We start from the raw sequence: 144,179 nt of genomic DNA, 5'->3' as shown, positions 1-144,179 counted from the left end.
AAGAAAAAAACAGTTGTTTAAAAAAAAAATGTAATTGTTAATTGCAAATTACATATTTTTTCTTAAAAACAATTATGTTTTATCTTTACACCAATTGATTCCTCTCATTATTTTGTACATAAAAATTTAAGGTAAGATAATCGAGAAATGAATATTTTACAAGATATTTTACGGTTTATGTAAAATTAAGAAATGATTTCAAGTCTTATAACTCAAAAAGTACTTAATAAAAACAAACTTAATTATAGTGTTTTGGAAAACTCTTGAGATGAGCTACAAGAATATGCAAAAGTATATAGGGTGTCCCATTTAAAAAGTTGGAGGTGACCTTCACGTAACCTTCAGGTGACTCTTCAAGGTCAAACTAATGACACCATCTTATGTCCCCCTCCGAACCATACAACTTTTGTTTGAAATATTTTTTTATTTAATGCACCGTTTCGGAGATATTTGAGCGTATTATTTAAAATGGGACACCCTGTATAACTAACATATCTCACATAGTTGGAAAGATGGACAAGACAAAAAATTCGAGAAAATGAAAGAAAAGAGCATAAAGTACGCATTATAGGTGCAAAAAAATGGTATTCAACGTAATAATGTAGTAATGGTGTATTTACACAATCAATTAATTGATTATATTTCTGATAGCTCTATATCGATGCTGTAGTGGATCCGTTAGATGAGTATTTAGTCAAAGGTACATTTTCTCTTCCCTTAATCTTTATGATTTATTTTTATACAACTAATTTTTATGTATAAATTAATTTGATTATTAATTAATATTTATAGGAAATTTAAATTATTTTTTAAAATAAATGAAATCAAAAATATTCTTTATCGATGAAAAGCTTTCTACAGCAGCCAGTACGTCCGTATGCGACATATAGAGTTCGCAAATATGGACAGACCGATAATTGTGACTTTTGGCAAAACAATAATTTTCGAACATTTAGAATTATTGATTTAGATTATTGTGATAACAATATACGATGACAATATTATTGCCCTGAACTGAATCAACCAAATATTTGACTACAATAAACATAGTTATTTATTAATAAACCAAATAATAATAGTTCGATAAATAATAAATTTTTCACGCTATTAATATTCAACCATAATCTGCGAAACCATGCTATTCGAATATGAGATCAATTTCTCGGAGCTCTTTAATAAAGCTTATTTTATTCATTCAAGAGTCGAAAGGTGATGCTCCTGAATAGCGTGCTAATTACTTTAATTGCGAAATTTTCTAGTAGTATCTATTATCCAAGAACGAAGAAAATGTTGATTTTTCTAATCTCTCCACACAGTCCATTCCTGATGTATTCTCGATGTACTCTCTACGCAATTATTTGAATCGAAAAAAGGTGACACCGAGATATTATTTTTAATTGCGTGACAGCACGATATTGCGTGATGACATACGAATTTTGTCGGTTGGCGATTAGAAAAGATTGATTCAAAAATCAATCTTTGCTAATCAATCGATTAGAATCGATCAAAAAGATTGATTCAAAAATCAATCTTTTCGATAAGACAAATCTTATCCAAAATTAAACAAATAATTACAAAAATTAATGATAAAGTACACAACAAAATATGACAAGGAAAGATTTTCTACATATTTTCGATGAATTTTTGTTTCGGCTTGGGACACAATCGAGCATTGTCCTTTTGAAAAATAGAAATTTTAATTATTCTACATTTTCTTTTTTATTTACTCAAGTAATACATTCTCTTTTGATCGTTTTTGTCTACATATATGTATTGTCTCTTATGTGTATATATAAAACTTTTATAATTTTTATACATTTATATATTATATTAAATGAAATGTGAAATAAATACTGTTATATATATTTATACTTATACTATTACCTTATATACATATCCTATTAGTTATACTATCTAATTATACTATATAATTGTATTATATTATATTACATAATAATATTTAACTATACTATATAATAAAATTTAATTATATTATATAATAATAGATAGTATTATTGATAAATATTATTATTTTGTTTTATCATGTTTTATAATGAAGAAACACGTATATTTGTGTAACAGTATGTCTTCTTACGTTAACGCAGTAAAAATTACTTCGTTCTATGTGCGATTTTTAATTACAATTAATTTCTAACATGAGTAATATCATAGTAAAAAAAGTTATTTAGCTTAATGATATTACGATTGACAGGAGGATAATACTACCTATATTTGATATAAACTTAATTGTTTTAAAACTTAAAAAAGTCATGAAACTATATCCAATTATTAAAATTATAATTACGTTAGTGAAAATATATGTTATATATCATTCATTATATATCACTCTTTGTATGATGAATGTTTTGTTGATTTTTAAAAAAGTAATAATTAAAGATAAAAATAAATAATTAAAGATATGCACAGTCTTCGAATACGTTTAAATATCTCGTTAAGTTTGTAATGAACAATTATTATGAAAATTATGTTAGTTATATAAGAATAATACTTAATATCAATTTTTAATCCAAGACCGTACAAAACTCACAAAATGTACATAATTGTACATTATATACATTTTTATTATGTAAGATGTATATTTTAAAAAAGTGCTAGAGAAAGTAATAAATATTTATTTCGCCAAAGCAAATCCTACTCGGTTATTCTTCATATCAAACTCGGTGTAATAACGGCCAATAAATGGAACGCCTAAAATCCATTTGAATCTATGCAAGTCAACTTCGAAAAAACTGCTTGCGCATACAATATTACCCTTATGTTGGAACTGTACAGAATTAAATATACAATATAAACTTCTTTTATGTATAGGATGTCTGGAAAGGTAAGGTCAATCGAATAGGAGGTGAAAGAGGAGCATGAGTAGAACACATAATGTACATAAATTTTTTTCGTATTCTCTATGGTTTAGAAAATACAGCGCTTTATAGGGGTTCATAAAAAGTGTTGAAACCCCTTAATATTTCGAAAAGTACGCATTTTCGAAAAAAATGTTTTATACAAAAATTGTAGGGTTTTAAGTAGCATTACACAGAAAAATTAGTATGATCTTGAATAGCGTTCACGTAAAGATAATCTAGACATTTTTAATGGGTATCCTCAGTTTTTATTGCATATTATTGTAGCTAATCCCGAGGACTTTCCAAAACAGTATACATTTTTCTTGAAAATGCGTACTTTTCGAAATATTAAGGGATTTCAACACTTTTTATGCACTCCTATAAAGCGCTGTATTTTCTAAACCATAGCGAATACGAAAAAAGTTTATTTACATTATGTGTTCTACTCATGGTCCTCTTTCACCTCCTATTCGATTGACCTTACCTTTCTAGACACCCTGTATATTAATAAATAATTTAATTTCTTATAAATAATTTAAGTAATTTACCTATAGCACTCACCTTAGTGATGTAATCTTTACCGGTAAGATTGAATGCATTATCACCCAAAATAAAACGGATTGTAGGTAACTCAGAAATTCGACTGCAGTTCATCTTTAAACACAAAAGGTAATATAATACATAAATAAATTAATAATATTTAATAAACATAAATAAATTACTAATATTTAATAAACATGTTAAGTATATTCAACCAAAACGTGAATTAATGTCGTTGTTCCATAGGAGTTTATATGTTTAGTTATATGTTTCATTCGAACGTACCCACACAGCACATTATACTAAAAGATAACGAAAAGATGTCTTTTTTAAGTTATTTTTTCGACAAAACGAAAAGATGTCTATAACGACATCTTTTCGCCTTGTCGAAAAAGATGACATAAAAAAGACATAATAGTATGTGGCATGTGTTTCTTCGCTTGCCGCTACGCGGCGAGCCACTCTTAACTTTTCTCGTATTTAATATTTATCACGAAATGTATATAAAGAATTAGTAATTAATATAAGATCTGAAACATATTTTTGCCTTTTACGAGCAGTAATGCCAGAAAGAGGATACTGTTCGCACGCATCAATCAGAGAGAGCCACATACATGTGCTACGCAGAATGATTGTATGCGTGTGAGCCGCATCCTTTTCCTGACATTACTGTTTATCAGTTTAATTTCTGACAAATTGAATTTAAAATAATTTATTTAATAATCTGGATTCCTTGTTGGGATTCAGAATATTAAACAGATTATTAAAAATTATGCGGATAAATGGGAGAAATAGCCCATTTATTGTGTGCATTAAAGTATTCCTACTACCGAGTGTCGATAATCTATATAGAACGAATCAAGTCATCTTTTAGTCATCATATGGACAAGACTAAAAAGTCACTGAATTCGGGTCATGAGACGACTTTTAGCCATCTTTTTGTCGACTTAACGATGTCAGTAAAAGATGTCTGTGACAAAAAAATGTCCAGTTTTAGTAATACTTTTAAACGACTTGGTGCTGTGTGGGATACTTAATATTTATTTTTATCGGTATTATCGACTTTTTATAATTTTTTCATCAAAGGCTACGTCCTATGTGAAAATCATAATCGTTTACTTACTGTTTCTACTCCATGAATCTTAATAGTTCCAATAAATCTATTAATTTTTGTGACATCTGATTTTGGTCCACATATATACGAAGTACCTGTATCAACGATAGCTTGACAGCTTTTTTCGCACAGAATGTGATCATTTATTATGATCCTGCAAATGAATACCGTTAATAATTTGTTGAAACATGATTAAAGTAACTTAAAAAATAACATACTTATCCATGGTAAATTGCCAGTATTTTTTGCGGCTAACAGGAATATATGTGAAATTGCCCTCGTAATGAGCAGGATCGGAACCACCTAATATCAATTCACCACCTAACCTGACTGAAGGGTCTCTGCACAAATTGCATAATTTTATATCGTAATATTTGTATGTGCGTGTGTGCGTATGGTAATTAAGTTAAATTATATTTAATTAATACACAAATATAAATATTATTTTAATTTAAAAGATTATAATAATATATAAATAATAAATTTAATTTATGTTAATATTTAAATAAATATAAATATGAGACCGCCTTCACCCCCACGCACTTCTAGTCACGCGCATTGGCCGATTTTCTTTAATTTACTTCTCGTTAATTATTGCGAATATTGCATAACTGTACAAGACTTTTCTTCTAATTTTGGGTTAATCTACCTTAATTTTTTAAAGTCATGCTCATGACACCCTGTATATATTTATACATATATATATTTATTAAAAACCCTTGTTTAGAGATATGTATTGTTCATAAGTAGAGAATATATGTACCTATTTAGATAAAAACTAAAAATGGGTGAGGACACTAAGCCTTGTTCAATCATGTTGTCGAAGATAGGCGTTATCCCATTGACAGACAGGTTGGTATAACCCATGCCTAAGACACCATCATAATGTGTATAAGCAAGGAATTTTACGGCTATTTCTGACGCGTTAGTTATTTCCATAAATGTTTGATTCTGAACATTAAGGCCGGCAACCTATAATAAAATTGATAATGAAATAATATATCCTTATCGTCACACGAAAAAAATGATTGTATAAGAAATGTTTAAACTAAGTTTATAGTTGTAAATGAATTGAATTCTTTAATGATGACTTACATTCACTGTATCAGTAGATACGAATCCACTTACACTCCAAAACATGTATTCCATATGAATCAGAGTACCATTTGGTATATATGTGCTGGATTTTCTACTATCATATTGCTTAAATCTTACTATAAACATATTCAGTAATATTACAAATAAATAATATTAGAAAAATTTTAGAAAAATAGAGATATCGTCTTATTAATCTATAATAAATGTACAACATTCTTTTATATATTATTACATATGTATATATAAATGTGTTTGTCGAATTAACTTTTGAATCATTTTTATTTGGCGAAGCTTGTTTGTATCTTTAGAGAGTAAATAAACTGATTAAATTAATTTACGCAAATTCCAAAGTTTGCTTTTGGAATAAAAGATTTACACCATAAAATATTAAATATTAAATTCATATCTGTTTTGTTAAACTTTTTAAATATTCCAAGATAATAATTAAAAAATATGATTATAGATAAAAAATATATACAGGGTGTATCCTAAATAGTGGGAAGTATTGCAATGGTGAATCGCACCAATCAAAAATAGATGGATATATTCTTTGATAAAAAAATATGTTAACAAGTCCAAAATATTATTTTCGCGATACTTAACGAAGGAGTATAGAGTAAGAAATATTAATATAATAAAAGAAATATTGAATAAAATTCATTTTATTGCCGCTCGTCAGAACGATATGCATGTATGTCTCTGATCCGCGCAATCGGTTTTGGTTATGCATTACATATTATTCATCGCGTAATTCGCGGGTTTATGTTTGTGAAGAACGGCACTGATTAAATGCAATTTATTCAGTAACTTTATTTATACTAAGTACTCGCAAAAATAATTCAAAACCTTAAACTTGTTTGAATGAAAAAATATAACTTTGTAATTAGTGGTTGCAAATTAAATATATATATATATATATATATATATATATATATGTGTGTGTGTGTGTGTGTGTGTGTGTGTGTGTGTGTGTGTATTGTTGCGTAAATCTATATACAAACAAATTACTTACAACAAGTTGTAATATTACACTTCTTGGACGGTATCCAAAAATTAGAGGAACCAGTATCAAATATCACTTTAAATTCTTGCGGCGGATTTCCAACGGTAATGTTACCATAGTAGTGTAGGTTTTGGAAATTAGACAAAGGTACTGCAGGAAAATTATTACTTAACGAAAGAACTTTTTGCAAGTCGATGTCAGAATTTTCCAAAGATCTCGATTTTTCTCGAATGGAATTCATCTTGTACAACGGAATTCTTGAAATAATATAAATAATATAATAATATAAAGAACATTCTGTGAGATATATATATATATATATATATATATATATATATATATTTATTTATTTATTTATAAACTTGCAACATATATGTATCAAATGAATATTTACATTTGATGTGACTTGCAGATATTTCCACTTAATAGGGCAAATATAAGTCATAAAAATCTACATAAATTTAAACATCTTAGAAATCAACTATATAACTTACATATTTACAATATAAATACATTATGCATTTAAATATAAATATATCAATAACATTTATTAACTCTCGATGACTTTTCTAAATTATATATGATTTGCATATATATCTTTAAAATAATATTTAATTTGTAATCCAGTCTTAAATAAAATTATTCCAACTTAACGGACATTGATTTCTAGTTAGTAACGTAATTTTGCATATAATTTTGTACAAAAAAATAACTTAAAAACAAGTATCAACCTATTAAAAAGGATGCAGAGAATGTCAAAAAAACAAATAATATAAAGCAACTCGTTATACCTATAGATGATTTGCTAACGCATGAAAAAATAGTATACAATAAGATGTTTTGATGACCTCACGATATTTACGTTAACAATCGCCGTTTAAATGTAGATAAAAGCAAGACGGACAAAAGGAAACGTTACAAAAGAACAAAGAAAGAGAGTCACTTTTTTAAAAATATTCTTTTCTTATCTGCTCTTTGACTAATAAATAAAAATATACGTTTTAAAATTTCATCAAATTTGTATTGAAGAATTAATTGCATTTGCACAAGCTACGCGTTTAATCCAAGAAACGGATGCGATTACGAGAAAAAAATCGATCTCTATAATTTCGATTTTTATTACGTTAATATACAATACAAAAAATATATACTGACCTGTGCAATTGCGCGTTGTTTGTCACAAAGATCGCCGCCACTACCACAAATAGGCGAAACATATTTCTAAATTTATGTACTATTAAAGTTTCGATTCGTGAAAATTTGAACGTCGAGTTTCTTTCGACACTTTATGGCCGCATACACAGAAAAATAAAGTCTTGTCGCTTACTAACACTACTCTTGACACTGATCGATGTTCGATAGCGTTTTATATATATATATATGATCGAGAGTGCCCCTATGTTGAATGCTTGAACAGGGAGAGAACGCGCGAACATTCGAAAAACCTGAATAGATTTCCATGGATCAATTTAATTTAAATATATAATATTTTGCATCTTTATGATCATGTATCTTTAATTAAGAACGTTTATTTACATAAATTCATGATTAATAATAAAAAATAATTCTTTCGAAAGAATACATTGTTTATATCGATAGAATCGTGCATCATTAACTTTACAAAATTTGCAAAATTATCTATTGTAAAGTAGAATAATATTATAATGTAATATGTAATTAATCGGCATTTTTTTATCTAATTCTGTGCGGATAAATTATATAATTATAAATCACTTTATTTGATAAAATCTTGAAGTTTTTAAAGAGAAAAAGAAATGTTCATAAACTTGAAATATATATTTGTATATCCATTAATTTCATAACTTTTGCTATGAACAACTTGTTATATTAGTTTAGGAATAATATTAATATGGATATTTTAGCTGAAGATTTTATAAAACTTAAAAATCTACATTATATATGAGAATATATAATAAGATAACTTTTAATTATGATTCTATAATATTGTTTACTCGCTTTAAATCATTAATGAAAGAATGCACACTTGTGTATAAAAGATTTATATTGATTCGTACAGAGCAATTTAATTCAAATTGGTTTAGAACCGGAGATATGAGTTATTACAATAAAAATGGCAATATATTCATTATCAATCAACTTTTTGAAATATAAAAGACATCAAATTTTCAATTCAGAATATATCAAAAAGTCATTCGACAGTGTTTGAAGCTGTTGTAATCTCTATACCATACAATGCTGATAATAAATGTTCAGTGATGTTCGAAAATGCCTGAAATAAAGGATTTTAAAAACTTTGTTTCTCATAAAATCAAATAACATTATTTGTACAAGAAGATTTACATTATTATTTCATAGATGACAGAAGAGAAACTGAAACAATTTGTGTGCAATTGGATTGCAATAATGAGTTGGGTAACGGCGGGAATACAATATCCTTTCTTCATTTGTCACATATTTCTAATGGAAAAATCTATAGCAAGTTACTTTAAAATATAGCTCGTTTTCGTAAACATATATTTATATTCTAGTAAAGATACATAATCTGACTGATCTGCCAAATCTGTGTCAGCATTATATTTTAATCCGAATAGCAAATAAATAGCTTATAAAATATAAATACAATATTTTATAAAACGATCATATTCAAATCTCGTGATGAGCTAAAATGTAATGTCAAATTACACGATAATGCAACATTCTAATATTTTTAATAAAAAATGTAATGCGTATTTATTATAAACTTTATAATTTATAAACTTTATAATTAGCATGAAATATTTTTTATCAAAAATGCAAAATTTAACCGAAGCAAATTTGATTGTAGTCTTAAAATGATTCAAAATAAAAAAAATTATATATAAGACGAGATTGATAAATTTTACATTATATTTCACATAATGTCAACAATTTTTGCATACTTGTATGTGTACAGTTGCAGCGAATTGTTTAAAATAAAACCTTATGATTTCTTTACATATTTCTTTAACCAACATAAAAAAAGTCAATTTGCAAAAATATTACGTTAAAATCAACATGTATCAAAATGTATATGTCTAATTTAAACATTTTATATATATGTTACTGTATTTTACAATAAATTGTACAATATCTTATAAATTTTTTATTTTTTGCAGATCTTGTTTTAAATTTTTTATAGATATATCAATATTAATATCAATATAAAAAAATTATTATTAATTCCACTCAATTTAAATAATAAATACGCATTTTATTTTATTTTTTTTTAAATTATGGCTCAATTGTGCGAGATACATGCTCTGTACATTTAGCAGATAAATTTCATGAGCATAGTTATTAATAAAATATTTCGCATCAAAGTACATATGTAAATTAATACACAAACATATCGAGGAAAATTGAATTATATCGTATCGTATATAAATATAATCCCTAAAAACTTACTTTTTAAAAAGGAAGGTAAAAAAAGGACGGCAAGTTCATGTAATATATAAAATAAAATGGTAAAAAAATTTAATTAAAAACTTTTAGGTCAATATAAAAAATGATGATTCAGAAAAATAAAACGACATGGCATATAGTAAGAAATATTATATGTATATACACACAATATTATTTATTCTATAAAATATATATATATATATAAAATAGTATTATTAATAATATATCGTACATATTTTTCATTTTCTTCTAAAATTCTAAAAGATGTTCTATTCAAAATAATAGACACCCAGACAGCACAAAAAAACCAAAAGATGTCTTAAAGACGTCTAGAGGACTTTAAGACGTCTTTAAGTCGTTTTTTGGATGTCTTTTGGACATGTATACTGTCGTTTTAAAAGGAGATGAAATTAAGAATCCATTTGTAGAAAAAGGAAATTATAGAAATTTAGGAGATGCAATTTTTGGGACATATTTGAATTTAACCCGCATTTCATTGGCCAGGTATAATATGATTTAAAAATCAAAGTTATTTTACTTTACGAACACACTGGCAGGAAGATATCTATAATAAAATATAAAAAGATATCAAGTAACAATCCAACATGCAAAATTATATAAATCTAGACAAAAGCAAATATATTATTTGATAAGACAATATATACAGGGTGTCCCATTTTAAATAATACGCTCAAATATCTCCGAAACGGTGCGTTAAATAAAAAAATGTTTCAAACAAAAGTTGTATGGCTTAAAGAGAGCCATCAGATGATGACAATGATTTGATCTTGGAGAGTCATTTGAAGGTCACCGTCAATTTCTTAAATGGAACCCCCTATTTTTATTACACATTCTTGTAGCTTATCTCGATGGCTTTCCAAAACACCATAATAAAATATTTTTCCCTCAAGTACTTTTTGAGTTATAAGATTTGAAATCATTTCTTAATTTTACATAAACCGTTAAATATCTTGTAAAATATTCATTTTTCGATTATCTTACCTTAATAGTTTATGTACATAATAATGAGAGGAATCTATTGGTGTAAAGAAAAAACAGTTGTTTAAAAAAAAATGTAATTGTTAATTGCAAATTACATATTTTTTCTTAAAAACAACTATGTTTTATCTTTACAGCAATTGATTCCTCTCATTACTTTGTACATAAAAATTTCAGGTAAGATAATCGAGAAATGAATATTTTACAAGATATTTTACGGTTTATGTAAAATTAAGAAATGATTTCAAGTCTTATAACTCAAAAAGTACTTAATAAAAACAAACTTAATTATAGTGTTTTGGAAAGCTCTTGAGATGAGCTACAAGAATATGCAAAAGTATATAGGGTGTCCCATTTAAAAAGTTGGATGTGACCTTCACGTAACCTTCAGGTGACTCTTCAAGGTCAAACTAATGACACCATCTTATGTCCCCCTCCGAACCATACAACTTTTGTTTGAAACATTTTTTTATTTAATGCACCGTTTCGGAGATATTTGAGCGTATTATTTAAAATGGGACACCCTGTATAACTAACATATCTCACATAGTTGGATAGATGGACAAGACAAAAAATTCGAGAAAATGAAAGAAAAGAGCATAAAGTACGCATTATAGGTGCAAAAAAATGGTATTCAACGTAATAATGTAGTAATGGTGTATTTACACAATCAATTAATTGATTATATTTCTGATAGCTCTAAATCGATGCTGCAGTGGATCCGTTAGATGAGTATTTAGTCAAAGGTACATTTTCTCTTCCGTTAATCTTTATGATTTATTTTTATACAACTAATTTTTATATATAAATTAATTTGATTATTAATTAATATTTATGGGAAAATTAAATTATTTTTTAAAACAAATCAAACCAAAAATATTCTTTATCGACGAAAAATTTTCTACAGCAGCCAGAACGTCCGTATGCGACATATAGCGTTCGCAAATATGGATAGATCGATAATTGTGACTTTTGGCAAAACAATAATTTTCGAACATTTAGAATTATTGATTTAGATTATTGATAACAATATACGATGACAATATTTTTGCCCTGAACTGAATCAACCAAATATTTGACTACAATAAACATAGTTATTTATTAATAAACCAAATAATAATCGTTCGATAAATAATAAATTTTTCACGCTATTAATATTCAACCATAATCTGCGAAACCATGCTATTCGAATATGAGATCAATTTCTCGGAGCTCTTTAATAAAGCTTATTTTATTCATTCAAGAGTCGAAAGGTGATGCTCCTGAATAGCGTGCTAATTACTTTAATTGCGAAATTTTCTAGTAGTATCTATTATCCAAGAACGAAGAAAATGTTGATTTTTCTAATCGCTCCACACAGTCCATTCCTGATGTATTCTCGACGCAATTATTTGAATCGAAAAAAGGTGACACCGAGATATTATTTTTAATTGCGTGACAGCACGATATTACGTGATGACATACGAACTTTGTCGGTTGGCGATTAGAAAAGATTGATTCAAAAATCAATCTTTTCGATAAGACAAATCTTATCCAAAATTAAACAAATAATTACAAAAATTAATGATAAAGTACACAACAAAATATGACAAGGAAAGATTTTCTACATATTTTCGATGAATTTTTGTTTCGGCTTGGGACACAATCGAGCATTGTCCTTTTGAAAAATTGAAATTTTAATTATTCCACATTTTCTTTTTTATTTACTCAAGTAATACATTCTCTTTTGATCGTTTTTGTCTACATATATGTATTGTCTCTTATGTGTATATATAAAACTTTTATAATTTTTATACATTTATATATTATATTAAATGAAATGTGAAATAAAATCTGTTATATATATTTATACTTATACTATTACCTTATATACATATCCTATTAATTATACTATCTAATTATACTATATAATTGTATTATATTATATTACATAATAATATTTAACTGTACTATATAATAAAATTTAATTATATTATATAATAATAGATAGTATTATTGATAAATATTATTATTTTGTTTTATCATGTTTTATAATGAAGAAACTCTTCAAAGTATACAATTTGTGTAACAGTATGTCTGCTTACGTTAACGCAGTAAAAATTACTTCGTTCTATGTGCGATTTTTAATTACAATTAATTTCTAACATGAGTAATATCATAGTAAAAAAAGTTATTTAGCTTAATGATATTACGATTGACAGGAGGATAATACTACCAATATTTGATATAAACTTAATTGTTTTAAAACTTAAAAAAGTCATGAAACTATATCTAATTATTAAAATTATAATTACGATAGTGAAAATATATGTTATATATCATTCATTATATATCACTCTTTGTATGATGAATGTTTTGTTGATTTTTAAAAAAGTAATTATTAAAGATAAAAATAAATAATTAAAGATATGCACAGTCTTCGAATACGTTTAAATATCTCGTTAAGTTTGTTATGAACAATTATTATGAAAATTATGTTAGTTATATAAGAATAATACTTAATATCAATTTTTAATCCAAGACCGTACAAAACTCACAAAATGTACATAATTGTACATTATGTACATTTTTATTATGTATGATGTATATTTTAAAAAAGTGCTAGAGAAAGTAATAAATATTTATTTCGCCAAAGCAAATCCCACTCGGTTATTCTTCATATCAAACTCGGTGTAATAACGGCCAATAAATCGAACGCCTAAAATCCATTTGAGTCTACGCAAGTTAATTCCGAAAAAATTGCTTACGCATGTAATATCATCCTTACTTCCGAACTGTACAGAATTAAATATACAATGTAAACTTCTCTTATATATATACATATATATATATATATATATGTATATATATTAATAAATAATTTAATTTCTTATAAATAATTTACCTATAGCACTCACCTGCATGATGTAATCTTTACCGGTAAGATTAAATGCATTATTACCCAAAATAAAACGGATTGTAGGTAACTCAGAAATTCGACTGCAGTTCACCTTTAAACACAAAAGGTAATATAATACATAAATAAATTAATAATATTTAATAAACATAAATAAATTACTAATATTTAATAAACATGTTAAGTATATTCAACCAAAACGTGAATTAAATGTCGTTGTTCCATAAAAGTTTATGTTTCATTTGAACGTATTTTAATATTTATTTTTATCGCTATTATCGACTTTTTATAATTTTTTCATCAAAGGCTACGTTTTATGTGAAAATCATGATCGTTTACTTACTCTTTCCTTTCCATCAACATTAATAGTTCCAATAAATCTATTAATTTTTGTGACATCTGATTTTGGTCCACATATATACGAAGTACCTGTATCAGCGACAGCTTGACAGCTTTTTTTGCACAGAATGTGACCATTTATTATGATCCTGCAAAAAAATAACGTTAATAATTTGTTGAAACATGATTAACGTAACTTAAAAAATAACATACTTATCCATGGTAAATTGCCAGTATTTTTTGCGGCTAACAGGAATATATGTGAAATTGCCCTCGTAATGAGCAGGATCGGAACCACCCAATATCAATTCACCACCTAACGTGGCTGAAGGGTCTCTGTACAAATTGCATAATTTTATATCGTAATATTTATGTGTGCGTGTGTGCGTGTGATAATTAAGTTAAATTATATTTAATTAATATACAAATATAAATGTTACTTTAATTTAAAAGATTATAAAAATATATAAATTATAAATTTAATTTATGTTACGTATATACAGGTACAATTATATATATATATATATATATATATATATATATATATATATATGTATGTATATTTATTAAAAACCCTTGTTTAGAGATATGTATTGTTCATAAGCAGAAAATATATGTACCTATTTAGATAAAAACTGAAAATGGGTGAAGATATTAAGCCTTGTTTAATCATGTTGTCGAAGATAGGCTTTATCCCATTGGTAGACAGGTTGGAATAACCCAGGCCTAAGACACCATCAAATTGTTCAGCAGCAAGGAATTTTACGTCTGACACGTTAGTCACTTCCGCAAATGTTTGATTCTGAACATTAAGGCCTGCAATCTATAATAAAATTGGTAATGTAATAATATATCCTTATCGCCAAACGAAAAAATATGATTGTATAAGAAATGTTTAAACTAAGTTTATAGGTGTAAATGAATTGAATTCTTTAATGATGACTTACATTCACTGTATCAGTAGATATGAATCCACTTACATTCAAAGTGATGTATGGTATACGAATCAGAGTACCATTTGCTATATATGTGCTGGATTTTTTACTATCATATTGATTATGTTGTACTATAAAGCATATTCAGTAATATCATAAATTAACAATAATAGAAAAATTATAAAGAAATAGAGATATCATCTTATTATAATAAATACTATAATAAATGTATAACATTCTTTTATACATTTTTTTATTACATATGTATATATAAATGTGTTTGTTGAATTAATTTTTGAATCATTTTTATTTGTTGAAGCTTGTTTGTATCTTCAGAGAGTGAATAAACTGATTAAATTAATTTAAACAAATCCCAAAATTTGCTTTTGTAATAAAAAATTTACACCACAAAATATTAAATATTAAATTCGTATCTGTTTTGTACAACTTTTTGAATATTCCAAGATTATAATTGGAAAATATGATTGTAGATAAAAAAAAATATATATATTTTTTTGTATGTATATATATATGTATATATAACTTTATAATACTATTTCGATGAACATAATGTTTTATTTATTATTAACCATTTTATTCAGTAAAGATTTTCTTTAATGCTTATAAGCAATCTTAATAAATATAATATGTGTGAACACACACACACACACACACACACACACACACACACATATATATATATATAATATAATATTAAATAGATGATATTTAAATAGATGATACATGCGGTGTTTAATTAATTCGCACCAATCAAATAGATGGATATATTCTTTGATAAAAAAGTATGTCAACAAGTCCAAAATATTATCTTCGCGATACTTAACAAAAGAGTATACAGTAAGAAATATTAATATTAGAATAAAAGAAATATCGAATAAAATTCATTTTATTGCCGCTCGTCAGAACGATATGCATATACAGGGTGGGCCATTTTAATCTATGCACCCAAATTTCTTTGTACCTAAGACAGATACGGAAAAATGATTCAGACAAAAGTTTTATGGTTTCAAGGGGGCCATAAGATGGTATCATTGGTTTGACCTTGAAGAGTTATTTGAAGGTCACATGAAGGTCACCTTTAATTTCTTAAATGGAACCTACTATTTGTCATTGCATATTCTTGTAGCTCATCTCGAGAGCTTTCCAAAACACTATAATTAAGTACTTTTTTGTTAAGTACTTTTTGAGTTATGAGGCTTGAAATAATTTCTTAATTTTACATAAACCGTAAAATATCTTGTAAAATATTCATTTTTCGATTATCTTACCTTAATACTTTTATGTACAAAATAATGAGAGGAATCAATTGGTGTAAAGAAAACACATAGTTGTTTTTAAGAAAGAATATGGAATTGTTAATTGCAAATTACATATTTTTTTCTTAAAAACAACTATGTGTTTTCTTTACACCAATTGATTCCTCTCATTATTTTGTACATAAAAGTATTAAGGTAAGATAATCGAAAAATGAATATTTTACAAGATATTTTACGGTTTATGTAAAATTAAGAAATTATTTCAAGCCTCATAACTCAAAAAGTACTTAACAAAAAAGTACTTAATTATAGTGTTTTGGAAAGCTCTCGAGATAAGCTACAAGAATGTGCAATGACAAATAGTAGGTTCCATTTAAGAAATTAAAGGTGACCTTCATGTAACCTTCAAATAACTCTTCAAGGTCAAACCAATGATACCATCTTATGGCCCCCTCGAAACCATAAAACTTTTGTCTGAATCATTTTTCCGTATCTGTCTTAGGGACAAAGAAATTTGGGTGCATAGATTAAAATGGCCCACCCTGTATATGTCTCTGATCCGCGCAATCGGTTCTGGTTATGCATGGTTACATATTATTCAGCGCGTAATTCGCAGGTTTATGTTTGTGAAGGACGACACTGAGTAAATGCAATATATTCAGTAACTTTTTTTATACTAAGTACTCGCAAAAATAATTCAAAACCTTCAACTTGTTTCTCATGAAAAAATATAACTTTGTAATTAGTGGCAAATTAAATATATATATATATATATATATATATATATATATATATATATATATGTGCGTGTATGTGTGTATTGTTACGTAAATCTATATACAAACAAATAACTTACAACAAGCAGTAATGTTGCACTTTTTGGACGGTATCCAAAGATTAGAGGACCCAGTATCAAATAGCACTTTAAATTCTTGCGGTGGATTTCCAATGGTAATGTTGCCATAGTACCGTACGCTTAGGAAATTAGTCAAAAGTACTGCCGGAAAATTATAACTTAACGAAAGAACTTTTTGCAAGTCGATGCCAGATTTTTCCAAAGATTCTCGAATGGAATCCATCTTGTGCAACGGAATTCTTGAAATAATATAAATAACATAAATAATATAAATAATATAACAATATAGAGAACATTCTGTGATATATATATATATATATATATATATATATATATATGTATCAAATAAATATTTACATTTGATGTGACTTGCAGATATTTCCATTTAATGGGACAAATATAAGTTATAAAAATCACCATAAATTTAAACATCTTGGAAATCTACTATATAACTAACATATTTAAAATATAAATACATTATGCAAATATAAACGTAAATATAAATGTATCAATGACATTTATTAACTCTCGATGACTTTCCTAAATTATATGATTTTCATATTAAATATATATCTTTAAAATAATATTTAATTTGTAATCCAGTCTTAAATAAGATCATTCCAATTTAACGGACTTAACATTGATTTTTAGTTAGTAACGTAATTTTATACAAAGAAATAACTTAAAAGTATCAACCTAATAAATATAGGATAGAGAGAATGTCAAAAAAACAAATAATATAAACCAACTCGTTATAGCTATAGGTGATTTGCTAACGCGTGAAAAAAATAGTATACAATTAGATGTTTTGATGACTTTACGATATTTATGTTAACGGTCGCCGTTTAAATGTAGATAAAAGCAAGATGGACAAAAGCGAACGTTACGAAAGAACAAATAAAGAGAATCATTTTTCCAAAAATATTCTTTTCTTATGTACTCTTTGACTAATAAATAAAAATATACGTTTTAAAATTTCATCAAATTTCTATTGAAGAATTAATTGCATTTGCACAAGCTACGCATTTAATCCAAGAAACGGATGCGATTACGAGAAAAAAATCGATCTCTATAATTTCGATTTTTATTACGTTAATATACAATACAAAAAATATATACTGACCTGTGCAATTGCGCGTTGGTCGTCACAAAGATCGCCGCCATTACCACAAATAGGCGAAACATATTTCTGAATTTATTTACTATTAAAGTCTAGATTCGTGAAAATTTGAACGTCGAGTTTCTTTCGACACTTTATGGCCGGATACACAGAAAAATAAAGTCTTGTCGCTTACTAACACTACTCTGACACTGATCGATATTCGATAGCGTTTTATATATATATATATATATATATATATATATATATATATATATATATATATATATATGATCGAGAGCCTATGTTGAATGCTTGAACGGGGAGAGAACGCGCGAACATTCGAAAAACCTGGATAGATTTCCATGGATCAATTTAATTTAAATATATAATATTTTGCATCTTTATGATCATGTATCTTTAATTAAGAACGTTTATTTACATAAATTTATGATTAATAATAAAAAATAATTCTTTCGAAAGAATACATTGTTTATATCGACAGAATCGTGCATCATTAACTTTACAAAATTTGCAAAATTATCTATTGTAAAGTAGAATAATATTATAATGTAATATGTAATTAGTCGGCATTTTTTTATCTAATTCTGCGGATAAATTACATAATTATAAATCACTTTATTTGATAAAATCTTAAAGTTTTTAAAGAGAAAAAGAAATGTTCATAAACTTGAAATATATATTTGAATATCCATTAAATTCATAACTTTTGCTATGAACAACTTGTTATATTAGTAGGGATAATATTAATATGGATATTTTAGCTGAAGATTTTATAAAACTTAAAAATCTACATTATATATGAGAATATATAATAAGATAACTTTTAATTATGATTCTATAATATGGTTTACTCGCTTTAAATCATTAATGAAAAATTGCACACATGTGTATAAAAGATTTATATTGATTCGTACAGAGCAATTAATTCAAATTGGTTTAGAACCGGAGATATGAGTTATTACAATAGAAATGGCAATATATTCATTATCGATCAACGTTTCAAAATACAAGAAACATCAAATTCTCAAGTCAGAATGTATTAAAAAGTCATTCGACAGTGTTTGAAGCTGTTGTAATCTCTATACCATACAATGCTGATAACAAATGTTTAGTGATGTTCGAAAATGCCTGGAATAAAGGATTTTAAGAACTTTGTTTCTTATAAAATCAAATAACATTATTTGTACAAAAAGATTTTAGATATTATTATCTCATACATGACAGAAGAGGAACTGAAACAATTTGTGAGCAATTGGATTGCAATAATGAGTTTGGCGGGAATATAATATCCTTTCTTCATTTGCCGCATATTCCTAATGGAAAAATCTGTAGCAAGTTACTTTATAATATAGCCCGTATTCGTAAAGATATATTTATGTTCTTTAGTAATGATATATGATCTGACTGATCTGTCAAATCTGTGTCAGCATTATATTTTAATCCGTATAGCAAATAGCTGAAAATATAAATACAATATTTTATAAAACGATCATATTCAAATCTTGTGATAAACCAAAATGTAATGTCAAATTACGCGATAATACAACATTCTAATATTTTTAATAAAAAGAATGTAATTCGTATTTACTAAACTTTATAATTAACGTGAAATATTTTTTATCAAAAATGCAAAATTTATCCGAAGCAAATTTGATTGTAGACTCGAAATGATTCAAAATAAAAAAAATTATACATAAGACGAGACTGATAAATTTTACATTATATTCCACACAATATCAACAATTCTTGTATTCTTGTATGTGTACAATTGCAATGAATCAACAAAATGTATATGTATAATTTAAAAATTTTATATATCTGTAATTGTATTTTACAATAAATCGTACAATACCTTATAAATTTTTTATTTTTTGCAGATCTTGTTTTAAATTTTTTATATATACAATGATTATAAGTACAATTATATGTACAATGATTAAAAGAATCAATATAGATGTATCAATATTAATATCATTATAAGGAAATTATTATTATTTCCATTCAATTTAAATAATAAATACGCATTTTATTTTTTTTTATTTTAAAATTATAGCTCAATTGCGCGAGATATATGCTCTGTACATTTAGGAGATAAATTTCATGAGCATAGTTATTAATAAAATATTTTATAATAATTTATAATAATTTCGCATCATAATACATATGTAATTTAATACACAAAATATCGAAGAAAATCGAATTATATCGTATGGTATATAAGTATAATCCCTAAGGACTTACTTTTTAAAAAAGAAGGTAAAAAAAGGGCGGCAAGTTCATGCAATATATAAAACAAGATAGTAAAAAAAATTTAATTAAAAACTTTTAGGGCATTATAAAAACGATGATTCAGAAACATAAAACGACATGGTGCATATAATAAAAAATATTATATGTATATACACACAATATTATTTATTCTATAAAATATAATATATAATATATATATATATATATTGTATACATATATATATATATATATATATATATATATATATATAAAATAACAGTATTATCAATAATATGTCGTACATATTTTTCTCTTTCTTAGAAAATTCTAAAAGATGTTCTATTCAAAATAATAGACAATGTTTTAAAAGGAAATTAAATTAAAAATCTATTTGTAGAATGAAATTATAGAAATTTAGGAGATGCAATTTTTGGGACATATTTGAACATTTCACATTTCGTTAGCCAGGTATAATAAAAATCAAAGTTATTTTACTTTACGAACACACTGGCAGGAAGATATCTATAATAAAATATGAAAAGATATCAATTAACAATATGCAAATACAACATGCAAAATTATATAAATCTACTAGACAAAAGCAAAGATATTATTTGATAAGACAATATATATAATTAATATATCTCAAATAGCTGAATAGATGAACAAGACAAAAAATTCGAGAAAATGAAAGAAAAGAGCATAAAGTACGCATTATAGGTGCAAAAAAATGGTATTCAACGTAATAATGTAGTAATGGTGTATTTACACAATCAATTAATTGATTATATTTCTGACAGCTCTATATCGATGCTGTAGTGGATCCGTTAGATGAGTATTTAGTCAAAGGTACATTTTCTCTTCCCTTAATCTTTATGATTTATTTTTATACAACTAATTTTTATGTATAAATTAATTTGATTATTAATTAATATTTATAGGAAATTTAAATTATTTTTTAAAATAAATGAAATCAAAAATATTCTTTATCGATGAAAAGCTTTCTACAGCAGCCAGTACGTCCGTATGCGACATATAGAGTTCGCAAATATGGACAGACCGATAATTGTGACTTTTGGCAAAACAATAATTTTCGAACATTTAGAATTATTGATTTAGATTATTGTGATAACAATATACGATGACAATATTTTTGCCCTGAACTGAATCAACCAAATATTTGACTACAATAAACATAGTTATTTATTAATAAACCAAATAATAATCGTTCGATAAATAATAAATTTTTCACGCTATTAATATTCAACCATAATCTGCGAAACCATGCTATTCGAATATGAGATCAATTTCTCGGAGCTCTTTAATAAAGCTTATTTTATTCATTCAAGAGTCGAAAGGTGATGCTCCTGAATAGCGTGCTAATTACTTTAATTGCGAAATTTTCTAGTAGTATCTATTATCCAAGAACGAAGAAAATGTTGATTTTTCTAATCGCTCCACACAGTCCATTCCTGATGTATTCTCGACGCAATTATTTGAATCGAAAAAAGGTGACACCGAGATATTATTTTTAATTGCGTGACAGCACGATATTACGTGATGACATACGAACTTTGTCGGTTGGCGATTAGAAAAGATTGATTCAAAAATCAATCTTTTCGATAAGACAAATCTTATCCAAAATTAAACAAATAATTACAAAAATTAATGATAAAGTACACAACAAAATATGACAAGGAAAGATTTTCTACATATTTTCGATGAATTTTTGTTTCGGCTTGGGACACAATCGAGCATTGTCCTTTTGAAAAATTGAAATTTTAATTATTCCACATTTTCTTTTTTATTTACTTAAGTAATACATTCTCTTTTGATCGTTTTTGTCTACATATATGCATTGTCTCTTATGTGTATATATAAAACTTTTATAATTTTTATACATTTATATATTATATTAAATGAAATGTGAAATAAATACTGTTATATATATTTATACTTATACTATTACCTTATATACATATCCTATTAATTATACTATCTAATTATACTATATAATTGTATTATATTATATTACATAATAATATTTAACTGTACTATATAAATAAAATTTAATTATATTATATAATAATAGATAGTATTATTGATAAATATTATTATTTTGTTTTATCATGTTTTATAATGAAGAAACTCGTCAAAGTATACAATTTGTGTAACAGTATGTCTGCTTACGTTAACGCAGTAAAAATTACTTCGTTCTATGTGCGATTTTTAATTACAATTAATTTCTAACATGAGTAATATCATAGTAAAAAAAGTTATTTAGCTTAATGATATTACGATTGACAGGAGGATGATACTACGTATATTGATATAAATTTAATTGTTTTAAAACTTAAAAAAGTCATGAAACTATATCCAATTATTAAAATTATAATTACATTAGTAAATGTATGTTATATATCATTCATTATATATCACTCTTTGTATGATGAATGTTTTTGTAGATTTTTAAAAAAGTAATAATTAAAGATAAATATAAATAATTGAAGATATGCACAGTCTTCGAATACGTTTAAATATCTCGTTAAGTTTGTTATGAACAATTATTATGAAAATTATGTTAGTTATATAAGAATAATACTTAATATCAATTTTTAATCCAAGACCGTACAAAACTCACAAAATGTACATAATTGTACATTATGTACATTTTTATTATGTAAGATGTATATTTTAAAAAATGCTAGAGAAAGTAATAAATATTTATTTCGCCAAAGCAAATCCCACTCGGTTATTCTTCATATCAAACTCGGTGTAATAACGGCCAATAAATCGAACGCCTAAAATCCATTGGAATTTTCGATGCAAGTTAATTCCGAAAAAACTGCTTACGCATGTAACATTACCCTTACGTCGGAACTGTACAGAATTAAATATACAATGTAATCTTCTCTTATATATATTAATAAATAATTTAATGTTTCTTATAAATAATTTAAATAATTTACCTATAGCTCTCACCTGAAGGATGTAATCTTTACCGGTAAGATTGAATGCATTATCACTCAAAATAAAACGGATTGTAGGTAACTCAGAAATTCGACTGCAGTTCACCTTTAAACACAAAAGGTAATATAATACATAAATAAATTAATAATATTTAATAAACATAAATAAATTAATAAACATATTATGTACATATTAAGTACATTCAACCAAAACGTGAATTAATGTCGTTGTTCCATAGAAGTTTATGTTTCATTTGAACGTACTTTATATTTATTTTTATCGGTATTATCGACTTTTTATAATTTTGTTATCAAAGGTTACGTTCTGTGTGAAAATCATGATCGTTTACTTACTCTTTCCATTCCATTAACATTAATAGTCCCAATAAATCTATTAATTTTTGTGACATCTGATTTTGGTCCACATATAGACGAAGTACCTGTATCAACGATAACTTGACAGCTTTTTTCGCACAGAATGTGATCATTTATTATGATCCTGCAAAAAAATAACGTTAATAATTTGTTGAAACATGATTAACGTAACTTAAAAAATAACATACTTATCCATGGTAAATTGCCAGTATTTTTTGCGGCTAACAGGAATATATGTGAAATTGCCCTCGTAATGAGCAGGATTGGAACCACCCAATATCAATTCACCACCTATCTTGGCTGAAGGGTCTCTGTACAAATTGCATGATTTTATATCGTAATATTTGTATGTGCGTGTGATAATTAAGTTAAATTATATTTAATTAGTACACAAATATAAACATTACCTTAATTTAAAAGATTATAATAATATGTAAATAATAAATTTAATTTATGTTAATATTTAAATAAATATAAATATACATACAGGTACAATTTTATGTATGTATATATATATATATATATATATATATTTATTTATTTATTAAAAACTCTTGTTTAGGGATTGTTATGTATTGTTATGTATTGTTTATAAGTAGAGAAGATATGTACCTATTTAGGTAAAAACTGAAAATGGGTGATGACACTAAGCCTTGTTTAATCATGTTGTCAAAGATAGGTGTTATACCATTGACAGACTTGTTGGAATAACGCAGGCCCAAGATACCATCAAATTGTTCAGCAGCAAAGAATTTTACGTCTGACACGTTAGTCACTTCCGCAAATGTTTGATTCTGAACATTAAGGCCTGCAATCTATAATAAAATTGGTAATGTAATAATATATCCTTATCGCCAAACGAAAAAATATGATTGTTTAAGAAATGTTTAAATTAAGTTTATAGTTGTAAATGAATTGAATTCTTTAATGATGACTTACATTCACTGTATCAGTAGATACGAATCCACTTACATTCATAGTGATGTATGGTATACGAATCAAAGTACCATTTGCTATATATGTGCTGGATTTTCTACTATCATATTGATTATGTTTTACTATAAAGCATATTCAGTAATATCACAAATTAACAATATTAGAAAAATTAAAAAAAATAGAGATATTGTCTTACTAATCTATAATAAATGTACAATATTCTTTTATACATTACATATGTATATACAAGGTGTTCGGAAATTCATTCGACAAATTTTCAGAGGTTGTCGGGGGCACCATAAGAATCATTTTTTGCAAATGAACCTGGGTCGGAAACGTGTCATTACATCGCTACGGAATACGGAGTGTTCGAAAGAGTCAGGACCTCGAAATATCACAAAAAATAGAAGTTTTACAAAAAATTGTTTCAAACAAAAGTTGTAGGGTGTAAAAAGGTCTATTTACTGGCGCCATGTGTTTGACCTTGGATGGCGTCGCCAAGGTCACGACAAGGCCACCTTGAATTTTTGAATTGGAACCCTCCACTTTTTATTGCATATTAAAAATCAGAAATAAAATACTTTATTTTGTAGATGATGATTTCAATCGGATACGTGCTTTAACAACAGTGCACAACAGTGTTTGGAGTACAAACTCAAGTCTACAAAAAAATGAAGGTTTTTATTTGCTCGAATATCTGTAATAAAAAGTGGCCCAAAATATCATACGCATCGGTCAGTTATAAAAGTAGATCCACCATCATGTACCACTTCTACCTTCATTCACGGATAATAATACGATAGCTACAGTCATCGACTTATCAGGAAAAACTTTATAACTTCAATAACTTCGAAACGGCTTACTTAAAGTTGGTAAAATTAGTGCTTTGAAAAGGTCTCGAGAAAGGCTACAAGAATATGCAATAAAAAGTGAAGAGTTCCATTTCAAAAATTCAAGGTGGCTTTGTCGTGACCTTGGCGACGCCATCCAAGGTCAAACACATGGCGCCAGTAAATAGACCTTTTTACACCCTATAACTTTTGTTTGAAACAATTTTTTGTAAAACTTCTATTTTTTGTGATATTTCGAGGTTCCGACTCTTTTGAACACTCCGTATGCCGTAGCGATGTAATGACACGTTTCCGACCCCAGGTTAATTTGCAAAAAATGATTCTTATGGTGTCCCCGACAATCTCTGAAAATTTGACGATTGAATTTCCGAACACCCTGTATAAATGTGTTTGTCGAATCAACTTTTGATCATTTTTATTTGTCGAAGCTTGTTTGTATCTTCAAAGAGTGAATAAACTGATTAAATTAATTTACTCAAATTTTAAAGTTTGCTTTTGTAATAAAAAGTTTACACCATAAAATATTAAATATTAATTATTCGTATTTGTTTTGTTCAACTTTTTAAATATTCCAAGATTATAATTGAAAAATATGATTGTAGATAAAAAATATATATATATATTTTTTTGTATGTATATATATGTATATATAACTTTATAATACTATTTCAATGAACATAATGTTTTATTTATTATTAACCATTTTATTCAGTAAAAATTTTCTTTAATTCTTATAAGCAATCTTAATAAATATAATATGTGTGAACACACACACACACACACACACACATATATAATAAAATATTAAATGCGGTGTTTAATTAAATCGCACCAATCAAATAGATGGATATATTTTCTGATAAAAAAATATGTCAACAAGTACAAAATATTATTTTCGCGATACTTAACGAAGGAGTATAGAGTAAGAAATATTAATATAATAAAAGAAATATCGGATAAAATTCACTTTATTGCCACTCGTCAGAACGATATGCATATATGTTTCTGATCCGCGCAATCGGTTATGCATGGTTACGTATTATTCAGCGCGTGATTCGCGGGTTTATGTTTGTGAAGGACGGCACTGATTAAATGCAATTTATTCAGTAACTTTTTTTATACTAAGTACTCGCAAAAATAATTCAAAACCTTCATCTTGTTTCTCATGAAAAAATATAACTTTGTAATTAGTGGTTGCAAATTAAATATATATATATATATATATATATGTGTGCGTGTATGTGTGTATTGTTGCGTAAATCTATATACAAACAAATAACTTACAACAAGCAGTAATGTTGCACTTTTTGGACGGTATCCAAAGATTAGAGGACCCAGTATCAAATAGCATTTTAATTTTTTGTGGCGGATTTCCAATGGTAATGTTACCATAGTACTCTTCGTTTAGGAAATTAGACAAAGGTACTGCAGGAAAATTATCACTTAACGAAAGAATTTTTTGCAAGTCGATGCCAGATTTTTCCAAAGATTCTCCAATGGAATCCATCTTGTGCAACGAAATTCTTGAAATAATATAAATAATATAAATAATATAACAATATAAAGAACATTCTGTGATATATATATATACAATATATAAACTTGCAACATATATGTATCAAATGAATATTTACATTTGATGTGACTTGCAGATATTTTCACTTAATAGGACAAATATAAGTCATAAAAATCTACATAAATTTAAACATCTTATAAATCAACTATATAACTTACATATTTACAATATAAATACATTATGCATTTAAATATAAATATATCAATAACATTTATTAACTCTCGATAACTTTCCTAAATTATATATGATTTTCATATATATTGCATATATATCTTTAAAATAATATTTAATTTGTAATCCAGTCTTAAATAAAATCATTTTGTATGTAATTTTATACAAAGAAATAACTTAAAAACAAGTATCAATAAATATAGGATAGAGAGAATGTCAAAAAAACAAATAATATAAAGCAACTCGTTATACCTACAGGTGATTTGCTAACGCATGAAAAACTAGTATACAATTAGATGTTTTGATGACCTCACGATATTTACATTAACGGTCGCCGTTTAAATGTATTGTAGATAAAACCAAGATAGACAAAAGCAAATGTTACGAAAGAACAAAGAAAGAGAATCACTTTTTCAAAAATATTCTTTTCTTATCTACTCTTTGACTAATAAATAAAAATATACGTTTTAAAATTTCATCAAATTTCTATTGAAGAATTAATTGCATTTGCACAAGCCACGCGTTTAATTCAAAAAACGGATGCGATTATGAGAAAAAAATCGATCTCTATAATTTCGATTTTTATTACGCTATTATACAATGCAATAAAATATATACTGACCTTTGCAATTTCGCGTTGGTCGTCACAAAGATCGCTGCCAGTACCACAAATAGGCGAAACATATTTCTGAATTTATTTACTATTAAAGTTTCGATTTGTGAAAATTTGAACGACGAATTTCTTTCGACACTTTATGGCTGGATACACAGAAAAATAAAGTCTTGTCACTTACTAACACTACTCTTGACACTGATCGATATTCGATAGCGTTTTATATATATGTATATGATCGAGAGTGCCTCTATGTTGAATGCTTGAACGGGGAGAGAACGCGCGAACATTCGGAAACCCTTGATAGATTTCCATGGATCAATTTAATTTAAATATGTAATATTTTGCATCTTTATGATCGTGTATCTTTCATTAAAAACGTTTATTTACATAAATTGACATGATTAATAATAGAAAATAATTCTTTCGAAAGAATACATTGTTTATATCGACAGAATCGTGCATCATTAACTTTACAAAATTTGCAAAATTATTTATTGTAAAGTAGAATAATATTATATTGTAATTTGTAATTAATCGGAATTTTTTTATCTAATTCTGTGCAGATAAATTATATAATTATAAATCACTTTATTTGATGAAATCTTGAGGTTTTTAAAGAGAAAAGAAATATACATAAACTTGAAATATATATTTGAATATTCATTAATTTCATAACTTTTGCTATGAACAACTTGTTATATTAGTTTAGGGATAATATTAATATGAATATTTTAGCTCAAGATTTTATAAAACTTAAAAATCTACATTATATATGAGAATATATAATAAGATAACTTTTAATTATGATTCTATAATATGGTTTATCCGCTTTAAATCATTAATGAAAAAATGCACAGTTGTGTATAAAAGATTTATATTGATTCGTACAGAGCAATTTAATTCAAATTGGTTTAAAGCCGGAGATATGAGTTATTATAATAAAAATGGCAATATATTCATCATCGATCAAATTTAAAAAAAAAAAATCAAATTCTCAATTTAGAATATACTAAAAAGTCATTCGACAGTGTTTGAAGCTGTTGTAATCTCTATACCATACAGTGCTGATGATAAATGTTCATTGATGTTCGAAAATGCCTGGAATAAAGGATTTTAAAAACTTTGTTTCTTATAAAATCAAATAACATTATTTGTACAAAAAGATTTATATTACATTTATATTAAATATTAATAAATAATATTAATAAATATTAATAATTATAAATATTAATTAATTTATAATAATATTAATAAATATTATATTATAAATTAATTAAAGAAATTAAGTCATTAAATTTAAATATTAAACTATAATAATTAAAATTAATAATTAAAATATGTATATGTATATATCCAATATATGTATAATATCCAACTTTTTAAATATATGTTCTAACGTGTAATATTAATGTCACGTTGAAGATGGATGACCCGAAACGTTCGTGTTTAATGCATGTGTTGTGACGAGTAATTTGAAATATACTAATAATTTGAAATATATTAATAATTAAAAGAAAGAGGAAGGTTTTTTTCTTGTGCTCCAATTACCGCACCTTTCACTGGCTCTTAGTTGTCAATTGTTTAATTAATTTTTGATTATTATTATTTAAGCCAATTTTTTATTTTAATTTCAATATTTATAGTATTTAATTTTTAGAAATAAACTAGAATATTTTTTGTGTTATAACTTATTTTCAATGATGAATCGTTGTGATAAAAACTATACTAAATTGCATATAGTAAATGACGATAGTCGCGTGATGGATGATGTGTGTGATTAATATATAATAATATCGAGTAATTTATTGTAATAACTAATTATACTTAATAGATAGAGAGAGAGACTACAAAATTTATTTATATTAGAAACTGATTTAATATATGCAAATGTTTTGCGTTACAACACTTGTGTTATCAACATTTCGTGCACGTAGCATGGAACACAACCCGAAATTGTGCGTTACCCACTGAAAACATTCGTAGATATTTGCTTCGTAATTCACGTTCGTGTTTTTATGTTTATAGAGGATGCATCGTTTTCAGGAAGGAATCACCTATAATAAAAATAGACCATGACATCTCTCTGCCTATAATTATAATTAAATTAATTAGCTTATAATTAAATTATCTTATCTGTTATTTTTTATATTATAAATAAATTAAATTTTTAAAATTACGTTAACTTGGCACAAGAAGATGGGAAGAGAGAGAGAGAGAGAAAAAGAAAGAGAGAGAAAGAATCTAGAAGATACATTTGTAAAAAAAAAAGCCTCGTACAGATGATACGAGGAATGTCAAATGTCAGATGCGGGCGGAGCAGCACGTGAAGAAGATACGTCAAAACATCGCAATCTGGCAACTCCGCTCACGGCGGCCATGTGTTAAAATTGCAACGCTGTCGCAGCAGCTGTGGGCGCACAGTGCGGATAGCTTGTTTATTTATTTATTATTTTTTTTATTTTTAATTTCGTCCACGCGGAAGTGTCTCGTCCAGCTTCTTGGAATTTCCGAGTGCATTCGATCCGCGTCCGCGACGCGATATGGCTACGATCGACTTTCAACACTTGTCGGTGCTAATTACGTTGTTCGCCGCAGCATTAACCTTATCTGTCAACGCTGGACCAGATGGTGCAGCCTCGGCGCCGCCGATTCCCACTTCAGATCCCTCCCCCAAATCGTTGTCGCCGATCATCGAGCACTCGTCTGATGTGATCGACGACAAGAAAGTATCGAAGGTAAATGTGTATTCCTCCCTCGCATATGTCAGAATCGTGCCGATCTTGTTTTATTGTTTTTTTTTTTATTTTGCTAGTTTTATTATTTCATTATCTCGCGTTGTTTTATGACGCTTTTATATATTTTTATATATTTTATGATTTCTTGCAAGTTTTTCTTGTATTTTGTATATTGTAGTTTTTTTTATATTTTTTTTATATTGCAGTTTTTTATATTTTTTTGTATTGCAGTTTTTTATATTTTTTTTACTACGTGATTCGGACTTGTTTCGACTTTAATTTTTTTTTCTTGTCTGATGTATTGTTTGTCTTATTTTATTTCTCTTTTTTGCATTATATTCTACGAATTTTATTTTATTATGTCTTCAATTTCTATTAATATTTTTTACATAGCTTTACAGTTTTTATTTTATTTTTTTATTTCCTTTCAAATTATGAAATTATTATATCTTTCTGAATCACTCGTGTTTATTTTGTATGTTATTTAAATATTATTGTTATCTGTCACTTTATGATATTTTTACATTTAAGCATTGATGTTTTATTCAATATAATAATTCTATAAATAATTATATAAACAATTTTATAAAACAATAAAATATTCAATATTTCAAGTTGTATCACGCATCGAGGCTGGCAGAAGGAGGACCTATATCGATATCTACAATTATTCAAAATGCAAACATTGAAAGTACCGCTGAGGAATCCAGAGCAAGAGAGAATGTGCCTAAAGAGAAAAACGACAGTTCTTTGGTGATTGCAAAGAAGGAGAAAATAAAGCCAAGAAAAGGTGTGGATCAGAACATGGATCCACAGATGGCAAATATATCACTTAATCAGACCACTTTAGAGGATACAAGACCTGTGATGGAAACTGCAGAGACTGCTCGTGTCAATAATCAATCTGAAGCTTCCACATATATTCCGAAATTAAATGTCACCAATTCGCATGTCAACAATAGCTTAGATCCTGGTACAAATTCCAGTTATTCCAGTACAAGTTTGATACCAACAAATATAACTACAGTTCATACAAAGACTACGAATTATACAACAACGTCTAAGACTTCACATACTGAGAAACATGTACCGAAACCAAAACCGACGGTGACGACTGTTGACGGCCCAGATCCGAGTGAATCCAGATTGTCTTCGCGAAAAAAGAACCCTCCACTGGGCATGCCAAGAAAAATCGACTATATTATTCCGGTCATTATAACGATCATTGCTTTACCAATACTGGGTGCTGCTATTTTTGTATTGTACAGACGTGGTCGAGACTGCTGGGATAAGAGGCACTATCGAAGAATGGATTTTCTGATTGACGGAATGTATAATGATTGAGACTCGTGTGAGAAAATGCCCATTTCGCGCGTTTAAATGGATGTGTAGTTAAGCAATAGGAAATCCATTCATCAATTTCCAAATTCTTCCACAAATGTAAATTTGTACATATTCTCTTGAAACAACCAACTAATGACATTTATACAGCATTGATTCCTTCTTATATAATAATGTCCGGACATTATCTATTATTCGAATATATTAAAGGGCTTCATATTTTACTATGCCATTATCAATATGGAAAGATATGTCATAAGTGCTATTTATAATATTCTAATAATGTCTGAACTTGTTGCTAAGGTCCAAACTTGCTATGGAGTTTCTTTATCATATTGCCTTAATAGTGAGATAATGAAAATTTTATAATTTATTACATAATCAACGATATGTTGATTATTTTTGAGATTATATATATTGAAAAACAAAGACATTTTTTGTCAAAGGCGTTGAAACAACGGTTTTAAAAATATTTTATAGCATTTTTTAAGAAAATTTAATATAATTGTTTAAGATATAAGTACATACTTTTACATATATATATAATATTTTAATATAAATCTTATATGTGTTATCAAAATTTTATATATAAAATTTTATATATACATGTATACATATATGTATACATATATGTATACATATTTTATATATACATGTATACATATGTGCATGTCGCATTTGAAAATGCAAAAAATTCATCAAGGGTCCAATTCTGACAATAATATTTACAATCTGAATTTCTACAGAACCATGAATTTCACAGAAATCGAGTGCATCTGTGTCCTCGATTCACAAGATAGAAAGATTGTATTATGCTTCGAAAGTGCTCTCTCAATGAATAATATTGGCGTGTTTTTTTCCATATGCCAAGAGTCATAATTTGTAAGATATGTACTGTTTGACGTATATATATAAAATAGGATAATGTACACAAGTTTTTGCCAAAGAGTTATTCAATTTGTGTAATTTATCGTAAATTTATTGTATTTTTTCATATTCTATTTGTAAGCATTTTTTTTTGCGGGATGTTTCAGAAGTCTCTAATTAGTTCAAGCTCACTAGTGTAGCCTCACTAGTGACGCTACTTTATATCCATAATTTTCATATATAAAATATCAAAGAAAACAGTATGAAATGTTCTTCGTCTTGCCATGTAAATATGATGATCAATGATTTGTGAAATTACCCGATGTGTATGTAAATCTTTTTGAAATTGTGATTTTTAAAAGTAAGATTACATTTTAGGCCTTTGAAATATATATTTTGTCAAATATATATAAAGAAAAGCAATAATAATTATTATTTTTGTACAATGTAAGAAAAATTTTATTCATATTTAATATTGTTATAAAATATACATACTTGCAAGCTATATGTTGCTTATTTTGTAACCCATCAAAATCATATATCATGAGAAGACCTTTATACAAAAATATAGAGAGAAATAGAGAGGAAATGATATTTGTAAAGATTTTATTATTAAGCTTGTTATAGATACATAAATTCAGTAACATTATTATACATATTAATTACGAGCCTTATATATATATATGTACTTGACAAGAATCACAATGCAGAAAAAGAGCTTTACATATGTGCACACTTTTTATGTGCACATTCAGACATTAATCTCTGATCGATTTCTTACTAAAAAAGTCTCCATTTAACATAATTTCAAAGTACTATTATTTTCTGTTTTCTACACTTATTTGAAGTTTTAAGATTTTACTAGAAATATGCGATGAAACATTGTAAAATAAGACTGAAAATTGTCCCCAGTAAAGTTATTAAAAATAAATTTATATTTCCATTTTTTATTCAATTCTAATAAATAGAATGTTGTAAATATTTTATAACAAACACTCATTGTTGGATAAAATTATCAGTAAATATATGTTATGTATATATGTATTTCTATATAATTGTTAGAGTAATTTCATTTATACTTCATATAAGGAGAAATCTAAAATGCTACACATTTTATTCTAACTGTATAAGTTATACTTATCCTAAAGAAGTACAATTGCTTATCTTAAAATTTAAATCAAAGTCTCACTAATGATTGCATTATGAAACTAAATATAAAAATAGCAATTATGTTCGAAATATCATTCATTCTGAAATTTCCACTGCAATGCCAAAATGTTTTGTACTAGAAACATTATCGATTTCAAATATTAATTGAAATAGGAATTTAAAAGTAATACTTTCATATAAAACAATAATACAGATATTTTGTTTCCATATTTTTATTTTTTTTATTATTAAAAAAGTAAATTCTCTATCTCCGATTAGGATTATTGAAGAAATTTTAAAGGTATACATATGTGCACCTAATTTATCACTTCATTGTATCATTCGCTAAACTATCACGCTACTAGATGTAATATAAGAATGTATATACTTGTGCATGAATGTACAGCTTAAATACACATCTTTTTTTAACATTAATGCTAAAAATATTATAGAAAAGATGTACGAATGTACGCCCAGATTGAACTGAAAGAAAAATTTGACTAATAATTATTGAAGAATCTTATATATGTCACACGTGTATATAATTTTAAGAATATGGTAATTATTAGATCCATAGTACTTTTTCCATAGTAATTTTTTATAAATAAATGATATAAATTCTCTCTTTTCCGAAAATTAAAAAATTTTCTAAAAAAAGAATGTGTATTAAAATTCAGTCTAATAAATATTCAGATAATGGAAATTGCATGTTGTTGCTGCAATGTAAATTAGAAGCGCTTTTGAATTATCAATTTTTTTTATCGATATTTTAAAGATGTACATTTTTCTTGCCTTAAATTTTGATGAATCTTCTCACTATTTTCTCTATTCAGTTCAACCTTGACATTTATATATACAATCATTATCGCTATACAAGTCAGCGGATAGCCGAGTTTCTTGCGACAGTTCGATAAGAAATACTATATAATACATTGAATAAATCCTAAAACTAAAAAGATAAAGAAATTTTAGCATAAAAATGAATAAATTGGAGGAAGTAATAAAAGGAAATAATTGAAAAGAAATGATCCCTAGATATTTAATATTAAAAGATGTGGCATTTTTTTATTTCTAATAAAATTTACCAAAATATAATTATGAATAAATATGTGAATTCGAATATTATGAATTCTTTCCATGGAAAAAGATAACAATATCAATAAAAGATTAAGAATATCAATTAAAGTCGAGATTGTCCATTTGTTGAAATTAATTTTATAGTAGACGTTTACTAGTACTATATTAACTGAATTGATTAGTCACAATCTGTTGTTCTCGAACCCAGTTACCGTTACGAAAATATTCACTCAACGTGAAAAGTTTCTCTTTTTGGAAATTATTTATATAACTTTCAGAGTCGCCGAAAAATTCTTCTACTTTGATTTGTACTTTGCCTCATCCGGGAATGCTTCCCTAGGCGGTACGAGACTGAGCATCATTATGTGACGCATGTAATTTCGTGAATTGCGAAATTGTGTGTCAGTGCCATGAATACGGTCCAAAACGCCGAGTACACCGTAGCATTGATTGAACCTGAAAGCATTCATTTAAACAGAAACTATAAATTTTGATTCTTCATTTAAAAGAGAGAATGTTATGATATGCAATACGATATAGAATTTTGATAGAAATAGATTAAAAATTCAAAGTAATTTTATTTATAAGAGAGATAGAGTTTTAGGCTTATTGTTTGCTTATAAAGATACACGTACACACATATAACAAATGTATGTTAGACATTGATATCGAATCTTATGAAGTGGTTTCTCGATTATTAAAAAAGCTAATATTATTTAAAATTTTTCTATATTATCTTATCGTAAAATCTTATCATAAAAATATCGTTCAAAATTGTTTTGTGTTTATTTTTATCTTACAGTATGAGATCAATTTTATCAAGGAATTATATTATAGTAAATAAATCCAGATCGTCTGAATGTGAATTAAAGTTACAAGAATTTTAATGAAATCCACATTACTTTAAGTGATGAAAATCGTGCGCCTCCGGCGAGGGGAAGAACGGTAAGTGATAACCAGAGTGCGCGTTCAAAGTCGAAAGGATCGCGAGAGAGAACCAAATCCAGGCGGTAGCCACGTGAGAGCCCATGATGAATACTCCCAAGAAAGGCGGAAGTAGATTCGAACCAATATTTTCCAAAGGATGACAATACATAGCGGTGACGGCTATGGGCGCAGTCCATTCGTGATGCTGCTTATGTATATATTTGTACAAAGAGCGCTTGTGGAGAAATCTGCAAAATAATTCAATAGCTGCAAATACTTGACGCGGAGGATATAAATAATGTCTGTGTCATACTAAAAGATCCTGTTACATACTTAGTCCACACATATTACTTATATCGATAAATATTATTTCAATCGTTTTGTGTCTAGAACAATTTAAGTATAAAAGCCAAAGTATATAAATATGATATAAGAAATCATAATAAGTTTCGATGTATTATCAATTACACGCGTTACATTCGAATATTTTATAAATTGTACTAATAATTGGGTACTTCTCATATAATATCTCTCCTTAAAAAATAATTTCTTTAAAAAGCTTATGAAAAATACTGTTTTGATAATTATATAAAAATTCATACATCTGTATACAAAATGTGAATTTGGCTGTATAAGAATTATAAAACTAATCGTGACTTCTTTATATATAAGTCAAGATATTACGTAACAATTTCCTGTTACATATTTCCTGTTAACCTTTAGAGGGCCGGAAAACCACTATAGTGGCTCACTCCGTGATCGGTACTTTGTATATGATAAATATGCAATATAAGATACACTTTTTATCAATTTTCTTTGGAGAATTTGGTACCTCAAATGCCGGCCCTCTAAAGATTAATTTTCATCTACATGTACATGTATATTTTGTATCATACTTTGTAGAAATATTCATTTATTTAACGTGCTTATATAATTATGTGCATCATTCTTTTATAACTAAAGATAATCTTCTACTGGTAGATACTGGCATAATGTATAAGTTTTTTATCTACTTAGCACGTCTGTTCAATTTTTTATCTACTTAGCATTATTCAATTTTATGTAAATGTATAAACTTTTTTCAGATATGATGATTCAAGTCAATGTCGACATTAATTGACATGGATGACGTTTGATGACCTTATTTCATATAAGTTTCTTATTTCTATACTTGATACTATCTATTTTAATTTTTGTTTACATGCTTCAGCCAGACATTACTTCCAATAGTCGACAAAATTGACGGCCATTCCGAGAGTAAATTTATCATATTATTTATCGAAATCAATATTATATAATTTCTTTGATTTTTAGATAAAAAGTACCTGTGTGAATAATAAAATCCAATCTCTTCGCATAAAATGTGAATCGCAATCTCAGTGAGTACCCAGTGGAAAGTCGGCAGCTCGCGCACCGGGGGATAACCGCGCCATTCCATGAAATAATAGCCGAGATACATAATAGGAAAGCCGACGACGATCTGATTGAACAGTACTTGAGCAATCACTTTGCATAACTCCCTCTTGTCCACTGGTTCATTCGTGCCGGGCTGTATTTTGTATCTACGCAGCGCTGCTGGTCGATTAGTGATATCTAGGATGGTGTAAATTCCTCCGATCACCCAGTAAACCACGATCATCAAAGACAAGGATCCTACAAAAAAGTGATAAAAAAATTAATTTGACGGTCACGCGATGTTTGTAAATAAATTAATCAATCATATGTGTGATAATTATGACAAACAGATGGTGCAATCAAGATAGAAGATGTAGCAAATATATTATGTATGGGATGTGTTATTAAAAAATCTAATAGTGATATTAATGCCAAAAATCGCTATTGTTTAAATTTCAGTTTTTAGAAAATGCCGAAAATTAATCGAAACCTGTTATTAAGATTAACGATACATTCTGTTGTAAATTATTTATTTATATATTTTTCATGGTTTTATAAAAAATGTAACATAGATTTATTACCATTTTTAAATCTCTAAAAAGCCTTTTATAGCTTTTTTTAAACTTACCGTAAACCCATAGCGTCACAGGATCATCTCCAAATTTATCCAAAATTTTGTCCCATTGGGCTTGCCAGAAGTCGCCGGATGCACCCCAGAATCTTTGCAAATGCCTAAAATTTTTTTCAGTTAAAATTTGAAGAAATTGTATCAATTATGAATTAGAAATAGTATAATCGAGAATTTATATAATTCTGTGAGACAGATAAGTTTTTTATATGAATTTCTTTTTTGAATCATAAAATTATAAATAATACTTTATCAAAGAGATAAAAAAAGTAAATTTTTTATTTTTTCTTCGGTATGTTTTCTTGGATTATATTTTATTAGATTATCGATATTAAACACAAGTTAATTTATTATTTTGCAGTCTCTTTAATCAGATTGCGCGAATGTGCGATAATTTTCAAAATTGTAATAAAATATTATATTTATCAATTGTCATTTTTTTCCTACATATGAGCGATCAAATGGAAACATAAAGTGAAAGAGCAGCAAGCAAGTGTTCAAGAAAAGAAAGAAATTTAATTTAATAAAATTTGGTTAATTAAAAATAAAAAATTGAAAAATAATGGGTTAAAAAATGAAAAGTTTGATAGAAACAAACTTTGTTTATTCCTAAAAAATTCCTAAAGTAAAATGAACATGATGACAATGCAATTTCTACTAATTTACAATTGTATTTATACATTACCATGTCAGAGAATTGCAAAAGGCAGCGAATCCGACCACTACAGTTCCGATAACAAAGAGTACGCTTCTCAAACTCGAAAGAAGCGTCGGTGGGGTTTGATTTTTCGAGGCATCGCTGATAGCGGAAGTTGCTGTAAACAATAAATTAATCATAGTCAAAATAATTATTTTTATCATTGACGTTATTAAAGCGATAAGACATGTAAAAAATACAAAAGTTATGTCAAATTCAATTGACGCAAATTTATCCGTAATCTATCTGCAAATATGTTTTGCTATTATCGTTTTCTTATCACTGCTCTCATATATAATGTAAATAAATGATACACAATGATATCAACATCTTTGCTAAACATTTTATGTAAAAGGAAAGAAAAGGAGGAAACTTAAAGGACGAAGTTAAACGAACGAGTTGGATTTTTATGTCGCAGAAAAGATAAATTTTTGGAATTTTCAATTTAAAGATTTGCTTAAGAATTTAAGAAATTATTTTCTTCCTCACAGATCGCTCATTTATCACAATATTTTATTAGACTCGAATAGTAACGTATTAAAAATGACGGTATTGCGAAAAGATCATTTAATGGTCATTCCATTACATAAGACAAATCAGTATTCTATCGAGAGTGTGTCCGATAAATACTCGACTTGGCAGTCAGGTGTAAAGCAAAACCGGAAATTTTCAATCGCAACTTCATATTCGCCGTAAAATCCGTTTAATATCTTGTCCAGATGCTTAACAACGACGCAAAAGCGATTCAATTTTCAAGAACGAGCCCTGTTCATCAGCCAGATTATAAAGTTATTTCGAGCCTGTATATTTTCGGTGTAATTTGCGATAAATTAAAATTGATATAAAAAAGTGTGGAAGTTTTTTTACTCGTTAATAAATATTACTCTCTTCAAAGTGTCAGAAGTTACATCTGCAACAGAAAATTAAGAGATTTTTAGCAAATTAAATTTTATCCCAAGAATATTTAAAAATTAAAAGTTTAATGAAAAATTTATGAACTGCTTTATTTTAAATCTTCATTAAAAATCGATATTAAAAAAATTGTAGAAGCAATGGCGACAATTTTAAAACATTCTTTCTCTCTCTTTCTCCTTCTTTATATAGAGATCTCTTCCTAAATTTTATATAAAAAATAAAACTAGTCAAACGAACAAGAACACTCTTGTTACCAATGACATAACATTGACTAATTTAAACTAATTGTTCTGCGTAATTCTAGTATTGTATCTAATTATATCTATTATAATATATTGTATTGAAAAAAAATTCCACTCATTGTCAGTAGATTTGCGATTATCTTATTTTGCGATCAATTAATTCCGCGATAAAATATGAAAATTTTTGCGCATCATGATTCGAATCGGAAAATTTATCGTATAGATAATAAGATAATTGGCAAACTGCGATTTTGTAAACAGACCGATGCGATTTCGTTTTGATGAATTGTATCGTACAAGGCTTAAATGATTCCGACTGCGCTCTTTTGCTGCGCATTTTCTTTAATTCGCCCATTTATGTTACCAGTTATGTAATTCGGCTCTATCTTGCGAAATACTCTACTGTAATTAGGTTCTATCTCTAATACTATATTTAATATTTAATATGTATAAATTATGATCTGAAAAAGAAAACAATATGAAATATAAATATGAATATAAAGTATAAATATTGATATAACTTATCAATAAACAGTTATTTCAAAGTATTGATGGTTCAAAAAATAGATAAAAAATAGATAAAGTTTTTATAATAACATGACACTGATATCGTTACATTCGACTCACGTCAATGATTTCTTTGAGTACACGAGCACTTTTCGTATTATTTATATTTTAATATACTTTGTGTTATTTATTTACATGCACACGTATATTGTGCAACAGCTGTTTTGGAAACACAATACAATCTCTCTGCATAAAGTAACGTATGAATCAAAATTTTAAGACAACGTTTCGTCATCATTATTCTCTCTTATTAAAATTTATAAATCTTTTATTATTTTAATATTTAAATATTTTATTATTTTAATAGTTCAATTGTTTAATAGGTCAATTTAATAGTTCAATTGCAATTACAAGATCTATTTTTTTTTTTTATGAAAACGAAGTAAAGAATTGAAGTATGTTTAATATTGACGATGAAATGCTTTTGAAAAGTGAAATATAAGCGTAAATTGATAACAAGAACTTACGTTAAATTGATTTCTAATTGACTTTATTTTAATGGAAATTTAATTCAAGAATTGTCAGGGGATATCTGATATTAGAAATAGAAAAGTCGCGTGTGTGCGATGAAAAACTTGTTAAATTTTTATGTAAAAATCGATTCTGAATACGACGAGGACACTAAAGTTTTATAAGAAGGCGATTGATAAGTAAATTATAACGAGGAAAAAAAAGGAGGAAAGAAGAAGGAAGGGAGAGAGGGGGAAGGAGGGAGGGGGAGGTGGAGGGGGAGGGGAGAGAGAGAGAGAGAGAGAGAGAGAGAGAGAGAGAGAGAGATTATTCTTCTCAAAAATAATATTGCCTTTTATATACCTTGTAAATGACTCAAATTAATGGAACTTCTTTCAGTGCGAAGTATTATGTGTCTAACATATTTAATATTATCGATCATTATACATTTACGGAGAAATATTTCCATTACCTAAATTTCAAAAAATTGACCTCTAATTGTTGTATAAAAAAATGAATTATTTATCTTTTTACACCGCACTTTGCACGAGTGCGCAAAAAATTGTGTGTGTGTGTGTTACATTATATTACGTAAAGAGTTTCATTAATGATCAAACTACCTGGCATTTAGCATGTTTAAAAATTTGAATCCATTAATAAAAAAAGGTAGAAATTATATATAAAAAAAATTATACATTAAAAATATATATAAAAAAAATTTTTTCACGCGATATTTTTTTATACGATTTTCAGTAGATTACGTTTTGATATAAATAAATGATGTAAATTTTATAATATAGTTATTTCGTGTTTTCTATCTACTTGATGGGGATTCTACATTTCAATTAATTTTGTAAATTTTTCAAGAAAATTTTGATTGCGATTTTAATTGATTTAGACCCATTTGATTTCTTTTCTGGCACAAAATGAGAATATTGCTCATATTGTTATTATCAATCTTGCATGTAGTTAATACTAGACAATTTGTAAAAGATATTAAATCATAGTAGATGAAAGCGAGAAACAAAAGAACTGAGCGATGAAGAAAAAAAATAAGAAATCGTCCTCAGAGTCCTCTTAATAAGAAACTCAAAAGTAGTCCAAACGGAGAACACGTTTGATCTTATCTAAGAACGACATAAGGGACCTTTAAATCCTATTATCGAAGCACACTCGGATTAAAACATTCGAGAGCGAAGTAATATTCGGCATCTCCGATAAGACATTAGCTGATACTTTTTAAGGAAGCATCGTCAGCTCCAGACAATTCATCCGCATCCGTCAACGAGATCCGCCTTTTAAATCGCCGCTATTAATATCGGGCATCGACAACGTTAGCACTCACTTTTCGCGTTGCATTCCGACTTTTGCGAAGCTCGTGCGGCTTTTCGCAATCTTGCAAACATTGTTTCAGACGACGACGGCGAAACTGGTTCCCCGAGCGGGTCTCGTGGTACTATCGTGGCACTTCCGGCTCGGGATAGAACGTGGTGCCTTAGCCGATCATTCACTGCTACTGACTACTGTATCTGACCAGTACTGACCAGCGGACGTTTCACGACTCGCTAGTAAAGGCCCGTGGACGACGGACGCGTCCGTCCCCGTCGCCCCGGCGCCTCCAGTTTCCTTTGTTTACGTTGCGAGAGTAGGGTAGGGATGCCTGGAGATACTATGTATCTAGGCTGATGCTTTGCTCTCGACGTCCACTTTTTCGGCACCGATATTTTTCTATGCATCAATAGTATATTAATTGAACACTTTTCCAGCATCCTCTTCGTCTTCGTCGTTTATTGAAGTAACGGCACCTTGCTACAGACACCGAGAGAGTCCGCACGTTCTTATTCAACAGGCTCGAAATGTCTCTAATTTTGACAGGTTTTATTTCTGTCAAAACTGGCATATCTTATCTGAAAATCACTTATATTTTATGCTAAGTATCCAGGATATAAATGGACTTAGATATGTATTTTTAATATCAATATGCACTTTATATATTTTTAGAAAGCAATAATAAACCTTGAGTAGATTTCATAGACTCGATTATTTTCATAAGCAACAGATGCAACTGATATTTTGCTTCCAATTAAATATTTATTAAATATTTTTATATATTTATTAATTATTTTTAAATATTTATTTATTAAATATTTATTAAATATTTTTATTATTAGGTATAAATATTCAGGTGCAAATATTTTCAATATTAAATAGCTCTTTCTCTTGATATTAGTGAAAGCAGGATATATACATAAAGACACAGTGGAGGGGAGTATCTAACTTTATGACCTAAATTACCTCTATTATGCATGCAGATACCGAAAAATGTTTTCAATAAAAGTTTCATAATTTTATAGTTTTAGGAAAAAGATTATGCTGAATGTAACGGATTTTTTATAGCATTTTTATTGGAAACATTTCTCGATAACGTTGTATGCATAACAAAGATAATTTCGGTCATTAAATAAAGTCGCTCCTATCTTCTATGTACATGGATAGCAAAAAAATAGAACATATTACGTTGACCAAGATAATGATTTGACTGAATTTTTTTTCGTTAACAAAAATAGTACAAAATATGTATCGAGTAATATTCATATACGTAATGCTCCACATTAAAGAGAGGAAAAAGAGAGAAAAAGAGAAAATATATTAATAATTTGTCGAATTAAAAATTTTTCAGGTAAATCTTTAAAGAAAATTTTTGTTAAGAGACATCGCGAAATCTGTGCTTTTTCTAAATTCAAACAGGTTGTCGATAGCAATGCGTTTATAAATGAAATATTATTTTGAAACAACCCAGCAAACACCAAGTTATATAATTGTTATCCAACTGTTATATAACTGTTAATCAAGTTATATAACTGTTATATAACTGTTAACCAAGTTATATAACGTTTATATAACTGTTAGTTGTAATTTCCCACTCAACAATATAACTGTTACATGTTATGTAACAGTTATATTGTTGAGTGGGAAATTACAACTAATAGTTATATAACTGTTATTTGGCGTTTGCTGGGAAATATCGGTGCCACATAGAAGAGTTAATTGACGTATCCCGATGTGACACAATATTGCAATTGCACGTGACAATATATGCGATAAATGCGACGCATTCGACGAATAAATGTATTGTTGGCTGGCGGCTGTGAATCATCACCTTTGCCTTGTCTCTTATCTCAAACAGAGTGGAATATGCATTATCAATTTCTATCGCTATTCCAGCGGTATATTCGCGAGTTGGCATATTGTAATATAAAATACGCGATATAATCTGCGTAGGTAGCATACAATAATAGATTTGTTGATTTTCCTATAGACAAATGACATCCTCGATATCAGTTCGTTTTCCCGCCCACTCGCAGCACATGTGTTTGGCAGAAATTGTAAGCAGTCGAATCAAAAAGTAAGAGAAATACACATGTGCAAGTTACTATTATATCTAAATTTATAGATAAAATGAGCAATTATTACGAAAAAATAGACGATGATCTCATGAAACGTTCTCTCTTTCTCTCATCTATTTATTTAATAATATAATAGTATATATATAATATTATATAATATAATATATAATATAATATATAATATAATATATAATATAAAATTATTATATAATATAATATAAAATATTATATAAGTTAATATTATATATATTTATATATATAAAATAATAATATTAATATTATATTAAAAAATAAATGTCCTAAATGAGAGGTCCATTTTTTCTCCATTGTGTTTATTTCTGACAAGTTGTTTCTAACATAGTGACGAATGCAATCCATTAAGTAACTCTCATGTATGATGTATTGATGTTGTGATTGCAGTTCTAATTTTTTTATGAATGTTTTGCTAAGAAAAAAAGTGCCTAAGCTCATATTAAAGCTATTCTATGCAATATTTATACTTTAGAAGAGAAGCACGTTCATCAGGGACATTTTCTTCTCTTATAACTATTCGATTATATTGTTGTTTACGTCCTATTTTATCACGGAACAGAGGAGTTTAATCGCAATTGTCATGTTTAGTTGTGTCAGAGTTTATCCTATGGTCAATCAGAACAGTTTCGTCAGTGTTTTTTCTACAGTTCTTTTATCTAATACGTAAATGTGCGATAAACTGATAGCAATAATATTTATAGCCAAATTTATAGAGTATAACTTTAATTTTTACAAATTTATTTTGATTGAAAATTATAGGAACTTAAATTTTATCAAATTTCATTGAGCATTGAGGTAAATTATATGAGATATTTTTATTTTCGTAATTTTTAATGCAGCTGATATTTACTTTTCAAACGTTGTATATTTAAATAGAATATATCATCACGATATTATAGAAAATATATCATTACAATATTGTAGAATTTCACATCTAAGTAAAAATATATTTTTCATTTAAAAAAAAGATGCGTTTATCATAATTATATAATTGTAGATGTTAAGTATAAAATCTACAATTTTTAAAAAATATATATATGAGTAAGATTGTAATTAAATGCGATAAAAATGTTGAAAAATGCTAAAATAATTTTAAAATACAAATTGTGTGATTAATTGCGCGATAAACTGTAAACATATTACGTTGATAGTAATGAGATATTGTTTATTCAAGTGATAAAAATTATAATAATGTATAAAAATTGATTGATACGATACGTTCATGTACCATCATTCTATCTTTAAAAACACAAAATTATTTGTTAGTGTAAAACATGATAATATGTTAAATATCAAATATAATAATCGATACTTAATATCAATTATTAAACAATAAGAAGATAACAAATCTTTTCGAGATATAATGTTAACATGTCAATTATTGAAAAAGCAAAAGATAAAAATATATGTGTGCTTAAGATATGATAATATTCTAATTTAATAATATTATATATTTATAATGACATGTGACATTTATTGTGAAGATAATTTTGGGAATAATTTAAATTATAAAATTCAAATGTCTCTCTCTCTCTCTCTCTCAAATGTCACTCTGTATGTATATTGCCAAAATCAACATATTACGTCAGTTTAAATTAACGTTTCATTGAAATCGTTATTTCACACACAAAACTAATATAAAATTTTATAAAAAATATAGAGCTTTAGAAAAATAAATAATTGAAAAATTCTACAATGTAAGAAAATAATTTGCTCAAGTATATAAGTAATGCAATTTTATTTGTTAAATAATTACTATATTATTTGCATTTATACATGAAGAAAACTAGGAAAAAGCTTTGCTACAAAAATATCGCATTAAGTTAGTTAAACTTATAAGATTTGTTTTTATATAAGCAGCTTAAGTCTTATAGATCAGCGCGCTTCCGATGTAAACAACATATACATGATTCTACATTTAATTAATACCTAACAGCGTATGTGTGTGATACAACGTGTAGTATTGAAAAAGATAAAATCGATCAAATTGTAGGTATAAGGTGATCTAATATAAACAGCTTTCAGTATATCAAGAACTCGAGCTTGAATAAAGCCGTAATTTATTTAATTTCGATAAAACAAAATTGCAAACTTACATTAAATTCTTTTTCATAAAAAAATTGTTTAAAAATATAGTCAAATAGTATTGCACATTTATCGTTAATAAAATTCTTCCCCTCGTGAAATAAAAAGTTAATTAAATTTATTCCTGTAAAATAAGCGTCCAGAAATATCTGTGAAATATCGATATTTTGATATAATCGCGACATTCCACTTCACCGGAAGGATAGAAACCGGGTCAATCTCTCTGATGAAAACAGAAATTTCGTTATTGATCAAATGCGTATCGCTGTGGATGTTCCGTTTTCCACACTTTTAGGGAAATGCTCTTCCTCATGAACGCAAAGATTATTAGACGCAAAATAAATCGAGACCTCTTTGCGGAAAATTGCTCCCTTTTTCTCATATCTTCGATTTTTCAGTTTTCGCGACAGAAATTCAACGCAGAAACACTTTTACGCGCGCAAAGCTTGGGCCTAAAATTTTTTGACAAAACGAGAATTTTGCGCCAGGTGAATTTTGCACGGGAAACATTCGGTGCGGGAAAAAATTCACGTTTTAGCTCGTCAATCTAAAGAATTCTGATCTTCGTCTTTGAAAAAAATGCAACTACAATCGCATCCATGCATCCATGAAACGCTCAAAATGGCTCGTTTGCGAAAACGTCTGTTTTCGAGTCTTCGCGTTACCAGAATTCCTTCGTCAGCGGAAATCGGAGATTAGCAAAGGCTGTATCCGATAGGAAGAAACGCTCTTTTTCTGACACAATTGGCGCAGGAAATAATACAATTTTTTTTATCGACATCGTAGAGACCTCCGCGATAAGCGGACGAATGTCCTCGAGTGTAAACACAATATCCACGTAATATCGACTTCCTTTTGTCGGCCGTTGATCAATAGTCGTATCATCGATGCAAGGAATGCGAGTAGCGAGGAGCACGACGGGTGGCGAGCGGAGATTGCATGCGTTTCTCGGGTGATTTTTCTACCTTTGTATTGCCGCTGTACCTCCATCGTCGCACACACGACGGCGGTGCGTCAAACTGGAAAACTGCGCGGCGCTCGACGACGTGGGGCAGGCGCGACGAGACGCGCGCGGATGGTCGATAGCACCGACGGCGATGACGGTGACGACGGCGATGACGCGAAACAGATGCCGAGTGCTGCAAGTGCGCCGTTGCATTCCATGGCGTCGACGCCGAGTGCACAGTGTGTGTCTTCCCCCTCTTCCCTAATAAAACAAAAAAGTTGATATATTCGATATATAACAATAATATAACAATTTTATATATATATATATATATATATATATATATATATATATATATATAATTATATATATAATTGTTTTTATAAATTTTGCTAAGTTATTGAAAATAAAAGAATTTAAATTTTATATATATATATATATATATATATAGTATTTTTAGAAATTAAAAAAATTATATCATAAGTATCTTAGAAATTCAATCATATATATATATAATTTAATTTCTAAAAACTATATAGATCATTTAAATTCTTTTATTTATATATATATATATATATATATATATATATATATATATATATATATATATATATATATATATATGATTGAATTTCTAAGATATTTATGATATAATTTTTTAAATTTATTTTTAATATATATATATATATATGTAAATATTATACATGTAAATATAAATAAATACATATATATAATTATAATTAATAATATATAAACGTTATAATAAATAATCATTTAAAAATTTTTTTAAAAATAGCAAAATTTTTAAAAATAATTATTTATTATGTTTTTATGTTTCATTATTACATGTGACACAATCACTTGTAACATTTAGTAATATATTATTTTCATATGTATCCAAGCCTATGCTTTTTCTCAATATTTCCTCCAAAAGAAGAATACGAAGCTTTAGTTGAAAGAGACACTCGGATAAAATTGTATGGAATAATTTATATGTTGTCGCGAGATGAGATATATAATATTGTGGATATCCGATGGTTTCCGCTTACGATGTCAACAGTGCACAGTATATTCGAATAAAAAATGAAGGAAAAAAGTGACAAGAATGCTTTCTTTCATTCGACCTGGAAGCTGGAAGTCAAAATGAGAGAAACGCATAAGTAAAGAGAAATCTTTGTACTTGTATGCTTGATAGTCGAGACTTACCGATAACGAGATAAGCGCGCAACAGGTTAGAAATTCTCAGGAACACTATCTCTCACCTGTTATCGAGCATCCTTCGTCCTGGGATTGTCGTGAATGGAATATCCATATTTTCGTGCATCGTTCAGTGCATATATGACACATCGATGAATCATGACACCTTTAAATTGCTCTCGTGCTAGAGATATACACGGCAACCGCGACATAAAGACGTACGATTAGCGCGAACCGAAAACAGCTGATACCTGTCAAAACTCCCGTTGCGCGTTAATTAAATTGTCGAGTGTCTTATTTTCAAAAGAAGATATTCTCAATGCTTTGTACCATGTTTAACGTACTTATTCGCCTAATTCGGAACGATTTTGAATCCTCGCGCAGTTACTTATTAGACGGATTCCCGTTTTCGTGCACATGTGACGTAACGATGACGTAACGATGACGCTCGCAGTTACATGTATGCGATAACATTTCAGTTTTAGTGAATAAATAAATCAATTAATATAATTTATGCACATTATTTTTATTTTATTTTTATCTGCAATTAATTTTCCAAATTAAATTATTAAATAATTTTTAAAAATGATTAAACGGAAAAACTATATAAAAGATTAATTTCAGACAACAATTTTATTGACACATTCAACGCGCATGCGCGAAAAGAAGTCCGCTAATTACTCGGATGATAAAGAAGATTCCCGTAACTTTTTTATCCACCATCGTTAATTCACCGTTATCTCGTTTTCCGTAAAAGATGACGTGTTCGTCCGCGACGTGGCGCTTGAGGGGGCACCTCCAACTATTTCCGGCTGTAAAAATATGGCACGGCGATAATAACACGAAGTCGGTCTGTCGTCGCGGATTTATGTGAAATTTTGTCGGCGATCGTTGTCGGGTACCTACAGCATCGTCTGGGCGGAGCATGTGCGTTTGACGCGCGTCATTCGCATCATTGGAAGGACCGCGATCGGTGACAGAGCGACCTAAATATGAGCAGCGACGTATCGCCCTCCTGACACTTTGAGCAACGCCAGATAAAAGGTACGATGCGAATAAAAGGTACCACGCGTCACCTCGCTGCCAGACGCGTCCTCGTCCACGTCATCGGCCCCCGATCGAACAGCTGATCGCGAGGCCGATTCTGCAAATTTCGAGTCCCCTCGAATATATCGCTCGCGTTTTCCTCACGTGCGTCCCGCATCGCGTGGATTACGTCACTTTGCTACGTGTTCAACGAAATTGAGGATATCTGTTGAGATGTACTTGCAGTTATCCCTTTCTCGTGCTGATTATGAGAATTTTGAAATTTGTATTTTTTTTACGTACTTTCGTTTTCAGCTGACGCGATCGAAACCTGTGGCTACGTCTTATATTTAATAATGATATAATTTGACAATGACCTACGATGATGATCTTAAGAGCTTACAGTGTTTTAGATTTAGATTGTTAGGTATCTAATTATTTGAGTTGAGTTTAACAATATTGATATGTATATTTATATTGCAATTTATATATTAAATACTATGATTTTATAATATTTTTTCATTTTTTCTATATATCGCATTATCTGGCTTTTCTTTTAAGAAAATTTAAAATAATTGTGCAAATATATATATCAAGATATTATTTTTGATCACTTTTATATCATTTTTTTCATATTTGTAGGAATTATTAATATATGTTTATTACTGAAAATAGTAATTGCATGTGTGTGTGTTCACATTTGATTAAAGATTTAATATCTCTTATTTATCAGCTGTGCACTGATAATAAAAAGTAGAAATAATTTCTTTAATTTATATACAAAATATCTCCTGGTATAAGCATTTCTTTATTAAATTCTTTACTAAATTGGAAAAAAATATAAATTGTAACAAATGAGATAGAAATTCAAGTTATATTAAAACAAACTATGAGCATAGCGTATTATAAAAGCTGTCCAAATTATTTGAATGGATATAAGCACTTTATCATTTTTTTTATTAGTAATGATAGATGTATTGTTACAATAAAAATTATAGAGTTTCAGTTAATAAGATATGATTTAATAAAACTTATTCATGAAATGCATACAAGTTTCATCAGTTTCAAACTTTACATATTTGTCAGCTATTGAAATTTTATTTATCAATTTATAGAATTTTTTTTTTACAGAATTCTATAATTTGTGTCCAACTTTTTCTATGATATAATTAATAAATATATATATTAATATATATATGATATAGCTAATAAAAATAAATAATTAAAAAAGGACAAAAAGCATTAGAATTTATTAAAAACATGAATATTTTTAAATAATGAGTTTTTTTGATGATTTTTAAATAATGAATTTATTTAATAAGGATTTTTTGTGAATTTATTTAATAGTGACATAACAAATAAGAAAAATAAAAGGGCTTGATTATTTATAGAGATACCTTGTATATAATGAACGAATCAATAATATTTAGGTTGCAAAAAGTGGGATGCAAAATTTTTAATAATATTAACAACACTTACATTTTTCTTATTTGTTGATACTATTGACACTTTTATTGTTGATATTCTTAGAAAAAAATTGAGAAAAGATGCATAGTACTTGATGTTGCTTGTACTGAGTGTTTATATAGAAATGATGAGGAATGTGGAAAGTCTAGTCTGCATCAAGACCTAATGCAATTAGTTTACCCCAGTCTAGATCCTATCCAATTAGATATGGAAAATAAGAACAGTGGGTGATACTGTGTCACATTAAAAAAAAGCTTTCACTGCCATTTACTTTAACACTTATCCATTGTCAAAGTCTATTTACAATTAATTTTGCATAGGAAACAAATAATGCATTGGTTTGTGTTGTTTCTATTTGCACAGTGTATAATGTCCGGTGCATCTGAAGAAGCATCAGATGCAATGGAAGGCAGCCTTCCTGAGGCTGCAGTACACACAAAGGAAACATGTGAACAGAATAAGAATCAACTGGAATCTCTCAAGGAAATTATGATGAGAAATCAACAAAGTTTAAAAAAGAAAGAGGAGGAGGTCCAGGTAATAAGCTATAAAACTAATGCACTTTAGAAATCTCATCTTTTGAAATATAAATTTGCAAAAAATTTAGCAAGAAAAAATATTTTCTCTCGATTGTATATGAATATATTTCTCTTATTTTTGTCTCTGAAAGGAATATGCACGAAGATTATCAAAAATCAAATCCAGAGCCAAATTGTCACGTCGTAGTAAAGAAGGAAGTTCATCATCTAAAGACACAGTACATACACATAAGACTGAATCTGCAGCAAAAGATACAACAGATGATTCAATCGATGACAAAAGTCAAGCAAATACCCCACAGGCAAAATCTTTTCTACTTCAAAAAAAATTAGCGGAAAATAGGAAAGTGTTTGAGCAACGTAATAAGAAATTGACAGAAACGAAACGAGTAATGGAGGAAAAAGTGGAAGCTATTAGGCAACAATTGGATGAAACATATTCAGGGACAGAAATATACAAGGATCAATTGGTTGTCACACCAATTAAGCCTTTTGTGGTCACTTCAGATGTAAGTTTTACAATAGTTCTTTAACATATATTTGTCTAAATAATTTATCATTCTAAAATTATTAATATATGTACAATAAAAAAAAGAATTATCATTATTTGGAAAAGTAGAACAAATTTAATAAAAGTATAAAATTTATATACATTTTCATTTAAGGTCATGACACCAGTTCAAATTCAGGATATTCAAGAAAATGAGAAAAAGATTATAGATCTGAATAGTAAAATTGTCGAATTGGAAGCTATCATCCTAGACCTTCAAGAAAATTTAAAGGAGAAGGATTCTGTGATTGATTCTAAAACGAAAGCGGTGACTCTCATGTCTGCGGATCTCTCTAGGAAGGGTAAAACGACATTGGATACTCTCGAAGATACGAAAGACGAAATGCGAACAATGCAGGAAAATTTTATCTTGATAGAAACTTCTTTGAAAGATAAAAATATCAGTCTGTTGAAACAATTGCAAGAACGAGATAACAAAATATCGGAATTGGAGCATACAATCAATAGGTAATATATTTCAATACATACATTATGCATTTCTTGAAATTAAGTAATTAAATAAATATTTATTTCAAATTAAATGAAGAAACGACTTTGATGATTGAATAATAGAAATTTAAATGTTTTTCTACTAAACAAAATATTATAAAGAAAATATTGCATAATTTCTTATTAGCTAATACACTTTGATTATTGACATATATTCAGATATTATAAAATATTAAATAGTATTATCTTTTATCTTAATATTTTCTTCCATTTAAAACTGTCTTAAGATATATAAGATTTTTTGAATTATTTATTTTTTATACTATTTTTTATACTATTTAGATTTGAAGAGCAGTTGAAAGAACAAAAAATAGCTGAATCAGCAAGTGCGGATTTCTCGCGTTCCACTATGGACACTTTAGCGGAGACTAAAGATGCGATGAAGTCGATGCAGGAAAATTTCGTTCTCATTGAATCCTCGTTAAAGTTGAAGAACGATAATCTTCTTCAGCAATTGGGGGAATATGAAGTAAAATTGGCAGAAGCTAAAGAAAGAATTTTTCAATTAGAATCAGACGCCGGTATAGTGACAACACCGGCAATCGAGGATTTACAATTTAAAATAGAAAAATTGACACAAAATAATCGACAGCTTCTGGATGAAAAGTACCAATTGCAAAAAAATGTCGCCGACTTGCAGGATAAAATTATTGCTAGCAAGTCGACTCAAAGTAATGATGTAATTATTGAAAAAGATAATAAAATAGCAGAGCTTGAAAATTTGATAGAAGAATTTAAACAATCGAACGAGTTGCTGAAAGAAGAATCGAAGACCGAGTTGCAGAAACAAGTGACTGAATTGTCATCTAAAAACGAAGAATATTTCAACAAGATTACAGACCTTGAGAAGCAAGTGCATAAATTGGAAGCGGAAAAGAACGACATGACAGCAAGATTATCAACCGAGAAGACGGTACCTAAGGAAGATGATATAGTGATAAAGTTGACAAAGGAATTGGAGGATTTAAATAAAGGCATGATCAAATTAAAGGCTCAGCATAGAAGTAAAGTGAAAAATCTGCAAAAACAACTGGAGGATTTTAAAATGGTGAGAGTTTATTACAATATTTCTATTTCTAGATTTTGTATAATGGTCAAGATAAGAAAAAAATTATGTGATTATTAAAAATTATAATTAATATAATTATTAAAATTAAAATTTACAATTATTAACAAATAACATAAATTTTTATATATTTTTTCACTTTATATATGCATTTTCAATAGAATAGCTTCATTGAATATTTAATAGAAATTATTCAGTTTTCTTTATATTGTTGTATATTAATCAATTAAGATAGATAGATGTCTGCAAACTTTTATATTTATAAAAATAGGAATATGTGCGTTGTGTATAGGTATCCGATTCGAATGCGGAACTTGTTAGATTGGGCAATCAAGTGGCATTATTGGAGGAGGAGAAAGGTAACCTTCAGCTGAGTCTGGTAGACTTTGACGAGCTTAAAGGTAGGAACCAGGACAAATGTTCTATCGTCGACGTTTCCGTTATTCTAGCTATATTACTGAATTTCCAATATGATTTATGTTAATATTTTTTATCGAGACAGCCTGTTTTCCACAGCCCTGTTTCCTTTATGAGAAGCATTTATCCTAATCGCTGTAATTACATGTACATATCTTTTGCAACAAAATGATGCAAATAAGCTAGTAACAATTCATATCAATTTTGTTATGAACGTGATCGCGATAGAAATATGAAATGTCACATTGCACAAATTTTACTTGCAAGTGTTTAAAAAAACAGTACCTGGAAAACTTGAAAAATATCTTTTAAGGCTGATTTCTGGTGATGGAATCTTTTCTCTCGGCTATTAGTTTTGTATGTTGCAATTATTGAAACGTTCACGGAGAATACTAATCAATGAAATTTTCTTGTGAATATTTCTTGATAATTAAGCATAACATGGTACCTACTTTACTTGTCAAAGTTTGCTGCATATTTATCCATAGAAGTAGATTTATTCTTAGTATCTACATATCTATACATTTTGTTATTATTCTTATAAATAATCGATTAATTTGCATGGATTGCAATAACTATACTGAGTTTCTTTCTTCAGCTTGTAGCAATTGCAATAACTGCTTTTAATGAAATAGACAAAAATTGAAAACACTTTTCGCGTATGATTAATTTTTGATATATATGATGCTAATAATAAATATACTAAAGTAAATTAAATAAATCTTGGCTTTTATAAAGTGCTTGAAGCTTTAAATGAACAAAGGAATGAAAGAAGGAAAGTTTTTTTTTTTTTTTTAAATAGAAGGAAATGTTCCAGAAAAGGATATGCCATCAACAGATTTACGATTTTGAAGAAGTATAAAAAATATATTTTTTTGACAAAGTGTATATAATTGTGTAATATTTTTATATGCCTATTTATATGCAGTATATATATGTATGAGAGTATAAAAAATGTTAGTTTAATTTATTTGTTTTTTCCAATAAAAAATAATTTCTTAAAAAGCTATTAAATATTTTTGCAATTTCTAAGATTAGCTAGAGTATAATATAGCTACAATGTATATATGTTTAAGTGTAAATGATATATATTGCGTTTCAAGAGTCTGTTGCTGGTTTGTTCTTTTCTTTTGTTTCATCTTTTGAAACAATTTGTACAATGGGATAATTAATAGATTGTATAAAAAAGAAGAAATTATTTTTGAAAAATTTATTGTGAGCATTTAGTAACTGCTTGCTTTAAGCTTTCTATGAACGAAACTGAAATTATACACATGTTATCGACAAATTACGATCTGCACAGCCTCGGCAGGAGATTGGCAAGAACGTGTTGCTGACCTGGAAAATAAAGTTTCATCTCAGACAAAAGAAATACAGATGCATATTGATGCAATCGCCACCTTAGAGAATCAAAAGCTAGATCTAATGCAAGGTAATTTGTCATATCAAATAGTCTAGACAGAATAAATATACAATTTATATATAGATTAAACAGATTAAATAATTTTTTAGATATTGAATTGTGTTACTTTTTGTTTAATTTGATATGTAGATTATAAACTATTCTGCTTTTTTTTTTTTGATGGTATGTCAGTTTCTCTCTCTTCTTTCTCTTTCTCTCTCCCCCTTCCCCTTTTTCTCTCTCTTTCTTTTTGTAACAATATTAATGATTGTGTATTTCTAAAATTTTGTACATGTAACAATATTATCTATTAAATTTAAGAATTAGCATATTTATACTCCAACAGAAAGTTTTATATCTTCTTTCAGAACTTCACACAGTGAAGCAAGAAGTTTTGGCATTAGAAGCTGAAAACGCAGAGTCTGAAAATCTCAGAGTGACTGCAGAGATGAAAGTTGTTGAGCTGGAGGAACAATTGGAAGCTGTACACAAAGAACAAAGCGAAAATAAACTCGAGTCTCTATCCGAATCTGAGTCCAATGAGCTTCTAAAGAAGCTCGATATTTTGACACAGGAAAATTCAGAATTATATAGTAAATTAAACAAAATGGAAGAAAAGGGCGCTTCGGATGCTGGCTCGACAGAATCTTTTGAAACCATTCACGACAGAAACGATCTCTTGAAAAAGATTGAAGACTTAGAACAGAAGAATAATGAATTGACACTTAAGTTAACGAAGTTGGAGGAGAAAGATGGCTCGCATGCTGGTTCTACGGAATCTTTCGAAACCATAAACGATACAGATCGCAGTGAATTATTGAAGAAAATTGAACAATTGACTCAGGAAAATAGTGATTTAACTATGAAGTTGAGCAGAATTGAAGAGAAGGGATCTTCCGATACGGGTTCCACGGAATCTTTTGAGCGTATTCCAGAGCATAACGATAGTATGACAAAGATTGAACTACTTACTCAGGAGAATAACGAGCTCGTTATTAAACTTACAAAATTGGAAGAACAGTTGAGTCAAATAGAGTGTAACGCTCAGTTAAATGTCTTTAAGATTGATAGCAGTTTAGAGACACTTAAAGATGATAGTAGCTTGCGATTGCAAGTTGAGACACTCACACAGGAACATGACAATTTAATGGCAGAGATTGCTAAGCTCAAGATGCAAGTAGAAGATCTGGTGGAAGAAAATAACAGATTGCAGGATCGTATAGAAACGTTAACAACAGAGAATACTGAATTAGTTATAAATCGCACAAAATTAGAGGAACATCTTGAAGCGCAATTGTCTTCTCAAATGTCAGTTCAAATAATAGAATATACTGATCAAATTAAAATTCTAATGGACAGGCAACAGGTCCTTGAAAAGGAGCTGACACAATTACGAGAAGCTTCGGTAGAGCAGTCTGTTAACATAACATCATGCGAGACTGATGATGCCAAGTCTAAAGTTGTGTCTTTAGAGAAAGAAAATGCGCAAATGATTATAACTATTACACAGCTCGAAGAACACATCAACAATCAAAGAGAAGAATTAAGTAAAATTACTAAAGAGAAAGAAGAGTTGAATCTAAAGTTGGAACATACGGCCTATGATGATTTCTCCAGAGAAAGATTGGACCTTATCGATAAATTAGAGAAATTGAATCGCGAGAAGGAGAATGTAGTTCATGAGAGGCAAGAGTTGCATGAACAAATTAGCACGCTTTTACAGAAATCATCTGACGAAATATCAGGAATGCGAAAGGCGGAGGAAGCTGCTTGCCAGGAATCCCAAATTGAGATTATAGCATCCCTGGAAAAAGAACTTGAGACTAACAAAGTATTACTTGCGGAATATAAAAATCAGGTGGAAGAGATGAATATGAAACTGCAAAGCATGGAGGCAGAGTTGCAAATAAAAGCTAAACAATTGCTAGAGTATGAGACGTCGAATACAAAAGTGGAGAGTTTGCAACAAGAATTGAAGGACATGTTTAATACTGCAGAGGAGTGGAAATTCAAATATGATGATATGCAAGTGAAGATGCAAATTCTGGAACAAGGAAAGATCTCAATAGAGGAAGCCTTGAAGACACTGGAAAATGGTAATAAAGAATTGCTAGAAGTGATAAAGGAGAAAGATGCAGCAACTTCTACTCTACAACAACAGTTTGAATTCACTATAAAATCGTTCGAAACGAGATTACAAGACGAGATGACGAATGTAACAGCGAAAGAACATGAAATCACGGTCTTGAAAGCAGAAATTGAAAAGAAAGATGAAGAATTGCATACCAAATATGCGCAACTGCAAAATGGAATGATTACTATAGATAATTTACAAGACGAGTTGTACAACTATTCAATTAAACTTAAAGAAAATGAGGCTGCTCTATCCTCATCATCAGGAGAGATTGCGAAGCTTAATGGCATAATAAGGGAGAGAGAGGAAGATATTCATACTCTGAAAAATAATATTAGCAAAATTACTGAAGCATTAGAATTGTCCAAGTCTTTAGAAGAATTTAATGAAATATCAGAAAGTTTGCGAAATAAAGAAACAAGTTTCATCGAATTACAGGAGAAGCACGAAGAAATCTTACGGGAAAACAGTGAGCTATTGCAAAAGATTGAAGATATATCAAAAGATAATGAAAACATTAAAAATGAATTACTTAAAAAAGAACAAGAAATCAACAGTTTGCTTGTGGATAAAAAGGAATTGGATGTACAAATTGAAGAAATAAAAAACAATAAAATTGAAACTGAAAAACGACTTTGGGAATTACAAAAGATCTTAGAGACTCAAACCACATACGCTGAAAATATGCAATCGGAATTGACAAATGAATATAAGCAGATGGAACGGCTTAAAATCAATCATACGGAGGAAATGGCAATGCTGAATGCAAGATTAGAAAATGTCATTGAAGAACTAGTCGAGAAAATGCAGGAAAACGACGCTATGAAAGCTAAGCTAGAAGAAAAACAAGACCTACTTGATAAAAGTGTCACGGAAGAGATAAAGACTACCTTGGAGAGCAAAGTCGCGGATTTGGAACAAAAGCTTTCGGAATCGGAGAATAAGCTTCATATGCAATCTGAAAAAATGAAAAAGATTGTGGCGACTTTCAATAAGAAGAAACTAGCGTGCCAGGAACTTGAAGCGCGCGTTGCCGAATTGGAGGAGAAATGGTCGACGGAAAAGGACGAGAAAGAAGTTAAAAACAAACAGATACAGGAGGTGGAGATTTCTATGCGAGAAAAGGACAACAAGATCGTCGGCTTGGAAGAGAACTTGACACAGATGAAGAACGAGGCTACGGAGGCTCTCGCCAATTCCGAGAAATTTGCAAAGGAATCGGCCAGTTTGAAGGAAAAGATGGCAGTGTTGATGGAACACAACACGGAGATGGGCGAGGAGATTGAGAGGCAACGGGCAGAGATAGAGCGCATCTCTCTTGAAATGACAGCAGAGAAAACAGCGAGAGAGAATATTACTGCGAAATATGAACTCTATAAAGAAACTACGAGCAAGGAAGCCGAAAAAAAACAGGCAATTTTGGATGACATAAAAGAAGAGGCGCGGGAACTGAGCGTGCGTATGCAAGTGATGGAGACTGAATACGTGGGGCAACTTGCCATGATAAAGAACTTGCAGGCGGAGAACGGCCTCTTGTCGTCCAAGCAGACACAGATCGATGAGAAATTGGAAAACGCCGAGAAGGAATCAGAAGATCGTCGCGTGCTGATTGAGAAGTTACAGAAGGAGATTGCGTCTATGACTGCGCAAGCTTCAGAACAGGATGTAAGGGAGGACGACGCAGAGAAGATCTCGCAACATTGCCATTCGGAGCAGTGTCAAAATTTGATACAAGCGTTGGAGGCTCGTCTACAGGAGCGTCAGGCGGAGATTGAGAATCTAAATAACGAGCTAGCTAATTCATACGGCAATATCGTATTACTCCACGATGAGTCTCAGAGGTACAACGATATGATGATGCAGACTGCTCAGGAACGTTTTAATCGGTCGCTTATGGATCAAACGAATACGTTGCAACAGGAGATCGAGGCCTTGAGAACAGAAAAATCCATGAGCGAACGGAAAGTCTCGGAATTAGAATCTAAATTGGAAAAATATAAAGATAAGAGCGAGGAATGCGAAATTGAAATTCCAGAAACTGTTGAGACTTCTGTCACTGAGAGTCAGCAACAACAGAAGCATGATGATGCCTTGGATGATGATAAGAAAGAAATAGAGCGATTACAGAGCTTACTAAACGAGAAAGAGAATCAATGTTTTGAGCATAAAAAAGAAATGGATCTTTTACTTAAGAATATAGAAGAAGAAAAGTTGCATAATCGAGACTTACAGAATCAATTTGAGGATTCGCAAAGCGAGTTGAAGAAGATACAGCATCTTCTTTCCGAGAAAAACGCACAGCTTGAATCATTAAATTGGGAATTGGAGAAAGTGACTTCTCAATTGAACGAACTCAAAGCGTTGCAGGAACAGCATGATATCATTAAAGCAGAATTGGAAAGATTACGTCAAGTTGCGGTCGAGAAAAATGTACAGGTAGATTCGTTGATTACAGAATTGAACGCTGTTAATCAACAAGTGACTTTGCAATCGCAACAATATGCGGATTTAGAGACTAGTCTGCGAACAGAGATCTCGCTTAAAGACAATGAAATCACTGCGATAAAAACAGAACTGTCTTCCACAAGAGAGACTATGCAAACATTAATAACGGAAAGAGATCAGCAAAATCACACTTTGGAATTGTACAAATTTCAGATTGATAATTTGACAGCAGAAGCCAGGAATGTCAATGCTAATGATTCAATACAAGAAACAAGTCAGCGTAATCTACAGATTGAACTCGGTGAAGAATCTTGGGGTATGGAGGATACGTCAATAATGGAGAATGCTTTACAAGAGAGGGATCAGGCGCACGTACTCGTCGCGAATCTCACACGAGCCTTAGATGATTTACAACAGAAATCAGGAATAGACAAAGACAGTTTGAAGGAGCTTCCTCCTACGGAGAAAACGACCATTCGACAAGAATCAGGACAAGTCCTTGCAGCTATCGAAGAACCCATTAATCAACAAGAATCTGTACAATCTGCACAATCTCCTATTGAAAAAAAAATACATCCAGACGTTCAGTTAAATATTGGCTGGGATTCCGAGCTCGGTGAGGAATCTTGGGGTTGGGATACGGAGGATACGTCAATAATTTCGAGTGTCGAAACGCAATTACGCGTGCGAATAGAAGACTTGCAAAACAGGATTAAAAATCTAGAAGAGCAGAACGCTAAGACCGCCGAAGAGAGCAAAGCGGCACAGATAAAGAGCGCTAAATTGGTGAAAAAATTGAAGGAGTATAAAGTGCAGATGGAGAGCTTGCAACAACAATTGAAGACGCAGAAGCAAACTGGCAGCTTCTTCGATCTGGACACGGCAATCGAGGAGGAGCTGAAGACGCAGATTGCCAATTTGGAGAAAGCTCTGAACGAAATTAAAGAGGAGAAGAAAAATATTATTGCCGAGAAGGAAGCTTTACTGAAGCGACTCGATATGTTGGTGTCTGCTAATGAAAGGTACATGGAAATGAAGGAGAAACAGGACATGGAAGTCGAAGTATTGCGTATTCAGAATAAGGAACTGGGTAATAAAGTGCAATCTTTAGAGTGGCGATTACAGGAAAATGCAACCGACGTACAAGATACTTCTTTTTCACAACAAGATCAGATCGATCCATCGCATCACGAAGCCGATAAATTTGCGCATAATCAGCCCCAGAAAAGATCAGTGGAATCTACTGACGACTTTGAAGCGACGTCGAAAAAGTACAAAGAGGAAATAGACGATTTGAAGGACGAATTGGAAGCGCTTGCGGCAGAAAATGAACAATTGCAACGCTTCTTCGAAGAACAAAAAGCGGTGATGGCTAATTTGGAATCGAAGGCTATTGACAATTCTGGAGAACTCGTGGAAAAGTTAGATACGTTGAATAACCAAAATGCGGCACTTGAAAGCGCTTTAAACAAAGGCAAGGAAGAATACGACATGCTCAGGAAGCAGTACGAGCAGAGTCTAATAGACGCGAATGATCAAGTGGCAGCAATGCGACAAAACAATGATTTCCTCAAAACTGAATTTATGGAGAAAATAGATAGATTAGAAGCGGAGATAAATAATCTACAGAAAGCTTTAGAAGAGAAGGAAGTTTTGGAAGAGAAGCTCAACGCTCTGATGAATCTAGAGGAAAAATCCTCGACCATTAATACATCTTTAATGGAAGTTACGGAATTGCTTAACGCCAGAGTTCAAGAGGTCGCTGATCTGAAGCAAGAGCTTCAAGTCCAATATGTGGAAAGGCAAAGAGCTGAAGCGACGCTACAATCGGATCTACAAAATTTGACAAGAGAATTAGACGAGAGGAAACAAGAATTGACAGTCTTGAAGGAAGCATTTACCAACAAAGAACACGAGCTAATTCAGCAAAAGAGCGTGGAAACAGTGAATGCTATCATTAGCGAAGCTACCCAGGAATTAATCCAGAAGCATGCGATAGAGATCGAAGAAAAAGACAAAGAATTGCGCGATCTAAAGGAAAAGTTGATGACAATGCAAGCTGCGATTGATGAATACACCCTGAAATTGCAAGATAGCGCGGCTAAATTGGAAATGCAACAACAACAAATCGTATATCTAAAGGAGGATCTAACAGAGCGAAATTCAATAATCGGAGCTACTCAGGCTGATGCAAATTTGTTGAACGAAAAATTGCGAGAGAAGCAACAAGAGTTGATACAATATGAAGAAGAGAAGACCTATCTCGAGGCAAAAATAAAAGGATACTTAGAGGAGCTCGAATATCTGAAGAATCAGTTAGATGCCAGAGAAGCAACCGCGGTTAATTTACAAGAGTGCAACTCGCATATTCATACTTTGCAGCAAGAAATTCAGGTTCTAAGATCCGAGAAAGAGTCGATCTTGTTGCAGTACGATCAAGAAACGAAGGCGTATCAAGCTCATTTGGAGAAGAATAAACAGCAGGTTGACGCTTTAAAGCAAGATCTGCGAGAGAAGACTGAACAATTGCATTACCTAAGTACGCAATTATGCGCCAAGGAGAATGATTTGGAAGGCGTCAAAGCCATGATAAATGACAAAGATTCTTTGTTGGAGATCATGAGTCAAGAATTGAGTGAAAAACGAGCCGATTTAGAGAGATTGTGCAATGAACAGCTGCAGAATTCTCAGATGGTCGATAGTCCTGCCTTTAAAACGGGAAATGACGACGATGCCGAGCTGCAAAGCACTATAGACGAGCTAAAGGCGCAGATGGAAGCTAAACAGCAAGAGTTGGAGCATCTGAAGTATGTGTTGAGCGAGAATACGTATCCCACAATCATCCAGCAAATGCAAGATAGGATTAATTGTCTGTACAACGAAAAGGCTACACTGGAAACCTCCTTGCGAGTAGCTTCGCAGACCTTGACGGAGAAGCAAGAGCAAATAAATGCTTTGACGCAACGCATTAATGATCAGAACCAGGAGTATGTTTCCAAGGAGGAGTCCAATTCGCTCTCCAGGGACCGAAGATCCGCGCACGATCAAGAGGAAATCGTTAGATTGCAGAACGAGCTGCACGCGAGGGAACAGGAAATTAACGAATTAAAGTACGTCATAGCCGAAAAAGACTCGCAATTGTGTCTACAAGCCAGTATGGAGCCGCAGTCGGACGAGTTTGAATTGCGCGAAACTGTGCAGCGATTGACGGGAGAATTATACGGCAAGGAACAGGAAATGCAAACATTAAAGTCAAATATCGTGGAGCTACAGGAGAAAATCTTGCATCTTAAAGACTTTGAGAGGCTCTCCGAGGAGAGTAAAAATGCCATCGAGAAGCTAACTTCGGAAAAAGAGCAGATCCGAATCGAGGCTGAAGAATTCCTCAACAACGAGTTGCGAAAGAAAGAATCTGAGATCGATGAGATCAAGCGGAGACTATCGGAGGAAAATCAAAAGTTGCTGGCGGAACTTCAACTGAAAGATAACGATATCGAGAATCTTAAGATGCAGTTGGAGGAACTGCAGGTAATCGTGAATGATCGAAGCAATAAACTGGAACAGAAGGAGAACGCATTGATTCACGCGACCGACGACCTGGCGGAGAAAGAGAGGAGATTGGCCGAGCTGAGCATCACCAAAGATGCCGAACTTCACAACTTGAAGATGCAGATTCGTGAAAAAGAGGCGCGTATAGAAGAACTCTTAGCGTTATCCACCGAAGAGGAGAAACAACTGGATGAGCTGAGGCATATATTGACGACCAGGGAAACAGAAGTGAATAAGCTGAAGGAATTGTTGGAGCAGAAGGTATCCGAGTACGAACTGATACAGCACGCCTTGAAAAAAGACGTGTCCGTCATCGAGGTTGCGTCGAAGGGTTCGGAAACCATTCAGACAGTTGACAACAAGGAGACCACTTCCAGCGAGTTGGACCTTGCGCTATACATGCTTCATCAGAGAGATGTCAGATGCGAAGAGTTGACTCACGAACTGATGCAATTGCTTGAAGAGCGAGATACGCTACAACTGCGACTGTCTAATGCGATTCGGGTAAATGAGGAATTGAGAAGGATGGGTAACGTCGAAGGGAGCCCAACAAAAGACTTATCATCGGCCTCACAAACGGTGATTGAACCCATCGTGGAACAACCTTCGCCTTCGAAGTCTGAGGGACCAGTTGAGATCGCAAAAGAAGCCATTGATATTCCGATCGAGGACAAAGAAGCTCTTGCATTGAAGTAAGGAAAATTTCATAATTAAAAAAAAATTACAGATCAGTACTACTTCTATAGCCACGTAATATTATAATTAACTTACAAAAAAGGATCCTAGTATTTATTTACATGGTAAATATAGTTCCTGTAATTCGGTTCGTCTGCTAAAAAAAATTTAATGCTATCACCTTGATCGATGATAATTTCATAATTATATTTGATGCTAGATGTTGACGCGAGAGAGTAGATTTTGTAAATATGTATTTTCGAAAGAAAAATTAAAATTTTCGCCCGACAATTTTTGATCAAAAATCGAGGATTTTCGGACTAATAACATTTTTCTTCGTCCTAGTCGCTGCTTCGTTATCCTCCATTGGCGCGAACAATGATGACAACTTCGCTTTAGAGCTTATGAATTTAAATTAAGATCACTGTGATCTCGTAAAGTTCATTATTTTGTCGACCAGTAGAAATCGAAGTGCATCTTCGTAGAATGCTTATCCTGCAAAAGTAATGCCCTCCTCAAGTAATGTTGAAGAATGAAAAATATTTTCGTTCTTCAATAGAATATCCAAATGCCTCGCTCACCCTGTACTGTAACTTGCTCGTAGTTTGATACAAGCTAGATTCTTCCTTTAGATTGTCGCAGTTGCATTCAGTCAGTCACACGAAGGACGTGCGATTAAAGGACGAACGGGAGCTGAGACATACGCAACAAATGTCTTTGTTAGCGCACAGAGATGTTTTAAGTACATTGCCACCTGAAGCAGCCGCGAGGCTGGTCAACGCTAATTACACGCTCTGTAGGTATTCCTTTATGAGTACACAATAGTCAGTAAATATTGAATGTACAAAAAGTTGTGCATCAGTGCGAATGACAAATCGATGATTCGATATTTGTTCACAGCTCGAGATGTTCAGAGCCAGTCGAGTGTGCTTTTGAATTGGTTGTGGGGCAAGAGGTAAAGTATGAATATGTTTTCTATTTTACAGCTTATTAATTTTATATAAAATCGTGATCTATTGATTCCATTATTTTATAGAAATTTTAATATTTTTATATTAGTTGTCATTGTTATTGTATATAAATTATATAACTTTTTAAATTGACAGTTTAAAGTTTCATTATTTCATTTATAGATTTACGATTTAAAATTTTAAATGTATTTTACAGGTGTTTTATTGCACGCATTTTATTGTTAGGACAATCTCATAATTTTATAAATCTCATAATTTTATAAATAATTATAAATTTTTATTTATAGTTTATAGAACATTAGTATCTCTTTGTTTTTAATTTCATCAATCAATCATTTATTATTTTATGTAAATAAATACATTTTATGTAAATAAATAAATACATTTTATGTAAATAAATAAATAAATAAATATCGCGATATAATTACATGGAATGTGATTTTAGCACGCCGAAGGTGGTGCACATGTGATGAATGACTAGCGGGAATCAAACGGCCATCGTTTTTGCCTTCTGAAGACATTCCTGCCAAGTGCCAACTGCCAAGACTTATTTCTGCAGTTAACTAATAATGGAACGATCTGTCGTGTATATTTTCCAGACAGAAATCGTTTAATTGTATGCTAACAATTGTAAGCAATTATTTTGCAAAAGTATTGCCTGATAAAATATTGTTAGGGAAGAAATATTTTTCAAATTACAGAGAGAATGTACAGAATGTAGAGGTAGATAGATAGTGTTTTTCTCAGAAAAGTCGCTCCTCTTCGAGAAAGAAAAGAGTATAAGGAGTAGACTTACATGTATTATAATGTTGTACAGTCGAAACATGAGATATATAAACATGATGGAATCGAAAATAATTTAAATAATATATTTCTGCTCTTTTTTTTATTCGATGACTAAAATTATTTAGCAATGTATATGCAATGCGATATATGTCAAAATTATGTTGGAATTTTTTTTGTTTCGAGTGCGTGTCGAAATCTTTATTGAAAAGTTGCCGTTTTATTTTTTGTCAAATTTTCATATTAATTTAATAATTGTGTATTTTCTTTGTGTGAATTATCTACGATTTTGTCTTCCGGCTTATTGATGCATTTGTAATACTATTATTGGTCATACATCGAAGGGAAGCTACACAAGACGAATCATAGATAATGCAGATGTAATTCGTGATAATTGTAAATTATTCAATCATTCTATTTCCATAAAATTTTGTACAGAGAAAGATAAATATCAATAAATAAATAAAATATGAGAGAGAAATTATTTAAAAGAAGTACGAATTATGAAATGTATCATAATGCTTTATTGTACATATTATGTATCCTTAAAATTGTATAAAATACTTTATAATGAAGTTACAAAAAAAAAAGAATGAAATATTGATATTAGAAAGATATAGAAAATATTAACACATAATTAATATAATATTTATATAAAAGATGAGCTCAGATGAGATTTATATAAAAAAAGATTAATCGAAAATTAATAAGCGTGCTTCTGAATGAATAATTCGATCTTTGTGTAAATAGAATATGCGCTGCATGCGGTATACTAATATAGATATACGGTGTTCTCTCGTGTGTATTTCCTTTTTTCTTTTTTTTTCTAGAAGAATTTTCAAAAAATTGTAGTGTCTCTTATCATAAAAATGTTATTGTAGATATGTCTGTTATCATAGAAATTATATCTCCATAATTTTGATTGCAGTTTTGATTGTACTATTTAAACAAATTTGCATAAAATTTTTTTTAATACATTGCCTTTATATATACATATATATATATATATATTTATTTATTTATGATTATTGATGAGATCCAGTAACGGAGCTGTTGAAGGTAAGTTATTGAAAACAATTTTCTGAAAATTCAAGTGTCAATAAGTGGATTTTAAAATGTTTTAAAATTTGGTGGGTTTAAAATGTAATCTATCTTGACAATTAAAAAAAAATAATTTTTATATGTTTTCTTAAAATATATTTTTAGAAAATATATTTATATATATTTTAAGGTTAAATATTTTTATGTTAATATTGCAAATATTTTTCTGTCTTATATAAAATTTTCATTTAATTTGACTTTTACTTATCTATATTATTTTTCGAATCAACGAATTTAGAATTTTATTTGAATATTTAGTCAACGTCTGATAATATTTTAATTTCGGTATCGAAAATTATTTCTTTTTGTTATATTCGTTTTTATTATTATTTTATTTTCACTTATTGTTTTATTTTATTGTTATCTCAACTTGAAATAACGATCCGTCCGGAAGATTTACAGGATAATTTTTAGGAGATAGATATATGTTTGCTACTTTATTTATTAGCAGCGGTTCTTCCCGAAATAAAAAAATGTAATGTTAAATAAAATAAATTATCTTTATAAATGCATTTCCTTTTTCCCTTTATTTATTTTATATCTAATCAGGTATATAACATAATTGTTACCTTTTTAAAGCTGCTATTAAGATAAATAAATTTTTAATTATAATATATATAATGATTAAAAAAATTAACAATCACTGGTAGCTGTTGCCAATAATGCGAGAAATGTTCTGCTCGATATTTTAAAGAACAAAATGCTTAAATGAATAAATTACTTATTAAAAACATCTTCGAAAATTTAATGAAGTCTTCATATAGTTACAGTCTTATTATTTTTCTGGACAAATTCTTGAGATATGTAATAAACTTCATCACACGTAATTAGATACACGTCATGCGTTCGTGATATTATTATATGTTTATACATGTTGTGAGATATAAACCTTTTCTTTTGAAATATATTGCAACGTGATTAATTGTCATAAATGACGGATTTTTCTTCGTTACTTATTTCTTAACGATGCTTTTTAATTTAATAATAACAGTTTTATTATTGCATTCATTGCATTTTTGCGCTCAATATCTTATAAATGTTTATTAATATCTTATTACATACTGTGACAATTATTATTGTGACAATTTTTGTTTAAATTTTCATTTAATAAGAAATTCCTATCAGAAATCAAAGATGAAATGACTAATTAAATTCAATTAAAATTCTTGTTTTTTACTAAGAATCTTTCTCGGTTTTATACTATAATTATACATTTAGATACATACCAACTGCAGATTATTGATTGCAGAAATTTTTTTTCTGGTAATTTTATTTTAAATAATAATGTGATAGCTAACGATGTAGATTATACATAATAACTATTAAAAGTATATTTTTAAAAATATTAATAAAAGTATACTTACGTTCTTTATTTTGAAAATATAATTTTGATGTATGATAACTTCTCGAAAATTATTAAAAAACAAAATAAAATATTCTATTAAAATAAAAACAGCATTTTCATCTGATATAAGAGTTGCTATGGTTATGACTTGGACATAAATTTCCATTCGTGAAAAATAGGATTTTGAATAGAAATAAAAAATGTGAACAATAAAATCCAAACATCTTTCGTTTGAAATAATACTTATAACTAGATTTATTTGAACTTTATGCAATATAAATACTGCTAAAAGCACACAATGCTTTATATATATTATATTATATATATAATAAGTACTATATTAGTTTTATATATACAATAAATTTTTATATATACAATAAATGTAATAAATATACTATTGAATCAATGGCATTTAGTTACTGGTTTACGTGAGTTTGATGGTAGATTTCGAATAAATGCTGTCGATGAAAAAATTATTAAGAGATTTTTAACTGCAGTAAGTATTTGAACATTCAATTCGTACGTTGATTCGAATTAATTCTTCTTTCTTTATGCAATTTTATATTTTTAAATAAAATTATCTTTTCTCTTTTACTAGTAATATGATAAGTTAATATATTTTATTTTATTAATGCCTTATATTGTAAGATTAATAGGTAAAGGCAGATAATTATTTTAAATAATGTATTGAGAATAATAATAATATGTTTAAGAAAATTACAGTCTTTATTCAAATAATATTTATTAAATAAGAAATGATTTATCTATTCAGAAAAATATTTATATAAAGTTATTAATGAATCTCCATAAGTTTTTACATAGAATTGATTGTAATTGATTCTTCGAAATGAAATCCGCGGAACAACTATATCTAATCGAAATTAATTCTCACATTTATTATGGACATTGGACACAACACGTCATTAATGGTTAGTCATTAAGGTCATATTTATTATGATGTTGAGTATATAATGTCTTGTGATTCCGAAGAGTCGATCAGTACAGTAGTTATTTTGGAAAAGTTTTAAAGTTATTATAAATATGTTTATTGATTAATTTTATTTCAAGTACTGTTAAGATAGTTTATCGCGTATTTTTATTAGCCTTTATATCAGTGATTTTGTACACTGATCAGGAATTATTGTCAAAATGTCACGAGTGACATGTTTGATCGTTATTTTGCTTCTTGCAAGTAACACATTTGCTAAGATATATAATAAAGGATGGTGGAAAAATGCAGTATTCTATCAGGTTTATCCGCGAAGTTTCATGGATTCGAATAACGATGGTGTAGGTGATTTAAACGGTGAGAGAAAAGTCATATAACATTAATTTCTTATAGCCATCAAATAAATAAAATAATATAAAGTCAATAAGAATAATTTACATCGACGTTTAAATTATAATTAAAGAAAGAATATTTATTTTATTCTTATTTATATATTCTGAGTACAGGAATAATATCGAAACTACAGCATTTCGTAGACTCCGGAATCACTGGCATTTGGCTATCGCCGATTTACGCAAGTCCGATGGTTGATTTCGGATATGATATTTCCGATTTCAAAGATATCGATCCGACTTTCGGTACAATGGGAGATTTAGAGAAGTTAATTGCTCAAACGAAAAAACTCGGTATAAAGGTAAACATGTGAAATTGATTTGCTTCGTTTTTTTTCTTATTTTTCTCTTTCTCAATAAATCGAAAATCGAAATAATCTTTCTGGTAGATGATTTTGGATCTGGTTCCAAATCACACTTCTGATAAGCATGAGTGGTTTAGAAAGAGTCTTATTGGCGAAGGCAAATACAAGGATTATTATGTATGGAAAACCGGTAATAATAACAATCAATCACCGCCCAATAATTGGATCAGCGTATTTAGCGGCCCAGCTTGGAGCTTTGATACGAATCGTAATCAATGGTATTTTCATCAATTTGAATATAGGCAACCTGATCTGAATTATAGTAACCCCGAGGTGCGAGATGAAATGGAAGTAAGTAGTATATATAAGTATATAATAACATTAGCTGTTATACTGAAAGAATTTACAGATAATAATAATTTTAATAATAATAATAATGATAATAATAATAATGATAATAATAATAATAATAATAATAATAATAATAATAATGATAATAATAATAATGATAATAATAATAATAATAATAACAATAAATAAATAATTTAACAGTTATATAAATTAATCCAATTTATAATTTATTACGACAGTAATAATTTTTTTAAAAAAGAATAAAATATATTTCTAAAAATAAAATATATCTTGATGAATCGAAAAATTATTTGCAAATAAGAAAATTATTAGTATGAATTTAACGAATATTTCGTTTATTATATTACGTAATATTACTTGCGCACCGGAAAAAAAATAAAAAATAAATTACAATTAAAAAATAAAAGTACTTAAATTACAATTTAATCTCAAAAAGACAAATGAATGCAATATAAGTATTATACAAATAAATATAGAAAAATATAAATATACATATATTAATAATAATAATATATGTAATAGTAATATATATATATATATATATATATATATATATATATATATTACTATTACATATATTATTATTATTAATATATGTATATTTATATTTTTCTATATTTATTTGTATGTATATATATATATTTGTATATATATATATACATGCTATATCATCGAAATAATCCTAGAAATTTCGTTTAACTATTTAACATTTTCAATTAAGCATTAACAATTTGTAGGATGTGATTAGATTCTGGCTACGAAAAGGCATCGACGGATTCCGTGTGGATGCTATTCCGTATTTGTTCGAAGATGCAAATTTTCCGAATGAACCCAGAAGTTACGCGCCAGGAGCTACTGAACGTGATTATACGTATTTAGAGCATATTTACACTAAAGACGATCCACGCACGTACGATCTGGTAGCAAGTTGGCGAAAAGTTTTGGACGATTACGCGGATTATCATAACGAGGATGAAAAAGCGAGTGCATTTCTTTAATTTGTTTTGTTTTCTGTACTACTATATTATATAAAAATTAGATAACTTGCGATATAATTATATACATATATTATATACATATATATGAAAAGTAAAAAAAAAAACATTAGCTTTCTTGAGGTGAAAAAACAAACAAATTCACGAGACTCAAACAAATTTTTATATTTTATCATATTCATTATATATAGAGTTCTATTTCATTAATTTTCTTATATACTGATTATTCGATATTTTAGAATATTAATTAATAGATGATTATTAATAGAAGATTAATTAATAGATGTTTATGCAGACAAACATAAATGAATAGATATTTTGATTTAGGTGATAATGACTGAAGCTTATACCAGTTTGGAAAATACTACGAGGTATTATAAATTTGGCTCACATGTGCCTTTTAACTTCAAATTTATTACGGATGTGAATAATGTTTCTAAAGCTGCGGACTTTAAACGCATTATCGATGACTGGATGTCTCAAACGCCGAATGGTGAGAGTCCAAATTGGGTGGTAAGTAAAATTCACTTAATATATTCACTTTTAAGATAATATAAATTAATGATTGCAATTTAATATTTAAATGAATTAATAAAAATGTGAATTAATAAAACTGTTTTGTATGATAATAAATTTTGTTTTGTATGATAATGTATAAAAATACATTTTAGAAAGATATTTTATATAGTTCTATCCTATAGTTTTTAAAATAGTATTTCTTGAAAATTCTAATATAATAAAAATTATATAATGATAATTTTATAGATGGGAAATCATGATCGCAATAGAACTGCATCTCGTTATCCTGGAAGAGGAGATCAAATTATAATGTTAGAGATGATCTTACCTGGTATCGCAGTCACTTACAATGGCGAAGAAATCGGCATGCTTGATAAACAGGATATATCTTGGGAGGACACGCAGGATCCTCAAGCTTGTAATACTGGGAAGGATAAATATCAGAGTCTATCGCGCGACTCCAATCGCACGCCATTTCAGTGGGATGCCACAAAGAATGCTGGTAAATTATTTATATAAATAATTTTTTAGAATATTAGTTGAAAGAATTATATAGACAAAAATGATTGGAAGCACATATTAATCAGCTATTTTTATTTTCTAAAATTAGAAAATAAAATATTCAGATGAATAATATAAACATAAAAAGGAAATGGTGATCTAAATTTTTATTTTTTATTTGTTTCGAAGGTTTCAGTGAAGCTAATCACACATGGCTTCCTGTACATGAAAACTATATCGAATTGAATTTAGCAAAGCAGAAAATCGCTAACGAGTCACATTACAAGATCTATACTTCTTTAATTAAGATGCGTCAACGCGAAGCAGCGCTTCAACAGGGAAATCTTACGACGTTGGTACAGAATAATGGCCAAGTCTTGATTGTAATTCGGCAGTATAATGAGCAAAGCATAGTACTTCTTATCAATTTCAATGACAAAATCGCCCAAATAGTCAATTTAACGGGCCAAGGACTTGCAAACGAACTTGTTGTTGAAGTTGTTACTATCGGTTCTCCAATTAAAAAAGGGTAAATATATATAAAATAACATTTTATTAATATTTAAATATTATTTTGTTATGTATTATATTATTATTTTATTATATATTTTAATATATATTACATTTTATAATATTATTTTAATAATATTTTATCATTACTTAATTACTTAATTTACATAAATTATAATTTTTTGTTTTACATTATTTTTAATAACAATATGAATAGTTTTATATAAAAGGGTTTACATAATTATTTATTATTATTTTAATTTTTTTTATTTTTTATTAATTACAACTTTAAATGTTTTTAAAGAGATAAACGAGAGTAAAATAAATTAAAATAATTTATATTATGCAAATATTAGTACAAATAATTTATATATATACTATATATATAGCGTCGTGACGCCAAGTGCAAAAATATTTTTTTCTAGCTCTTATTAACAGTTTTGCCTACACAATCATGACATTACCAAGTAGCGTCCCAGGTAGCACATATTCGTTTCAAAAACGTTTCACAAATGTTTCTTTGAAACGTTTCACAACCGACTCTTAAAAACGTTTCTAATTGCTTAAAATGTTCACTTGAAAAACGTTAAGAGATACGTTTCTTTTCTGATAAAAAAACCGTTTAAAAGATGTTTAAAATATGTTTTTTCTCTTTTATTCGTTAAAAGTTTGCTTTTTTATATGGAATTAATAAAATATTGCATTCATACACGCTCTCTAAAAATGAATCAGTATATTATCACTGAAAACAGTAAATAGAGTCCACTGATGTAGCAGTTATAAGTTATTATAGCACTGTAAATCAATAATATTTCACTGAAAGAATTAGTAATTTTCTGCATGACCATTATGATTACGTTGACAAATAATATACATTTTTATGTAACTATAACTGGGGCAGAGGAAGATTATTTATATTTAAATATATACATAATTATTTTATAATATATAATTATACATATATATAATATATTTAGACAGATTAAACTGCAAATTTTCGCATTCAGTGGTCCAAAAAATGTAAGATTATATGTGTGTAACTTATACTTTTTAGACTAAAATTGATTCATTTTATTCATTGTACTTTAATTTTTTTTACTAAATTTTTACAAAAAGTCATATTTCACTAAAAAGAACTCTAAAAGTAAAAATATGCCAAGTATATAAAAAATACGCCAAGTTTATAAAAAATATTCTTCAACTTACACACAAGAAATTTGAAAAAAATACTAAAAAAGTAGATATGAGTTCCATAATCAGCACAAAAAATTATATGCTCTTAACATAATGTATATACATTACGAAAAAAATGCAAATTCTAAATTGCACAAAAACGGTCTTTTTAGTTTTCATGTCTTACTTTGATCCGAAGACCATTTGTGCAATTTAAAATTTGCACGTAGAACTTTTTTTTTTAATATACATTAAAAACTTTTTTTTTATATACGTTATATAAAAATTGCTTTAGAAATTAAAGGAATCCAAACCTTCATTTAATATCAATTATAAATTAATAGCACATAATTTATTGTGCATGACTAATTGTATCGATCTCATATGTATTTTTTAATATTATATATATATATATATATATATATATATATATATATATTGTTTCTATTAATAATATACATAAACAAATGCTACAAACAGAAAGCATTTAAGGTATTGATTATTGATACATATATTTCAGAACGACGGTGAACACCAAAGAAATAAACTTGCCTGCTAAAGCTGCTCTCGTTCTTGCTTCAAGAAAGAACTAAGGTGGATCGTAATATTCAAAATATTTTATGAAATATATATTGAGACAATTATAAATTTTTATATTATTATTGTATTTTTTAAATATATATGTGTAATGTTTATTTTATATAATATCCATATTCATATCACTTGTTAATAATTTGCTTATATGTATATATGAAAGATATAAACAATATTCTCTAATATATCATAAGTATATCTTAAATAAATCAAAACGCGCGCATATGTGGTAACATATTTATATATTAATTTTGTATTAATTACAAATATTCTATTTAATTTTATATATATTAACAATCAGAATGCATTCTTTACATATTATGTACTAAATATTTTTGAGAATTCTTAATTTATTATACTATTAAAAATTTTTTTTTAAGAAAAGAATAATTCTTCTCTTTTCTATAATGTAATTTAGCTTTTATAATATTCTATTATGCCGCAATTGAAATTATTATAAGAGATTCTAATTGTAAAAGTTAAAGTTGAAAAAAATTATGTTAACTTTAAATTACGTTTATTTTATTTTATTATATTGCAAAGTTGCGCTATATAATATGTATTGCAGTATATTACATTTTTTTTACAATCAGGTATTATTACGTGCATAAAAATTGTTTAGTAATTTGTTTAGTTTATTAAGTTTGTTTAGTTTGTTAACTGTATAGGAAATAATGTAATCTTTTTTGAATATTATTTATGACATATTGCCACGTATATTATATTACTATTATATTACCGATATATGTTACATAATTATAAAGAAATATAAGATTTTTGAGTGATGCTTAAATCCAATTCTTGTGTTGAGATTGCAGATTGTGGCAATATTTTTATTGTATGAATAATATTATTGATGAATATTCTGACATTTATATAGTCATAAATTAATTTATCATTAATTTCGCAATTTTTTAACGTTTGTCATTTATATGAGCGGCAATTAATTAACGATGAAAAAATCGGGTTCCCACAGTTACAGTAATCAAATCATTGTTTTATGCTTGTAATTTGTTTTTCTCGAATGTAAAGATATTGTGATAATTCATTAAGCACGATTGATAAGCAAACAACTGATTTTTCTTAGCCATTGATGTATACAGGGTGACCCATTTTAACTTAGGCAGCCAAATAACTCGAAAAATAAGCAAGATAGAGAAAAATGTTTTAGACAAAAGTTGTATGGTTTCGAGGGGGCCATAAGGTGGTATCATTGGTTTGACCTTGAAGAGTCATTTGAAGGTCACGTGAAGGTCACTTCAATTTTTTTAAATGGAATACCCTATATATTTTTGTACATTCTTGTAGCTTATTTCGAGAGCTTTCCAAAACACTATAATTAAGTACCTTTCCGTTAAGTACTTTTTGAGTTATGATGCTTGAAATAATTTCTTAATTTTACATAAACCGTAAAATATCTTGTAAAATATTCATTTTTCGATTATCTTACCTTAATACTTTTATGTACAAAATAATGAGAGGAATCAATTGGTGTAAAGAAAACACATAGTTGTTTTTAAGAAAAAATATGGAATTGTTAATTGCAAATTACATATTTTTTCTTCGAAACAACTATGTGTTTTCTTTACACCAATTGATTCCTCTCATTATTTTGTACATAAAACTATTAAGGTAAGGTAATCGAAAAATGAATATTTTACAAGATATTTTACGGTTTATGTAAAATTAAGAAATTATTTCAAGCCTCATAACTCAAAAAGTACTTAACGAAAATGTACTTAATTATAGTGTTTTGGAAAGCTCTCGAGATGAGCTACAAGAATGTACAAAAATATATAGGATGTTCCATTTAAAAAAATTGAAGTGACCTTCACGTGACCTTCAAATGACTCTTCAAGGTCAAACCAATGATATCATCTTATGGCCCCCTCGAAACCATACAACTTTTGTCTAAAACATTTTTCTCTATCTTGCTTATTTTTCGAGTTATTTGGCTGCCTAAGTTAAAATGGGTCACCCTGTATACAGGGTGTTTCCGCAACATACACATCATAAAGTTGGGTTGCCTATCTGCCCACCGTCAGAAGCATACTTTATTATAAGCTCGCTGAGAAAGAACAGAATGGGAGTTTGGCGGGGAGTAAGGAAAGGGAAATCGGCATTCTATTATAGTGAACAGCTGTGAAATTTAATAATATAGATTTAATAAACAGTTGTGAAATTTAATAATAATAAAATATATATTTAATAATATAGATTATAATAATTAAATATAATAATTAAAAATATATAGGAAATATTCAATTCTGACAAATTAGTTTAATAATATATTATATTTTTTAATTATAATATTTATAGTAATATATATATTTCTTTGTTTGTTGATTTGAACACGACCCATGTTATCATTCAAATAATTAACGGTATATTTTTGAAAAATATTCCGTATGACAAAGTAATTTTTGGAAGTAAATGTATAAATATAAAGGGTATTTTTTTATAATGAGCTTCTTAAAAAATAAAGTTTATCAAATCCTGCAGGAAAATAATGCGAAAATTCTTAAAAATAGAATTCGTAGCGCGTGTGCAGAGATCATTCCTTTCATGATAAAAACGAGTGAGAGACATTTTCATGCGCAGGTTTGCTTTATATTTAGAAGAAAATAGTGATTACATCGAATTTTTATAATTTATTATATTTAAAAATCAAACATATTTTTCATTATAAATATTTCATTATATCTTTCCAAATTTATTTATTAAATTTTATTTGTTATTTTATTTTTATTAAATAAATATTTTATTTATATTATTAAAGAAATATTTTATTTATATTATTAAAGAAATATTTTATTTATATTATTAAAGAAATATTTTATTTATATTATTAAAAATAAATATTTTATTTATATTATTAAATTTTACAACTGTTCACTATAATAGAATGATAAAAGCTAATTTCCCTTTCCTTATTCCTTACCGAACTTGCATTTCGATCTTATTCTGCGAGTCCAGTAAAACATGCCCTTGATGGTGAGCAGTATAGGCAACCCGACTTAATGATGCGTATGTTGCGGAAACACTCTGTACAAGCAATTTTCAGATTCGACAAGTACAAACGATCAATCATGTCGCTGATAATATGCTTATGTGGTTTTTTGCTGCTGGTCAATTGTTCATCTGCCGAGATTTTAAATAAATCATGGTGGAACAACACTGTTTTTTATCAGATTTATCCGAAGAGTTTCTATGATTCCAATGCCGATGGCGTAGGTGATCTGAAAGGTAAACATATATCAATCATCATTTCTTAATATGTCGCATAAAACAAGAAGAAAAAAATGAACTAAATAAGAAGATAAGAATGTAGAATAAAAAAGTATTGTTTTCACATTTATAATGTTATAATTTTATATGTTATAATTTTGTTTGATTAATTATTGCTAATTATATTTAATTAAATTCCTTGTGTAGGTTTATTATTGATAAATAATAATAGTAAAGTAAATAAGTATAGAAACATGGGTAAAATTTTAAATTTTGTTCTCTGATGTTGTCAGGAGTAACTTTAAAGTTACCCTACATCGCGGATACTGGCATCAACGCGATCTGGTTGTCGCCCATATATCCGAGTCCTATGGTTGATTTTGGATACGACATATCTAATTATACAGGAATCGATCCCATTTTTGGTACATCAATTGATGATTTCAAGGATCTCTTGCGAAAAGCTCGTAAACTCGGCCTAAAAGTGCGGCGGTTTGCCTACTCTCTAAATTTCTTAGAGTGAAGCTTGCACTCGAAAAATTGAGTGATTGGTCAAATCACTCTAGTTAGAGTGATTTTTCACTCATAGGAGTGAAAAATCACTCTAACTAGAGTGATTTGACGAGTCACTCAATTTTTCGAGTGCAAGCTTCACTCTAAGAAATTTAGAGAGTACATCATGATTTTTATATATAATATAATTTAATTGCTCATATTATGATTATAATTAAATGCAGAGAGTTATTGATTTTCTTCGGTCTATGAAATATATTGTCGCCTTTTTTTGTAGTTACTCTATCATTCTTGTAGGTGGTCGTGGATATTGTATCTAATCATACATCAGACAAGCACATATGGTTCCAAAAAGCTCTTCAAGGTGATGAGAAATATAAGAATTATTATGTGTGGGCAAAAGGTAAAGATAACAAAATACCGCCTAACAATTGGATTCAGTGACTCTGCATGGACTTATGTCGATTCACTAAAGCAATGGTATCTTCATCAATTCGACTATAGGCAGCCTGATTTGAACTACTCAAATCAGGCGTCCTGACGTAGTAGAGGAGATGAAAGTAAGTTACAGAGAAGAGTTCAGTTGTTTTGAAATGTTGCTATATATATATTGTATTTCCAGAAGAAGACTTTCATTAAAATATCTGTTTCTGGTGTTTCAGTCACATTAATTTTATTTGTATTTTAATAAAAAAATTATCTCGATTATCATTTCTATAAATTGCATTAAATCCGATCAATATTGTTTGTTACGTCCAGACCCTGGAATGGATGGGCCGTATGGAAGGACGCAACTTACTTACGTTTTATAATTCTTATTTATATAAGATACGTATGCATCGCACTATATAATTTTGAGGATAAATATTTTATTTCATTAATAAAAAGAGTTTAAGAAAACGGCAAAGTTTACCAAATATGTAATCATGAGAAATTTTTATATAAATTTATAGTTATATAAATTTTTTTATCATACATATTTTCAAAAACCTTTCTTAGAAAAAGTTGCAAATTTCGCTACTCGTTATTTTCTCTATATCAAACAACATTGCCAAGAATCTACACATATATAAAAAAGTATAGGTTTACAAAGGTTTAGTTTTGTCTAAAATATTGTCGCATATGTTATATTTCTGGTAGATTTTCATTAAAATGCTTAACTTTCATATTCTAGTTACATTAATCTTATTTATAAAAATAAATGTGACAAATTAGAACAGCAAATTTCAAATTTCTCTGTTATTATTATATTATATAAAAATAGAAAATTTATCTTTTCCTCTTATAGATGAAATTGAAATGTAACATGTAATATGAAATGTAAATGAACTTTTTTAGTTGGGAAATCATGACAGGTCACGCGTAGCCTCGCGTTTTCCCGGCAGATCGGATCAAATGACCATGTTGTCCATGATTTTGCCGGGCATGGCAGTGACCTATAATGGCGATGAAATCGGCATGATGGACAAGAGAGATATATCCTGGGAAGATACGCGGGATCCTCAAGCGTATGACGCGGGCAAAGAGCACTACGCGGCTGCGTCTCGCGATCCAGAACGAACACCATTTCAATGGAATGCGGAGAAGAACGCAGGTACAAAACGAATTTTTGCGATTTACGGTGTTCTATTTATTAACAATAAATTTCTAAATCTGAATCAATTAATTATTCTTTATTGCAGGTTTTAGTGAGGCAAATTCGACGTGGCTTCCAGTGAATCCGAACTATAAAGAATTGAATTTGGAGAAACAGATGAAGAGTAATGAATCACACTATAAAATCTATAAAACTTTAGTTTATATGCACCGAAAGGAACCGGCGCTTACCAAAAGAAGCTATAGATCGTTCACGGAGAATAATCATACAGTCCTAGGCGTGAGAAACAGCGGCAAATGCATCGTGCTGCTTCTGATTAACTCCGATGATGACAATTCTCAAACAGTTGATTTGTCAGATCAAGACCTTCCGGAAACTATGAAACTCAAAGTTGCTAGCTTGGGTTCTCGTTCTTCTCTAAAAGAACGGTATGACTTTTTTGAATATGTTTTTAATAAATGATCTATATAAACAATTATAATAGAAAAATTTTTTATTCGACAACGAAGATGATTTTTTTAGAAACGTCCAACATCACTTGTAGTTTTATTAACATGTGTGTTTCTTAGTCAAATTCATAATTCAAAAAACTTCTCACTCTACCTATAAAAATATTTCTATATTTGTAAGTGTATTAGATAACACAGGCCTGCGAAATTTTAGGTTTGGTTAGTTACAAAAAGCAGAGTAGATAAATCTGATACATTTTTTGACGCTGAAAACGAATCTGGCCGCAGAATTTTTCCAATACGTTAGGTTTTTGAGTAATTTATGATTAAATAGTCCAAAAATGACTATTTCAGCAAATTTCATGAATTTATTACGAGGGAACCTAATTTTTTGAAATATTTCTGCCAATGGCATTGTATTAGTCTTCACCTTTCAAATCCATTTTCGATTGCTGCAGCACGATTTTTTTTCGCTGAGATATACAAGTTATAAGACTAGTCATGCATAATGGTCCAATAAGCCATTCCAATTCAACCGTGTTATCTTCCTATCTTGTCATGAATCAAAATGTGGGTAAAAACATAAATTTTTGAACATCGCCTATCATTTTTTCAAATTAAAAATGGTGCATCCAATATGGCGGACAGAATCACTATAAAAAGCACAGACTTAAAGAAATAGACTGCGCATTCCTATACAAAAGATTGTCTTAAACGTTAGAAAGAGATCTCTTTTTCTTTCTCTCCTTCAATTGTGCGAGAGAGAAAGAGATCCGACTGCTGTCGTTCTCTCTTTCTAATGTTTAAGACAGTCTTTTGTATAGGAATGCGCAGTCTATTTCTTTAAGTCTAAAAGGTATAAAATTTAGAAAAAATTTCGTTTTCAGCGTCAAAAAATCTATCAGATTCACCTACTCCATTTTTTGTAACTAACCCTCGCAAGCTTATGTAATTAAAATAAGCTCAGTAATTACAAATTTTCTGATATGTTTTATGTTTTAAGATATATGTCACTAAAAGTATAATTATACACATAATTCATAAAAAATTTTTTTCTAGATTTTTCAAAAATTATAATTTATGAAAACATACTATTGCCAGAGAGAAAACTGAGAGATGTCATGGCCTGCTTTTAGGTGATCCCTGAAAGCGATACTTCCTCTATGGACATTGAAAACGTGGACATGAACTACAAAGCCAATGTCCATGAATGTTCTCAGAGGGTAATATATAATGTGCACAATTTCTGGTTTTGCTCCGTGCTATGTGCACGAAATGCCGGTAGCACCAGAGTATAACAATCATTATTTTGAAAATAATATATAAATATGATAAATAATAATTTTCATAAAAATAATTTTTATAAATTACTTACCTATATGTGTATGTATGTGTGTCCATACGTTGTCCAAATGATTTTAAATATAAGAATAGATTATATGAATATCGGTGTATGTTACCGCCGGCATAGCTCTCAGGTTCATGAGAGTACTGAAACCTACCTGGAAAATGCCTTCGTTAAGGCGGAGATACAGGGGAGGAAAAATTGAGGAGGAAAAATTTTTATATTTTTTTATATTTTTTTTAATAGAGTTTTTAAACAGAGAATATAATACATATAAAAAATATATATTACATAATTATAATATAAATAACATAAATTATAATTAATTTGCAATTACATAAAAAACACATTACAAAATATTAAATTATGTAATATAAAAATAATTACATTACAAATATATATATATTACAAAATTTAATGCAGAATACAATGCATTAGAAATATGTATTACAAAATATAATACAAATTTAATATAAACTATAATTTTAAACTTAATACAAAATAAAATTTATTACACGAAAGTGTCCAAAGTATACGTATAATATAAAATTTACTAAAAATTTTTACATAGACCAGACAAGACTGATTAGTGATGATTAATTACGCGATATTTATTATTAATAATCGACATAGAATAATAGAATTTAATTAGTTTTATATAAATAACGTATAAACGTAAATAATCATGATCAAAAGAGTCATTAATAAAATTGTTGATCATTTCTTCGATTGTAGAACAAAGTATTTGCATTATTGACGCATTTCGTGCAGACCATGAAAAGAAATATTTAAAACGTGTAAAGATAGAACAAGCATTGATGTAAATCAAAGATTAAATTACGAAATAAATTGCGATTTAAAATTCGCGAAAAAACGCGACGAATAAATAAATCGACAATAATCGAATATTCAATTGCGAGATACGCATAATTTTTATAATATAATAATTGAATCAATAGACACGCGTGCGATATAATTATTATCACAAAAATGTTGACAGACGAAGATATTTTAGCAAACATTTGTGATCCGTATTGTTTATGAACATAAAATTCTGTCCGATTTATTTGCGATTAATATATACGCGACTTTATACGAATTTCACGATTGAGAATAAAATACATATCCTATTTCGCGCATGATTAGCTGAATAAGAAGAAATGAGCTCTATAAGCTTTAAAATATAAATAAAAATCGCGTTGTGGCCACGTTTAATAGAAAATAACGGAACGAATGATTTTCATTAATATAGTTATCGATCGTCTTTTAAATTATAAAACAAAATATTTGCACTACCAGCATTTTGCACGAACTATTAAAAACAATATTCAAAGACGTGGAAAGATAAACAAAGCTTCAATGTATAAGTCAACGATTAAATTATAAGATAAATCGCGATTTAAAATTCACGAGAAAACGCGACAAATAAATAATAAATAAGTCGATAATATACGGAATATTTGATCGCGATACGTATAATTTTTATAATATAATAATCGAAGCTCTCAATAGACACGTGCGCGATATAATTATTATCACGTAAATAGAGAAAATCGAAAATATTTCAACAATCATTTGAGGTCTGCAATGTTTGTAAATATGCAATTCAGCGACCGATTTACTGCGAATTTTTATAAGATATATCGCGATTTAAAATTCGCGATAAAACGCGACGATAAATAAATCGATAATATTCAAAATATTCAATTGCAGATACGCGAGTGACATACCGGTAATCCGATAAAAAGAGGAGCGACCTTAAAAATGGAGAACGATTAACATCTTGTTTCTACATCAGATTTCGCAAGATCAATCTGCGAAGAAAAGTTAAGTGATCCATTAAACGTCGGGAATTCCACTGTAGGAGGGAACGAATCCCGGATCTTCCGGACTATTCCCGATAGCAATGATTTCAGTATTAAATCAAAGACAATTATCCCTCGTCATTATTTTCAATTCACGAAATTGATATTCACGTCAAAAAACATGTTCTTCCATTACTAAGAAATATATTTCTTTATTGAAAATTAAATGGATGTAACCTTTGTTATTGAAACGTGATTACAAACGATTATATTTATAAATAATAAAATACATGCATTATTGGAGTTTGTGTTAAATGTGCGAACACATAATTTGGGGTACCGTCGCGCGCGAGACGAATCGAACCCGATAACAGCAAGATTTAAAAAATTTCAATTCAAATAGTGTTCAAAATAAAATAAATGAAATAATTTTAAATATATAATTAATTCTAGATTAATTATCTAGATTCTTATTCTTGTAACGTTTAAATTAATAATTTTTTTTTCTTTTAATCAATATCTTACTGATATAGGGGTACCCATTCGATTCGTCTCTAAATTTTTAAGTATTCGCACATTTTATGTAACATTCATGTATAATTTCGCGTATATATAATATATTATATTAACAAAAATTATAAAAATATTTTGGATTCGTTAATTTGTGCATGTATTTTAAATAAATTTTTCAAATTAATTAATAATTAATAAAATATATTTGTTCGTAATCATTTTTATCATAAAAATTAATAAAAATTAATTAAATTATGAAATTATTTAAAAAATTAAAATTTATACACAACGCTATATCTATATTTAATCTACTATTAAATCTTTCTGGCATTATATATATAGACAATAATAATACCAATCCTAATAATGATAGAACATTTTTTAACGAAGAAAAGAAAAGATACATTTCTCTCATCTAAATATATATTATTTAAATTAATTCGATGTTAAAGAAGCGTATCGTCGTTGAATTACTACCGAAATCATTGCTTTCGGAAATTGCCAGGAAAACCTGGAATTAGTTCCAATCTTACAATAAAAATTCCCAATTTTTAACAGGGCACCGAACTAGACGTCGCGAATGGATGTTACAAGAACCGGTGAAAAATAATTCTCCATGATGAAAATCGTTTCGACTCCTGGGCGGTACGAGCCACGCAACTTTTAATAACGTTTATTTAACGGAAGGAACAACGATAACTCTTTTATTAAAACGACAATCTCGTCTAAGAATGCGAAAAGAACGCGGGAAAAACACGGTGATTTCGCAACCGTAATTTATTAATTTATTTATGAATATTTTCCGATACGAAATTCGTAAGTATAAATATAACTGAAAAAGCAAACTATTAAATTCATAATAATTAACTCGCGATTCTATAATATCGAAGGTGATCATTAAATTTTGTGAAGCTAATATTCAATCGTTGACTTATATCGAATCATCACACTCTTATTCGATAATTCTGTATATTTAATTAGCAATATTTAGGAATATTATCTGACAAGAGGGATAGCGATAAAAATCTTTTGTTAAAACGATAATTTTGTGTAAGAACTTGTATTAAAAATTTTATATTTGATCGCGCGATGTATATACTTAATATGTATATCTATACATTAAACGGCACTCCCCGTTTCGGTACGAGCGAAAATCCCATTTCACTTATGAGAATCAACTTCGAGCCAACCGGTCGGGATTGCATCGATACAACGAGCAAGGACTAAGCCCAAACCGGAAAGAAGACGAAACGATTGACGAAAATAGAGGAAAATGAAGTTCACCAACTCTTTTTCGCGCATAATTATCCTATCTCGTATCGAACCTGGACCCGCTAAGCACGATTTCAGGTGCTCCGCCCGGACATATTATGCCTCCCGCGGTTGCTATATGCTACACCAGGCTAGTAGACGGCAAAAGAAGAGGATACCCACATTTTTTAAATGCTTACATTCAGCAATTTAGAAAATGGGGAGGCAACCCCTTTTACCGAGCGAAAATCGTGCCTAGGGGAATCCACTCGACTCCTCGACAGGGTTAACACACGCAGTGCGTGTGGCTGTAGACGAGCAAAGAGAAGGGACCCATTGACGACCATTCCGAGCAATCGATCGAGTTCTAACTAATTCGGGCCGAATCACTTGACGAAGCACGAAGCAAGAGTGTACGTTGCATAGCAACGTGTGCAAACTCGAAACATCCTAGTTAGTTGGCATCGGAAGTAGAGACTCGTGACAATAAGGAAATTGGGATTTTTATACGAAAAGTCCAACGCGGAAGCGCGAAAACGCGACGACGTGAGAATACTGCAACGCGGAAATGCGGTAACGAAATGCCGCCGTCCACGACACGTTGACGGCACCAACGATGGAAAGTCGATGACGCAATGTAATTCTTTTATTAAAACGACAATCTCGTCTAAGAACGCCAAAAAGAACGCGGGAAAAACATGGTGTTTTCGCAACCGTAATTTATTAATTTATTTATGAATATTTTCCGATACGAAATTCATAAATACAAATATAACTGAAAAGCAAATTATTAAATTCATAATAATTAACTCGCGACCCTATAATAGCGAAGGTGACGCGAAGAGAACGCGGAAAGAACACGGTATTTTCGCAATCATAATTTAATAATTTATTTTAAGAATATTCAGTTCCGCGCGATATGGAATTCATAAATAGATAAATCTAACGGAAAGCATATCATTAAATTTATAATAATTTACTTGTGATTCTACATTTTATATAAAAATTTTCGGAATTTATTAATGACTCTTTGATATGAACATATAAACAGTTATTCTTTTACGAATATTTCAAAAATATATATACTATAGAAACAAATATGTTAATTTAACGAATTAATATTATACGTATACTTACGTATAATCATATATATATATATATATATATATATATATATATATATATATATATAATATATACGTATAATCATTATACGTATACTTTCGATGATTTTTCGTGTAATTTACATAAGAATGTATTCACGTAATTTACAATCGTAAATACAATTTCATGTAATATAATTATAGTTATAATTGTATTTTATACAACTATGTCAATAATTAAAAATATCAATATTAGATTATAATTAATATACAATTATAACTATTTACATCGTAAATAGACACAATACGATTTACAATCGTAAATACAATTTCATGTAATATAATTATAGTTATAATTGTATTTTATACAACTATGTCAATAATTAAAAATATCAATATTAGATTATAATTAATATACAATTATAACTATTTACATCGTAAATAGACACAATACGATTTACAATCGTAAATACAATTTCATGTAATATAATTATAGTTATAATTGTATTTTATACAACTATGTCAATAATTAAAAATATCAATATTAGATTATAATTAATATACAATTATAACTATTTACAATTTACAAAACACAATTTATTAATTACAAAGTACAATTTACAAAATATAATTTATGATGTTATCAATATCAAATAAATGTACTCGATTTATTCAAATGTTTAATAACATAAATAATTTGATATTGATAGCATTAACATTTGGACTTAACATTATAGCTATATATTAATTTACACATTTATATGATATATTTTTAATTTTGAAAATCAAATATGACATGCTAAAATATATCTTGAACATTTATAATTATGCAATTTGTGTTTAATCTTCTTGAAAATAATTTTGATAATTTAAATTTCATTTTTAAAACATTTTTAAAAAGAAATTCAATTTAACTTTTTAAGAATAATTTTAAATTATTACAAAGAATTACAAAAGTATCCAAAATATACGTATAAAATAAAATTTATTAAAAATTTCTACATAGTCCAAACAAGGCTGATTAGCCATGATGAATTACGCGATATTTATTATTAATAATCGACATACAATAATAGAATTTAAGAATAGAGAAATTAGTTTTATATAAATAACGCTTAAACATAAATAATCGTGATCAAAAGGGTCATTAATAAAATTATTGATAGTTTTTCCGATTGTAGAAGAAAGTATTTGCATTACTGGCGCATTTTATGTAGATTATTAATATTCAAAACGCGAAAAGAAAGATCAAGCTTCGATGTAAATCAATGATTAAAGTACAAGATAAATAACAATTTAAAATTCGCGAGAGAGCGATAACGAATAAATAAATCGATTATTAGGAATAGTTGAATACGATATGCATAATTTTTGTAATATGATAATCGAAACCGCTAATAGACAGCGCGCGACATAATTATTATCAAACAAATGCGAAGATATTTCGAGACATTTGAGATTTATAATATTTGCGAATATAGAATTTATTACAAATTTTTAGAAGATAAATCGTGATTTACGATTCGCGAGAAGACGCGACAAATAAATAAATCGACAATATTCGGAATATTTGATTGCGATATGTATAATTTTTATAATATAATCGGAGCCCCTAATAGACACGCGTGATATAATTAATAGAGAATAACGGGTTTAATAGAGAATAACGGAACGAATAATTTTATCAAAGTTTCTCTCTAATACTTTAACTATCTAACTATATCTCTAACTATCGATGTATTAGTAGAGTTTAATAAGATTTATATAATGATTTAAATAATCGCGATTTTAATCATTAATAAAATTATCGATCATCTTCTTAAATAGTAAAAAAAATATTTGCTCTATTAGCGCAGACTATAAAAGACAATATTCAAAGACGTGGAAAGGTAGACAAAGTTTCGACGTATAAGTCAACGATTAAATTATAAGATTATATTAAGTTATAAGATAAATCGCGATTTACAATTCGCGAGAAGACGCGACAAATAAATAAATTGACAATATTCGGAATATTTGATTGCGATATGTACAATTTTAATAATATAATCGGAGCACATAATAGACACGCGCGATATAATTACTATCACGCACAAGTGCAACGATATTTCGACAGATATTTAAGGTCTGTAATATTTGCGAATTTATTTGCGATTAATACGCTATTTTATAGAAATATCGCGATTGAAAAATACATATTGAAAATACATACATCTCGCGTATGATTAGTTAAATAAAATAAAATGAATCTTAAGACTTTACAATTTTGAATATAATTAACATATAATTAAAAAATCGCGTTGTTCGCCACATTTAATAGAGAATAACGGAACAAATAATTTTATCAAAATCCCTCTCTAATAATTTAACTATCTAACTATATCTCTAACTATCGGTGAATTAATACAGTTTAATAAGATTTATATAATAATTTAAATAATCGCGATTAATCATTAATAAAATTATCGGTCATCTTCTTAAATAGTAAAAAAAAATATTTGCACTACTAGCGAAGACTATAAAAGACAATATTCAAAGACGTGGAAAGATAGACAAAGTTTCGACGTATAAGTCAACGATTAAATTATAAGATAAATCGCGATTTAAAATTCCCGAGAAAACGCAACGAGTAAATATAATGATCGAAGCTCTCAATAGACACGAGCGCGATATAATTATTATCACGTTAGTATAAAAAATCAAAAATATTGCAACAATCATTTGAGGTCTGTAATGTTTGTGAATATACAATTCACCGACCGATTTACTTGCGAATTTTTATAAGATAAATCGCGATTTAAAATTCGCGATAAAACGCGACGAATAAATAAATCGATAATATTCAAAATATTCAATTGCAGATACGCGAGTGACATATCCGATAAAAAGAGGAGCGATCTTAAAAATGGAGAACGATCAACATCTTGTTTCTACATCAGATTTCGCAAGATCAATCTGCGAAGAAAAGTTAAGTGATCCATTAAACGTCGGGAATTTCACTGTAGGAGGGAACGAATTCTGGATCTTCCGGACTATTTCCGATAGCAATGATTTCAGTATTAAATCAAAGACAATTATCCCTCGTCATTATTTTCAATTCACGAAATTGATATTCACGTCAGAAAACATGTTCTTCCATTACTAAGAAATATATTTCTTTATTTAAAATTAAATGGATATAACCTTTGTTATTGAAATGTGATTACGAACGATTATATTTATAAATAATAAAATACATGCATTATTGGAGTTTGTGTTAAATGTGCGAACACATAATTTGGGGTACCGTCGCGCGCGAGACGAATCGAACCCGATAACAGCAAGATTTAAAAAATTTCAATTCGAATAGTGTTCAAAATAAAATAAATGAAATAATTTTAAATATATAATTAATTCTAGATTAATTATCTAGATTCTTATTCTTGTAACGTTTAAATTAATAATATATTTTTCTTTTAATCAATATCTTACTGATATAGGGGTACCCATTCGATTCGTCTCTTTTTAAGTACTCGCACATTTTATGTAACATTCATGTATAATTTCGCGTATATATAATATATTATATTAACAAAAATTATAAAAATATTTTGGATACGTTAATTTGTGCATGTATTTAAAATAATTTTTTCAAATTAATTAATAATTAGTAAAATATATTCGTTCGTAATCATTTTTATCATAAAAATTAATAAAAATTAATTAAATTATGAAATTATTTAAAAAATTAAAATTTATACACAACGCTATATCCATATTTAATCTACTATTAAATCTTTCTGGCATTATATAGACAATAATGATACCAATCCTAATAATGAAGAACATTTTTTTAACGAAGAAAAGAAAAGATACATTTCTCTCATCTAAATATTTATTATTTAAATTAATTCGACGTTAAAGAAGCGTATCGTCGTTGAATTACTACCGAAATCATTGCTTTCGGAAATTGCCAGGAAAACCTGGGATTAGTTCCAATCTTACAATAAAAATTCCCAACTTTTAACAGGCCACCGAACTAGACGTCGCGAATGGATCTCACAAGAACCGGTGAGAAATAATTCTCCATGATGAAAATCGTTTCGACTCCTCGGCGGTACGAGCCACGCAACTTTTATTAACGTTTATTTAACCGAAGAAACAACGATAACTCTTTTATTAAAACGACAATCTCGTCTAAGAATGCGAAAAGAACGCGGGAAAAACACGGTGATTTCGCAACCGTAATTTATTAATTTATTTATGAATATTTTCCGATACGAAATTCGTAAGTACAAATATAACTGAAGAAACAAATTATTAAATTCATAATAATTAACTCGCGATTCTATAATATCGAAGGTGATCGTTAAATTTTGTGAAGCTAATATTTAATCGTCGACTTATCACATCGAATCTTCACACTCTTATTCGATAATTCTTTATATTTAATTAGCAATATTTAGGAATATTATCTGACGAGAGGGACAGCGATAAAAATCTTTTGTTAAAACGATAATTTTGTATAAGAACTTATATTAAAAATTTTATATTTTATCGCGCGATGTATATACTTAATATGTATACCTATACATTAGACGGCTCTTCCGGTTTCGGTACGAGCGAAAATCCCATTTCACTTATGAGAATCAACTTCGAGCCAACCGGTCGGGATTGCAACGATACAACGAGCAAGGACTAAGCCCAAACCGGAAAGAAGACGAAACGATTGACGGAAATAGAGGAAAATGAAGTTCACCAACTCTTTTTCGCGCATAATTATCCTATCTCGTATCGAACCTGGACCCGCTAAGCACGATTTCAGGTGCTCCGCCCGGACATATTATGCCTCCCGCGGTTGCTATATGCTACACCAGGCTAGTAGACGGCAAAAGAAGAGGATACCCACATTTTTTAAATGCTTACATTCAGCAATTTAGAAAATGGGGAGGCAACCCCTTTTACCGAGCGAAAATCGTGCCTAGGGGAATCCACTCGACTCCTCGACAGGGTTAACACACGCAGTGCGTGTGGCTGTAGACGAGCAAAGAGAAGGGACACATTGACGACCATTCCGAGCAATCGATCGAGTTCTAACTAATTCGGGCCGAATCACTTGACGAAGCACGAAGCAAGAGTGTACGTTGCATAGCAACGTGTGCAAACTCGAAACATCCCAGTTAGTTGGCATCGGAAGTAGAGACTCGTGACAATAAGGAAATTGGGATTTTTATACGAAAAGTCCAACGCGGAAGCGCGAAAACGCGACGACGTGAGAATACTGCAACGCGGAAATGCGGTAACGAAATGCCGCCGTCCGCGACACGTTGACGGCACCAACGATGGAAAGTCGATGACGCAATGTAACTCTTTTATTAAAACGATATTCTCGTCTAAGAACGCCAAAAAGAACGCGGTAGAACGTGGTGTTTTCGCAACCGTAATTTATTAATTTATTTATGAATATTTTCCGATACGAAATTCATAAATACAAATATAACTGAAAAGCAAATTATTAAATTCATAATAATTAACTCGCGAACCTATAATATCGAAGGTGATCGTCAAATTTTGTGATAGCTAATATTTAATCGTTGACTTATCACATCGAATCTTCACACTCTTATTCGATAATTCTTTATATTTAATTAGCAATATTTAGGAATATTATCTGACGAGAGGGACAGCGATAAAATTCTTTTGTTAAAACGGTAATCTTTTATAAGGACGCGAAAAGAACGCGAAAAGAACGAGGAAAGAATGCGAAAAGAATGCGGAAAGAACGCGGAAAGAACACGGAAAGAACACGGAAAGAACACGGTATTTTCGCAATCATAATTTAATAATTTATTTTAAGAATATTTAGCTCCGCGCGATATGCAATTTATAAATAGATAAATCTAACGGAAAGCATATCATAAAATTTATAATAATTGACTCGCGTTTCTATAACAAAGGCGTTCGTCTAATTTTATAACGCTTATATTTAATCGTTAATTTAGCATCAAATTTTTACATTTTATATAAAAATTTTCCGAATTTATTAATGACTCTTTGATATGAAAATATAAATAGTTACTCTTTTATGAATATTTAAAGAATATATACTATAAAAATAAATATGTTAATTTAATGAATTACTACATATAATATAAACAAATGAATTACAATAAGATGTGACCAAAAAATGGAGAAAGAAGAAAAAATCATATACATACATTGTCCTAGGTAACTAATACGTGGTGAGAAATAAAGAAATCACTGTGTCAAGTCATGTCGACCTCTCGATCCAACACAAAGAGAAAGACTAAACCGCCTTTATTAGTCTATCATAAATATCGTTTAAACTTTCAGTGTCCTTTTGTAAGTTAACAGTGTTGTCAGACTTTTTGATGAAAAACATTTCAGCAATTTCTCTCTTTCTCACATGTCTCTCATTATGCAGAATAATCGGTGTTGACCAATCGAAGTCATGATTAAGTTCCAGTTTATGTTTGCTAACCACAGAAAGATTGCTTTCGTGCAATTTAATGTTGCTGCAATGTTCTTTGATACGAGTGCCTAAATGTCTTTTTGTTTGGCCAATATATGACATATTACAATTTTTACAGTTTAACTTGTAAACGACCTCAGTCCTGTTATTAATAGGCAATCTATCTTTTCCACGTTTGATTAATGAATTCAGTTTATTAGGTACATTATAGACAACCTTCAGACCAACATTTTTAAAAAGGCGACTAATCTCATCGCTCAAGCTCTCTACAAACGGCAACGAGATATGAGATTTTATTATCTGACGCTCGATTTCATTTTAAGAACATCGATATTATTAAACAGATTCTTTCCAACAATTGTTTTCCAACTCAAATTACAAACCGTTACGTTAAAAAAAGACTAGAATTTTTGAAACGTCGCGACAATGTAAATATGAATACGGAATGTGATAATGCGACTACATCATGTTACATCTCGTTGCCGTTTGTAGAGAGCTTGAGCGATGAGATTAGTCGCCTTTTTAAAAATGTTGGTCTGAAGGTTGTCTATAATGTACCTAATAAACTGAATTCATTAATCAAACGTGGAAAAGATAGATTGCCTATTAATAACAGGACTGAGGTCGTTTACAAGTTAAACTGTAAAAATTGTAATATGTCATATATTGGCCAAACAAAAAGACATTTAGGCACTCGTATCAAAGAACATTGCAGCAACATTAAATTGCACGAAAGCAATCTTTCTGTGGTTAGCAAACATAAACTGGAACTTAATCATGACTTCGATTGGTCAACACCGATTATTCTGCATAATGAGAGACATGTGAGAAAGAGAGAAATTGCTGAAATGTTTTTCATCAAAAAGTCTGACAACACTGTTAACTTACAAAAGGACACTGAAAGTTTAAACGATATTTATGATAGACTAATAAAGGCGGTTTAGTCTTTCTCTTTGTGTTGGATCGAGAGGTCGACATGACTTGACACAGTGATTTCTTTATTTCTCACCACGTATTAGTTACCTAGGACAATGTATGTATATGATTTTTTCTTCTTTCTCCATTTTTTGGTCACATCTTATTGTAATTCATTTGTTTATATTATATGTAATAATTTCAGTTCACTTGATAAGGACCAAAACCCATGGTCGAAACGTTGTGAATTTTTTCATCAATAAATATTGCCGGTGTGGTCGATTAAATTACTTTCATTTATTTTATCTACTGGCGACGTTCAAGAATTTATCATTGATTTTACGCTCCTGGACCTAATTATGGAGCTTCCGCAATCTAACATGTTTTTCCAAATGATTACGAATCGGTTTGGCAATACTTACACGACCTTGTTGAAGTCATGGATTAACAATAAGAGGAAGATCTGTACCGCTAATCAACAACTTATTTTCTTACTTCGATGCAGGAGCCACGATTTAATTCCTTCCCATATTGACAAGTTAAAGGCCAACATCACATTTCATAGTAGCAGCATCAACCGTTCTTTTGAAAAAACCACTAAGAAATTCCGCTATAGATTGCTGAATTTAGAAATTAAAGATCTTAATTTTAACCTAAATTATTTGCGTGCCAACGTTGAAAGGATCGAAAGAGCACTCAGTGAAGGTTTACCACGAGATCTTGTTCTTAGATTTTTTGAGTTCAATGAACGGAGGTTCTTAAGAATTACCAACAGATTAAAATCTAATTTAATCAAGAAATTCAACAATTTGACTAATAATAATAAAGCTTTTAATCCTTTCAACAATATCGACACAGCGCGTTGGCTGATTAACATTAGTGGTAAGAATATTCCCGATAGAGTTTCTGAACTTCTGAGTCTTGGTGACAATTTTGGGTTACCGGTGCATCAGTCTTTTAAGAGCGACCGCTTGGGTGTTGTTCTTGAGACTTTGAAGAACTTTGAAATCAATTATAATCGCATCCCCAGGGAAGCTGTTGAAATGACCAGAATTTCGATCGCCAATTCTCTCCAAAAATTCCTTTGTGAGAGTAAGCATATTAGCTCTGTAGACAGATATATTCTTAAGGGATTCTCTCTTTGTAAACGGTTCTTGCGTGATAATGATGATTTGTTTGTCACCAGGGCTGATAAGGGTCAGGTCACAGTAATCATGGACAAAAGTGATTATGTGAGTAAGATGGAGGCTCTTTTGGGTGATCAATGTACTTATAGAAAATTGAATAAGGATCCGATCAGAAAATTAACCAATAGAATTAATACTATTATTAAGTCCTGGCGAAGTAACGATTTAATTAATGAGACTACATATAGAAAATTAAACTCTACTAATGGTAACTTGCCGCGGTGTTATGGTCTGCCTAAGATTCACAAAGCGGGTTTTCCACTACGGATTATTGTGTCATCACTTGGCAGTCCGTTATATAATGTTGCGCAATACATTCACGATATACTACAGATTTCGATTTTGGAACCTAAATCTCACATTAAGGATGGTTGGACTTTTGCCAATAGTTTGAAAGATAAATTTATTAACGATGACGATTTAATGATTTCACTTGATGTTGCTGCACTTTTTACTAATATTCCTAAAGATTTAGTTGTAAATGGTGTTACTAAACGTTGGAATTACATTGCGCCTAACACTAAATTTAACTTGTCTCAGTTTTTATACGCGATTGAAACGGTTTTGGATTCCACTAGTTTTTCGTTTAATGGACAGTTTTACGAACAGATTTTTGGTAGCCCCATGGGTTCTCCCTTGTCACCTATTTTGGCAAATATCGTGATGGATGATCTAGAAACGCATTGCTTGAGTTTATTGAGCTTTGATGTGCCGCTGTATTATAGATATGTTGATGACATTTTTACCATTGTTCCACGCTCAAAAATTGACGAGATTATATCGACTTTCAATGACTATCATCAACGTTTGACATTTACACATGAAACTGAGTTTGATTCGCGTATTGGTTTTTTGGACACGACTGTTATTCGCTCGGATGGTCGGCTTTTGACGGATTGGTACAGAAAACCTACTTGTTCTAATAGATACACTAATTTTCATTCCAAACATCCGTTTAAATATAAAATTAACACCATTTATAGCCTTGTTGACCGCGCAATTTTATTATCTGACGCTCGATTTCATTTTAAGAACATCGATATTATTAAACAGATTCTTTCCAACAATTGTTTTCCAACTCAAATTACAAACCGTTACGTTAAAAAAAGACTAGAATTTTTGAAACGTCGCGACAATGTAAATATGAATACGGAATGTGATAATGCGACTACATCATGTTACATCTCGTTGCCGTTTGTAGAGAGCTTGAACGATGAGATTAGTCGCCTTTTTAAAAATGTTGGTCTGAAGGTTGTCTATAATGTACCTAATAAACTGAATTCATTAATCAAACGTGGAAAAGATAGATTGCCTATTAATAACAGGACTGAGGTCGTTTACAAGTTAAACTGTAAAAATTGTAATATGTCATATATTGGCCAAACAAAAAGACATTTAGGCACTCGTATCAAAGAACATTGCAGCAACATTAAATTGCACGAAAGCAATCTTTCTGTGGTTAGCAAACATAAACTGGAACTTAATCATGACTTCGATTGGTCAACACCGATTATTCTGCATAATGAGAGACATGTGAGAAAGAGAGAAATTGCTGAAATGTTTTTCATCAAAAAGTCTGACAACACTGTTAACTTACAAAAGGACACTGAAAGTTTAAACGATATTTATGATAGACTAATAAAGGCGGTTTAGTCTTTCTCTTTGTGTTGGATCGAGAGGTCGACATGACTTGACACAGTGATTTCTTTATTTCTCACCACGTATTAGTTACCTAGGACAATGTATGTATATGATTTTTTCTTCTTTCTCCATTTTTTGGTCACATCTTATTGTAATTCATTTGTTTATATTATATGTAATAATTTCAGTTCACTTGATAAGGACCAAAACCCATGGTCGAAACGTTGTGAATTTTTTCATCAATAAATATTGCCGGTGTGGTCGATTAAATTACTTTCATTTATTTTATCTACTGGCGACGTTCAAGAATTTATCATTAATGAATTACTATTAGTAGTAAGTCTAGGCCGGTTCTAACCCAGGGGCTCCGAGGGGGGGTGAGGGGCGAGGGGGAACCGGCGGGGGGGGGGGACGTCACGCGGGGGGGGATGACGTCACGCGGGGGGGGTGACGTCACGCGGGATGACGTCACGCGGGGGGGGGGGGTGACGTCACGCGGGGATGATGACGTCACGCGGGGGGGGGGGGTGACGTCACGCGGGGGATGATGACGTCACGTGCGGGGGATGATGACAACGTCACATGCGGGGGATGATGACGTCACGTGCGGGGGATGATGACGTCACGTGCGGGGGATGATGACGTCACGTGCGGGGGATGATGACGTCACGTGCGGGGGATGATGACGTCACGCGCGGGTAGGGGAGGTCCGCGGCGCGAGCGATGGACGAGGGTGTCCGCGCGGGTAGGGGGGATCCGCGGCGCGACCGGTGGACGAGGGGGTCCGCGCGGGGAAGGGGGGATCCGCGGCGCGAGCGATGGACGAGGGGGTCCGCGCGGGTAGGGGGGATCCGCGGCGCGACCGGTGGACGAGGGGGTCCGCGCGGGGAAGGGGGGGATCCGCGGCGCGAGCGATGGACGAGGGGGTCCGCGCGGGTAGGGGGGATCCGCGGCGCGACCGATGGACGAGGGGGTCCGCGCGGGTAGGGGGATCCGCGGCGCGAGCGATGGACGAGGGGGTCCGCGCGGGTAGGGGGGATCCGCGGCGCGACCGATGGACGAGGGGGTCCGCGAGGAGAAGGGGGATCCGCGGCGGGCCCGCGATGTGTCCACGTGTGAGAAGGACGGTGCACTGGTTTGAAAAGGATAGCGTAAAGTGTGTGAAGAGGACAGTGCGACAAGGATGGCATCAACGTGTGACAAGGACGACATCAACATACGACAAGGATGACGTCAACGTGGAACAAGGACGACGCATTGTAAGATGCTGCATAGGTGGGAGAAGGACGACGCAAAGGTAAGTGAGTGATAGCGACGAGCTTGTGAATGAGAGAGAACGATAATAGCGCGAAGAGAACGCATACGAAAGAGAACTATAATATCGCGAGAACAACGTATGCGAGAGAGAACGATAATAGCTAAGATAACGCGTGCGAGCGAGAACGAAGATATCGCGAGACTTACAACTAACGCGAGACTTATTGTTAGAACGATAGCGCGTACGAAAGAGAGAGAGAGAACGATAAATTCTTACAATTAGCGCAAGAGAGACGCAAAGGATGGGAACGCAAGGAGAGGCGCGTAAATAAATACATTTCTTTTTTTTTAAATTAAAATATAAAATTTATTTAAATGTGTGCGTGTATTATACAATTTTGTGTGTGTGTGTGTGTGTGTGTGTGTGTGTGTGTGTGTGTGTGTGTGTGTGTGTGTGTGTGTGTGTCTAATAAAATAATAATATAATATAAAATATAAAATATAAAATTTAAATATATAATAAAAATATATAATATAAAATAAAAAAAAAAATATATATATATATATATATATATATATATATATATATATATAAGGGGGAGGGGGCGATGCGCCGGGCTAAGGGGGAGGCCGCTTCTGGAACAGAAATAGATGCAGCGTTAATAGAAATATATTACGATAAGATTTATAAAAAACACTTACATCTGTCAATCCATTCCTCTTGTTTTTCCTCATTCTCCTCATGTTCCTCTTCTTCCTGTTCCTCTTCTTCCTGCTCCTCATTCTCCCCTTCTCTTTCCCCATCCTCCTCTTCCTCCTCTTCTCTTTCCCCATCCTCCTCTTCCTCCTCTTCTCTTTCCTCTTCCTCATCCTCTTCTCTTTCCTCTTCCTCCTCCTGCTCCTCTTCTTCTATGACCCATTCCTCTATTTCTTCGTGGGGCTCTTCCCCGAAGAGCCGCCGCAGGTCGAAAATATCTTCGACCTGGCGACTCTCCGGGGTGTCGCCCCACATATATAAAAAGTGGCTTCTCCTAGCCCGACGCACCGTCCTCACCCATTGCCTCCTTTCAATATTGATGAAGCCCGGTATCCGGACTTCATCCTGAAACTATATCAAAAATATTTATTTAAAAATACACAATTTTTACAATTTTTATAAAATAATCATAATACATTCAATACTTACATTCCATAGGAACATCAGCTTTAAGAACACAACACATAATATATCGAATAATGTTTTTTTCCATACAGGGTATATATTTACGCGATCCATTATTTTTTTTTTTTTTTTTTTTAACTTTTACACGTACACGATTCAGAACTTCTAAACTCTTTCTGACGAGGCAACGAGGTCCCGGCACGAGGTTTTATAGTAGAGATGCGACATTATCACCATATCAAAAACGCGTCGTAAGACAAAAGTACGGTCCCATGCAACTCAGCGTGGTATATAATATAATATAATATTAATATTATCATATCGCGACTTTGTGAGGAGACAAACGTCTCGACACGAAACTTTAGAATAGGGACATATCATTATCGCTTTACCAAAAACGCCTCGTAAGACAAAAGTATGCATGATATAATATAACATTATAATATAATGTGTCAACCCTGCTCGAACGGTCATCGAACGGAAATAAGCGACTATCGAACGCAAACGAACGGTCATCGAACGGAAATGAACGACCGTTGAACGGCTATCGAACGGTCATCGAACGAAAACGAACGACTGTCGAACGCAAACGAACGCTCGTCGAACAGCAATTGAACGGCTATCGAACGGTCATCGAACGGAAACGAACGACTGTCGAACGCAAACGAACGCTCGTCGAACGGAAATGAACGACCGTCGAACGGTAATCGAACGGAAACGAACGCTCGTTGAACGGTAATTGAACGGTCATCGAACGCTCGTCGAACGGAAATGAACGACCGTCGAACGGTAATCGAACGGAAACGAACGCTCGTTGAACGGTTGTCGAACGGTAATTGAACGGTCATCGAACGGAAATGAACGCCCGTCGAACGGTAATTGAACGGTAATCGAACGGAAACGAACGCTCGTCGAACGGAAATGAACGCCCGTCGAACGGAAACGAACGGTAATCGAACGGAAACGAACGCCCGTCGAACGGAATCAAACGGAAATGAACGGTTGTCGAACGGAAATGAACAACTGTTGAAAGGAAATCAACGACTATCGAACGCAAAACTATATTCAATTATCAAATATTTAAATATTTTATCATATACCACAATATAGTATCGAAATACAATATCTGTGGCAGCTGTGTCGCGTACGGAAACACGATACTGCACACGTACATAGATAGAGATGAGGAAAGAAAGGAGAGAATAAGAAAGACGATAAAAATATATTGCATCATCAATTTATTATAAATATGGATTCGACGAATCATTATCATGATGTTTCAACCACCAATTATAAATCTTAAATACATTTTCTAAGGCACAATTTTTTACATGATTTTCACAACGTACAGTATTCTTAACATCTAACTTATTTAAAGAAGCTACATCCTCATAATCTGCATCCAAAGTTTCGATAATCACATCGTTTCTCGCATCATTGTCCAGTATATCGGCTAGCCATTGCCGTTTTTCATGCCCTTTAACGTACACGAGAGATGACGCATCATCATCCTCCCCCGTTGCACCCATCACCGCCGTCGTAATTAAACGTTTCGATTTCCAGTATGAAACGTGTCCATCATTCCACGATAATCCATGGTGATTTTTCATCAACCATAAAACCTGACATCTCTCAGATTTTGTGAGCATGTGCCATGGTTCGGGACATGTAAAAATGTAATGAGAAAGTATGGATCCCTTTCTCAGAACAGCAGCTTCCTTCACGACAAAATTTTTGTCAACGATAAATCCTTGTAGATCCACAAACGTTGGCACAGCCATGATGACAAGATCCGATCGCAGACTGATGTCGATCGTCAAACATCTCAATCTTTTATATTTTTTCATATGCAATGGAGGGGATATTTGCTGACTTATGTAATTTTGCGGACTACATTGGTCAATGGATTATATTCGACAACCCGATCGTGCAAGATGAGACAATAGGCGGTAGTATTCGCCGATATATTTTCCCTGCATTCAAACTCTATTCTCACGTCCACGGTAGCAGTTTTGACAGACTCGTTTTGTCGCGAGCAATCAATGACCGCGAGAGGACCGCAATGTAGAAACTTTGAAATGGTTAATAGCGTGGTGCTGTTATCGCATCCATAATAAGATTTGCGAAAACGAGAGTACATGTTGAATAGAACGGCGAATCTATTTTTTTCAAAATCTAAATTTAAATCATCGTAGGGATAAAATTCCGAGTTTAAATAGAGTTTAACGTTGGCCAATTTGCAGTCATCGAACAATGTAACATCTTGTGACACTGAATTCTTTTTACCAGTTTGCAGTGCAAAGATCACGTATCGTGGTTTCTCTAGCTGGGAGGCAGCTTTCACGGTCCATGAATGCTTAGTCGTGCTATGCAGCAGAGGAAATTCGTATAGATCCCAAGATCTGAAACTCATGTTCAAGTATCGTCCGCTTTCCAACATTCGCAACATCGACAATTTATTAATCTCATTCAATATTACATGAGGCATACGCCACTGTATCTTGAGTAATTCAATCTCTGCTTCCGACGATGGGTGTCCGAATAGACAATTATTATCGTTGCGCGAACGTATCAAAATCAATTCATGACGAGCGTTAATCACAACGCGTTTATAATCTTCACAAAATCCCAGCAGCATGTTGAGCGGTACGCAATAGTTGAAATAATTTTTGTCACCATTGTACGTCAAATCCCACGCAGCGTTCTTCAAGTTTATACTTTTCTGGTGCGTTAGAGAGACATAATTTTTGAGCGTCGAAGTTATTCCAACATTTCTGTTGTGATCAATCTCTACTCCGTCGAGTTCGTATCGAAGCTCATCAAACATGAATGCGACACAATTGTTTCCCAATACAACCTTCATTTCATCATTCGCTTTACGCACATTAAACCTTCCCTCGATGTAAAGAAAGCTTTCACACGGTAACGTGTACAAATCCTGATGTTGTATAGGTATTCGTATCTCGTCGCTGTATCCAAGCGTCGTATTGGCGTACGGATTGTATGTATGAGTCTCAATCTTGACAATGCGATCGTCAAAGACTGGCTCACCTCCGATATTCAAAATATCAATCATTCTTTTCGTACGATGAATCCCAATGATTTTAAAAATTCACGATTCAACGCGCTCAACTTCTTCTTAATGGCTATCTTATTATTGTCACCCGATACCGCAATAGTATTGTCCCTCGTAAAAGTATTGTCTCTCGCGTGCTCCGTTTCGTTCAGCACGAGCATACTATGTTTGTCGCCGCCGTATATGCAATCTTACGGTAATTTCCTCTCCTCGAGCAATCGACCTCTTTGATCCACAATACGTATCGTTAAATCCGTAATGCTCCGTACGATGATCGGCAGGTAAATGATCTGTGCTGGCGTTTCCGATATCTTATATCCTGGTGGTACGCTCGGTGAAAATTCATGTATTGTGTGTACGCGCATGCCATTGCTGTACGCACCAGTAGTCACGTTACATTCTATACGAATAATATTTACGTTTATAATATTAACCGGTTCGTCCGATTCGTACCACTCGCGAGGTTGCAATATACGATTCGATGAGAATCCAAGCAAGGATCCTACATTGTCGGGTTTGGTAAAGTTTATTCTGTAGGCACATTTGATTTCGCTCTTTAGCGTGCTATGATTGGCGCGAAGCGCTATTGGATATTCCTCATCATAATCGTTTTCAACATCTCTGGAAAGGTGTTCATCTTGCAAAATTGCACGTTTGAGATAGTCATTTATAGCGTGCAATTCGTACGATCCTTCGGGAATCGTAATTTCTTTGTCGTCGTTGCCAAAGTAAAATTTATTATTCGAAAAATTTACGTTTGGTATCATATGATAAGTTTCAAAATCCGTTAATCCAAGCTCGTAATCGGCATCAGTCAAATCTATAGCGGGAAAATAGCTTACAGCGAGAACGCTGCTTCTGCCAGTCAACGTAAGTGTCAGTGACATGTCGAACGAATACTGAGTCGTGACGATGGATTGTCAGGCTTTAAATTGATCGTCGACTGTTTGAAGAAATTTTAAACACAACTGTCCACAGATGCTCTGATTGTAACTTTGATAAGATGCATAATTGTATTCAATTTTCACTCGTCCGAAATATCGCACAAGTTCCTTAGGTGGTCGAAGGTTTCCAAAACTGTCGAAATATACGACACGATCTCCCCTCTTTGCGTACGCTACCCAATGAGTACCGGGACCATCAACGTCATCCAAATTGACGATACCGCTCTCGTTTCGTCGTACACCGCTTATTGGTAAATTATTGCGCATGAAAACACCTCTAAAGAACGGTATGTGCATACGTTTCACCAATTGTTCCAATTGCACGTTAGTTGTCGCACCCGTAGGCATTTTTAATGTTTTTTCGACGTTTTTTTTTTTCTCTTAGACTTTGTTGAGAATCCCTGTCCACGCTTGTACGGAGCGAGATAAAGTCCGCGACCTTCCATAGCGCGATTGTGACGCTGCAACTCTTCCAGCTGACGTTGCGCCGCCTTGCTATCGTTTACCGCCTTTGCGATTCCCGCCGCACCGCCGGCCAAAGAACCGACAACTCCCAACAACGGTAAAAGTGGTAAAATACCACCACGTTTCGCTACTGGAAGTATTCGTTTTTTCCTCCTCTTTGTCGTCGATGGCTTTTTCATCCCCATGCCGAGTTTTGTCTTTGCCTTCATTGCCGCCCAAACAGTCGTAGCGGCTGCTCTTTCGCCAAGAGTCGAATCCCTCGCGGTAATGCGTTCTCGCGCTCTTGCAGCTAGTATGCGATCCGCGACGTGTCGTTGACCGAGGTCGTTGCTTCGCGAGTAAGCAATGTCGTGCTCGCGACAAGCGGCGTCCAATGGATTGACGCCTCGATCGCCTCTAGCCAATCGTTTCTCTAATCGTGTTCCCGGGCCGCAAAACTGATAACCGGGAATATGTAATTCGATGGGAAGCGCGTTTATCGCACGATTTAAGAGACCGCTACCTCTTACGATTCTCGCTGACATTCGTAGCAATCTTTTATTAACGGTGGCGGACCGTCGATGTGCGTTCGCTGCCACGGCTGATTGTAATGTCGCATGCACGAACGATATTGTCGAACCTCCGAATCAGCTTTTATATATTCTGGAAGCTTGTCCCACAATCGTTCCACGTAATCACCAAAATTTTGTAGTAAAACAATCTTTGGGATATACTGCAGTTGTTCAGCGGTAAGCCGGAAAATGTCTCTTTCATCCGACAGAAGGAGAAACATTTTGATACTGAACGGTTTCGAGTTGAGACACCTCTATAAATAGGTCTCCCCCTCGTGATCATTTGCAAAATTGATTCGAAAGAGAAAACATGCGGTTCGTGCGACAAGCGCGGATAATCAAAGTATCAAATTTCGATGATAGACTAATATCGGAGAAAAAAGTACGCAAGCATGGAAACATGCTACCGACTACTATACGCGGTATCGTTTGCGGCCCTTCAAACTGCGGTAAGACAAACGTGTTGATTAGTTTGATAGAAAGTCCATATGGTGTACGTTTCGAGAACATGTACGTATACTCGAAATCGCTTCAACAACCGAAATATAGATATTTGGAAAATTTACTAGCACCTATAGACGAAATTGGTTATTTTACATTCTCTAATAACAGCGATGTCATTCCACCGAGCGAGGCGCTTCCGAATTCCATCTTTATCTTTGATGACGTGGCATGTGACAAGCAAGATACGATAAGAGAATACTTTGCAATGGGTCGACACTCGAGCGTCGACTGTTTCTATCTTTGTCAAACGTACGCCAAGATACCTAAGCATCTTATACGCGATAATGCGAATCTTTTGATTTTATTTAAACAAGACGGTACAAATTTGAAACATGTGTACAACGATCATGTAAATACCGACATGTCTTACGATGATTTCCGCGCATTGTGTCAGAAATGTTGGCAACGCAAATATGGCTTCGTAGTCATTGATAAAGACAGCATGTTGATCAATGGACGATATAGAAGAGGATTTAACGATTTCGCGATACCGTAAAGCGATCAGTCGTCATCGACACATCGATCGAGCATCATGAACGGCGATCATGAAAAGATTGCGATAGAGATTGCAAAAATGAGCGAATCAATTCGCAAAAAATATCGCGCTTTGAAAACTGGTAAAATGGAGGAAGACGTTGCATTGGAAAGACAATTTAAGCCAATTACCGAACCTTTAAAACAGCTTATCGAAAATACTGTGGAATCTGATGCGCCGAAAATTGAACCATTGAGTTTAACGTTTGGAGAGAAGCACGAGGAAAAAATAAAAGAGTCGAAGCAAGGAATAAAGCGAGCACGGATAAATATGCCGATAAACGATTCGCCGATATATTCGACACCGAATCGATCAAAACGAAGGAAACAATTTTCTAATATGGCTACTGTTTCTACTCCGATAAAAGTACAACCGCGTCAAACAATGCCATCCCCGTCCGTCGAAGAAATTTATGAGACCACGCCCGATTCGTTTGTAACATCGGTCCGACATGAATTAGAAACGTCCGAAGGTCAGAAAACGTTCCGAGATCATTTTGGTCCACTAGCGCAAAAATATATAGGAGCTATCATGAGTGTTGATAAAAATAAGAGTATGGATTACGTCTACGGTGTTAAATTTACCAGCGAAGGAATGATGCTCGGTGATAAACGTTTCGATGTGGACATGGAAGATAATATAATTATCGATGGAATAAAATATACGGGATCCGAAGGTATCTACGATTTGATTTTTAGAAAATTTCCCAATCATAAAAAATACACTCAAGACGATTTGTATAAATATCAAAGTATATTAAAAGCAACAAATGCGCATAAACGTGACAACAAAGTTAATAATCCTATTAAAAGTAACAAAGGATACAAGTACAAATATATAATTGCACCATTATTCCCCGATAGAAAGGTGGGAAGAGGTATAGACGCGCCGCACACCATGACGCTAAGCGACAACATGATCGATTACGTGCATTGGAACGATCCCAACGAATTGGTAAATCGTTTGCGATTGCTGGACGCCTCGCGTCGAGCCGGCAACAATGCTCACGACAATGAAATCTTGTCAATTATCGAAGAACTTCGCGAGGCTGGCATTATTATAAATTAAACTATGCGTCAACGATACATGTCATTCGGTCAAAGTTCTCGGTACTGAAATGTCGATTAATAAATTTGGATTATCGCTCGGAACGTCGAATAATTTGTACTATCAATGGAATGGATTATTGAGAAATTACGTTCGCGATAACGCTCTCTGCCAGACTACTACCGGCTTTGACGCAAGGTCGCGCAAGATTCAACGTGTAGCGCAACCGGAAACTGATACTGACGCCGTCAACAAACGATACGTGGATAAACTTTTGAGAGATCGACAGGGAGAAATTGAACAAAAAATTATCACGCTTGAAACACACGTGCAGGCGCTACGAATAATGATGGACGAGATAAAGAATGTGCTGAGATATGCAACATCTGACTCGACATAGTAAACGAGAGATACTAATATCGCAATATTAATTATGCCTCGATCAAACGTGCGAAAGAAGATAAACACCTCCGAAAAGCGACAACTTGTCGAGGAACTACATGCTCCGGCGAGAAGAAATTTTCCACGAAGACGCGTCATTGTACGCGGATACGACGATCTGTGGCAGGCGGACGTGGTTGACATGCGTTCGTATTCTCGACTCAACAAGGGTCATAAATACATACTCACAGTTATCGATGTGTTGAGCAAGTATGCGTGGGCCGTACCGCTCAAGAGTAAGAGCGGAAACGAAATGTCCGAAACGATCGCAAAGATTATTGGAGACGATAAAAGGTGTCCGAAAAATTTTCAAACCGACAGAGGAAAAGAATTTTACAACGCGAGTGTGCAGAAACTCATGAAGAAACACAACATTAATCATTACTCGACGTATTCCATTATGAAAGCCTCGGTCGCGGAACGATTCAACCGTACTTTGAAAAACAATATGTGGAAAATGTTTACGCTCAACGGAAATTACAAATGGATCGACAAGCTATCTCGACTTGTTGCAGAGTACAATACGCGAAAACATCGCACTATCGGTATGAGACCTGCCGATGTCACTCCAGCGATCGCTGAAAAACTTTTAAATACGGTGTATAGCAACGTAAAAATTGCGGCTCCGACAAAATTTAAAGTAGGCGATTCTGTACGCGTGAGCAAATACAAGACCATCTTTGAAAAAGGTTTCACACCTAATTGGACGACCGAAGTTTTTAAGATTGTCGAGGTGCAGAAAACTAATCCCACGACATTCATACTCGAAGATTCGCGTGGAGATCCCGTCGCTGGAGGATTCTACGAATACGAATTACAACGCGTCGCTAATCCCGACGTATATCTCGTGGAAAAAATTTTGCGGGAAAAGGGTGATGATGTATACGTGAAATGGTTGGGAATGAATAAATCATACAACTCTTGGATACATAAAAATAGTGTATTATAAATATTTATTAAAATAATATACATATAAACTATATAAATAATTTAATATATAAATATTTAATAATATAAAAATACATAAAATGTATTAAATATAAGAATATATACATGGTTATGTACAAAATATACAATTAATAATAAATAAAATATACATTTATTTACAATGGTATTCTATAATGTCCCCACGGTAACGTATCGGTGGTTTCGGGTACGATATACCGCTTATCGTCGTACGGACTCAGAGCAATTTTCGTCTCGCAGATCGTGTATACTTGGTGCAGTTTAGATCGTATACACGACTGCTGACGCGTCATTTCAATTTCTTCTTTCAAACACCGCGTGTAATCGTCAAACGTTATCGTTCTCGCAACAACGTTACTCTTGACACCTTTAACTTTCTTCGTATCCTTTTTTCCATTCACTCGTAACGCGTACATCTTTGCTCTGAGCCCAACGAATTCGGTCATTATGGTACCGTTGTTTTCGTCCTTCATCAGGCCCGGTACCTTTTTATTTACAAGCGGTATACCGTACGCATTATCCACTGCATAATCGCTCGTGTCGAATCTGATGATATCGCGCTTCATATTCTCATACACATCCGCACACTCAATGTGATATATGAGACTATCCGTATCGGTGTACATTACCTGGCATTTGTCGCGATACATTGGCGTCATATACTCGTGATGAAACTCGTACAAACATGTCTTGGATATGTCGAGTATGCACATACCCACGTAAATCGGTTTGTAGAATTTCACCTCGAGTTTACGCAATTCCACAGCGATTAAGTTTTCTGAAAAAACGCTTCTGCTGTGGAAATTTGGTTTCGCAATCATTACCTCTGCACCGTACCGACCATCCCACTTTGTTAATAATTTAACATCGACACGATTGCGCACATTTTCCATCGTTTTACCAAACACTGCATTGTTCATTAATTTATATAAATTTTTTTCGAAATCATTTTTAGCCAATGTTCTAAAATGTGTATTTAATTCTATGTAATTTCGAAGCCACGGAGATTGTGAAAACTGTAAAATTCGATGTATTTTTGTAACGCGAAGACCGTGACGCGTACACTGCTGCAGGTTGCAGTAGTGTATCACGTAACGTTTCTTATCGTATAGCATTGCAAGCAGTTTGAATTCCCGCTTGCCAGGTGGTTTGTCGCGTGTCGGGCAAAACGGTAGGTCAGTGTGTGCATCGTGAAGATGTTGCGGGTACTCGAGGTCCACTTCGAGGACATAGCCTGTAGGCGAATCTAGCGCGATGGATGATACGTCAAAATTGGTCACGTCGTCGACCCATCGAAAATCGGCGTAAGGTAACGGTTGACACATTGCCCATCCGTACAAATTATTTACATCAAAGTACATCAAGTATGATGCTGGTTTCGATGGATCGTACGACTCCATGTACTTGTTATTAGCGCGAGCATATCTACCCGAACATTGACTCAGACCACCGCGTATACCACGTTCGATGAACATAACCATGTCGATGTCAGTAAGCAACTCGAACGTAATTTTCGTATGCTTCAACATGGCGTCCCACGTGTATCCGGGGAGAGTATAGTAATACGCGGGGTCGAGTCCGTAACTTTCGATACATTTATCTCGAAAGTTTTCGAAAATGTCGGCTAATAACAAGACATCAATTTTAAGATATAAATCGCTATATTCGCCTAGCGTCCGAATGGAGAATCGCGTCCAGATGTTCTCGGCGTGCGCGTAATCGCTCTCGGATACAGTGTCACCGGTCAAGGAACTGTAAAATGATTCGCGCGGTGGTAAACACGTATCTTGCAACCTATCTACCGAGTCGATGTATTCATACGGAAATACACCTTTCCGCGTTAACAAATTGAAATTTTCTGTTGATAAATTTTGATATTCTGATTTTAAAATTTTGAGTTTGTCTTTATCCAAAAACGATGCCAATTTGTCGAGACTCGATGCGAGAAATTTGAATGAATCGATGAAACGTAATTTTACATGATTTTTTGATTCTTCATCCATACAAACATCTTTTGTGAATGAAATATATTTCTCTTTTGTTATCGGAAGTAACTCGATTTTCCCTTCGAACGATGTGGCTATTTCCTCGATAATAAAGTGTGAATCATAACCTGATAAATTATGAAAAACTATGGGAATACAAAAAGATTCTTTATAATTTAAATTGCAATTTGAGTGTGCTGGACCTCTGTATCGCCCGGTCAGATGGCAATGATCGCGAACGCGTGTATCGTCTTCCACGAACGGTTTTTCGCATATATGACATTGAGTGGCGCTATGGAATTTTTCCCACTCTTCGGACGTCAAATTTACCATGGGGACATTTGTTTTTAAAATATTTTTTACACGTAACGCTAAATTTTTGAGGTCTTCGGCGAACCAAGCTATACAATCGGCGCTACGACGCGAATGATATGCCGATAAAGATTCATCATACGAACAATGTACATAGTAAGCTATACTAAATACTTGGTGATGTTGATATGCGTTTTTCTCTTCATCCATCTTGGCCAAAACGCATTCCAGGTCGGCGTAGACCACAAATGGAAGCCGCTCCTTCCGATTAAAGTTATTGAACTCGAGCCACTTGTCCTTATCGCTCGGCAATCGGACAGCGCAATCGTTCATCTTTCCACAGTCGACCGTATGCGACTGCAACTTGGCGTCCGAATCAAAGTAATGTAAGCATCTGTAAAAGAAAAATTTTTTAAAGATTTATATACAATTTGCTACATAACTTATAATTATTCAAATAATATAAATTAAACTTACCGGTCGCAGATATATTTCTTGTGCTCCTTTTTGCTCAATTGTGAGCTCACGAGCCGGGATAAATTCTTAATCCAAGTGAAATGTCCGACGCTGTTGTCGTCTTCAATGTACAGCAAGTTGATATGCTTGTCCTGCTTCTGCTCCGTAAGACGCATCGGGACAATGCTGTTCTTGTCTTCGATGCTGTACACATTTATAGAAATGTCATTGGCAAGTTCAAAATTTTTTATTTGGTTCACAGTCACTGGAAACTCAATGTCCCGGAGATTCAGCACTGTCGTGTAATGTGGGTACGATGATTCCCGTTCCGCCTTTCTTTCGGCGGGGTATAGTGCGGCGACCACTGCCCACGCGAAACATGCATTGTCCTTTGATTGTACATTAATCACCGCTCTTTTCAACATAATCTCCCGCGATAATTTGATGTGACACCCCGCACGCATAGGATTATACTTATTTATATTTACAGTTAAATTTAGTATTCGCGACAAAGCCCACCCGCTATCGCGTTCCTGAAACTCTTCCAGAGACGCTAGGGTGGGTTCGATAACACGCCGTTCGTACCACTCGCGTAAATCGGATGTGCGAAAGAGTTCATAGTTTCGCGTATTGATACTTTTGTTGGCGTGTTTATCCCCAGCCACGAATTCACCGTTAAATATAGTGTTCACTTTCACATTATAATGTTTTTTCATAACATCCTTCACATGTTCCAACACAATGTCTTTGGCATCATCGAGAAACTGGCGCGGTTCGATGTGATTATAATTTATCACTGCACCAGTCAATATACGACTCTCGAACGCCGTATCAATCTCGCGCCACGCAAGTCCATTTTGACGCGTGCTACATCCGGCACCCGTGTGTACGAAACGTCCGCGTACCGAATTTTTCAACCCTTCGAGGCGCGCGATCCGAGCAATTAGCGATTGTCGATATCCGATCGATAATCGCGGTCGCTTGATGCAACTTTGCTCTTCCAACGACTCGATGTATTGGTCGCATCGTTGCTCCCACACAATGTAATCTTCCAATGAATTCACCAAAGTGGATTGCTCTCGCAAACTTTGTTCCTCCATATTGTATCAGACTTGCGAAATGCGCTTCCCAATGATAGTTCCGGATGTACTTTAACAAAAATACTGGTGGGGTGTGCCTCTTGATCATGATTTATATACTGTCTCGTGCATATCATCGAACATTCTAGAATGATTTCATCTTAAAAATTCCCTGGAGTAGCGTCTGCAATTTAACCTTGATAATTTCGCGTTTTGTCACGTACATTTGAAAAATCTAACGTGGTTGCATCGGGAGCAGTCGTAAATCGGCGCTTGATTTTAGCACATTCAGCTAAATCTTTGTCTAGGGGTGATGTGCGTTTTAACCTTGACGGTTAATCTTTGTTCTGATGTGTAATTTAACCTTGATAATTTCGCGTTTTGTCACGTACATTTGAAAAATCTGACGTGTTTGCATCAGGAGTAGCCGTACATCGGCGCTCGATTTTAGCGCATTCAGCTAAATCTTTGTTCCGATGTGCATCTTAACCTTGAAAATTTCGCGTTTTGTCACGTACATTTGAAAAATCTGACGTGATTGCATCAGGAGCAGCCGTACATCAGCGCTCGATTTTAGCGAATTCAGCTAAATCTTTGTTCTGGGGATGATGATGTCATCGCAGCCGTACATCGGCGCGACAAAATTTTAGAGGAAATTAAAATGTCGTGTTAGCAATAATCCCCTCTACATTGCAATTTGCGATACTATTTGAATTGATATTAATTCTAATACGATCAGTATTGCATCAATCGCGCGTGTGAAAGGTTCACTGAAGAAATCGACATGAATTTTTACGTTCCGATTCGAAACGGTGAAACTCCACCGTGTAAGAAGCAAAAATGCGACACGTAAGTTTCAATCGTTTAAAAATTTTATTTATTAATTTTTTTTAAATATTGATCTAATTATTTATATTTTTATAGCATTCAACCTAGTCGTGCGACTCACATACTTGGAAGAAGATATGCTTTAACCCCAACGTCGTACAAGTATTTGGACATTGGAATAAGCGTTGGAGCTGTGTCGTACGTGGAACTGATTCTCGGCGATAATCGAGGCAATCAAATAGTGTTGCCTTTCTCAACGTGGAATTTGTTGATGCAGAAGCAAGCAGACGTTGAACAATTTCTACAATCGACTGCTCTCCCATTAAGGATTGGAGATCTAATGCTTGAAATGTATCAATCGAAAATTGTAAAACTCGCATTATGCGAAAATTCTTTGTATATGAAACCACAAACATTATTACATTTATTTAATTTTGAAAATTGTATCGATCATATGCATAATTGGTTATGCGAGAATACGTATCTCGTGAATGAAAAATTTAAACAATTTGAAACTGTTTTACAACGTAACAATATTACTACTGTATGCGATGCTGTAAAAACGATACGCGATAGTGATGTCTTTAACAGCGAATCATTAATCGATTGTGAATTACTAACATGTGCTGTAAATGATATTTTTTACGATGCTTGCAATAAATAATTATTTTTATTTCATCTATGATTTTAATTCTTTCCTTCCATACGAATAAGAATAGTTATACTTTTCTCAACACGCTCCGCTAAAGATGTAGAGAAATGCTGAGGTAGATGAGACGTGATGTCCTAGTTGGAATGAGACAAAAGATATTAAAAGATATATAATGAAGAGGAGTCTGCGACATTAGAATATTATTTCTTTCGTTGTTCTGTGTTTCGTTAGTCTTGTGTTACGTTAGTGCAATGGCTGAAGACGATGTTATTATCATCGATGACGATACGGATGATGATGATTATTGGATGGAAAGAGAGAGAGAAATGGATGAGATGGAGAGAGAGAGAGAGGAGAGAGAAATGGAGGAGGGATCATCCGATGGGAAACCTGATTTCCGTTTTCGGACTAGTGATGATGAAGAATTACTTCAATACGAGCGGGAACAACTTTCAAAGAAGAATCTAGAAACTTCAATCGTTCAGTTTATAAGACATCAAGAGCTCGGCTTGGAAAAACCTCGCACAAATTCTTTGAGGACATTTCTTCTAGCTCGAGAAATATGTGCGCGAGATTTTGCAAAATATCATGGATGTAAATGTTTCAATATAGAACCTAATCATTCTAAAGTAAATTGTATTGGAAACAAACTGCGTGAAAATCTCGAATTAATAGAAGATTTTGAAAAATTGAAAGAAGATGATCATGAGAATATACTACGGCGGAAATTGGAAACGTTGAAGGTAAAATATTTTTTGTCGATGTGTAATAAATTTAAAACATAAAATTAATATGTTTGATTTTAGAGTTTACGCGATGATATGAATGGTCGACGAGAGGATAAACAGATATGTGAATCCAAACCTGCATCAAAATATAAATTGTGTGTATTGTATAACGGTGAATGGAAAATGCCATGGAAAGTATTGTAAGTAACTTTCAATTTATAATATATCAAAAGTTCTAAAATAAATTATTAAAAACTATTCAAATGTCTTTTTCTGTTCCAGGAGCGGCTCCACTCAGCCCGACACATCGACCCCTTAGCATTCTAGGAGCGGCCTCCTCCTTAGCCCGGCGCACTCCCCCAAATATATTATTCTTATTATTTTATATTATATATTTTTATTATATATTTAAATTTTATATTTTATATTATTATATTATTATATATTAAGCACACACACACACACACACACACACACACACACACACACACAAAATTGTATAATACACGCACACATTTAAATAAATTTTATATTTTAATTTAAAAAAAAAAAGAAATGTATTTATTTACGCGCCTCTCCTTGCGTTCCCATCCTTTGCGTCTCTCTTGCGCTAGTTGTAAGAATTTATCGTTCTCTCTCTCTCTCTTTCGTACGCGCTATCGTTCTAACAATAAGTCTCGCGTTAGTTGTAAGTCTCGCGATATCTTCGTTCTCGCTCGCACGCGTTATCTTAGCTATTATCGTTCTCTCTCGCATACGTTGTTCTCGCGATATTATAGTTCTCTTTCGTATGCGTTCTCTTCGCGCTATTATCGTTCTCTCTCATTCACAAGCTCGTCGCTATCACTCACTTACCTTTGCGTCGTCCTTCTCCCACCTATGCAGCATCTTACAATGCGTCGTCCTTGTTCCACGTTGACGTCATCCTTGTCGTATGTTGATGTCGTCCTTGTCACACGTTGATGCCATCCTTGTCGCACTGTCCTCTTCACACACTTTACGCTATCCTTTTCAAACCAGTGCACCGTCCTTCTCACACGTGGACACATCGCGGGCCCGCCGCGGATCCCCCTTCTCCTCGCGGACCCCCTCGTCCATCGGTCGCGCCGCGGATCCCCCCTACCCGCGCGGACCCCCTCGTCCATCGCTCGCGCCGCGGATCCCCCTACCCGCGCGGACCCCCTCGTCCATCGCTCGCGCCGCGGATCCCCCTACCCGCGCGGACCCCCTCGTCCATCGGTCGCGCCGCGGATCCCCCCTACCCGCGCGGACCCCCTCGTCCATCGCTCGCGCCGCGGATCCCCCCTTCCCCGCGCGGACCCCCTCGTCCACCGGTCGCGCCGCGGATCCCCCCTACCCGCGCGGACACCCTCGTCCATCGCTCGCGCCGCGGATCCCCCCTTCCCCGCGCGGACCCCCTCGTCCACCGGTCGCGCCGCGGACCTCCCCTACCCGCGCGTGACGTCATCATCCCCCGCACGTGACGTCATCATCCCCCGCACGTGACGTCATCATCCCCCGCATGTGACGTTGTCATCATCCCCCGCACGTGACGTCATCATCCCCCGCGTGACGTCACCCCCCCCCCCGCGTGACGTCACCCCCCCCCCCCCGCGTGACGTCATCACCCCCCCCGCGCGACGTCATCCCGCGTGACGTCACCCCCCCCCCGCGTGACGTCATCACCCCCCCCCCGTGACGTCACCCCCCCCCCCGCGCGACGTCATCCCGCGTGACGTCACCCCCCCCCGCGTGACGTCATCACCCCCCCCCGTGACGTCACCCCCCCCCCCCCCCCCGCCGGTTCCCCCTCGCCCCTCACCCCCCCTCGGAGCCCCTGGGTTAGAACCGGCCTAGACTTACTACTACTATTATATAATCATAATACGTATACTTTGGATAATTTTTCGTGTAATTTACATAAGAATGTATTTACGCAATTTACAATCTTCTTAAACATTAATAATTTTGCAATTTCTTTTAGTATTCCTGAAAATAATTTTAATAATTTAAATTAATAATTTAAATATTTTCATTTTTTTAGCATTTTTAAAAATAAATCTAATTTAATTTTTTGAACTGAAATAAAGCCAAATTACAAATTTCTCTATATTACATTAGACTGCTAACATGGCCATATCTCATATGATAAAATGTAAAACAAAGGCAACCATTTATAACTGGACAGAATTTATACCGGGTATCACAGAATTTAACATAACATAACTATCGCTCTCGAAAGATGCAATTGTAATTTATATGAGTATCGATTGTATATTTATTTTAACAATTGCTGGTTATTGCTTATATTTATTTAAATACTATATTTTAATATTTTGTAACTACTTATGTTCATTTTAATTACTATCTCGTAGAAGTTTTTATTTATTTTAATAAATGCCGGCAAAAATTGACAGTACGACATAATATGTATATTAATCTAATCTGTATATGTATATCCTGCCCAAATGTAAATGGTTATCCTGGCTTCAGCTGTTAGCAGCCTGGTATAATATATAAAATTCTTATACTATAGAAGTCTCTGTGCAGATTACCAATAAAAATTGATTAATATTATAATAATATATGTAATTAATAAATTTGTATAGTAATGCATAATTTATAATAAAATATAAAATTAATGTGTATAACATTTATCATATTACATTTATCATTACAAGTTATTACATTACAAGTTATTTCATTAATTAATCATTTGGCTTTACATTAAGTTTAAAAACAATATTTACAACAAATGTTGTAATAGATGAGCTAATAAGAAATTAGAGTAAGATAAGTGAATAAGATAAATGCGCGTTATAAGCGCGAATAAATTAGCATTAGATGTAATTGATACAATTTTTATGTTCTTTATTTTTAATAAATTAGGTAAAATCTATATAAAAATAATCTTTTCTTTATCTTTTTTCTTTATAATTAAAATACTGCAATATATTTTCGCAATGGATGCAATATATTTCGAACGAATTTATTAAAAGTTATTTAATTTAATCTATTCTAGCTCATCCATTTTAAGGCAACGGATTTATCTACAATCTCTATGAATCCGTCACTTTAAAATTAAATACAAGTTTTTATTACTTACCGGAGCATTGATGTGCCACAGCGGAGTTGTCATTATCGAAGCTACGTTGTCTGTAACATACAAATATAAAATTCATTTATAACAAAGCTCAAAATACAATCAATATTTAAAAAAATTATTATTGTGCGAAATTTCATATCCGGTGTGTAAAATAATAAGCAGATATAAACACGTGGGAAGATTTTATAAATTTTAAAATTACTTTTTAAATAGAAATTTTTATATGATTTTTATAAAAATCTTTCTCTCTAATTTTCTCTTTAATTCCTTTAAATTATAAGAACGAATTATTGTGCGTACGATTTATAACAATTGATATACAAATAATAAATATTCACCATCAGGTTGCTTCGCCGATGCAAGATGCCTCTCCCAGGCCTCCTCCTCCTCTCACAATAGTTTGTTGGTCTGTAACATACAAAGAAGATTCAAATTGTAGTCACGGTCAAAAAATTATTATTATATGCATTTAATTTTATATCCGACGCACATAAATAATAAGCAGATAAACAATTTTATAAATTTTGAAAAAAATTCTACTAATAAGTAATAATTTAATAATTCTATTAAAAGCTATTCGAACGTAGGAACTTTTAAATTACAGATTTTATGTAAAAATTTCTCTCTTTTTCTCTTGTTTAAGTCATGTACATAAAAAATCAAATTACGCGATTAATTACTTAATTTAAATCGCGCGTACGCAATTAATAAATAATTATATATAAGCGATAATTTATTTACCATAGAGTTGCTTCACAGGTGCCTGATGCCTCTCCCAGGCCTCCTCCTCCTTTCATGTTGTTGACGCGCGATACTTTTAACGGCACTCCCGCACTCACGAGCGATATTTTTATATCGCTATTTTCGCTATTTTACGCGCGATACTTAACGATTTCCGCACTATTTCGATGCGATTAAAAATTTTATATTTGATCGCGCGATGTATATACTTAATATGTATACCTATACATTAGACGGCACTCCCGGTTTCGGTACGAGCGAAAATCCCATTTCACTTACGAGAATTAACTTCGAGTCAACCGGTCGGGATTGCAACGATACAACGAGCAAGGACTAAGCCCAAACCGGAAAGAAGACGAAACGATTGACGGAAATAGAGGAAAATGAAGTTCACCAACTCTTTTTCGCGCATAATTATCCTATCTCGTATCGAACCTGGACCCGCTAAGCACGATTTCAGGTGCTCCGCCCGGACATATTATGCCTCTCGCGGTTGCTATATGCTACACCAGGCTAGTAGACGGCAAAAGAAGAGGATACCCACATTTTTTAAATGCTAATATTCAGCAATTTAGAAAATGGGGAGGCAACCCCTTTTACCGAGCGAAAATCGTGCCTAGGGGAATCCACTCGACTCCTCGACAGGGTTAACACACGCAGTGCGTGTGGCTGTAGACGAGCAAAGAGAAGGGACCCATTGACGACCATTCCGAGCAATCGATCGAGTTCTAACTAATTCGGGCCGAATCACTTGACGAAGCACGAAGCAAGAGTGTACGTTGCATAGCAACGTGTGCAAACTCGAAACATCCCAGTTAGTTGGCATCGGAAATAGAGACTCGTGACAATAAATGAAATTGGGATTTTATATGAAAAGTCCAAAAGTTCCGCGAAAACGCGACGACGCGAGAATACTGCAACGCGAAAACGCGGTAACGAAGTGCTTGCCGTCCGCGGCACGTTGACGGCACCGACGACGCGAAAGGGTACTTAGCTTCCCATTCAGGCACCTTAAGATTTATCATAAATAGAAAAATTTAAGATAAACCTCAAGGCACCATCCAAGTACTAAGCCCTCCCACCGCGACAAGGTGTACCCCATGGGAGGGTTATATTATATATAATTTTATATATAATATAATACATAATTTGAAAATTATTTTGTAATATAGTACATAAATTAAAATTCGCAAATATAAACGATAAACAAAAATATAAAAGATAAAAGAAAGTCTATTATATAAAGCAATGTTCAAAATAATTTTAAAACTAATTATTGCGTGCAATTAATTTTTACTTTTAAATAGATATATTTTAATGTTATAAATCGCGTTACAAAATAATTTATATTTCTTAGATATAAACTTTTAAAAATATGATAAATAAAAAAATTTCTATTTTTTATATATGAAATATTTAAATAAATATATTAATTTGAAATTTTATATAAAATATAAGAAGTATCTGGAAATATTAATTAATAAAAAATATTATAAATGTTTTAATTATTTTAAAATGAAATGGAATATTTTTTTATAAGTAAATGTATTATATATGTTACAATTTAAAATCACTATTAAATCACAATCAAAGAAATAAAACGAAACGAAAATATGTATATTTTGAATATATATACTATTGACAAATAATTTATATATTGTTGCGTCCGCGGAACGATATATATCGAACGCGCGCGATCAATCGATCGGCACACACTGACGCTCGCGCACTCGTAAATAATAATGCGGTTTAAGGTACATAAGAACTTTAATAAACCACGAATAACATACAAGAATTCAAAATAATCGTAAAACGGATCACAGATAGACGCGCGTTCGCACAACTTGACAGCTGGGCTCAGACTCTCTGACAGTCGTTGTTTATAACAACATCTTGACAACGCGCGTGGAAACGATCTTCTTCCGTCGACGTACTTCCCGCCGAAAGAATTTAATGAACGGCGAATATATCCAGCGGGACGCGAGAACGCAACAATATAGTAAATAATGAATGTGATAAATAATTTATATTAAACTTACATCATATCTTATCGATCCATCCATTTCCAAAACCTCCTTTTTTCTTTTACTTTCTTCGCTTTTTCCTCGTGGCACTTGAATCCTCGTTGCACTGCTTTGAATTCCTCGTTGCACTTGCACTTATTCACGAAAAGTTCCTCGTTGCACTTACAATTGTGTTTAGAGAAAGAATTTGATAATATATGGAACGTCTCACATCACTACTTCACTGCTCAAGAGCCACTGAGCGAATGATCGTAAGTCAAGAACATTACCGCGGTACTGTTTATATCGCCAGGGTCGACTATGTAAGGAAAGAATTTGATAATATATGAAACGTCACTACTTTATTGCTCAAGGTTACTGTGCGAATGATCGTAAATCAAGAACATTACCGCGGTACTGTTTATATCGCCAAGGTTGACTATGTAAAGAAAGAATTTGATAATATGTGAAACGTCTCTCACGTCACTACTCAAGATCACTGTGCGAATGATAATAAAGCCATAACATATTAACAATAGCGCTATACTGTTTATCAAGGTCGAACACGGTGTTATTGATAATTCTCTCGTTGCCGAAATATTTTCTGTAATATAAAATATTTGCGCGAGGAATATTAAATTAAAGAAGTATTTTAATTTATTGATTAAGATTAATTGATTATTTATTAAACTATTCATCATGAAGTCTTTCGTTATGCTAATTATTTGCATCTATAATTTGATTGTTTTACTTCGTGTTCTCTCACAATCCCCCCCCCCCCAATTATATTTAGATTGCCAAGTAGAATGATAAAGTAACACGGATGGAATATATTTGTGACTCTAAGTATTAAAATAATAATTATTGTCCGTAAAGATTGCAAACATCGATGTGATTATTTAATATATTGAATTCCTATCGCATTAAATCGATTTTCGATTAAATTGTATATTGTTTAACTAACCAGGATTGAGAAAATTTAAAGTATTGGTCGAAATATATTTAATTCTAATATTGTTAAAGAAATATTATAATAAGCATCGATGATCAAAAGATCATAATATATTTAATTCTCTTGTTCCCTTTCATGTATCCTCTGTTTCAATTTTTATTCGCAATAATGAATGATTACGATTCGATAAATATTTATCGTTGCGATACAGTTTCATGTTATTTATCAAGTTATTTAATGTTTAATTATTAATATTTATAGCAAATTATGTTTCGATACTAATTGTAATCGTGTTTAGTACAAAAATTACAATATACGAAGCGTTTCGCACACTACTACTTTATTATTCGAGTGTACCGTGCGAATGATGACAAAGCCGTGACATGTATAGCGCGCTTGCTATACATCGCCAAGGCCAAACATGATATTATTGATAATTCTCTGCCGAAATATTTTACGTACTACATATACACACGGAATTTTAAATTATAGAAGTATATTTTATTTTAAATTAATTATTAAACGATTGATGTATCACGGAACCTTTTGTTATGCTAATGATTTAAATTTATTTGATTGTTTTACCGCGCTTTTCCGAAATCAAATTTTATAATATTTAGTTTTGCATTTTAAAAGGCTGACTTAGAGTGAATTAAATAAATAAATAAATAAATGATATTGAGAAAAAGAAAAAGAAGACACATAAATAAATAAATAAATAATAGCGTGAAAAGAGAAAACATACTAATATTTTTATATAATAAATTATTATTAATTAAATTATTTATATTTTTATTTATATTATTTATATTATCAGAGGGACATATATATTACCCTCTGAGAACATTCGTGGACATTGGTTTTATAGTTCATGTCCACGTTTTTAATGTCCACAGAGGGAGTATCGCTTCCAGGGACCTAAAAGCGGGCCATGACATCTCTCAGTCTTCTCTCTGCTATTACATATATTGTTTGGTGATGTTGGTAGATGTTATATGCAGATATACATATAATTCATTTTTATGTTTTTTGTAGGGTCTCTGTAAAGAATATATATTTACCTAAGAAAGCCGCTGCAGTGTACACGTCTTTAAACATTTGCTAAATATGCTACCTTCGAAGCATATTTAAGCATATATTTAAAAATTAGCATATTTAAGCATATATTTAAAAATTTTCTCAATTATGTATTTATAAATTTATATATATATATATATATATATATATATATATATTATTAATATAATTTATTTATATATATATGCACTTATAATACTTATATATGTATTTATAATTTATAAATTATATTTCCTGGAATAAGAAAACAATAAATAATACTTTATTTAACTGTGACTTTTGAAAAAGTATCCTTATAACATACATAATTTATACATCTATAATTTTAATTTTCTGTGTATTATAACCTCCGATTTATATAAGGTGTCTTTAAAATCTGTCCAATTCGTGAATCTCGAAAACGACTTTAGATATGAAAAAACGTTTCAGAAAAAACTCATAGGATATTAAAGAGAACAGATGATGAAATTATGGACTTGACCTGGAGTGACCTTTTCAAGACCAGATCAGTGATGTCGATGTTTTCTTAAATGGAACCCAATAAGAACACATATTGATAATATTGATGAAGAACATTGATAATAAAAATCCTATAAAAAAAGTTACGAAAGATCTGCGTGTTTTGCTGTCGAGATGGCTGAAGTTGAATTATATTTCCCTGGAAAAGATGAAGTTCTTATGTCCTAGTGATGACATACACCATCATGAATAAATATTAAAAATAATAAAAACATAAATATTAAAAATATAAATATTAAAGATTACCAAAAATCCATAAATCGGAAATTCCGTTACGCATTATTGTTTTTTTCAATTAATATTAATTCCTCTGTATGCTTTAAATTTTCTCTTACAACATCCTATTTAAAAAGGGCATTATTTTTTGTTTGATGGACAGAGAGTTTTCAAATTGTCTCTAAATTTTTACAAAAAAATTTCACAGAATCTTCGAATTATTCTTCATGAATGAGATACTACCCGTTGGATTTCATTTTTTCCAATATCCGTCTCTGTCTAAAGTTTCTCACACATTTTGATGCGTTCCTTCAGAGTCCTCTCGTTTCTATGTGTCCTCTTTTTTGATGCTTCCATATGTTAAAAAATTTACTCTAAAATATTAGATAAATCGGTCGCTTATGTACTCAAGAATAAGCTTAATAAATTCATTAAAAAGTATAAAGATCCTTTTCCTAATTACAATCATTCTAATGTCATTTATAAAATTAATTAGAAGGATTGCAGGATTGTGTGCATTATATGTAGACCAAATTAATTGACAGCTTATTATAAAAATAAAAGAACACCAGCATAATAGATTTATGTAAATAGATTTATATTAATAGATTTTTGTTAGCCACATCAGTCATTTCAGAACATCGATTAAACGGACATGAGTTTGATTAGAAATTTGTTCATAGATATGATTTTTTCTTTATTTTATTTTGGTTTATGTATGCAGCCTTTTCATGAATTAATTCATTAATTTCTTTGTTATGTGAAGCGCAAGTGGCTGGATCGGGAATCACTTGGCACTTACAGAAGAGGGAGAGGTATATCAGAGTTTTATATATTTCTTGATTGAATAAAATTGATATTAGGAGGTTTTATATCATCCCTAAAGCATGAATTTTTCTTAGGAAATAAGTGAGAATGAAAATTATTACATATACACATGTGTGTGAAATCATAATAAAATATAAGTAGATAACTTATAATTAAGAATATATATTAAATAAATAAATTGCTTTGATTAGAAGAACAAATATTTGGCCATAATATTTTTTTCAACATGCAAATATTTTCAAAATTATTATGTTAAAGATTGTAACTATGTTAATTTTTATTTTCTTAATAAGATAAAAATTTCAAAAATAATTTTGAAAATATATATCTAGATATAGAAAAGCAGATATTGCAGCATCTAATATTTAATTCTTTACATTCAATCTGGTTGTAAAAATTAAAGCAATACATACACACACACACACTTAGTTACGTAATATGTTAAAAATGTGAGAAAACTTTCAATTCTTTTACATGTATCTACATGACCAATGAATTTATATAAATTTATCATGTTGAAAAGTACTTAGGATGAAATAATATCAAACTGAATTTTTTGTCGTCTTTTCAAGTAGCTTTCATACGTAAATATTCTAAATGTAAATCAGATCAAAAAATGTATTACATCTATGCTATTTTTAAAAGGTTTATTTCTGTAAAATCGCGAAGTATTCGAATTTTAGTAGTGTGATTTTTGACGTATCGACCACGTTTATTCGAGTCGCCGGCTTAAGCGACAAGCGTATCGTGGACATCGGATGCGGACAGCATCATGGTCTCGCTCTGATTAGCGATGGAAAGGTAAGTAAAAGATTAAACTATCACAATGATAACGATAATAATCATCCTCATAAACTAAACAATTGTTTGTTGTTTAGGTGTATGCTTGGGAAAAAAAAGATTGTGAAAAATATGATTCAGAAGAAGGTAATTCGGAAGAAAGTAATTGGGAGGAAAAGGGTTGGGAACGAAAACACAGCTCATTTTAATGTGTCAAAGCAGGTGAAACATGAATTGAAGAAGAAGAAAGTTATTCAGTTACAATTATACTTCTTTTAAAAGGTTTACTTTTGAAAATTTGATAAACACAGCTGCACTGAGAGATGGCCTATCAAGTCCACACCTAAATCGCGAAAAAACCGAATTTCAGTAGTGAGATTTCTGACCTATCTACACCTATTCTCCGGCTTTAGCAAGACAGACGTGGACATTGCATACTGCCATCATCATTTTCTCGTTTTGACCAGAAAAGATAGGGATGTATGTGGGAGGAGTGTCTATACGCCTATTTGATCAACGAGCGACAGAATCCATCCGTGGCAACGGCATCGACGCATATCTTGTAGAGAGAGCATTCACACATTTTTCAGCCCAACGAATAATTGCTAGAAAACAATATTCGCGGACTAGAAAAATAGTGAGGCGCAAGTGGCTGGATCCGGAATCGAACCCGAGTCTTCCGCTTTGCGGGCAACTGCTCTAGATCACTGAGCTATCCAGACCTCACACCTAATACTGCTTTTTAACACAGTGATATGCGACTCTAGAGCGATGTTGGTATCTTGCTCGATGGATGCAATGCTGATTGTCATGGAGGATCCTTGAAAAGGCCGCTCGCTGACCAAATAAGATTAAATTATCGCAATGATAACAATAACAATCATTCTCTCTAAGCTAAACAATTGTTTGTAATTTAGGTGTATGCTTGGGGAGACAATATTTATGTGCAGAATGAAAACACAGTTATTTTTAATGGTAGTGTGAGACAAGTAAAACATGGATTGGAGAAGAAGAATGTTGTTCATATCGCGTGTGGTAAAGAATTCAATATGGTTATAACAAAAACAAACTTGTCACGGACGACTTCTGCGCGACTTGTCGTCGGATAGTCGGAGTCGGGATCAGAGTTCGGTAGGCGGTCGGAAATAAACGAGAGCGTGTATGAATAAAGAAAGAATGAAAGTTTATTATTGCGTGTTACAGTGTGTGTGTGTGTGTGTGTCGCGTGAACGCAATGGGTCGCAGGCGTATGTATGTGTGCAAGCGCAACGAGTTGCACAATTGGATCACGCTTCGATGTATCTCGAAGTGATTTCGCACGTTGGAAAGCGCGTATGCCGCGTGTGTTTACAATCGGGCGCGGTCAATGACCGTTTGACGTAGCGCGTGTCGTGTTTTTGCCGCGTGTCTGGGCTATCGGTCTAGCCCCGTTTTTACGCAGATCGTGAGCGTATTCTCGGAAACGGAATTATAATTCCTGGTTTGAGACAGGATATTTTCGGGAACGCCGAACTGACTAATTTTAGCCTAACGGCTTAAAGCCGTCTATGCGTTTAAAAAAGATGGGCGCACCGCGCCCCTGCCTATGTCCGGCGGGTGTTCTGCCGGGCGGCAGCTTCCGGCGGATCGCATACCGGGAAAACGATGCAATTTTTAGAGGTGCAATGGGTGCATCGTTACAAACTATATGGTTGGGGCAGGAACGAGGAAGGTCAGATTTCAACCATATAGTCGCAAGAACAATACGCATACACATGCGAAATTACCATATTCTCGGATAAAATAGGTAAATTTTTTAAAAATTTATGTCTGAGATTTGGTCTCTAAGAATATTACAGTATCGATCATCCTTATGAGAGATTGTTGATGTTTTATGATAGTTAAGATGGTCTCCAGATACTTGCATACGTTGGCGCTCACAAATAAAGGAGAGATCTATGCCTGGGGCAATAATGATTGTGGACAAGTGGGCGTAAGAAACAACTTTAAATCCTCCAATCCGATCGCGGTAATTCATGAATAAAAATTGAAAAAAATTTTTAATATTCGCCACGCGCTGAGTGGAACGAGAAATGATATAATAAAAAATGATACAATCAACAGGTGAACGTGCCACAAATGGGAAAGGTTTTGAATGTTGACGCCTGTGGTTTGATGAGCGTTGCCGTCGGCTATGATAGGACCATCTATGTATGGGGTCGCTACTTCAGTCTTCGAAAGATTATTCAACCTTTTTCCACGTAATTTATAAGGATTTTTGATATGTTTGCGCACAGTGTATGGCGATGCATGCACAAGCCATTGATTGTGCATGATTTTTTACACACTGTGTGAATTACGAATAATTACAATTACAAGTATACTGAAGAAGTATTAAATATATTAGAATCCCTAGGAGCAGCATTTGATGATCCGGTATGTTTCATATTATTGTTTTGTATGTACCATACTTTTTTGCATTATATATAGTAAAATTAAGTATATATAATACATATTTTCATATTAGCTTGGTTGGTTGATAAAAAAAATATAGGGGTTTGTAAGAGATTTGTAGATATTTGTAAGAATTAGAATTTTTTTCTGTACAGAAAAAAATAAATTGCAATCATTAATGATTGTTTTGACTAAGACTATAGATCTTATTTCAGTCATATATTGAATTATAAGTGCGTGTGTGTGTGTGTATATATTTATATATTGCATTAAGTATTAAATTTAGTATTATATATTGAATTAAAAGTGAAAAGTAAAAAGTCATGTATTTTTTATGATAATTTTTATATTAATCTAATTTTATTAAATTATTCAATAATTTTTGTCGCTCAGCTGACGAGCGATTTTACCATACAAGTCGAAGGACAACTTATTTACGTTCACAAGGCTATTCTTAATAGCCGTTGCCAGTATTTTAGAAACATGTTTCATCATGATTGGGCTGAAGATGTTCAAAGGCAAACATTTAGAAAAAGGGACTGGTATTTTTATTGAGAATTTTTCAACTTTGGTTATTACATAATGCCATATGTTGCTTTTTGACAGTACATCGGATTCATCACCAGTATACACCATATCGGATAAATTTTCTTACATCGTTTATAAAGCCTTCTTGAAATACTTGTATACCGGCATAATCGATTTACTTTTGGAGAACGCATTAGGTAATTGAAACTGTAAATGTAAATTATCACAAACTTACAATTCAGAAAAGACACTTTCTTACAGAACTTATGGAATGGCCGATATGTATTGTGAAACCAATCTTATAAAAGATTGTAGTCAGATAATAAAGGAAGTCATCACTGTGTCAAATGTACCCTTCTTCTACAATAAGGCGATCGAATGCAATGCTAAGGTAAGTATCATAGTTTGGAGTTAATTACTATTAATGTTGGAATTTATTAATTACAATGTATTTATTTATGTGTATACAATATATCATCGAACATGTGAATTACGGGAACTCGAGGAATTCTGCTTCCAGTTTGCTCTGTGTCACATGAAAGCTATAGTACTATCGAAAGAGTATATTAAGTTAGACACAAGTACAAAGGATAATTTTATGCGCAGAGCAGCTAAAGGAAATACTTTCGGAATATGATTCTTTTGACATAAGCTTCGAGCTAAATCGCAGATCGTTTTTTTATTTTTATACATGAATCAATGAAACTATATATGTCCAATAAACCTTGTTCCAGTTACCGTTTTATAATTTAAGATAATATTACGTAATATACATATACAATATATGATTTTATCTAATTTTATTTATGAATTGGGATATTTACAAAATTGATTCAATTCTTAAATAATAAATTTGATAAAAAGAAAGAAGAAATTTTATTTCTTATAAGAAATCTTTTTTTCTCACTAGCGTCTTTTATTAAAAAGTGAATATAAAAGGAGAAGAATCACTAAAAATATATTAAAATCCATTGAGATCATAAAAGACGGAGAAAAATAATATTAAAAATTTCAATCAGAAAATCATTTACAGTATAGATAATTTTTTTCTTATATATAATATAGATCTTTTATATACATGCAATTATAATTAAAGAATTGATTAGTTGTAATGGAAAGAAGAAATTATAGAGCCATTCTAGTTCTTCTCAGTGTCGCCCTAGTTAGCATATTTTTCATTTAATGTAATTCATTTAATCGGATGGCGACAAAGAAAATTTTCGCGTGAGTAGGCAAAATTGTATAGGCATAAATAACCGCCATAGAACTTGGATACTCTCATCTTGATTATAAGCTTTATATACTTATATCTCTGTCAATTTATACAGGTATATGTAATTATGAAAATAAATTAGAGGATTTAATTCATAAATAAATATTAATAGGAACATATACATATATATTACATATATTTTTTCAGTTCAGTGTGCAACAGATCACATGCAAAGTACGTCGCACATTTCTACCCGCACGTTCCTCAAGTTGAAATAATATGTCTCTGTTGATTCATGCATATATTTTTACATGTACGTGTATTTTTATTCGTTATTCGTATAACAGTACTCACTTGGGCGAAATTCTTAATCCTTACAAAGAAGTAAGCGAAACTCGTCGATTATAAGTGTATACATCCCCTTCCACTCTTGCCAGATAAAGAAGAATAGAGGCCTTTGCACAATGCTAGACAACAGGTAATAAGAAATAATATCTATTCTCTGCTTCTATTGGCGAATATTTTCTATTCTGTGTATTTATTGGTGAATGGTCTCTTTCTATTCCCTGTTCCTATTGCCCGTTGCCTAGCCTGGTGCAAGGGCCTTAGCATTTTTTGTACCACGTGGTTGCATCGTGGTCTCACAACGTAGCAACATTTGACAAGGGAGGAACTGTGAAGAACACGTGGTGCAGAGGAGTAGTTTTCCACTCATTTTCAATTATTTTTATTATCGTATAAGTGCGTTTCGACTTGATTTTTCTGCGAAGGAAGTAATAAGAGCGTTTCGAATGAGTTGTGTTTGAGAGAAAAAGAAGAAGAAAAAGCATTTTTCAACCCCTGCCGACACAAAGTCGCGTTTCTATCATGTCGATTTCATCGAAAAAATTCTGTTCCCCGGAAGATATAGAGAAGAGAAATTCAGAAACAACAACTAACGAAAAAGAGTAAGTATAGCTTTGCTTTTCTCTTCCTTTTTACAAGTTACTGATGGGCGATAGCGATGTCGAAATAATCGCAGATGTCGGTAAGATAATAGATGAATACAAGAACCGTGCGATGACATGAAGTATAATTAATTCAATCAAAGTTAATGAGGTAACTAAACTTAAAGTTATTAAATTATTGGTAGTCAGATGCAGAAATATGAGAAGAGAATCTTGCAATGCGTTCTAGCGGAAAAGATAATTCCAATGGATCTTAGACATTGGTCGTTCTTTCATGTGCTAAAACCGGAATTTATCCGAAAAATTCACATGATTATGGTATCTGGTAAAATTTATCATTTCTTATCATATTTTTTTTTGGTTATGTAATATTGTTACGTGTATATATATATATATATATATATATATATATATATATATATATATATATATATATTATACATCATAATATATTGAAGGTATTATAAACATAATTGTGACGAAGGACAAGAATGTGTACAGTTCAGGTTATAATAAAGATGATTGTTCGAAGAATAATGACATTGCTCCCGACTTAAAACAGATAGAAGAATTGTGTGGAAAAAACATAAAGACCTTTGCTTGCGGCTTGAATTTCATCCTGGCACTGACAGAAGAGGGAGAGGTATATCAAAGAGTTCATATTCTTTGAACGTGCCTTGAAGGCATATTTGAGTTTCGAATAAATAAATTTTGATTTGCTTGAAAGATAAGATTGATATAGAATGAGGTTTTATAGCCTTCTGAATTGTAAACGTTTCTTAGGGGAAACAAGTGGAAATGAAAATTTATACATATATACATGTGTGTGAAATCATAATAAAATATGATATATAAAAATAAGTAGATAAATTAATTAAAATTTTTATTAAATGAATAAATTGCTTAGCAATACAGATATTTGGCCATAATATACATTTATTTCAACATATAAGTATTTTTAAAATTAAGATATTTATAATTAAATTATAGAATGTGAAATATTGTAATGATATAACTTTTATTTTCTTAATAAGAAAAAAAATATAAAGAAAAATTTGAAAATATCTTATTAACAAAGAAAAGCAGAGGTTGCAGCACATTTTTGATCTTTTACATTCAATGTGATTGTAAAAATTAAAGCAATACACAAACACACACACACACACACATTTAGTTTCATAATATATTAAAAATATGAGAAAACATCCAGTTTTTTCATAACTGTAAAAATGGCCAATAATATAAATTTATTAAGTAAAAAAGCATTTAGGGAGAAAGATATCAAATTTCATTATTAATGTTCTGTTCTCTTTTTTAGCAGTGCTTTCATATATAAATTTAACATTCTAAATATAAAATGAGATTCAAAAAATCAAAAAATGTGTTACAACTATACTATTTTTAAAAGGTTTACTTCTGGAAATTCGATAAACACAGATTAACTGAGAAATGGCCTATCAAGTCCACACCTATTCGAGTCTCCGGCTTTAGCAAGAAATGTATCGTGGACATTGCATGCTGCTATCATCATTTTCTCGTTTTGACCATCGATGGAGCGGTAAGCACAAGATTAAACTGTCGCAATGATAACGATAATAATCATTCTCTCTAAGCTAAACAATTGTTTGTAATGTAGGTGTATGCTTGGGGAGACAATATTTATATGCAGAATGGTAATGAAAACACAGTTATTTTTAATGGTAGTGTGAGACAAGTAAAACATGGATTGGAGAAGAAGAATGTTGTTCATATCGCGTGTGGTAAAAATTTCAATATGGTTATAACTGACGAAAACAAACTATATGGTTGGGGCATGAACGAGGAAGGCCAGATTTCAACCATACAGTCGCAAGAACAATACGCATACCCATGCGAATTTACCACATTCTCGGATAAAATAGGTAAATTTTTTAAAAATTCATATCTGAGATTTGGTCTCTAAGAATATCACAGTATGGATCATCTTCATGAGAGATGGTTGATGTTTTAGTTAAGATTGTCTCCGGATACTTGCATACGTTGGCGCTCACAAATAAAGGAGAGATCTATGCTTGGGGCAATAATGATTGTGGACAAGTGGGCGTAAGAAACAACTTTAAATCCTCCAATCCGATCGCGGTAATTCATGAATAAAAATTGAAAAAAATTTTTAATATTCGCCACGCGCTGAGTGGAACGAGAAATGATATAATAAAAAATGATACAATCAACAGGTGAACGTGCCACGAATGGGAAAGGTTTTGAATGTTGACGCCTGTGGTTTGATGAGCGTTGCCGTCGGCTATGATAGGACCATCTATGTATGGGGTCGCTACTTCAGTCTTCGAAAGATTACCCAACCTTTTCCCACGAAATTTTCAAGGATTTTTGATGTGTTTGCGCACAGTGTGTGGGGATGCATGCACAAGCCATTGATTGTGCATGATTCTTTACACACTGTGCGAATTACGAATAATTACAATTACAAGTATACTGAAGAAGTATTAAATATATTAGAATCCTTAGGAGCAGCATTTGATGATCCGGTATGTTTCATATTATTGTTTTGTATGTACTATATTTTTTTGCATTATATATAGTAAAATTAAGTATATATAATACATATTTTCATATTAGCTTGATTGGTTGATATAAAAAATATAGGGATTTGTAAGAGGTTTGTAGATATTTGTAAGAAGGAATTAGAATTTTTTTCTGTACAGAAAAAAATAAATTGCAATCATTAATGATTGGTTTGACTAAGACTTTAGATGTCATTCCAGTCATATATTGAATTATAAGTGCGTGTATGTGTGTATATATTTATATATTGAATTAAGTATTGAATTTTAGTATTATATGTTGAATTAAAAGTGAAAAGTGAAAAGTTATGTATATTTTATGATAATTTTTACATTAATCTAATCTTATTAAATTATTCAATAATTTTTGTCGCTCAGTTGACGAGCGATTTTACCATGCAAGTCGAAGGACAACCTATTTACGTTCACAAGGCTATTCTTAATATTCGTTGTCAATATTTTAGTAATATGTTTCATCATGATTGGGCTGAAGATGTTCAAAGGTAAACATTTAGAAAAGGAGACTGATATTTTTATTGAGAATTTTTCAACTTTGGTTATTACCACATGTTGCTTTTTGACAGTACATCGGATTCATCACCAGTATACACCATAACGGATAAATTTTCTTACATCGATTATAAAGCCTTCTTGAAATACTTGTATACCGGCACAATCAATTTACCTTTGGAGAACGCATTAGGTAACTGGGATTGTAAACATTAGGGTTATCATAAATTATAATTCAGAAACTGAAGCGACACTTTATTACAGAACTTATGGAATTGGCCGAGAAGTATTGTGAAACCAATCTTAAAAGAGATTGCAGTCAGATAATAAAGCAAACTATCACTGTGTCAAATGTAGCATTCTTCTACAATAAAGCGATCGAATACAATGCTAAGGTAAGTATTACAGTTCAGGGTTAATTGATATTAATGTTGCGATTCATTAATTGCAATGTATTTATTTATGTGTACAATATATCGGTGAATATTATGTGAATTTTAGGAACTCGAGGAGTTTTGTTTCCAGTTTGCTTCGCGTCACATGATAGCTAACACATTATCCGAAGATTATATTAAATTAGATATAAGTAGGCAGGCTAAGTTCATACACAGAACAGCGGTACAAAATCACGTTACTATCACGTCGTCGACATTCTATTCTCCGAATAATAATGTAGAGGAGAGAAATTCAGAAACAACAATTAAAAAAAAGTAAGTTCGGCGATTTCATTTTTCTCTTTCTTTCTATACAAGTCGCTGCTGGGCGATAGTAATGTTGAAATAATCGCAGATGGTAAGATAATAGCTGAAAACAAGAACCGTGCGATGACATAAAGTACAATTAATTCAAATTAATGTGAATGAGCAGGTAACTAAACTTAAAGTTATTAAATTATTTGTAGTAAGATGCAGATATATGAGAAGAGAATCTTGCAACGCGTTCTAACGGAAAAGATAATTCCAATGGATCTTAAACATTGGCCGTTCTTTCATCTGCTAAAGTCGGAATTTATCCCACAAATTCACATGGTTATGGTATATGGTAAAATTTACCATTTTTCATTATATTTTTCTTGGCTATGTAATATGTAAATTATATATTTTTATATATATTATATATTATAATATTTTGAAGGTTACTATGATAGTAGAGCTATAATTGTAACGAAGGACAAGAATGTTTACAGTTTAAATTATTATGGAAATGATCATTCAACGATTGGTGACATACATACTACTCACCATTCAAAAAGGATAGAAGAATTGTGTGGAAAAAATATAAAGACCTTTGCACACAGCTGGTATTTCATCTTGGCACTTACAGAAGAGGGAGAGGTATATCAGAGATTTATATATTTTTTGATGGAATAAAATTGATTTTAGGAGGTTTTATATCATCCCTAAAGCATGAACTTTTCTTAGGAAATAAGTGAAAATGAAAATTATTACATATACACATGTGTGTGAAATCATAATAAAATATAAGTAGATAACTTATAATTAAGAATATATATTAAATAAATAAATTGCTTTGATTAGAAGAACAAATATTTGGCCATAATATTTTTTTCAACATGCAAATATTTTCAAAATTATTATGTTAAAGATTGTAACCATGTTAATTTTTATTTTCTTAATAAGATAAAAATTTCGAAAATAATTTTGAAAATATCTGGATAATGGATATAGAAAAGCAGATATTGCAGCACCTAATTTTTAATTTTTTACATTCAATCTGGTTGTAAAAATTAAAGCAATACATACACAAACACTTAGTTACGTAATATTTTAAAAATATGAAAAAACTTTCATTTCTTTTACATGTATCAACAAGGCCAATGAAATTTGAATTTATATAAATTTATCATGTCGAAAAGTACTTAGGATGAAATAATATCAAACTGAATTTTTTGTCAAGTCTTTTGAAGTAGTGCTTTCATACTTAAATATTCTAAATGTAAATCATATCAAAAAATATATTACATCTATGTTATTTTTAAAAGGTTTATTTCTGCAAAATCGCGAAGAATTCGTATTTCAGTAGTGTGATTTTTGACGTATCCACATTTATTCGAGTCGCCGGCTTAAGCGACAAGTGTATCGTGGACATCGAATGCGGACAGCGTCATGGTCTCGCTCTGACTAGCGATGGAAAGGTAAGTAAAAGATTAAGCTATCACAATGATAACGATAATAATCATTCTCATAAACTAAACAATTGTTTGTTATTTAGGTGTATGCTTGGGGAAAAAAGAATTGGGAAGAAAATGATTTGGAAGAAAGTGATTGGGAAGAAAATGATTCGGAAGAAAGTGATTCGGAAGAAAATGATAGTCAGGTTGTTAACGAAAACATAACTCATTTTAGTGTGCCGTGGCAGGTGAAACATGAATTGGAGAAAAGGAAAGTTGTCCGTATCGCGTGTGGTTCAAATTTCAACATAGTTGTAACTGACGAAAATAAACTATACGGTTGGCGCGATAACAAGGGCACCCAGATTATATTCGACCGTGCAAAATATTATAAATACCCACGCGAAATTATCAGAATCTCTGATAAAATAGGTAAATTTTTTTAAAATTTATGTCTGATATTTCATTTCTAAGAATGTTACAGTATCGAACATCTTTATGAGATATTGACGTTTCAGTTAAGGTGGTCTGCGGAGATGGGCATACATTGACGCTCACAAATAAAGGAGAAGTCTATGCCTGGGGCGATAACTATTATGGACAAGTAGGTGTAAATAGCAACAGGAAACCCTCCATTCCGACAGTGGTAACTCATGGATTATTGATAAATACTCTTTAATAATTGTCATGATGAAACAAAGAACAAAATAATAAGAAAAGATATGATCGACAGGTGAACATCCCCGAAATGGGAAAGGTTTTGGATATCGCTGCTTATCGTAATTTGAGTGTTGCCGTTGGCTATGATAAGATTGTCTATGTGTGGGGTGAATTTTGTTTCGATCTTTATAGTACTATCCCGTTTCCTACAAAGTTTTCGAACATTCATGATGCGTTTGCGCACAGTATGTGGAGAAGCATGCACAATTCATCGATTGTGTTTACGAATAATTTCAAGTATGTTGAAGAAGTATTGAATATATTGGAGTCTCTAAGAGCAATATTTGATGATCCGGTATGTTTCATTATTATTCTTTATGCATTTTTTTTTATTTTACAACATAAAGCTATGGCTGTGTTCGCTTTGCACGCGCTGTGAGCATCATTTTGTCTTTATTGCACATCGAATATCAAACAAAGATAGAACGATGCTTTCAGCACTAAAAGCGTCAAAACGAACGCAGCCTATATGTGATACATATTTTCATTTTGATTTGGTTGTTATAAAGAATAGAGATTTTTTTATAAGGGATTTGTAGATTTTGTAAAAAAGAATTAGGGCAACTTCTTTCTACTAGAAAAGATAAATTGCAATTGTGTTAACGATTGTTTTGAAACTTCTAGTCTCACTCCAGTCATATTTTGAATTATAACATTAAAAGTGAAAAATTACGTATTTTTATGGTAATTTTTATAATCTAATATTATTATTTAATAATTTGCACTTTAGTTGTCGAATGATCTTACCATACGAGTCGAAGGACGACCTATTTATGTTCACAAAGCTATCCTTAAGATTCGTTGTCAGTATTTTAAAAACATGTTTCAACATGATTGGATTGAAAATATTCAAAGGTAAACTTAGAAAAAAAACTGGTACTCTTATTCAGAATTTCTCAATTTTGGTTACGTAATGACAAACATTGTTTTTTGACAGCATATCGGATTCAGTGTACACGGTATCAGAGAAATTTTCTTATGTCGTTTATAAAGCCTTCTTGAAATATTTATATACCGGCATAATCGATTTACCTTCGGAGAATGCATTAGGTAATTGAAACTGTAAGTGTAAATTATCATAAACTTACAATTCAGAAACTGAAACGACACTTTCTTACAGAACTTATGGAATTGGCCGATATGTATTGTGAAACCAATCTTATAAAAGAATGCAGTCAGATAATAAAGAAAGTCATCACGGTGTCAAATGTAGCATTCTTCTACAATAAAGCTATCGAATGCAATGCTAAGGTATCACAGTTTGGAGTTAATTACTATTACTGTTGGAATTTATTAATTGTAATGTATTTATTTATGTCTATACAATATATCATCGTATATCATGTGAATTACAGGAACTCGAGGAATTTTGCTTCCAGTTTGCTCTGCGTCACATGAAAGCTGTAGTACTATCGGACGAGTATATTAAGTTAAACACGAGTACAAAAGATAATTTTATGCTCAGAGCAGCTAAAGGAAATACTTTCGGAATATGATTCTTTTGACATAAGTTTCGACCTAAATCGCAGATCGTTTTTTTATTCCTATACATGAATCAATGAAACTATATATGTATGTCCAATAAACCTTGTTCCAGTTACCACTCCATAGTTTAACGTAATATTACATAATATAAATATACAATATATAATTTTATTTATTATTTTTATTTATCAATTGAGATATTTACAAAATTGATTCAATTCTTAAATAATAAATTTGATGCTATCATAAAAAATTGATTTAATATTATAAGATTTTTTTTGGCATTATTGTCTTCTGAAAAAGCGAATATATAATATATAATAATTATTGTATTATAATCATTGTATTATAATAAGTGCGTCTTTATTTTATTTATAATCAAACTAGCTTGACGCTAATTGGTTCGCACTGGGTTTGACAACTGGCAACGAGACATTTGCAGTGTATCCTAAATGACCCTAATTTTTTAGTGGCAAGATATTTTTATTTTATCTCAAAGAATTTAGTATATTTCTTTAATTATATATATATATATATATATATATATATATATATATATATATATATATTGTAGTGTTTCCAAAAACTGATTTAGACTGGATAATCAAGACTGATTTAGTCGTTGAATAATAAATTTAACATGCAATATGTAATTGTAATTAAGCAGTAATTAATGATAGAAGGAATTACAGATCTATTTTAGTTCTTGTCAACGTTATTTAGTTCGCGTATTTTTTATTTAAAATAATTGATTTAATTGAATGGCGACAAAGAAAATTCTCGCAATTTTAAAAATTCTGATCGCAAAGCTTCATCAGTCAATTTTCTATATTAATTACAGAAATGATCAGTCGCCTATCGCATTTAATTTAAATGTAGATTTGTTACTTAGTTCGCATATCTTTGATTTAAGGTAATGGATTTAATCGGATGGCGACAGAGAAAATTTTCGCGTGAACAGACAAATAAGTTGCCTAAGTGAAAGTACTCGTAATGGAAATTAGAAATTCCGATCTTAGATTATGAGCTTTATATCCTTAAATCTCCTTATTAATTTATGATCAATTTTCTTACATCGTCTATAAAGCCTTTTTGAAATACTTTTATACCGGCACAGTTGATTTACCTTTGGAGAACGCATTAGGTAATTGAAGTTGTAAACTCAAATTATTACGAACTCGGAAACTGAAACGGCACTTTGTTATAGAGCTTATGGAATTGGCCGACCTGTATTGTGAAACTAATCTTATAAAAGTTGTAATATATAACATAAAATAATATCATGAAGATAGCTATGTTAATTTTTCCGCAAACTTATAATTGGTAACTATTTATTAATTAAACATCGTCGCATATTTAAAAATTGTATCTTTATTATTTTTATGTATATAATTTATATAATACACATGTATGTTTTATATAATTTATACATACATATATTTTAAAGAGAAATAATTTTAATTAAATTTATAATGTATAACGTACGTATAATGTATGTATGTATTTACAATGTATAAAATATTGTTATTTTTCTAAATAATAATATATATTATAATGCGATGCGCATTTTTTTTAAATGTAAGAAGAATAATGTGAAAATAATACATTGTTATTAGTAAAATGACATTTTTAAGTAAGCGTATTAATATGCCATTTGCAAAATTATAAATGTTTTAAAATAAGAATTTAATACAATGTTTGTAATAATTCTTTTAAAAGCAAGTTTTGATATTGAATTTTATAAGTTTCGTGGCAAACGCTTATAAGATAATGTAAGCGTTTTGTATAATTGATTGAATAATAAATTTGATGCTATTCATAAGAAATCTGTTCTTTTCTCGTTACTGTCTCTTGTTAAAAAGTGAATATACAAGAACAGTAATCAGTAAAATATTATCAAATACAATATATAAGCATCAAGATTATGAAAGATAGAGATAAATAATATGGCATAGTTCAATAATAAATCATATAATGGAGATGATTTTAATATTATACATAATGTAGATTCTTTATGATGCAAGGTGTTATTATAATTAAGCAATTGAGTAGTTAATGGCAAGTAGAAATTATAGGTCCATTTAAATTCTTGTCAACGTCCTCTATATGTATATATAATGGTAACACTATATTTGTGACGAAGGATAAAGATGTTTACAGCTTAGATTATAATAAAAAGCTTTCAAAGACTGATAACATACATACTCCTCCCTACCCAAAAAGGATAGAAGAATTGTGTAGAAAAAATATAAAGACCTTTGCTCACAGCTTGTATTTCATCCTGGCACTTACAAAAGAGGGAGAGGTATATCGGAGTTTTATATATTTCTTGAATGAATAAAATTGATATTAGGAGGTTTTATGTTATCCCTAAAGCCCTGAACTTATGGAACAAGTAAAAATGAAAATAATTATATGTGTGTGAAATCATAATAAAATATAAGTAGATAAATTATAATTAAGAATACATATTAAATAGATAAATTGCTTTGATTAGAAGAACAAATATTTGGTCATAATATTTTTTTCAACATGCAAATATTTTTAAAATTAATATGTGAAAGATTGTAATGATGTAATTTTTATTTCTTAATAAGATAAAAATTACGAAAATAATTTTGAAAATATCTAATGGATATAGAAAAGCAGATATTGCAGCACCTAATTTTTAATTCTTTACATTCAATCTGGTTGTAAAAATTAAAGCAATACATACACACACACACACACACACACACACACACACACACACACACACACACACACACACTTAGTTTCGTAATATTTTAAAAATGTGAGAAAACTTTCAATTCTTTTACAAGAGTAGTTTTACTTTTTCAAGAGTAGTGCTTTCATATTTAAATATTCTAAATATGATTCAGAAAATCAGTTCAAAAAATGTATTACAGCTATGCTATTTTTGAAAGGTTTATTTCTGCGAAATCGCGAAAAAGAGGTGAAACATGAATTGGAGAAAAAGAAAGTTGTTCGTATTGCGTGTGGTGCAGAATTCAACATAGTTGTAACTGACGAAAACAAACTATACGGTTGGGGTTATAACGAGGGCGGCCAGATTTCAATCGTCCGGCCGCAAATTTATTACAAATACCCACGTGAAATTATCACAATCTCGGATAAAATAGGTAAATATTTTAAAAATTTGTGTCTGAGATTTGATCTCTAAGAATGTTACAGTATCGAACATCTTCATGAGAGATTGACGTTTTAGTTAAGGTGGTCTGCGGAGACGGGCATACGTTGGCGCTCACAAATAAAAGAGAAGTCTGTGCCTGGGGCAGTAACTATATTGGACAAGTAGGTGTAAATAACAACTGGAAACCCTCCGGTCCGATCGTGGTAATTTATGGATTATTGACAAAAACTTTTTAATAATTGCCATGATGAGTGAAACGAGGAACAGAATAATAAGGAAAGATATGATCGACAGGTGAACGTTCCCGAGATGGGAAAGGTTTTGGATATCGCTGCTTATCGTGACTTGAGCATTGCCGTTGGCTACGATAGGATTTTCTATGTGTGGGGTCAATTTTGTTACGATCTTTATAATACTATCCCGTTTCCCACGAAGTTTTCGAACATTCATGATGCGTTTGCGCACAATATGTGGAGAAGCATGTACAATTCATCGATTGTGTTTACGAATATTTCCAAGTATGTTGAAGAAGTATTGAATATATTGGAGTCTCTAAGAGCAATATTTGATGATCTGGTATGTTTCATTATTATTCTTTATGGATTTTTTTTATTTTACAGCATAAAACTATATGTGATACATATTTTCATTTGATTTGGTTGTTTTAAAGAATAGAGATTTATAAGGGATTTGTAGATTTTATAAAAAAGAATTAGGGCAACTTTTTTCTACTAGAAAAAATAAATTGCAATTGTTGATGATTGTTTTGATTAAAACTTCTAGTCTCACTCCAGTCATATATTGAATTATAACATTAAAAGTGAAAAATTAAAATGAAAAAAATAAACATTCAAAAATATTTTATTATAAAAATTAAAAAGGAGGTAGCTAATTTAATATTAGTGTCCTCTCCAATGCCAGTGTATCCTCTTCACATGCTCTAACAATAAGTGTCTATTTGTCATTTCTGTCCTGATACGTGATATGGCATTCAAACGCGATATTTCCACCATCTAGGACGTTATCTAACAACAAATGCTGATGATGTTTCAATATTAATTGACAATTACGCTTTCAAGATCCAAAAGTATATGTTCAAGCTTTCGAAAAAATGGCAGAATTGCATTCTTACAAAGATTCAGCAAATTTCTTTAGGGAAACATGTGCAGCTCTCCGAGATAATTATGAAATTATACGTCAAGTTATCTTGAAACTTATCTGGCTTTTGGACAAAAATTATCCAGAAAAATCAATAATATATAGAGGGTTTAGATAAGAATTACAACAGTACTCTGCACATTTTCATCTGAGTACAGTTAGTACGTTAGATATAATTTTAGCTTTCCAAATACTCTATTACATTACAATTTTAAAACAACCGTGAGATGTAAAATTAAAGTTGAAGAAGAAAATTATTTTAAGAAATTGTAAAATTAAAGTAGAAAAAAATTATTTTAAGATATAGTGAAATTAAAGTTGAAAAAAATTATTTTAATATAGTTTAATAATGCGTATAGTTAAGTGATGTGTATTACAGTATATTATATTTCCCTCACTTTATCAAGTATTATTGTGTACATTTTTTCTACTATCAGGTATTAATAATTTGTTTAGCTAATTGTAGAAAATAATGTAATTTATCTTTTTCGAATACTACGTATGATACCTTGCCACACGTGTGTTAGCGTTATCACGGTATACATAATTACAGTGAAATAAGATTTCCAAGTCGCGCTTAAATGCAATCCTTGTGTTATTTCTTGATTTAGTCTAAAACACTACAACACAGAACATTAGTAGATTATGGTAATGTGCTGTATTATATGGGTAATGTTATTGATAAAGATACTGTCATTTATATAGACTTTGTCATTAATTTTGATCTTTTAACGAAAGTCATTTATCGCAGTGAGTGATTGATGACTATGAAAAAGTCACACTACCATAGTAATTAAACGATTTGTTTTATGCTTGTCATTTATTTGTTTTTTTCGAGAGTAATATTTATTAACATAATATTTAGTAACATTTATTAAGCATAACTGAGACAGTAACTAATTTTCTTATTAATGTATATATAAGCATTTTTCAAATTCCACAAGTACAAACGGCACCATGTCAACACGCTTATGTACATTTGTGCTATTGGTCAGCAGTTCAACTGCCGAAATTTTCAATAAGTCATGGTGGAACAACACTATTCCCTATCAGATTTATCCGAGGAGTTTGTATGATACCAATGTTGATGGCGTAGGCGATCTCAAAGATAAACATATGTTAATCGTTATTTATTAATATGTTCGCACAAGACTAGAAGAATGAATGAATAAATTAAATAAAACAAAGAATGAATGAATTAAATAGAAAGATGAATAAAGTATGAATATAAATTTATTACATTCACACATATGTTATGTTTATAATTTTTTCCGATTAATTATTACTAATTATATTTAATTAATTTTCCAGTGTGAATTTGCAATTAACAATTACATTTTTTTTTTCGAAACAATTATGTGTTTTCTTTACACCAATTAATTCCTCTCATTATTTTGTACATAAAAGTATTAAGGTAAGATAATCGAAAAATGAATATTTTACAAGATATTTTACGGTTTATGTAAAATTAAGAAATGATTTCAAGCCTCATAACTCGGAAAGTACTTAATGAAAACTAACTTAATTATAGTATTTTGGAAAGCTCTCGAGATGAGCTACAAGAATATGTAATAAAAAATAGGGAGTTCCATTTAAAAAATTCAAAGTGACCTTGCCCTGACTTTGACAACGCCACCCAAGGTCAAACCAATGGTACCCTCTTATGTCCTCCTTCAAGCCATACAACTTATATCCGAAACATTTTTCGATTTAATGCAGTGTTTCTGAGATATTTGCGTGTATTGATTAAAATGGTCTACCCTGTATATACAATATTTTTTACTTTATATATATATATATAGATTAAAAAGTCTATTATATATATATATATATATATATATATATATATATATATAATGCAATTTAAAAATATATTTTTTGAGAAAAACATATTTCTCTACTTTTTTTTCTGTTAAATATAATTTTAGCTTTCAAAATACTCTATCACGTCGTTATAATTTTGAAATAATTGTGAGACCGTAAAACTAAAGTTGTTGAAAAAAATTATTTTATTATTTTAATATATTTTACTATACTGTATAGTTACGCTACATGATGTGTTACAGTATACTACATTTTTCTTACTACCAGATATTATTATGTATATTTTGTCACTATCAGGTAATAATAATTTGTTTACTTTGTTATTTGCAGAACATAATGCAATTTATCTTTTTTGAATATCATTTATGACATACTGCCACGCACATTGCCACGATATGCATAATTATAATAAAATAACATTTCCAAGTCGTGTTTAAATGCAAAACCTTGGGTTATTATCAGATCTAATTTAAAACTATATCCACACGTCACGAAACATTGTAGATTACGGAAATGTTCTGTATTGTATGGGCAATGTTATTAATAAAGATCATGTCATTTATATACAGGGTGTTCTAAAAGTATAAGTATTTCAGAAGTAAGTATTTTACAGAAAAATGTTTCAGATAAAAGAGTAGGATTTAAAATGATCCATTTACTGATCTTATCAATTTGACCGCGTCACCAAGGTCAGAGAAAGGTTACCCTAAATTTTTTAAACGCATCCCCTTACTTTTTATTATATGTTCTTGTAGCTTACCTAGAGAGAGTTTTTGAAACAGCAATAATATGTTATACACTTTGCGACACCTGTTTCGAAGTTATCGAATTTTTTATGGCAAGATGTCTAGCTAACTAAGGCAAAATCGGTCGTAAGTTCAGACAACTAAGGCCTTAGTTGGCTGAATCCACAACCGATTTTGCCTTAGTTGATCAGATGCCTCACCATCGAAAACTTCGAAATAGGTATCGTAAAGTGTATAAAAATATAGCTCTTTGAAAAGCCATCGAGATAAGCTACAAGAATATGCAATAAGAAATAGGGGGTTCGGTGTAAAAAATTTAAAACGACCTTGCCCTGACCTTGGCGATGCTATACTCGGTCAAACTAATAAGATCAGTAAATAAATCGTTTTAAACACTCTAAAATTTTTATTTAAAACATTTCTCCGTA

At 31.1% G+C, this 144,179-nt stretch overlaps 14 protein-coding genes, 1 long non-coding RNA gene and 1 pseudogene across 21 annotated transcripts; 9 read left to right on the top strand and 7 right to left on the bottom strand.

The window, feature by feature from the left end:
* Positions 1 to 1,076: 1,076 nt before the first annotated feature.
* Positions 1,077 to 7,951, bottom strand: LOC145971692 (lysosomal aspartic protease-like). Of its 3 annotated transcripts, none has more exons than XM_083099625.1 (8): positions 7,769 to 7,951; positions 6,623 to 6,870; positions 5,608 to 5,726; positions 5,276 to 5,484; positions 4,731 to 4,853; positions 4,522 to 4,666; positions 3,407 to 3,512; positions 1,077 to 2,709 (listed from the first exon to the last, which is right to left on the bottom strand). In XM_083099625.1, the coding sequence occupies exons 1-8, from the start codon at positions 7,828 to 7,830 to the stop codon at positions 2,633 to 2,635; spliced, it is 1,089 nt and encodes a 362-aa protein (XP_082955751.1). In that variant the 5' UTR covers positions 7,831 to 7,951; the 3' UTR covers positions 1,077 to 2,632. The 3 variants fall into 3 exon arrangements, with proteins under 3 accessions (XP_082955751.1, XP_082955752.1, XP_082955750.1); XM_083099626.1 differs by having other exon boundaries at positions 3,420 to 3,512; XM_083099624.1 differs by having other exon boundaries at positions 1,078 to 2,785; positions 3,420 to 3,512.
* Positions 7,952 to 12,562: 4,611 nt separating this feature from the next.
* Positions 12,563 to 18,630, bottom strand: LOC145971693 (lysosomal aspartic protease-like). The gene is made up of 8 exons (XM_083099628.1): positions 18,441 to 18,630; positions 17,318 to 17,556; positions 15,197 to 15,315; positions 14,870 to 15,072; positions 14,463 to 14,585; positions 14,254 to 14,398; positions 13,912 to 14,004; positions 12,563 to 13,788 (listed from the first exon to the last, which is right to left on the bottom strand). Exons 1-8 carry the CDS (start codon positions 18,500 to 18,502, stop codon positions 13,636 to 13,638), a joined length of 1,137 nt encoding a protein of 378 aa, XP_082955754.1. The 5' UTR covers positions 18,503 to 18,630; the 3' UTR covers positions 12,563 to 13,635.
* Positions 18,631 to 22,150: 3,520 nt separating this feature from the next.
* Positions 22,151 to 28,352, bottom strand: LOC145971421 (lysosomal aspartic protease-like). Its single transcript, XM_083099040.1, has 8 exons — positions 28,171 to 28,352; positions 27,086 to 27,324; positions 24,954 to 25,072; positions 24,627 to 24,829; positions 24,203 to 24,325; positions 23,994 to 24,138; positions 23,653 to 23,745; positions 22,151 to 23,550 (listed from the first exon to the last, which is right to left on the bottom strand). The coding sequence occupies exons 1-8, from the start codon at positions 28,230 to 28,232 to the stop codon at positions 23,395 to 23,397; spliced, it is 1,140 nt and encodes a 379-aa protein (XP_082955166.1). The 5' UTR covers positions 28,233 to 28,352; the 3' UTR covers positions 22,151 to 23,394.
* Positions 28,353 to 30,485: 2,133 nt separating this feature from the next.
* LOC145972254 (uncharacterized) lies at positions 30,486 to 33,612 on the top strand. The gene is made up of 2 exons (XM_083100704.1): positions 30,486 to 30,899; positions 31,515 to 33,612. The coding sequence occupies exons 1-2, from the start codon at positions 30,705 to 30,707 to the stop codon at positions 32,241 to 32,243; spliced, it is 924 nt and encodes a 307-aa protein (XP_082956830.1). The 5' UTR covers positions 30,486 to 30,704; the 3' UTR covers positions 32,244 to 33,612.
* An 84-nt stretch (positions 33,613 to 33,696) lies between these two features.
* LOC145972253 (fatty acid hydroxylase domain-containing protein 2) lies at positions 33,697 to 42,961 on the bottom strand. Its single transcript, XM_083100703.1, has 6 exons — positions 42,500 to 42,961; positions 38,969 to 39,098; positions 38,284 to 38,387; positions 37,586 to 37,913; positions 36,236 to 36,508; positions 33,697 to 35,789 (listed from the first exon to the last, which is right to left on the bottom strand). The coding sequence occupies exons 1-6, from the start codon at positions 42,558 to 42,560 to the stop codon at positions 35,630 to 35,632; spliced, it is 1,056 nt and encodes a 351-aa protein (XP_082956829.1). The 5' UTR covers positions 42,561 to 42,961; the 3' UTR covers positions 33,697 to 35,629.
* A 6,656-nt stretch (positions 42,962 to 49,617) lies between these two features.
* Positions 49,618 to 66,837, top strand: LOC145972251 (uncharacterized). 4 transcript variants are annotated; one of them, XM_083100699.1, is made up of 11 exons: positions 49,618 to 49,866; positions 51,679 to 51,852; positions 51,986 to 52,363; positions 52,520 to 52,872; positions 53,197 to 53,962; positions 54,273 to 54,339; positions 55,701 to 55,829; positions 56,168 to 64,619; positions 65,235 to 65,398; positions 65,503 to 65,557; positions 66,019 to 66,837. In XM_083100699.1, the coding sequence occupies exons 2-11, from the start codon at positions 51,685 to 51,687 to the stop codon at positions 66,041 to 66,043; spliced, it is 10,557 nt and encodes a 3,518-aa protein (XP_082956825.1). In that variant the 5' UTR covers positions 49,618 to 49,866; positions 51,679 to 51,684; the 3' UTR covers positions 66,044 to 66,837. The 4 variants fall into 4 exon arrangements, with proteins under 4 accessions (XP_082956825.1, XP_082956824.1, XP_082956826.1 ...); XM_083100698.1 differs by having other exon boundaries at positions 54,273 to 54,381; XM_083100700.1 differs by lacking the exon at positions 55,701 to 55,829 and having other exon boundaries at positions 54,273 to 54,381.
* A 2,955-nt stretch (positions 66,838 to 69,792) lies between these two features.
* Positions 69,793 to 78,195, top strand: LOC145972252 (maltase 1-like). 2 transcript variants are annotated; one of them, XM_083100702.1, is made up of 9 exons: positions 69,793 to 70,108; positions 70,258 to 70,445; positions 70,533 to 70,799; positions 71,558 to 71,800; positions 72,143 to 72,328; positions 72,581 to 72,836; positions 73,025 to 73,364; positions 75,039 to 75,112; positions 78,177 to 78,195. In XM_083100702.1, exons 1-8 carry the CDS (start codon positions 69,952 to 69,954, stop codon positions 75,109 to 75,111), a joined length of 1,710 nt encoding a protein of 569 aa, XP_082956828.1. In that variant the 5' UTR covers positions 69,793 to 69,951; the 3' UTR covers position 75,112; positions 78,177 to 78,195. The 2 variants fall into 2 exon arrangements, with proteins under 2 accessions (XP_082956828.1, XP_082956827.1); XM_083100701.1 differs by lacking the exon at positions 78,177 to 78,195 and adding an exon at positions 77,102 to 77,452.
* A 2,008-nt stretch (positions 78,196 to 80,203) lies between these two features.
* Positions 80,204 to 82,134, top strand: LOC145972256 (maltase 1-like). The gene is made up of 3 exons (XM_083100706.1): positions 80,204 to 80,447; positions 80,536 to 80,878; positions 81,959 to 82,134. The coding sequence occupies exons 1-3, from the start codon at positions 80,249 to 80,251 to the stop codon at positions 81,981 to 81,983; spliced, it is 567 nt and encodes a 188-aa protein (XP_082956832.1). The 5' UTR covers positions 80,204 to 80,248; the 3' UTR covers positions 81,984 to 82,134.
* Positions 82,135 to 94,662: 12,528 nt separating this feature from the next.
* On the top strand, positions 94,663 to 97,143 carry LOC145971835 (uncharacterized). The gene is made up of 2 exons (XM_083099895.1): positions 94,663 to 96,370; positions 96,692 to 97,143. The coding sequence occupies exons 1-2, from the start codon at positions 94,663 to 94,665 to the stop codon at positions 97,141 to 97,143; spliced, it is 2,160 nt and encodes a 719-aa protein (XP_082956021.1).
* Positions 97,144 to 98,987: 1,844 nt separating this feature from the next.
* Positions 98,988 to 99,637, bottom strand: LOC145971651 (uncharacterized). Its single transcript, XM_083099557.1, has 2 exons — positions 99,091 to 99,637; positions 98,988 to 99,024 (listed from the first exon to the last, which is right to left on the bottom strand). Coding segments are annotated over exons 1-2 (312 nt in total). The 5' UTR covers positions 99,401 to 99,637; the 3' UTR covers positions 98,988 to 99,022.
* Positions 99,638 to 109,840: 10,203 nt separating this feature from the next.
* Positions 109,841 to 114,564, top strand: LOC145972028 (uncharacterized). Its single transcript, XM_083100193.1, has 3 exons — positions 109,841 to 114,134; positions 114,198 to 114,319; positions 114,402 to 114,564. Exons 1-3 carry the CDS (start codon positions 113,643 to 113,645, stop codon positions 114,436 to 114,438), a joined length of 651 nt encoding a protein of 216 aa, XP_082956319.1. The 5' UTR covers positions 109,841 to 113,642; the 3' UTR covers positions 114,439 to 114,564.
* On the bottom strand, positions 110,119 to 111,682 carry LOC145972027 (uncharacterized). Its single transcript, XM_083100192.1, has one exon. It carries the CDS (start codon positions 111,546 to 111,548, stop codon positions 110,850 to 110,852), a length of 699 nt encoding a protein of 232 aa, XP_082956318.1. The 5' UTR covers positions 111,549 to 111,682; the 3' UTR covers positions 110,119 to 110,849.
* A 1,459-nt stretch (positions 114,565 to 116,023) lies between the features above and the next one.
* LOC145971455 (uncharacterized) lies at positions 116,024 to 118,001 on the bottom strand. The gene is made up of 4 exons (XR_014438884.1): positions 117,967 to 118,001; positions 117,564 to 117,633; positions 117,226 to 117,275; positions 116,024 to 116,108 (listed from the first exon to the last, which is right to left on the bottom strand). It is a non-coding gene; the product is annotated as an uncharacterized LOC145971455 (long non-coding RNA).
* Positions 118,002 to 122,631: 4,630 nt separating this feature from the next.
* Positions 122,632 to 127,939, top strand: LOC145971834 (RCC1 and BTB domain-containing protein 1-like; annotated as a pseudogene).
* A 1,382-nt stretch (positions 127,940 to 129,321) lies between these two features.
* On the top strand, positions 129,322 to 137,005 carry LOC145971635 (uncharacterized). The gene is made up of 21 exons (XM_083099524.1): positions 129,322 to 129,462; positions 129,648 to 129,787; positions 129,921 to 130,105; positions 130,871 to 131,020; positions 131,099 to 131,363; positions 131,453 to 131,580; positions 131,676 to 131,987; positions 132,402 to 132,526; positions 132,608 to 132,726; positions 132,798 to 132,928; positions 133,035 to 133,243; positions 133,435 to 133,574; positions 133,668 to 133,867; positions 134,536 to 134,688; positions 134,766 to 135,096; positions 135,183 to 135,310; positions 135,398 to 135,679; positions 136,115 to 136,239; positions 136,322 to 136,434; positions 136,505 to 136,635; positions 136,740 to 137,005. The coding sequence occupies exons 1-21, from the start codon at positions 129,383 to 129,385 to the stop codon at positions 136,878 to 136,880; spliced, it is 3,588 nt and encodes a 1,195-aa protein (XP_082955650.1). The 5' UTR covers positions 129,322 to 129,382; the 3' UTR covers positions 136,881 to 137,005.
* Positions 137,006 to 139,780: 2,775 nt separating this feature from the next.
* Positions 139,781 to 141,939, top strand: LOC145971833 (RCC1 and BTB domain-containing protein 1-like). Its single transcript, XM_083099894.1, has 4 exons — positions 139,781 to 140,012; positions 140,099 to 140,226; positions 140,318 to 140,599; positions 141,793 to 141,939. Exons 1-4 carry the CDS (start codon positions 139,781 to 139,783, stop codon positions 141,937 to 141,939), a joined length of 789 nt encoding a protein of 262 aa, XP_082956020.1.
* Positions 141,940 to 144,179: the final 2,240 nt, after the last annotated feature.

Source organism: Camponotus vicinus, unplaced genomic scaffold (assembly GCF_025532165.1).
Source record: "Camponotus vicinus isolate PSW18456_S1 unplaced genomic scaffold, iyCamVici1.0 SCAF_5, whole genome shotgun sequence".
Lineage (NCBI taxonomy): Eukaryota > Metazoa > Arthropoda > Insecta > Hymenoptera > Formicidae > Camponotus > Camponotus vicinus.
This window is presented reverse-complemented; position numbering and strand designations above follow the sequence as displayed.

Bases quoted from the DNA above. Each gene is read 5' to 3' on its own strand.
- LOC145971692 (XM_083099624.1), bottom strand. From the start codon at position 7,830: ATGTTTCGCCTATTTGTGGTAGTGGCGGCGATCTTTGTGACAAACAAC. The intron at 6,871-7,768 runs GTCAGTATATAT...TATTATTTCAAG, and splicing joins AACAACGCGCAATTGCACAG to AATTCCGTTGTACAAGATGA. The intron at 5,485-5,607 runs GTAAGTCATCAT...ATTTTATTATAG, and splicing joins TATCTACTGATACAGTGAAT to GTTGCCGGCCTTAATGTTCA.
- LOC145971693 (XM_083099628.1), bottom strand. From the start codon at position 18,502: ATGTTTCGCCTATTTGTGGTAATGGCGGCGATCTTTGTGACGACCAAC. The intron at 15,073-15,196 runs GTAAGTCATCAT...ATTTTATTATAG, and splicing joins TATCTACTGATACAGTGAAT to ATTGCAGGCCTTAATGTTCA. The intron at 14,005-14,253 runs GTAAGTAAACGA...TTGTGTTTAAAG, and splicing joins ATGTTGATGGAAAGGAAAGA to GTGAACTGCAGTCGAATTTC.
- LOC145971421 (XM_083099040.1), bottom strand. From the start codon at position 28,232: ATGTTTCGCCTATTTGTGGTACTGGCAGCGATCTTTGTGACGACCAAC. The intron at 25,073-27,085 runs GTAAGTTATTTG...TATGCTTTATAG, and splicing joins GTGCAACATTACTGCTTGTT to TAAAACATAATCAATATGAT. The intron at 23,746-23,993 runs GTAAGTAAACGA...TTGTGTTTAAAG, and splicing joins ATGTTAATGGAATGGAAAGA to GTGAACTGCAGTCGAATTTC.
- LOC145972254 (XM_083100704.1), top strand. From the start codon at position 30,705: ATGGCTACGATCGACTTTCAACACTTGTCGGTGCTAATTACGTTGTTC. The intron at 30,900-31,514 runs GTAAATGTGTAT...CAATATTTCAAG, and splicing joins ACGACAAGAAAGTATCGAAG to TTGTATCACGCATCGAGGCT.
- LOC145972253 (XM_083100703.1), bottom strand. From the start codon at position 42,560: ATGTTTGCAAGATTGCGAAAAGCCGCACGAGCTTCGCAAAAGTCGGAA. The intron at 39,099-42,499 runs GTGAGTGCTAAC...TATTGTTTACAG, and splicing joins GTCGGAATGCAACGCGAAAA to CAACTTCCGCTATCAGCGAT. The intron at 37,914-38,283 runs GTAAGTTTAAAA...ACTTTTTTGTAG, and splicing joins TGTGACGCTATGGGTTTACG to GATCCTTGTCTTTGATGATC.
- LOC145972251 (XM_083100697.1), top strand. From the start codon at position 51,646: ATGCATTGGTTTGTGTTGTTTCTATTTGCACAGTGTATAATGTCCGGT. The intron at 55,830-56,167 runs GTAATTTGTCAT...ATCTTCTTTCAG, and splicing joins AAAGCTAGATCTAATGCAAG to AACTTCACACAGTGAAGCAA. The intron at 65,399-65,502 runs GTAGGTATTCCT...ATTTGTTCACAG, and splicing joins CAACGCTAATTACACGCTCT to CTCGAGATGTTCAGAGCCAG.
- LOC145972252 (XM_083100702.1), top strand. From the start codon at position 69,952: ATGTCACGAGTGACATGTTTGATCGTTATTTTGCTTCTTGCAAGTAAC. The intron at 70,446-70,532 runs GTAAACATGTGA...TCTTTCTGGTAG, and splicing joins CGAAAAAACTCGGTATAAAG to ATGATTTTGGATCTGGTTCC. The intron at 70,800-71,557 runs GTAAGTAGTATA...AACAATTTGTAG, and splicing joins AGGTGCGAGATGAAATGGAA to GATGTGATTAGATTCTGGCT.
- LOC145972256 (XM_083100706.1), top strand. From the start codon at position 80,249: ATGACCATGTTGTCCATGATTTTGCCGGGCATGGCAGTGACCTATAAT. The intron at 80,448-80,535 runs GTACAAAACGAA...TCTTTATTGCAG, and splicing joins GAATGCGGAGAAGAACGCAG to GTTTTAGTGAGGCAAATTCG. The intron at 80,879-81,958 runs GTATGACTTTTT...ATTTTTTTCTAG, and splicing joins CGTTCTTCTCTAAAAGAACG to ATTTTTCAAAAATTATAATT.
- LOC145971835 (XM_083099895.1), top strand. From the start codon at position 94,663: ATGGAGCTTCCGCAATCTAACATGTTTTTCCAAATGATTACGAATCGG. The intron at 96,371-96,691 runs GTCGGCTTTTGA...TGCCGTTTGTAG, and splicing joins GACTGTTATTCGCTCGGATG to AGAGCTTGAACGATGAGATT.
- LOC145971651 (XM_083099557.1), bottom strand. From the start codon at position 99,400: ATGTGGGGCGACACCCCGGAGAGTCGCCAGGTCGAAGATATTTTCGAC.
- LOC145972027 (XM_083100192.1), bottom strand. From the start codon at position 111,548: ATGAAAAAACATTATAATGTGAAAGTGAACACTATATTTAACGGTGAA.
- LOC145972028 (XM_083100193.1), top strand. From the start codon at position 113,643: ATGGCTGAAGACGATGTTATTATCATCGATGACGATACGGATGATGAT. The intron at 114,135-114,197 runs GTAAAATATTTT...GTTTGATTTTAG, and splicing joins GGAAATTGGAAACGTTGAAG to AGTTTACGCGATGATATGAA. The intron at 114,320-114,401 runs GTAAGTAACTTT...TTTCTGTTCCAG, and splicing joins AAAATGCCATGGAAAGTATT to GAGCGGCTCCACTCAGCCCG.
- LOC145971635 (XM_083099524.1), top strand. From the start codon at position 129,383: ATGTCGATTTCATCGAAAAAATTCTGTTCCCCGGAAGATATAGAGAAG. The intron at 131,581-131,675 runs GTAATTCATGAA...TACAATCAACAG, and splicing joins AATCCTCCAATCCGATCGCG to GTGAACGTGCCACGAATGGG. The intron at 133,868-134,535 runs GTATATCAGAGA...TATTTTTAAAAG, and splicing joins CACTTACAGAAGAGGGAGAG to GTTTATTTCTGCAAAATCGC.
- LOC145971833 (XM_083099894.1), top strand. From the start codon at position 139,781: ATGCTATTTTTGAAAGGTTTATTTCTGCGAAATCGCGAAAAAGAGGTG. The intron at 140,013-140,098 runs GTAAATATTTTA...TTGACGTTTTAG, and splicing joins CACAATCTCGGATAAAATAG to TTAAGGTGGTCTGCGGAGAC. The intron at 140,600-141,792 runs GTATGTTTCATT...TTCTTGATTTAG, and splicing joins GAGCAATATTTGATGATCTG to TCTAAAACACTACAACACAG.